At 42.4% G+C, this 114,342-nt stretch overlaps 9 protein-coding genes, 1 long non-coding RNA gene and 1 other non-coding gene across 15 annotated transcripts; 4 read left to right on the top strand and 7 right to left on the bottom strand.

Annotated features, from left to right (window-relative positions):
• Positions 1-4,013: 4,013 nt before the first annotated feature.
• Positions 4,014-10,501, top strand: rpc8 (DNA-directed RNA polymerase III subunit RPC8; the record flags this gene model as incomplete). Its single annotated transcript, NM_001140994.2, is given in 7 exon segments — positions 4,014-4,176; positions 4,445-4,559; positions 4,752-4,848; positions 8,374-8,460; positions 8,852-8,915; positions 9,137-9,353; positions 9,988-10,501. Coding segments are annotated over 6 exon segments (627 nt in total). The 5' UTR covers positions 4,014-4,176; positions 4,445-4,448.
• Positions 10,502-11,235: 734 nt separating this feature from the next.
• On the top strand, positions 11,236-15,036 carry LOC106607159 (cold shock domain-containing protein C2). Its single transcript, XM_014203799.2, has 4 exons — positions 11,236-11,384; positions 12,751-13,089; positions 13,309-13,431; positions 13,660-15,036. Exons 2-4 carry the CDS (start codon positions 12,908-12,910, stop codon positions 13,832-13,834), a joined length of 480 nt encoding a protein of 159 aa, XP_014059274.1. The 5' UTR covers positions 11,236-11,384; positions 12,751-12,907; the 3' UTR covers positions 13,835-15,036.
• A 139-nt stretch (positions 15,037-15,175) lies between these two features.
• LOC106607158 (phosphomannomutase 1) lies at positions 15,176-25,323 on the bottom strand. The gene is made up of 8 exons (XM_014203796.2): positions 24,873-25,323; positions 22,660-22,777; positions 21,781-21,857; positions 21,460-21,551; positions 21,046-21,145; positions 20,574-20,649; positions 18,321-18,436; positions 15,176-17,973 (listed from the first exon to the last, which is right to left on the bottom strand). The coding sequence occupies exons 1-8, from the start codon at positions 24,951-24,953 to the stop codon at positions 17,851-17,853; spliced, it is 783 nt and encodes a 260-aa protein (XP_014059271.1). The 5' UTR covers positions 24,954-25,323; the 3' UTR covers positions 15,176-17,850.
• Positions 25,324-33,246: 7,923 nt separating this feature from the next.
• LOC106607156 (heat-stable enterotoxin receptor) lies at positions 33,247-48,475 on the top strand. Its single transcript, XM_014203794.2, has 27 exons — positions 33,247-34,019; positions 34,196-34,308; positions 34,716-34,783; positions 35,014-35,232; positions 35,436-35,554; positions 35,746-35,842; positions 35,939-36,044; positions 36,239-36,395; positions 37,023-37,108; positions 37,225-37,342; positions 39,518-39,599; positions 39,874-39,976; positions 40,196-40,258; positions 41,278-41,349; positions 41,805-41,909; positions 42,163-42,249; positions 42,531-42,663; positions 42,797-42,934; positions 43,190-43,278; positions 43,368-43,459; positions 44,275-44,433; positions 45,558-45,750; positions 46,137-46,311; positions 46,486-46,584; positions 46,744-46,838; positions 46,925-47,001; positions 47,113-48,475. Exons 1-27 carry the CDS (start codon positions 33,809-33,811, stop codon positions 47,315-47,317), a joined length of 3,261 nt encoding a protein of 1,086 aa, XP_014059269.1. The 5' UTR covers positions 33,247-33,808; the 3' UTR covers positions 47,318-48,475.
• Positions 47,867-50,598, bottom strand: LOC106607157 (uncharacterized). Its single transcript, XM_014203795.2, has 3 exons — positions 50,247-50,598; positions 49,725-49,889; positions 47,867-49,201 (listed from the first exon to the last, which is right to left on the bottom strand). The coding sequence occupies exons 1-3, from the start codon at positions 50,338-50,340 to the stop codon at positions 48,894-48,896; spliced, it is 567 nt and encodes a 188-aa protein (XP_014059270.1). The 5' UTR covers positions 50,341-50,598; the 3' UTR covers positions 47,867-48,893.
• Positions 50,599-50,648: 50 nt separating this feature from the next.
• plbd1a (phospholipase B domain containing 1a) lies at positions 50,649-54,798 on the bottom strand. 2 transcript variants are annotated; one of them, XM_045719446.1, is made up of 11 exons: positions 54,546-54,798; positions 53,821-54,043; positions 53,655-53,738; positions 53,385-53,526; positions 53,142-53,282; positions 52,812-52,956; positions 52,389-52,589; positions 52,127-52,267; positions 51,777-52,010; positions 51,575-51,681; positions 50,649-51,497 (listed from the first exon to the last, which is right to left on the bottom strand). In XM_045719446.1, exons 1-11 carry the CDS (start codon positions 54,604-54,606, stop codon positions 51,321-51,323), a joined length of 1,656 nt encoding a protein of 551 aa, XP_045575402.1. In that variant the 5' UTR covers positions 54,607-54,798; the 3' UTR covers positions 50,649-51,320.
• Positions 54,799-56,575: 1,777 nt separating this feature from the next.
• On the bottom strand, positions 56,576-56,648 carry trnar-ccu (transfer RNA arginine (anticodon CCU)). Its single transcript has one exon. It is a non-coding gene; the product is annotated as a tRNA-Arg (tRNA).
• A 3,673-nt stretch (positions 56,649-60,321) lies between these two features.
• Positions 60,322-73,848, bottom strand: LOC106607154 (PRKCA-binding protein). Of its 2 annotated transcripts, none has more exons than XM_014203791.2 (13): positions 73,660-73,848; positions 72,811-72,880; positions 71,096-71,207; positions 70,737-70,865; positions 65,161-65,227; positions 64,403-64,492; positions 63,822-63,875; positions 63,664-63,726; positions 63,329-63,462; positions 63,046-63,138; positions 62,868-62,918; positions 62,595-62,739; positions 60,322-62,027 (listed from the first exon to the last, which is right to left on the bottom strand). In XM_014203791.2, exons 2-13 carry the CDS (start codon positions 72,849-72,851, stop codon positions 61,765-61,767), a joined length of 1,242 nt encoding a protein of 413 aa, XP_014059266.1. In that variant the 5' UTR covers positions 72,852-72,880; positions 73,660-73,848; the 3' UTR covers positions 60,322-61,764. The 2 variants fall into 2 exon arrangements, with proteins under 2 accessions (XP_014059266.1, XP_014059267.1); XM_014203792.2 differs by having other exon boundaries at positions 72,811-72,876; positions 73,660-73,847.
• On the top strand, positions 70,307-77,546 carry LOC106607155 (galectin-2). Of its 2 annotated transcripts, XM_014203793.2 has the most exons (6): positions 70,307-70,583; positions 70,790-70,887; positions 75,194-75,289; positions 76,340-76,419; positions 76,814-76,985; positions 77,263-77,546. In XM_014203793.2, the coding sequence occupies exons 3-6, from the start codon at positions 75,275-75,277 to the stop codon at positions 77,407-77,409; spliced, it is 414 nt and encodes a 137-aa protein (XP_014059268.2). In that variant the 5' UTR covers positions 70,307-70,583; positions 70,790-70,887; positions 75,194-75,274; the 3' UTR covers positions 77,410-77,546. The 2 variants fall into 2 exon arrangements, with proteins under 2 accessions (XP_014059268.2, XP_045576404.1); XM_045720448.1 differs by lacking the exons at positions 70,307-70,583; positions 70,790-70,887 and adding an exon at positions 74,493-74,666.
• Positions 77,547-78,077: 531 nt separating this feature from the next.
• LOC106607153 (interferon-induced very large GTPase 1) lies at positions 78,078-98,662 on the bottom strand. 2 transcript variants are annotated; one of them, XM_014203788.2, is made up of 6 exons: positions 98,476-98,662; positions 96,153-96,432; positions 84,499-84,604; positions 83,738-84,382; positions 83,529-83,557; positions 78,078-83,295 (listed from the first exon to the last, which is right to left on the bottom strand). In XM_014203788.2, the coding sequence occupies exons 2-6, from the start codon at positions 96,405-96,407 to the stop codon at positions 78,460-78,462; spliced, it is 5,871 nt and encodes a 1,956-aa protein (XP_014059263.2). In that variant the 5' UTR covers positions 96,408-96,432; positions 98,476-98,662; the 3' UTR covers positions 78,078-78,459. The 2 variants fall into 2 exon arrangements, with proteins under 2 accessions (XP_014059263.2, XP_014059265.2); XM_014203790.2 differs by having other exon boundaries at positions 98,494-98,637.
• Positions 98,663-98,775: 113 nt separating this feature from the next.
• Positions 98,776-112,399, bottom strand: LOC123743437 (uncharacterized). Its single transcript, XR_006770224.1, has 2 exons — positions 112,347-112,399; positions 98,776-100,529 (listed from the first exon to the last, which is right to left on the bottom strand). It is a non-coding gene; the product is annotated as an uncharacterized lncRNA (long non-coding RNA).
• Between the last annotated feature and the right edge of the window lie 1,943 nt (positions 112,400-114,342).

Raw genomic sequence — 114,342 nt, 5'->3', positions numbered from 1 at the left:
TAGTTAGTCTTGTCCCATCGCTGCAACTCCCCTACGGACTCAGGAGAGGCGAAGGTCGAGAGCCATGCATCCTCTGAAACATGACCTTGCCAAACCTCACTGCTTCTTGACACACTGCTCGCTTAACTCTGAAGCCAGCCGCACAAATGTGTCAGAGGAAACACCGTCCAGCTGGGGACCGAATCAGCTTGCAGGCACCTGGCCCGCCTCAAGGAGTCGCTAGAGTGCGATGGGACAAGGAAATCCCGGCCGGTCAAACCCTCCTCTAACCCGGACCACGCTGGGCCAATTGTGATACAGCCGGGCGATGCAGTGCCTTAGACCGCTGCACCACTCGGGAGGCCCAAACACATTTTTTTAAAGGGTGACCCGCACCCGAATGGACACGAGAACAATCACCCGAACCGGAAATACGCCCGATGACAACCAGACCTAGAGCCAAATTTCGGGTTCAGTCGAACCCATGAAGACCTCTACCCTCACACCAGTGGGTCGCCAGTGTTTTATGTTAAATATAAGCGCTAGTGTAATTGTGTTTCCTTCAGGAGTGTGACACTAAAGACGGGGTGAGCAGAATCAACAACCTCTGCGTCATTCAAGACCGTTGATTTGTGAGAAGGTGCTGAAGTTCACAGTTAGCCAGTGTTATGTAAATGCCAGCTGAAAAGTATACAGGGCTTGGCACCAAATCAGGCCAGGTCAACCAGAGCCATGGCTCAATGAGACCCGGTGCAGGTCTGCGTAGATGGAAACAGACAAGTCTGAGTCTTTTGGGTATACAACCAGGGTAAATCCTCAAGGGGAACTCACTATTCATGTGTTTGTATTCTGTTAAATTTTTTTTTTTTTAATGTATTTCCCAGGTACATCATACAGAGGAAACTGCAAGAAAGCATGACTGAGTGCAAGGACAAATACTGTGTATCTCAACAGTATTAAGTGGCTTCCTTTCTGTGTGTCCTTTTCTACACTATGTTGAAGAACTGGGCAGGTGGGAACAAATGTATGAGTTCTCAGCTCAGTAGACTCACTGTTGCTGCTTGTTATAGACCACCCTCTGCCCCCAGCTGTGCCCTCGACACCATATGTGAATTGATTGCCCCCCATCTATCTTCTGAGCTCGTGCTACTAGGTGACCTAAACTGGAACATGCTTAACACCGCGGCCATCCTACAATCTAAGCTTGATGCCCTCAATCTCACACAAATTATCAATGAACCTACCAGGTACAACCCCAAATCCGTATACACGGGAACCTTATAGATATCATACTAACTAACTCGCCCTCCAAATACACCTCTGCTGTTTTCAATCAAGATCTCAGCGATCACTGCCTAGTTACCTGCATCCGTAATGGGTCTGCGACCAAACGACCACCCCTCATCACTGTCAAACGCTCCCTAAAATACTTCTGCGAGCAGGCCTTTCTAATCGACCTGGCCGGGGTATCCTGGAATGACATTGACCTCATCCCGTCAGTAGATGATGCCTGCTTATTCTTTAAAAGTGCCTTCCTCACCATCTTAAATAAGCATGCCCCATTCAAAAAATGTAGAACCAGGAATAGATATAGTCCTTGGTTCACTCCAGACCTGTCTGCCCTTGACCAGCACAAAAACATCCTGTGGCGTTCTGCATTAGCATCAAATAACCCCTGTGATATGCAACTTTTCAGGGAAGTTAGGAACCAATATACACAGGCAGTTAGGAAAGCTAAGGCTAGCTTTTTCAAACAGAAATTTGCATCCTGTAGTACAAACTCCAAAAAGTTCTGGGACACTGTAAAGTCCATGGAGAATAACAGCACCTCCTCCCAGCTGCCCACTGCTCTGAGGATAGGAAACACTGTTACAACCGATAAATCCACTATAATTGAGAATTTCAATAAGCATTTCTCTACGGCTGGCCATGATTTCCACCTTGCTACCCCTACCCCAGTCAACTGCCTGGCACCCTCCACAACCTGCCAAAGCCCCCACCATTTCTCCTTCACCCAAATACAGATAGCTGATGTTCTGAAAGAGCTGCAAAATCTGGACCCCAACAAATCAGCCAGGCTAAACAATCTGGACCCTCTCTTTCTAAAATGATCTGCCGAAATTGTTGCAACCCCTATTACTAGCCTGTTCAACCTCTCTTTCGTATCGTCTGAGATTCCCAAAGATTGGAAAGCTGCCGCAGTCATCCCTCTCTTCAAAGGGGTTGACACTCTAGACCCAAACTGCTACAGACATATATCTATCCTACCCTGTCTTTCTAAGGTCCTCAGCCACGCTCAAGGTCCTAAAAAACATCATAACCGCCATCGATAAGAGACATTACTGTGCAGCCGTATTCATCAACCTGGCCAAGGCTTTCGACTCTGTCAATCACCACATTCTTATTGGCAGACTCGACAGCCTTGGTTTCTCAAATGATTGCCTCGCCTGGTTTACCAACTACTTCTCTGATAGAGTTCAGTGTGTCAAATCGGAGGGCCTGTTGTCCGGACCTCTGGCAGTCTCTATGGGGGTGCCACAGGGTTCAATTCTCGGGCCGACTTTCTTCTCTGTAAACATCAATGATGTCGCTCTTGCTGCTGGTGATTCTCTGATCCACCTCTACGCAGACGACACCATTCTGTATACTTCTGGCCCCTCTTTGGACACTGTGTTAACTAACCTCCAGACGAGCTTCAATGCCATACAACTCTCCTTCCGTGGCTTCCAACTGCTCTTAAATGCAAGTAAAACTAAATGCATGCTATTCAATTTTTCACTGCCCGCACATGCCCGCCCGTCCAGCATCACTACTCTGGACAGCTCTGACTTAGAATACGTGGACAACTACAATTACCTAGGTGTCTGGTTAGACTGTAAACTCTCCTTCCAGACTCACATTAAGCATCTCCAATCCAAAATTAAGTCTGGAATCGGCTTCCTATATCGCAACAAAGCATCCTTCACTCATGCTGCCAAACATATCCTCGTGAAACTGACCATCCTACCAATCCTCGACTTCGGCGATGTCATCTATAAAATAGCCTCCAACACTCTACTCAACAAATTGGATGCAGTCTATCACAGTGCCATCCGTTTTGTCACCAAAGCCCCATACACTACCCACCACTGCGACCTGTACGCTCTCGTTGGTTGGCCCTCGCTTCATACTCATCGCCAAACCCACTGGCTACAGGTTATCTACAAGTCTCTGCTAGGTAAAGCCCCGCCTTATCTCAGCTCACTGGTCACCATAGCAGCACCCACTCGTAGCACACGCTCCAGCAGGTATATCTCACTGGTCACCAGCAAAGCCAATTCCTCCTTTGGTCGCCTTTCCTTCCAGTTCTCTGCTGCCAATGACTGGAATGAACTGCAGAAATCACTGAAGCTGGAGACTCATATCTCCCTCACTAGCTTTAAGCACCAGCTGTCAGAGAAGCTCACAGATCACTGCACCTGTACATAGCCCATCTGTAAACAGCCCATCTAGCTACCTCATCCCCATACGGTATTTATTTATTTATTTATCTTGCTCCTTTGCACCCCAGTATCTCTACTTGCACATTCATCTTCTGCACATCTACCATCCCAGTGTTTAATTGCTATATTGTAATTACTTTCGCCACCATGGCCTATTTATTGCCTTAACTCCCTTATCTTACCTCATTTGCACTCACTGTATATAGACTTTTTGTTTTCTTTTTTTCTACTGTATTATTGACTGTATGTTTTGTTCATTCCATGTGTAACTCTGTGTTGTTGTATGTGTCGAATTGCTATGCTTTATCTTGGCCAGGTCGTAGTTGCAAATGAGAACTTGTTCTCAACTATCCTACGTGATTAAATAAAGGTGAAAAAAATAAAATTAAAATAAAAGACCATATAAGGAAAGGAGACCAGAGGAGGAAGCCAAGAACTTTGACGAACGAAATACTAAAATAAAATTGCTGGGGAAAAAAAGCGTTCTGTGCCTTTAAGATTGCGACCTGCCGTAAACGGTCACGATAATGTTGTAAATCAATAACACGTGTAAAAAAAAAGAAGATTTTAGGAAGCTAGCGACACGAAGATAGAGATTTTGGTGTCAATTTATCTATGATACCAGTATTTATTTAAACTATTAAGATGTTGATCCTTGCAGTTGAAGATACATTGTCAGAATTTAAATAATTTGAGTAGTTTGAAGGATTGAAAGGTAGGTAACGTTAACAGTTTCAGGACAGTGATGCTGTGTTAGCTAGTTAGGGAGATAACATGTTTCTTGATGAAATTGTTATACATTACTAGCTACATTGTTTCATTACACTGTAACAATGGAATTGAATATGATAAGGTAGCTGGTAAATGTACCTGTGCTATAGCACTTTAACATATGGCAGACTTACTGTCATACCACCCTGTCTGAAAGGTATTTTTCTGTGATTTCATAGCTACTCTATATTGTTTCTTTTTCCTCGGACCAGAATCATGTTCGTGGCAGTGGAGATGGTTGACACTGTCAGAATCCCCCCATGGAATTTCCAGCGGCAGTTCAATGAAGCCATAGCCGAAGAGCTCAACAAGAAATTGGCCAATAAGGTGAGAGGATGCAGTACCAAAGATACTGTAACCTACTCCCCTATTCATCAGTGGACAGGGGTTCTGTATATTGTCAGCTGAGTTAATCTTTTATTGTTTGCTTTGTTTAGCCTAACACGATTGTGACATTGTAGTCTTGTTAACTTATCTGCTTTATTTATGTTTGGCTGTTCTTCACCTGCATCTCCACAGGTGGTTTACCAGGTTGGCCTCTGTATCTGTTTGTATGACATCACAAAACTGGAGGATTCCTACATATTCCCAGGTGATGGAGCTTCCCACACCAAAGGTAAGGAAATTAAAAATTGCTACAGATTTTCATGGAAATATTTATAAATCAGCATAAGAATATTATGCACATTTTCCCACCACAGGTGGGTTTCCATCAAACGGACTTGTTACAGATAAAAAGCTGTCTGATGACAGTGCACATAAAAAGCCCTTTTGTGCTTACATTTCTTTGTACCGAATAAAAAATGGAAGTTCAATATTTCCATTGAATTTTAAACTCGACCGATGGTTTTGTCACAAACTGTTACAATAAATAGCAAACGTGCTCAATCGGGTTTTTGCATATGCTCTCTAGACAACAGTTCACTTATAAAGTTGACAGAGTAGGTTATATGATGAGATGTGGATAAGCGCAAGATACTTTTTATTTGATAAAGCCAAACACCGATCATGTCACTAGCAATCCTCAATATTTATTGGACATTTGCAAGCTTACAGTGTACTTAAAGGCCCAATACAGCCATTTGTATCTTAATATCAAATCACTTCACCAGGCAGGCCAAAACTCCATCCCTCCAAAACAGGCTGAAATTTTAGGGGTCTTATCAAACAGCGCTTACAATAAAAGGGCATTATCATTCTTTTCAATTTCATGGTGTTATTCCAACCTCATAGTGTGTAAATACAGTTGAAGTTGGAAATGTACATACACCTTAGCCAAATACATTTAAACTCAGTTTTTCACAATTCCTGACATTTAATCCTAGTAAATATTCTGTGTCTTAGGTCAGTTAGGATCACCACTTTTATTTTAAGAATGTGAAATGTCAGAATAATAGTAGAGAGAATGATTTATTTCAGCTTTTATTTCTTTAATCACATTCCCAGTGGGTCAGAAGTTTACATACACTCAGTTAGTATTTGGTAGCATTGCCTTTAAATTGTTTAACTTGGGTCAAACGTTTCGGGTAGCCTTCCACAAGCTTCCCACAATAAGTTGGGTGAATTTTGGCCTATTCCTTCTGACAGAGCTGGTGTAACTGAGTCAGGTTTGTAGGCCTCCTGGCTCGCACACGCTTTTTCAGTTCTGCCCACACATTTTCTATAGGATTGAGGTCAGGGCTTTGTGATGGCCAGTCCAATACCTTGACTTTGTTGACCTTAAGCCATTTTGCCACAACTTTGGAAGTATGCTTGGGGTCATTGTCCATTTGGAAGACCCATTTACGACCAAGCTTTAACTTCCTGACTGATGTCTTGAGATGTTGCTTCAATATATCCAAAACAGTTCTATTTTTGTTTCATCAGACCAGAGGACATTTCTCTAAAAAGTACGGTCTTTGTCCCCATGTGCAGTTGCAAACCGTAGTCTGGCTTTTTTATGGGGGTTTTGGAGCAGTGGCTTCTTCTTTGCTGAGCGTCCTTTCAGGTTATGTCGATATAGGACTTGTTTTTACTGTGGATATAGATACTTTTGTACCTGTTTCCTCCAGCATCTTCACAAGGTCCTTTGCTTTTGTTCTGGGATTTGTACTTTTTGCACCAAAGTACGTTAATCTCTAGGTGACAGAACGCGTCTCCTTCCTGAGCAGTATGACGGCTGCGTGGTCCCATGGTGTTTATACTTGCCTACTATTGTTTGTACAGATGAACGTGGTACCTTCAGGTGTTTTGAAATTGCTCCCAAGGATCAACCAGACTTGTGGATGTCTACAATTTTTGGTCTTGGCTGATTTCTTTTGATTTTCCCATGATGTCAAGCAAAGAGGCACTGAGTTTGAAGGTAGGCCTTGAAATACATCCACAGGTAAACCTCCAATTGACTCAAATGATGTCAGTTAGCCTATCAGAAGCTTCTAAAGCCATGACATAACTTTCTGGAATTTTCCAAGCTGTTTAAAGGCACAGTCAACTTAGTGTATGTAAACTTCTGACCCAATGGATGATACAGTGAATTAATTACAAGTTAAAAAAATCTGTCTATAAACAATTGTTGGAAATATTACTTCTGTCATGCACAAGGTAGATGTCCTAACCGACTTGCCGAAACTACAGTTTAACAAGATTAACAAGAAATTTGTGGAGTGGCTGAAAAATGTGTTTTAATGACTCCAACCTAAGTGTATGTAAACTTCTGATTTCAACTGTGTATATATAAAACACAGGAAAATCACAGGTTTGACCACCATCATCGTTTATTTAATCTTCCTTTAAACTCTTCATGCTTTCCCATGGCATGGTGGTAGTAGGCTGCAACGTAACATATCATTGCGTGACTCCAAGTTAACCTCGACATGATGGTTATTATATCAATAGTTGCGGCGTTTCGACCACGATTATTGCATAATCTTTCACAGGCAAAAGATTTGTCCACCCTTGTCTAGTGTATTTTGTGTTGTTGACATTTTGCCCTCAAATGTGCTGTTTCCATCAGGCCTGCTGTGAGTAAAACATTTTTATGTGTAATTCATCTGCATGAAATGGTTGGATGGAAACCTGCTTAATGTCACTGATAGGCCTACATGTTTCATATGAATATTGATTTGCAGGTAACAAGTGAATACATTGTTTTAGGATTCAGCCCAAAAATGTATTCACTTGTTACCTGTAAATCAATATTAATGCAATAAACGTGGTCAAAAGGCCGCAAAATAATAACATTTTAAAAACGGCACTGGTCCAATGAACGTGTTTATTTTCGAACGCTCTGCATGGAATTATTACTTTGTCTTAACCTGTATTTTTTTCTACCTTAGATAAGACAAAGTAATAATTCCATGCAGAGCGTTCGAAAATAAACACGTTCATTGGACCAGTGACTTTTTTTATTCCACCTTTTATTTAACTAGGCAAGTCAGTTAAGAGCAAGTTCTTATTTACAATGACGGCCTAGGAACAGTGGGTTAACTGCGTTGTTCAAGGGCAGAACAACAGATTTTTACCTTGTCAGCTCAGGGATTCGATCTAGCAACCTTTCGGTTACTAGCTAGGTGTCAGAAGCAGCAGGATCACCATCCTTTTTCCCCTGCCTCTGGAATCGTTACATTCTGGGAGAATGTTGGACAACCTAGCTAACATTTTTGATCCTGCTCGTTTGATCCTGATCTTATTTCAAATGCTAACACTGACGTTTTCCAATTCAGTCAAACAAAAATAGGCTTATTACCAAAGTGGTATTGTAAATACATTGTGGCCAATGTGTGTGATTGTTTGCAGACTTTTTTCCCCCAGCTTTGACCGTGCTACTGACTGTAGTGGTGGGGCTCTGCTTGCGCATGCAAATTTAGTTCACAGGACATTCTATAATATAATTTTATTTGGCACGTCAAATTAAAAGCTTAATTGACGCGTATCTTTTTTGAAATGCAAAGACCCACACGGCATTCCATATGTTATAGAAGTAGCTCCACCTTGCCCTCTGATAGGTTAGGTGGAACTTTCACCCTATTGCACCATATTACTATCAGATCTACACAAGTGCCTGGAGGTCACAGCCTAGGAGTTGTTTCTGGGCAGGGACTTTCTCTTAGGATTGACTGTCCATTTTGATGTGACCTTATCTTTTCCCTACTCTGTTTGTTAGTACACTTCAGGTATGTTGTGTTCCACCCTTTTTTGGATGAGATTCTTGTTGGCAAGATCAAATACTGCAGCCAAGAAGGAGTACATGGTGAGAGAAACTCCTCATCTTTTCCCCCCCACCTTCCAGTTTTCTCCCCACCCATCTGAATGTTAAGTCCTAATAGCCTATATGACTCAGTGCAACAGCATTGTCCATAACACATGTCTATTCTGGACTAGTAGGCCTCATTGTGTGAAAATAAGAACACTTGAACATGCTGTGATTTGCTGATACACTAATTTGGGTCAGATGCTTTTTATACACCACCGTCACAGCCCCAGAGGAGTCTGTACACACTGCAGTGGTTTTCCTACCGACCCGGTCTCTCTCTCAATGTATAAAGTGGATCAACAGGGAGAATGTCTCGGTATGAAGTATAACATTGATGTGGCAGTCTGTCTGTATAGATTTGTTCACACTGCCATATTTTGTTTCACAGTCAGCCTAGGATTCTTTGATGACATCGTCATTCCCCCAGAGTCCCTACAGCAGCCTGCGAAATTGTATCCTGCCCAGTGATGTGTGTTTGTGTATTTCTTACCAATGTGTACATTTGACAATTTGTTGCTTAAAGCTGAGTTGCAGTAGATGGCTCTGGAATACAATTGTGTAAATGTTAATTAAACTCCTCATGTTGATAGCTATCTGATAGACATTTTAGTTTACCTGTAAAAGCTACTGAAAATAAAGCAATCTAGCAAGCGCTACTTGACTGCTGCCTCAGCGATGAAGCGGAGCAGGTGTGGGTGTGGGAGTATGAGACGGACGAAGGGGCCCATGACCTCTACATGGACCAAGGTGAGGACATCCGCTTCCGGGTCACAGATGAAGTCTTCTTGGACACGTCGCCCACAGGCCCTTCTGCCGCAGCAACCGACACCCCTGCAGCTCCAGGAGCAGAGGAGGGTGGCCAGAAGAAAGAGGCCCCTTACACACTGCTAGTAAGAAGGCGCTCACTGATAGAACACAGACTTATTTCACACTACAAAAGATTGAATTACTATTGTTGTGAATTTAATAATTTCAAGTGTCTATATACAGCATATGTGACTGAGTTAAATTGTACCGGTAAGCTCACCCAAAATGTCCAGTGAGCAAGTATGGAATGTTTGCTCAGGAGTATAATTCATTGGCTGAATTCTCCTGATGACCTGGGTGGAATTATGTGATCTTTCCTTAACCCATAGGAAGTCCCACCCAGTTGACTACTTAAACATTTTGAAAGTCCTCAATGGTGCTGCCCATGCTAAAACAAGCTTTGAGGCACTGGAGTTGTCTATCTAAGTCTATGGTGATGGTGCTGCTGAATTGGTACCTTTTGGGTAGTGGAACTGGTTAGTACTTTGTCAAGCAGGGCAGTCACTTGTGCTTGCGACGCAAAGGACCACTCATTCGGGAAGGCAAAACTGTTAGCAGCATAGTGATGTCCGTCACATAGGTGTACTTTAGGTTTTACATCATACATCCTCATTACAAATTACTATTTTTAAGGTCTTTTTCAATATTATAAGTCAGTTTTCTCTAATGGCCATAATTAATTCCACTCCTTCCCTCCCTGCCTTTCTTGTGTATCAGGGTACCATTAGCGAGCCAGGCTTGGGCCTCCTGTCCTGGTGGAACAGCTAGTGAAAGGAGAGACCATTACAGTAGAGAACAGGGGAGACAGCTGTCAAGTATTCATCCCAGCTGCTGGACATGCACCTTCTTTTTGGACTCTTCTCAGTCACTCCTCCTAGTTTGTGACTTTAAGACTGGAGAAACATGCCTCCTGTGAAGTGTCCACAATGCTAATAGACACAGAACTGCGGGCTCAAGTAGAGGAGCCAGGATTCCCATAATAGGAACTGCCCTATCTGTCTTCATAATGGCAGACCCAAGGACAAGGGACCAGTAGCAAGGATTTCTAATAGAGCACACAGGCCGGGGACAGGGAGAACTGTCTCACTTGCAAAGGTGTAGATCCACTTCCCCCTGTATATTGTAAATACTACCATCATAACTGTTATGCACCAGCATTTACACCCTGTGCGTAAGAAAGACTGACTACAGGGCCCCAATTGGCCTATTTATTGTCTAAGTCTGTGAGTGTACCTAAATATACAATTGTGTGTTGTCTTTTTGACCAGTATAGTGTTTCATCAGTGATCATTTTTGTTTGCATGATTTTGAGTTGGGTTATTTAAGCAATAAGGCCCGAGGAGGTGATGGTAAATGGCCAACATACCACGGCTAAGGGCTGATCTCAGGCATGACGCATCGCGGAGTATTGGCCATATTTCACGAAGCCCTGAGGTTTCTTATTGCTATTATAAACTGGTTACCAACATAATTAGAGCAGTAAAAATAAATGTTTTGTCATATCTGTGGTATATGGCTGATACCACGGCTGTCAGCCAATTAGTATTCAGGGCTCGAACCACCCAGTTTCTAATTGTGTATAGGACATGTATCCCAAAAATATCATTAAGAAATTACTGTCCTTGGGAAGGGTTGTCATGAACCCACAAGCACTACACCGCACTGCAATTTGTGTATTTTAGTGGGTGTGAAGTTGGTCCTTTTGAAGCAGTTTTTGATAAAGCATCGAAGCCATATTCTTCCAGACCAAATGAATGTATCATATGCTGATCTTGATTTTGGTTAGTTTTTACCTACACCATTACATGAAGGAATACATCAGTATGGTTTACAATACGAATACATAATTGTTTAATGTAATAACTGCTTTGACGCGTATGAGCATAGCAGTCTTGTTATGCCAACAAATTTGTCGGCAAACACACATCATAAACATCACGCCCATTCTCTCGACTTCGGTGTAATCTCAGCCAGCGGCTGCGACAACACACCGCAGATCAGGGTATTCCGCGCGGCTACGCGTATTTACTGTTATTTATTTAATTCATGTTATATAATAGTAACTGACAAGGCACACACCCGTCCTCTACCGACAAACGGACTCTAGCAATGCAGTAAGTAGACCGATGTTTTATTTTTATAATTGTACAAATATTCAAGTATGGGTATGCCAGGTATTGTTTGGATTGTATAAAATCTGTATCGCCTATTCATTAACGTGTGACAGCCTTTTTGACCAAAGTATAGGCTAAAGGAAATGTCTGATAATGAGAACTGTTGGCTATAGAATACCTTTGACGAGGCTACTCATCCTCTCATCCCTATACAGTCTCTGTTTGCGCGCGCCGACTTTTCGAATGTTCTGGAAATTAGAAAAAGTCGGATGATATGCTTGTTTATTACATAATAATTTGGCAATGCAAACTGGTCATTCACTTAACCCGAAATGCACGCCTCCGCAACATGACGAATCATACAATGTTATGAATGTCTCACGTAGAGGGATTTTTCTTGCGATATTTAGACACGTTGAGCCGAGTCAATTGACTATTTCAGATATTTAATTCTGATGTAGCCCAGAGAAAGTATCCAGAGAGATAGACTTCACTGTTTCTCTCTTTTTTCATTTTTACTTTATAAAAACGGATTCATATCGTTCTTTAAACAGTCAATTTGCATTCTCGTGAAAGGATCATCTACTTTTCTAATTTGACAATTTTGGTGTTACAATGTAGCAGCCCTAATGTTTTTGGTTTGCAGTCATTATCCAACGCTTTCCCGTATTGCATGCTGACGTCAGAAACACGGCTAGCGTTTTGCCAGCAGCTCTGTCGACGGCGTTCTCAACATGCAAGCTGTCAGAGTTGTCTGTTTTACTGTAACCTTGATGATGCAGGCAGAGCGAAAGAATGTAACAATCTTAAACCATGCAAAGCCATCTTGGCCGTGGAGTGTGTGCTGTGTCCTATCTTATTGCGTGCACATGCCACCAATATGCACCACCATGGCTGCTTTATTTAAAAATATATATATTTAACTGCGTTTGTTGCAGCTATTCCTAAAGCTGTGCTCTTCTTGAGTTTGAAGGACTTGATACATAATGTAAACAACAGTCATATATCTAAGTTGAGCCTGTTATTGTTTGTGGGCAGACTTAGGAATGGTTGGCAGTTGAAATGCATGGGATTTGAAAGTAAAAATGGTCTGCAATTAATTGAAAGGCTGTCAGTGTCATTTTTGGCAAAACATTGCCACTAGGCTGATACTCTTAACCAGGGTAGTCCGACTAAATGGCTCCATAAGTGTCCAGTAATGTAAATCCAAACATCCATCTTAATATGAAGCTGTTATGAATGATGCATAATGTTCTCTGCAGTAGGGATGAACTTAATGAAATCTGTCTTTGTTTCAGTTGTTCCTTCTGTTTCAACTTTTGCTTTTTACTTTTGTTTGTTTTCTTCTCTTTCTTTCTTCATTAAGAAACTTGCTGAAACAAACTGACATGTGTACTCAATAGCAAGATACATTAAAGCAGCGATAGTGAGCAGACAAATACATAACTGGAGTGTCAGCATCAGGCCAGGTGGTGAAGAACCAGAAGAGTGGTAGGAAGAGCGACCTGGCCCGTGCCTCAGCCATGGCAGACCCCAGCCTGACGTCCCCCTCAGAGGCCCCTCTGCGCTCCCCCCGGGCTGCACCCCTTTCCCTCTCCTTCCCCTTCTTGAGGGAGGACAGCCGTGTGTGGGAAAGGGGAGTGCCACCCCAGCCCCGGTCACTGCCCAGCCCACTGCCCACCAAACGCAACCGCACCTATTCAGCGTAAGCAACTAGATATGCTGCTCATGAATGCGTTTCTGTATTAGAATTGGTTTGATAGTGCATGTTTATTATTGTTCACTTATATGACGTTTATATATACATTCCTTAACTTCTTAGAGAATAATTTATTTCCACAAGCAGTAGCAGAAGGGATATGGTGTGTTGATGTAATGTTTTGTTGAGAGTGGACATGATGCTCTCTCCCCTGTCTCTATTCAGCACGGTGCGGGCCACCTCAGGGCCAGCGTTTAAGGGCGTGTGCAAGAGCTTCTGCAGGTCACAAGGTCATGGCTTCATCCGCCCCACCAATGGCGGAGATGACATCTTTGTTCACATCTCTGAGTGAGTGGCCTTCATCACTACAGCAGCCTTCTTTAGCTTGGCAAATTGCTAAAATGAACAGAATGCCCTGTTTTTTAATATTGTGTTCACAGCTTTCTATCTCAGAGCAGCAATGTAACATCAGTGTTCAGTGTCAGATAAACTGTGTCAAGGTTCAGAGCAGGAACTGACTGCATATTCATATTGTACAGTAAATGAACATCTAAATCATGAATCAATCTATTTCAGTATCGAGGGCGAGTATGTCCCAGTAGAAGGAGATGAGGTCACATACAAAGTCTCCCGGATCCCACCCAAAAACCTGAAGATCCAGGCCGTGGAGGTGAAGATAGTTCATCTGAACCCAGGGACGAAGCATGAGACCTGGTCTGGCCAGATCATCAGCCAGCTAGACGAGAACTAGGCTTCAGCGCTGGCCTGTTTATCTACACTTGGCTACAGGGAGGGCTAGGGTGGGAAGTTGAGGGGTCTGGCTAGGGCAGGCAGGGACGGCCAACTGGTGCTGGAGAGTCTGTCTAAATCAGGTGTGCTAGAGTTGGGCTGGAACAAAACCCTAGATACACTGACTGGCTCCTCAGGACACAAGTTGGCCATCTGTGAACTAGGACGTGGTTAGTACAGACTGGATTGATAAGTCATAAAAGCAAGGGAGGAGAATATGTTCAACCTGAAGGTACTGGAAGTGAGTGAGGGGACTGAGCGGAGTGGTGGAGGAAATAGAATGAGAAATCTAACACCATTTTGAGGAGAAGCATTACTATTGGTGTGAAATCAAAATGAGGTTGGAGAGAAAATAACTGATGAAGGTTTAGAGGTACAGAATCGGAAACGTCTGATTGAGAGAGCAATCGAGAAGAAGGGAGGGAGAGATGGGCGTAAGACAAAAAAAAAAAGCTTGGAAGAATGATTTATATTTTACTGTGAATGGAAAAGCCACTATTAATATGTTCTCGAGGTACACAACCATCTTTGTATTTTTGCCTTTTATTTATATATATTTATTTGATCATATTGTTTCGATTTTTTTGTATCCGTTAGTTTTGAGGTTACTGGATTTAAGTTTTGGGTATTGTAGTCAAACGAATGCACTTAAAAACTTGAACTTCTATTCCGAAATACTGCCAAACCAACTACAACTCCTGTTAGGCTTTATCATGTGGCAATTTGTAGTCCTGTTTGCAAATTGTAACTCACCATGATGGTATGAGAAAATTACTGTAAGGTTTTTGAAACTATTTGAAACTTTTCTATTGTCTGAGAGACACTGTAACACACTGTCAATGGAATTGAAATACATTTTAATGTATTTGTTTAAGTTCTGAAATGATAATTTGTTTGTTACTAAGCAGTTATTCGTATTTGTTTCATGTCTGCCCATTATGTTTAGCATTTCTCCATATTTAGGCTATTTCTATTCATTTTTCTGTCCTTCATTCTTACTGTTTTGGGTTGTTTTATTTCATATTTTAGTTTTTGTTAAAATGCTAGGTTTTCCATTGGTCACAGTTCAGAGCATTTTCTGTTAGACAAGCCACTGTGGCTATAGTTTACCCTCATTTCTATATGAGCCTTGAAAGAGCACTAAAAACATTTTATGATTCACAATTATGGTGGCTGTTATCTTTCTTTAGTATTTATCTTTGGAGATAAGGGTGTATACATAGTAGGTGACATTAGAATGACATGCCTATGCCTTAGTTATACTTTCCATCTGTTGTACAAAAAAATAACAAGTCACACTTGGCACAATGATATAAAATAATTTATTACAATTAACATAGTTCAAATGAATACAGTACTCAACAATCACATGATGATTTTACAATTAGTGTATGTCGATCAAACTGTACAAGTGAGTCCACTGGACCTTTGTCATTCAGGAAGGTCTAATGGCCTTTGGTAGAAGGGTGAAGACATACAGATTATTATATTTGTAGCAGACGGCATTAACCTTTTAATACAATTTGATTTGATTTGATACAACTAAAGGATGTGTACCTGTGAATATACTGGGTCGGTAATGTAAAGGGTGTATAAGCCATTGGTGAGATCCATTTCTTATAGTGGTGCAGACTGAAGTAGCAGGAATAATTTATATGTAATTGCATAGATGAGGTAAGACTTCTCCCTACAGTGTCTAAACACTTAGAAAAAAAGGTGATATCTAGATTCTAAAAGGTTTTTTCGGCTGTCCCCATAGGAGAACCCTTTGAAGAAACCTTTTTGGTTCCAGATTGAACCCTTTCCACAAAGGGTTCTACATGGAACCCAAAAGAGTTCTACCTGGAATAAAAAAGGGTTCTACTTGGAACCGAAACGGGTTCTCCTATGGGGACAGCTGAAGAACCCTTTTGTGTAGAAAGTCTACACCCTCCTTGGATTTCTTCACATTTTATTGTGTTACAAAGTTGAATTAAAATTGATTTGTAATTTTTTTGTCAACAATCTACACAAACTACTCTGTCAAAGAGAAAGAAAAAATTTGAACATTTCTTTTTATATACCTTGATTAGATAAGTATTCACCCCCCTGAGTCAATACATGTTAGAAACACATTTGACAGCGATTACAGCTTTGAGTCATCTTGGGTAAGTCTCATAAGAGCTTTGCACACCTGTATTATGCAACATTTTCCCATTATTCAAGCTCTGTCAAGGTGTTGGAGATCATGGCTAGATAGCAATTTTCAAGTCTTGCCATAGATTTTCAAGCAGATTTAAGTCAGAACTGTAACTTGGCCATTCAGGAACATTCACTGTCTCCTTGGTAAGCTACTCCAGTGTATATTCAGCTTTGTGTTGTAGGTTATTGTCCTGCTGAAAGGTGAATTCCTCTCCCGGTGTCTGGTGTAAAGCAGACTGAAGCAGGTTTTCCTATAGGTTTTTGCCTGTGCTTAGCTCCATCCCATTTGTTTTCATCCTGAAAAACTCCCCAGTCTTTGCCGCCGTCAAGCATACCCATACCATGAAGGCAATTACTCAGTATTGTGTTGTGTTGGATTTGCCCCAAACATAAGACTTTGCCGTGTTTTTTTGCAGTATTACTTTAGTGCCTTGTTGCATGTTTTGTAATATTTTTATTCTGTATATTTGTATTATTTGTATCACTCTGTCACTTAGGTCATTATTGTGGAGACTCTACAATGTTGCTGATCCATCCTCAGTTCTCTCCCATTACAGCCATTGAACTCTGTAGCTGTTTTAAAATCCCCAATGGCCTCATGGTGACGTCCCTGATCAGTTTCCTTCCTGTCCTGCAGCTCAGTTCAGAAGGACGACTGATGTGTCTGGGTGGTTTAATGCTTCACCCACAACTTAATTCTTAGCTTGACCATGCTTAAAGATATATTCAATGTCTGATATGTTATTGTTACCCATCTACCAATCACTGCCCTTTATTTTTGAAGCTTTCGAAAAAGCCCTGGGAGGACAGAGGAAGACGTGGTCATAAAAAAATATAATGTCAACCCTTATTATTTCACACAGAGTACAGGGAGTCCATATAAATTATTATGTGATTTGTTAAGCCACATTTGACTTCTGAACTAATTTAGGCTTGCCTAAACAAAGGGGGTGAATACTTAAGGAATTATTATATTTTAGTATACATTTTTTTCTTCTCCATTTGTAAAAAACTTGATAAACAATTACAATAAATCTATTTCAATCCCATTTTGTAACACAACAAAATGTGAAACGAATTCAAGGGGGTGCAGACTTTCTATAGGCACTTAATCTGAAAGTGGACTGGCACAGAGGGAAAAAACGATTTTTCTCTCTTCTGTCTCGCTCCATTTTGTTCAAAGACAACACTAGTCACTTTCTACATCCACAAAGAAAACAAATGATCCAAAACCCAGTTTGTCAGATAACTGTATCAATATTAGTGCAAAAGACAAGTGAATTATTACATTATATACTCAAAATGTACATAAATCTTCACATGATATTCACAAAAGAGGATTGTCTTACAGGAGGTCCTATAAGACATTTTGGTTAATTTTATGTTACATACAAATACAGGGACACACTACAAATAACATTGGGTTGATAGATGTTAAACAGTCAGATATTACATTAAAACCTTAGAGAAACACTTAGTCATGATAAAAAAACTGAAAACATAAGTACACTTCCTCACATTGTTTGAGCTACCATCCCTGTAAAAAAGCAGATCTGTCCACATCTCATAGTAATTTCAATGGGAGTCCATCTAATGTGAATTACTGATGATCCCTTTATGTGTCCAGTGCTAGTTAGAATAATATTATACAACAACAATGCATTGATTACTTAACAAATCTGTAGTGGTTTACGTCCCATTTCCACCTCTTCTCCTTCAGGTGCTCTTAGTACCTGCCCTGAACAACAGGGGGAGCCCAGGGGAAGCTGACTGTGAGAGTGCCTGCTGCACGATTTATCACGACTCATTGGCGGGAGCTTTGAAGAAAATCTCTCGACAGTGCCTGGCTGTGTCCTCTGGTGAGTATACTGTGAAACCAATGGTGCGCGGGTCGTTGAAGATCTCATAGTCGTTTCCCCCCTGAACAGAGAGGAATGTAGATACGGCTTTAGAATCCGCTTGTTCACAAATATGTTTGCACCAACTATCCTTTTCACCCTTCTCGACCTCTTTCCTTGTTTCCTCACTCACTCTTTATCTCTCTCTATGTCTCAGTAAAAGAGGTTAAATAAACACACAACCATCACAAAGCTCATGTAACATTCTTTCAGGCAGGGGTCAACTCTACTTAGATCGACAACAACAATGATCTCTGAACTTTAACCTTTAACATTCAAGCCACAGCACAATCCTACTCTCATTGCTTTCTTTAGCCTCAGAGCATTCCCCACCACTGACACGTCCACAAGGTCCTCCCCTTCACTTACAGACGACGTCTCGTTGCCAAAGAAGTAGATAGTGTCCAGGCCCTCCCCCTCCAGCACGTCCAGACAGAGCCTCTTGTCCCAGCCTTCAGGGAATACGTCAAAACTGATGAGACCGCCTGAATAGAGGCACACGAGGGGGAATAATTCTGTCAATTTCAATTGAAACATTACAATTTAACATCATGTTACTGAACAGAATATTAGTCCTTCCCATAAAATAATGATGATTTTAGTGATGATTATTAACGCATTAAAACCAGCTCTCTCATGCCATGTCAGGGATATTTGTTTTGGTTGGTCAATGCACTGATGAGTGAGGATGCCCAATGTATGTAAAATAGGTGTGATATTTCCCCCATTATAGGAACAGCAGCTTTGAGATATTTTTTAAGACTGCAACTTCAACCGGTTAATGCTGCACATTTCTCTGCAACAGACTTGGAGCCCAACACCTTCTCCCCTCGAAAAGCATGAAAGGTTATTAAAAGCTCCAATCACTGTGCTCAGTTCAGCAGAACAGACTTATTTATGCCCTGTGCATCGACTGTGTGGTGATGGCTTTGACATACAGTCTGTGTCCAGGAAGACAGTCTTATTATTGGTGATTATTCACTACTTGGCTGACCTCCATGAGGTCACTAACAGTATGTGACAGACATCAGGCTGCCCCATGACGTGGATTCAGTTCCACAAACACAGCCTGTGGCTGACTCCTTTCTTTTAAATCGCTCTTTCCTTTTCATTCTACAACCAGAGCAGTTAGTCTTTAAGTTCTGCCACATATTCAGGTCAATGAGCGGTGAATGTGCACGAAAAGCCCTCAGAAAAGTATGTTTAAATTCTGCTTCTCGCCCATCCCCCCTGCCTTCAGATTCTACTTCATTACCCCCCAGTGTTTAAAGCGGCAATCAGCAGTTGAAGCAATAACAAAGCGCCCTCCTCACCACCACTTCAGTAAAAGGTGTGGCGATGGGACTGGAGAAATGTAAGCACTCTCAAATGCAAGGACTGACCATCCATGATATCAAAATTATAACTTTGACCATGTTTTTAGGCTATACAGTGTTTGTTTACATTAACTTTGTTTACAAACAATGGAGTAAAACTAGCTTATATTTTGTGTTCTGATGGGGCACGACAGTTCAAGATCATATGGCATTTCTAAGTTATATTCTTCAAGAATCAATGGATACATATCATTAATGTATTAGTCCAAACATGGATGTAGCAACTGCTGCTTGACCCGAAGGGAAAGCTCACAAACGCAACAGCTAGGGAGGTTTCAGCCAATCAGAGGGTGTATTGGCCACAAACACCCACATCCTCAGCCCATCCCCCACACAGTTCCTTCCCCACCCCTGGCCATGCACCATAAAGGTAAAAGAAAACATAGCCAGGACAAAGGTGCCTGTACTTGAAGTGACACTGCAATGTCGCCTTTTGAGCTGAGTGACATGAGCAAAAATGTATAGCGTAAGAACAGACAGTGACGCATTGACATAAACAGCATTGCATATGTGAAATGTGAACAAACCAAGGCAGGGTAGACTTGCAGATACAGATTGCAATGAGCAAACACATAAATCTTATCCACTAGCCTTCTCATTGGCTCGTTTTAGCAGGCTCTGTGGCTGCAGTGCAAACAGCCCTCCAACTGGCTCTGCTGCCAGTGGTATGAGCATCAGCTTCCACATCAGCAACCAATCAGAGGGATTCCCAGGGCAGTCACTCAGTTAGGGTGAAGTAAGGCCGTTAGGATGAAGTAAGGATGAATGTGTGTGTTTGTAACTACTGCTGCTACTGGCCCAAGGCTTTAACAGAGTGCCTTATGAAGACAACAGCCTTATCTCCAGCTGTTTGTGCAGCTGCCTGAATTGTGTACAGTTTCACAGGCCATTAAGTAAGTCCCACACCTCTTTACAGTCACCAAAACACCTAGTCTGATTAACCAGAGAAAAACATCTCTGAACCTCAGAGAGTGGAGCAGGGGAGAGTAATGTTTAATGAAGTTGGGCACAATGTGTCCAGGAGATTGACTACGCATGGCAGATCGTCTTTGTGAACTGGCAGATAGGAAACAACAGCAAAGGAGCTAGTACATTCAAGTCATAACAGGGTTCTATCTGAGAGATAAATGTAGATATCACACCATGCACAGATGGCATACAAAAGAATACTGAAATACAAGACCAGAGGTGCTAATAGTTACACTGATATTAATTCCCAGCTCGCATCCTGTGGCAGTTGGCTTACCTCTAGTAAATCGTAGACCCTTCCCAGCAAACTCCTCCTGCAGGGCCGCAACAAACTTCTCCCGGATTTTCTCTCTCTTTGAAGAGGTTAAGCAAAAGGGTCAGGCTTCAGGCCACTAAGGGTTAAGCCTCTCCACATCTCCCATCAGACCACTAGACCCTCCATAATGTGTGGCTGTGAAACATCAATGGGCTGTCTGTTCAACCATCTTGAAAGCTCAGCATTGTTTCGACTTGTTTACTCTCTTCCTCTTTTAATAGGAGCCAACGTAACAGAATATAAGAGAAAATCATGCCTGCTTGCACTGTGCAGTGATTTGAGGTTATTAGAGGTTGAAAACATGACTCAATCAATAACACATGCTTTGTTTGTTTACTATTAGTTTTAAAAGTTTATATGTTTAGGCGTTTTCCTTAGAAGATAATGACTGTTGTTTGGATCATTATTTAGGCACTCTTATACTGTGTAATACCTTGTCAATTTCAGAGAATTCGATTCGCTCCTCAAGTGTGCAGCTCCGGCCAATGGGGGAGATGTTCAGCATTCCGTTGCGGAATTCGATAAAGGTGCCCCTGAGGGCAGAATAAGGCATTAATCTGTAAGAAGAGACTTTAGTGTGGCTTTGTTACCAACCATCATCCAAAAATCTCTAGAGATTCTAGTGTTATATTCAGAATTGCTTTGTTTCTCAAGGAAATAAGTATTTCCACCCAGATACAGATCAATCCTTCTGTCTTAGTCTCTCCCTTAGGAATGCTGACCGAGCCACCATTCCTTTCTCCAATGCCTACAGCTGTGATGGACAGGTTGCTGTGGCCATGGGGCCTCTGAATGACTAGACACATAGAAAAGGAGCTGAAAGTAGGTCAGAGGGAGGGAGTCTCACCTTTTCTTGGGCAGCTTGATCAGCCCCATGTAGCTGAGACAGAAGTTAATGAGGTCCTGTAGTAGTTCCTCTCCTATCTGGTTCTGGATGGCCTGTTGGACAGAGGACATAGTTCAAATATTTGAACTGTCTTTTCTTATTAACACAGTGCAGTTCTCTTAAAGACATGATCATAACTTTCCCTTCCAGTCTTCTTAGCTGAGAGCAGTGTATAAGAAAAAAGGTTGTCCCTGCATGTTGTTTACGTGGAATCAGGTTTAAATAGCTTGTTAGTGAGCCAAAATATATGTTATTCCTTCCCTCACCTCACTACACACCCACCTGTTTGGAAAGGAGCTTCCCATCTTTGTACTGCACCGTGCCATTCTCAGCAAACACATAGTCAAACTTCTGTATCACTGTAAGAGAAAAAGGGGGCAAATTAGGTAAAAGTGTGTTAGTGTGAAAACATTCATAGTAAATAGACAACACAAGCTACCAGCACATAGCCTTAAAAAAACTCCCCCAACTGGAACACAGGCATGTTGTACCTGGTGCAGCGGGATTATTGGTCTTTGCAGATTACCACCTATGTAACACTACCTGGAACAGTCCAATTTAATCTCTGTTCTGTCCATTCACTGTACACATATCTCACATAGCTAGAGTATCAAAGTACTGAGCATCTCAATCAGTCTTGCATAATGATCAGGATAGAGAACTGTTGATGCAAAAATGCACTGAAAACAAAACCTTGAATGCACTAGTAGCACTCCCACTTATATTTACTCTATCGTTCGTTGCTTTACTTTTGTTGCTGCTCTGAGTGATAACTGTCAGCTGTCAGTGTGTTGGTGGCCAGTCTCCACTGCTGTGTGTAAACTCCACCACAGGGTCAGTGTGTCAAGGTAACACAGGTACATGAGCAAACGTGTAACTCCATCTGGGTCCATGTGCGACCCGGAGCGGAGACTTCAGTTATGACGTAGCTGCTTTCGTCTATGTCTGTTATTTATGGACTGATGTCAAATGAGAGTGGGCTGCCAACATGAAAGCCCCTAAACTGTCTCTCTGGTGAATTTCCTTTAAATCATTTCATGACCATGAAAGCGACAGCCTTTTGGGGTTTGCAAAGCCCTGTGAGAGAAAGGCAATAATGTGGGTTTGAGGGTGAATATGTGAGACAGAAATGAGACCAAAGTGAGAATGAGGAGCGCTCACCTTCATCTCCCTCCCCCAGCTGTTCTGCGATCTTTGAGTAGTCTGATCCGCCCACTATGCCGATCTTCACTTTCCTGCGCAGAGATTGGAAAAACTCATCCAGCTTAGGGTCAATTTTCTGCAGGGTGTAAGCACACACGCATGACACGTAAACACAATGAGTGTACACACACAGACACACACACACACACAACCACACACACACAGTCTGTTCCTGTTTGTGTTGTCTATCATTGAAAACACGGTTTTAGGGACTCATAATATAAACTGTGACAAGACAGGCATTTACAGTCCTGAAAACAGCTTTTGTTGTCTGACCACAAAGCAGGAGAATGCGTTTGTTTGTGAGGTTAGGTAGCATAGACAGAGTGAGATTGGCATCTGTCTCTGAAGGCGGAGCAACTTTGATAGTAGTCTATTGATCCTCTGCAGAAATAATCCTATTAAACCAGCTTTCCATCTTGCCAGAGAGACTTGGGCAGACGGATCAGGCAGGGACCGCTTCATCCTCACATGAGGAAACTGCATTACATTACATAACATAAGGGCAGTGGGTTTATTCAGCATACTTATGTCACTGTGACCGACCAACGGCTGCTGAATCGGACACTGCCTACACGACGATCACTGACCGTTTCTTTACATCACCGGTCCAGACAATGAGACAATAATGCAGATAAACAAAATATGATATTTTTATGTCTATATTACAACAAAGACATCATCTTGTCATGATGGGCAGAGATAAGAGGGATAATCAACATTTTTATCCTCCTGTTTAATTGAATTATTTGAAGACATGGAGAACTGCCTGTTTTCACATGACAATTGCAAAGACATCCATTGATGCAGCGTTGTGTAACAGAGAGTTAACCATTTATCATCATATGAATGAGTAATTTTTTGTTAAACTACTGAAATCATTATGAAAAACACTAGAGAGCCGTTTCACTGATTATTCATTGATTATCTTGCATTTCAAATCTGGGGGGGAAAAAAGAGGCTGAGGACATAACTAATAGGATACCCCATTATGAATGTCAACATCCTTGATCAAAGTAGTCCGTTTTTAGGGTAGGAACTCCATGTGACTCTTCTTCCCATGTAAGTTGTTTACTATTAGTTATCTGTCCGTTAAAGTTCCAATGCAGCTGTTCTTATCTCAAAATCAAATAATTTCTGGGTAACAATGAAGTACCTTAATTGTCAAAAAGAAACAAAAAATAGCTTCAGAGCAAAGAGCAATTTCTCAAGCAAGAACTTTGCTAGGACTGTCTGAGAGTGGTCTGAGTGGGGAGGGGGAAACAAAAAATGAGCTGTTATTGGCAGAGAGGTTTGGAACTCTCTTTCTCATTGGTTTATTAACTAACGATATCACCAGGCATTACAAAACTCCATCCCACTAAAACTGGCTGAAATTCAACAGCTTTCTTTTCAAACAGCTCTTACACTAAAAGGGCATTATTACAATTTTCATACTTTCACAGTATCCAACCTAATAGTGTGGCAATATATATAAAACACTGGCCTTTAAGGATTGGCGCGAACAGTTGCAAGGTAATTGATACTTCACATGGACGGACATGAAACTTTCAGGATACAGCAGTTATAGGGTATTTTGAATGGGCGTAAGCAGTGTCCCAGTGGTCTAGGGTTGACCAGCACCAGGATGCTTTAGGAAACTTGACTTCATAAGTGTTGTGCAAGTAGGCAACAGTAGCCTACTGTCGTGTTCTCGTACGGACATAACGTTCTTCCAAATGAATTATATCTCTGCTCCATGGGGCGCGCGCTACTTTTAGTAAAATACAAACTTCAGATGCAAACGTAGACATTTCAGTTTTCATTCAAAAGAGTTGACGGACGACAGCATTTGTAGGCTACAACCACGGGATTAAATAATATATGAAAACAAGAACTTGGAAGGACAGAAAATGATGGTGTTTGCCAACATTATCAGGAAGTATATCGACAGAAAATAGTAAATCATTACATAACATGCAGGAACATTCCAGACCTGGCTGTAGATAAGACATTGACATTATTGCAACAGTTTTGTGCTATCAAGATGGCATGGCAATTGGCAAAACGCCCTATAATTCCTTAAAAAAATAGAAAGGTTTGACAAGTTGGACAGCAACATCAGAAGAAAGAAAATGACAAACAAAACACAATTAATACAACGGGATAATAAAACATGTTATTTAGCCTACCTCTCTCGGTGGGGTTAGAGTGCCGTCCACGTCAAATAAACACAGAATAGTCCTTTTTGAAGAACCATTTGATTCATCCATTTCTTATTTTGCAATGATAGTGTTACTAATGTGTAAGTAATGATAGTGTTACTATTGTGTAAGTAATGATAATGTTACTAATGTGTAAGAAATATTCTGGGAAAGAGTGACAATTTTCTGATCTTGCCTCTAATGCAAAACAAAGACTACTGTCTAGGCTACAATACGGTAAACTGTAAAATGTATTGCCTACCACTAGTTGGATGAATCATTTATGCCATGCGGTCTAGTAGATAACGACAAACCATATCCAGTAGTTGTTGAACTGTAGCTTATCCTCAGACATAAGAATAGTTCTGCCACCGTTTTCGATCGAATTCAGTTAATCATCACAGGCAGCTCGACACGTCTCAGGTTTATTTTGCAACAATGTCTCGACTCTCGTAGGCTACATGCAAACAGCCAATCGCAGCTTTTATGTTTGATGACGCGAAGTGGGTGTTGGCAAGATATGTTAAAAAAAATATTTTTTTTATTTCACCTTTATTTAACCAGGTATGCTAGTTGAGAACAAGTTCTCATTTGCAACTGCGACCTGGCCAAGATAAAGCATAGCAGTTAGACACATACAACACAAAGTTACACATGGAATGAACAAAACATACAGTCAATAATACAGTAGAAAAAAAAGAAAACAAAAAGTCTATATACAGTGAGTGCAAATTTGGTAAAATAAGGGAATTAAGGCAATAAATAGGCCATGGTGGCAAAGTAATTACAATATGGCAATTAAACACTGGAATGGTAGATGTGCAAAAGATGAATGTGCAAGTAGAGATACTGGGGTGCAAAGGAGCAAGATAAATAAATAAATACAGTATGGGGATGAGGTAGATAGATAGGCTGTTTACAGATGGGCTATGGACAGGTGCAGTGATCTGTGAGCTGCTCTGACAGCTGGTGCTTAAAGCTAGTGAGGGAGATGGGAATCTCCAGCTTCAGAGATTTTTGCAGTTCGTTCCAGTCATTGGCAGCAGAGAACTGTAAGGAAAGGCAACCAAAGGAGGAATTGGCTTTGGGGGTGACCAGTGAGATATACCTGCTGGAGCGCGTGCTACGAGTGGGTGCTGCTATGGTGACCAGCGAGCTGAGATAAGGCGGGGCTTTACCTAGCAGAGACTTGTAGATAACCTGTAGCCAGTGGGTTTGGCGGCGAGTATGAAGTGAGGGCCAGCCAACGAGAGCGTATAGGTCGCAATGGTGGGTAGTGTATGGGGCTTTGGTGACAAAACGGATGGCACTGTGATATACTGCATCCAGTTTGTTGAGTAGAGTGTTGGAGGCTATTTTATAGATGACATCGCCGAAGTCGAGGATCGGTAGGATGGTCAGTTTCACGAGGATATGTTTGGCAGCATGAGTGAAGGATGCTTTGTTGCGAAATAGGGAGCCGATTCTAGATTTAATTTTGGATTGGAGATGCTTAATATGAGTCTGGAAGGAGAGTTTACAGTCTAGCCAGACACCCAGGTATTTGTAGTTATCCACGTATTCTAAGTCAGAGCCGTCCAGAGTAGTGATGCTGGATGGGCGGGCAGGTGCGGGCAATGATCGGTTGAATAGCATTTAGTTTTATTTGCGTTTAAGAGCAGTTGGAGGCCACGGAAGGAGAGTTGTATGGCATTGAAGCTCGTCTGGAGGTTAGTTAACACAGTGTCCAAAGAAGGGCCAGAAGTATACAGAATGGTGTTGTCTGCGTAGAGGTGGATCAGAGAATCACCAGCAGCAAGAGCGACATCATTGATGTATACAGAGAAGAGAGTCGGCCCAAGAATTGAACCCTGTGGCACCCCCATAGAGACTGCCAGAGGTCCGGACAACAGGGCCTCCGATTTGACACACTGAACTCTATCAGAGAAGTAGTTGGTGAACCAGGCGAGGCAATCTTTTGAGAAACCAAGGCTGTTGAGTCTGCCAATAAGAATGTGGTGATTGACAGAGTCGAAAGCCTTGGCCAGGTCGATGAATACAGCTGCACAGTAATGTCTCTTATCGATGGCGGTTATGATATTGTTAAGGACCTTGAGTGTGGCTGAGGTGCACCCATGACCGGCTCTGAAACCAGATTGCATAGCGGAGAAGGTACGGTGTGATTCAAAATGGTTGGTAATCTGTTTGTTAACTTGGCTTTCAAAGACCTAAGAGATGCAGGGTAGGATAGATATAGGTCTGTAGCAGTTTGGGTCTGGAGTGTCTCCCCCTTTGAAGAGGGGGATGACCGCGGCAGCTTTCCAATCTTTGGGAATCTCAGACGATACGAAAGAGAGGTTGAACAGGCTAGTAATAGGGGTTACAACAATTTCGGCAGATAATTTTAGAAAGAGAGGGTCCAGATTGTCTAGCCCGGCTGATTCGTAGGGGTCCAGATTTTGCAGCTCTTTCAGAACATCAGCTATCTGGATATGGGTGAAGGCGAAATGGTGGGGGCTTGGGCGGGTTGCTGTGGACGGTGCCGGGCAGTTGACCGGGGTAGGGGTAGCCAGGTGGAAAGCATGGCCAGCCGTAGAGAAATGCTTATTGAAATTCTTAATTATAGTGGCTTTATCGGTTGTAACAGTGTTTCCTAGCCTCAGAGCAGTGGGTAGCTGGGAGGAGGCGCTCTTATTCTCCATGGACTTTACAGTGTCCCAGAACTTTTTTGAGTTTGTACTGCAGGATGCAAATTTCTGTTTAAAAAAGCTAGCCTTAGCTTTCCTAACTGCCTGTGTATATTGGTTCCTAACTTCCCTGAAAAGTTGCATATCATGGGGGCTATTCGATGCTAATGCAGAATGCCACAGGATGTTTTTGTGCTGGTCAAGGGCAGACAGGTCTGGAGTGAACCAAGGGCTATATCTATTCCTGGTTCTACATTGTTTGAATGGAGCATTCTTATTTAAGATGGTGAGGAAGGCACTTTTAAAGAACAACCAGGCATCCTCTACTGTCGGGATGAGGTTGATGTCATTCCAGGATACCCCGGCCAGGTCGATTAGAAAGGCCTGCTTGCAGAAGTGTTTTAGGGAGCGTTTGACAGTGATGAGGGGTGGTCGTTTGATCGCAGACCCATTACGGATGCAGGCATAGAAGTCCAATGCCCTCTCCCATGTCAAATCAAGACTGATTAAGACCCATCTCAACAGTCATTCGAACGTTCACCTAGAGGGGAGGACAGTGCTCAGGCTGTGCCTAGATCTGTACAATGTAGGCTATCATATAATAAGTTCACAGCCCAAGCAATGGAATGATTCCTTACTGCATGTCAGGCCAGCCAGGGCATTAATCAGGCCAGCCAGGGCAATGAGAAATGTATGATGAATAACGTTTAGTTGATAGCTCCATCAAGTGTTGCTTTAATTACCTATATAAAATGGTGATAGATCCAACTTCCAAGATACACACTCACACTTGGCTCTGTCTGGATAGAGTTGTTGTGCAGGATTACCAGGACGTTTGTGTTATCGCTTTTATTATCAGTAAGTTAGTTGTCCACTAGAGGGCAGGCTAAAACAATATGCATGCTTGTGCCCTATGGAAGCCAAATGGCAGAACAGCTGTATTCCGGAGGTTCTGAGGGCTGTTAGATGGATTTGTCTGTTAAGGGTATCTGCAATCCTAACATGTCTTGTGGGTGGTGAGAAACTCAAATAAAGATGAAAGGTCTATCAGCATCAAAGGAAAAATCATGTTTACATAAAGACATGATTATAGTCCTGGTCCCTATTGGCACAGATGGCCATTTGTTCTGTGTCACTCCTTAATAAACAGTCCATATTTTGAAATTGTAAATGATATTCTGAATGGACATGAAAACTACGCATTTCAAATAGATTTCAAAAATATTTCTTATTGTTGCATTGTTGAGAAGGAACCTGGAAGTAAGCATTTAGTTGGACCATGTGTATCCTGTACATACGACTAATACAACTTGAAACTAAATGAATTAAAACTCCTGTTGTGTGTCTTTTATCCTGTTAGCAGTTATCTACCAGTTATCTACCAGTTATCTACCAGTTATCTACCAGTTATCTTGGTATACCCTTGCTCTATATTTAGCTGATATGCACCTTCATCTAGGAATAGATATCAGCACATGTTATTGAATTCAATGGTTTTATATAACCTCATTCACCACTTTCAGGAGAATGGCTACATAGTCATGAACACAATAAGACTAACAGCATCTGTTGGGATTGTTTTTTATCAATACGCCTATCACTAGACTATGCTAAGGAGATACCAGGTAAAAGGGTCATCTGATCAATTCACAAAGGGTTGTCCATTGAGCAACATTTAAGACTAGGTTAGGTAGACTTTGAACTTCTGTTGTTTTTTATTGTCAATAAGATTGTTGTAATATGAATAATGGGCAATAAACTGAGGGCAGAAATGGAGATCATACAAGGCCGAATTGCAGCAGGTGATTAATGGCTTTGAATAGGCACCATTAATGACCAATATACACTTCCTTTCAAAAGTTTGGGGTCACTTAGAAATGTCCTTGTTTTTGAAAGAAAAGCTTTTCTTTTGTCCATTAAAATAACATCAACTTGATCAGAAATACAGTGTAGACATTAATGTTGTCTCACAAGTCCTCAACTGGCAGCTTCATGAAATAGTACCCACAAAACACCAGTCTCAACATCAACAGTGAAGAGGCGACTCCGGGATGCTTGCCTTCTAGGCAGAGTTGCAAAGAAAAAGCCATATCTCAGACTGGCCAATAAAAAGAAAAGTTTAAGATGGGCAAAAGAACACAGACACTGAACAGAGGAACTCTGCCTAGAAGGCCAGCATCCCAGAGTCGCCTCTTCACTGTTGACGTTGAGACTGGTGTTTTGCGGGTACTATTTCATGAAACTGCCAGTTGAGGACTTGTGAGGCGTCTGTTTCTCAAACTAGACACTCTAATGTACTTGTCCTCTTGCTCAGTTGTGCACCGTGGCCTCCCACTCCTCCTTCTATTCTGGTTAGGGCCAGTTTGTCCTGTTCTGTGGAGAGAGTAGTACACAGCGTTGTACGAGATCTTCAGTTTCTTGGCAATTTCTCGCATGGAACAGCCTTCAATTCTCAGAACAAGAATAGACTGACGAGTTTCAGAAGAAAGGTCTTTGTTTCTGGCCATTTTGAGCCTGTAATTGAACCCACAAATACTGATGCTCCAGATACTCAACTAGTCTAAAGAAAGCCAGTTCTATTGCTTCTTTAATCAGGACAACAGTTTTCAGCTGTGCTAACATAATTGCAAAAGGGTTTTCTAATGATCAATTAGCCTTTTAAAATGATAAACTTGGATTAGCTAACACAACGTGCCACTGGAACACAGGAGTGATGGTTGTTGATAATGGGCCTCTGTAAGCCTATGCAGATATTCCATAAAAAAACTGCCGTTTCCAGCTACAATAGTCATTTACAACATTAACAATGTCTACAATGTAGTTCTGATCAATGTGGTGTTATTTTAATGGACAAAAAATGTGCTTCTCTTTCAAAAACAAGGACATTTCTAAGTGACCCCAAACTTTTGAACGGTAGTGTACCTCTCACATTTCACAACAGCAACAAATCACGTCGTTGAGTTGGCCTGGAATCTATTTGTATCTTTAATTTGTAACAAGATATCAATTCTGTGCATATGTATATGTATAGGGAATATAAGAATGATATTAAAGAAAAAGCCATCTATGTTTGACTTTAAAGACATGCTTCATTTGGCCTTAGTAACATATCATCAATGACGTGATGAATATTGAGGCCAGTCACTAAGTCTGTATTTTAAAAGGCCCCATTAATTCCAACACCATGAATAGATAAGAGGCAGCCCTATCAGGAACGGGAATAGCAGAGGAGATACTGTGAAACAGAGATAGGATTACTCACAGTCACAAGTCACAACATACAACTTACAACATGCCTTAGTGAGTTTACCATTACTCAACTCTCACTTTCCCCTTCATTAAAAATGTGTCAGGGTCCTAGTCGGGGTGACAGCCTGCTTCTGCAGTATCCAGAGCTTTGTATTATCTGTGTTTTTGCTCAATATTTTATTTACAGGACGGACAGAGATAAATAGGGTTGGCTAAAGGAGACAGATGGTCGCTCAGGCCATAGGTATCTCATTATGAGCCTCAGTCACTGAGAAAAACACTGAGAGACCCTTCAGCGAACAGGAAATACTCTGCTTGGACGTGTGGGCGTTTATTGCTCATAAACACTTTGTGATGCAAAACAAATCACTCTATGCAGTAGGCAAGATTTAACTTATTACACAATGTCTTTATGATTTATATTTGAAAATGTGTTCATGTTTTAAGTAGTAGTACTTATATTCAAAATGACTTATTTCTTATTTATGGTATGCCTACAGGTTTTGTTCGTGTGTGTGTATGTGAGGAAGCATTTACATAGACAGCCTTCCTATCTTTTTAGAGATTCACTGAAGTGTTCAGCAAAGTCCATATTTCTGAGGGAAACAAAAACATTCATAACAGGCACGCGTCATGCCACTCAGTCCAGTGGCAATCAGAGAGCTTTACAGTCACTATAAAAACAATCTCTTGTTCCTTTAACACATTATTACTCCATTTGCTAATCAACTGGGGTGTTTGAAGATGGAAGCATTCTCAGCTCTCTCTCTCTCTCTGTGTGTGTTCATGTGGCAGAATGACTGGGTTTCCCAAACCAACCCAGTCATTACACTCAGACACATTCAATGTAATGTTTACATCCGTTTTTACAGCACCGGTGCCCAGTTCTCCTTCCTGAACACATCGGTGTACATGTAAGAGTGTGTGCAGAGTACATGACTTGAGTAAACAGAACTAACAGCCCATTGCCTCAGAACAAGATGGAGTTACTGTCAGAGATCAAGGTATTGGGGGTGAAGATGTTTTTATGCCAGAAAGAGATGCACACTCAGAGTAAATACACGAAGGCAACCCAAACAATAAACACACACTGCAAGAGCTTCAGTCATGATTTCCTGTTCAGTGAGGAGCAAAACAACAGTAATGTGAAAACGTGAGCAATAATGAGCGTGATAATGAATGATACACATAGAGATTGGGCACAGTCTTAGGAGGAGGGAAGAGAGGAATATAGCAACTCAAACACACAAGCAAGCCTGGAAAATGTTTTATAGCCTAGACTTCACACAGGTTCTGTCACAGAGAAGGACTATGTATTTCTGCAACCCGTTCTCATGATTTTATGTGAACTATACATGTTTTGGATAACTGAAAATAAAACTGTAATAGTCTATGAATATATGAAAATGTTTAGTCGATATGTATCTACAAAATGTGTATATTTCACAAAATGTTGTGGTGTGTATGCTTTAAAGGGGCAATCCGCAGTTGTCAATTTTTGGACATATATTAGTGATATGTACCCATTGATTCTTGAGGAAAATAAGTCATAAATATCTCATGAGCTTAGTTCAACTGTCAGAACCATCAAATATATGCTTGTTTTACTCAAATGTTTGAAAACAGTGTAAATGTAAACAAAAATTGCATAGCTTCAAAACATGGTTAAAGCGATCGTTTGATATCATGTATGGTCAGACCTTGTATCCATAGCTGTATCTATGAATTTGAGAGTGGTTACATTTCTCCAGCCCCATTACTCAGCTTTTTACCTAAACTGTGGCGGGGAGTACACTTTGTTATTGTTTCAACTGCGGATTGCCCATTTAAAGGGCTAGCGAACCGTTTTATAGGCTTGCAATCTACTTGCTTTATAACCAACACATTTATCTGCAACACACAAGGCATCCATTTTATGGCCTTTTGTGACCTTCGCCCCTCTCCCAGGAAGAACTCTCCCTTCTACTGAACATGGAGTTTCTGGGACATTCTAGACTGTGTTGCTATATATAATTCATAATTATGTAATTTCCATTGTCCTCAATACGATTTCACATCTACCTGTTTGATTTTCACATGCCTCCTTGTCAACATTCCTTTGTCTTTGTTTTCATCTCTTGTATTTTTGTTCCTCCTAATTCTCATTAGGAGGAACACATTGTTTCCTCCAATTCCTTCTACTAGTCAGTTGAACATTGGATTTAGGCCTACTCACCTGTATCCTATACAAGGAAACAATAGAGACTCAATAAAGGCCATGTTTAAAGAGATACCCTCTCAGAGGCAAGTAGATTATTGCAGGGCCTACAATAAGTTAATTAGGGCAATTACAATGTTTCTATAGGGTGTTCTGCATACTACAGGATTCTTCCAATAAGTTGACGGGGTCAACAAATAGCATGTTTATAAACATGATTAAATCATTCAATTTCATATTGAGATATATAGATAAATTAACTGTAGGTGTCAGGCATAGCTGCCCTCCCTCGTCTGTGTGCACAATCTGTCACCTGTTGGTTGTTCATTAACGCGTGGGACAGAGTGGCTGACAGGTGCTATCTCAGGTGGGTCTATTGCCTTCGCTACTCCTTCAAACCTTTTTACTTTTAACATCAAAGGGCTGTCTACTTTTTGTTAATTTACCATTACTTTATCCAGAGAGTTGGTTGAGCTGACATAAACAACTTCACCTCTCGTTCTTTCTATCCCATTTTTTCTTGTTTTACCTTAGCTCTGGTAGGTGTGTCTCCTGTGGTTGCAAATAACTTAGAGTGTTAATTTGTTAAAGTTCTAACCATTGTTTTTCATTTAATTGTATATTTATATCTAAGAATTGAAGTAGGTTACTCAAATGGACAACCTTTTTACTTTTTACTAGTTCTAACTTTTATACCTTTTTGGTTTGGAGTGGCCTTCAGCCCTTAAGGGGGTGTCTACATCTGGATTTAGATAGTGGAGTCTTTTTTACAGTCTTTTAAAAAATTAAGTCCTGTTCTGTACAGCATCAAAATGCCGAATTCACATTTTTTTCTGTGCATTGGAGTCTTATTTGTGGCACTTGTTGAGAGCCGAATGCTGGACAAATGCATGAAATCAAAACCCAAATACACCATGAACATTGTACTTTTGGAGGATCAAACTTCAGACTGGAGCCTTAGGTTTGTAAAGGTTGCAGTATTGCAAGCAATTGAAGCGGACTGGCAACTGAACATTGCAGCAGGTACGGAAACATGTATTTATTTTTAATTTGAATTTACTTTAATGTCAACATTAAATTAATATGTCAGTGATAAACAAAATTCAGCTGTAACCTATCACACAAACCTATTGGACATTTCATTATGCTTGATAACCGTTATTATCTCATCCTCCTACAACACTCTCTCCCTTGCCAAGGTTTGAACACCAAATTAACGGCTAATTTCAATGGGTTCAACACCACGCTGTACAAACGAAGAGGCTGTGGGAGCAGCACCTGTGAGGGAGTGGAGATCCTCAAGTCCCTGCATGTGAGCCAGTCTTTTTTAGACAGTAATGTCCATTCTCATCTTGATACCATCTCTTCCAGGAGACCATTGCGACTTGAAGATATTATATGTTGACTGACAGACTGATTTAGATGAGAAGATGAATTGCCATTGAAGTGTAATTTCAACCATTCACTGTAGGCATATCATTTGGATCCGCTTGGCTACTGAAACTGTTCTAAGACATCAGGTGGCGAAGTTCTACCGCAATGACTATACTGAACCTAAACAGCAATTTCAGTCAGATTAAATTTGGGCTGATGAAGAGGGCCTATAAGATTAGTAAAGATGACATTATTTCAGAAAGAGTAAGAGACAGGGACAAGCCCTTCCCCATTACTCAACAATATGAGTGCCTATGTTTACGTAGGCATTTGTTTGTGCTCCAGACTAAAGGTGAGGTGGGATGTGCCATGCTGGGACCCTCCTGTACATTTGCCACTTTCTTTATGGTGGAGTAAGTACTCTCTCTGTCTTGCATGCACACACGCATGTTAATGATCCCTGTCTCTGTCATCCCCATTGAACAAGCATTTGTTTTGCCTGATTATTAGTAGTTGATGATGTGTACGTGTGGTAAATGACCCACTAGGTGATTATGATAATAGCGTTTATTGTTATGCTGGTTTATAATATGCTGTCCTGTAAGATAAGGACAGATTGTGACCCCCGGTCTGTGTGTCTCAGCGTGGAGATAGGCCTGACCCTGACTATCCCCATCATCTCCGCCGGGAGCTTCGGTCTGTCCTGTGACTACAAGGCCAACCTGACCCGCCTGCTGCCCCCGGCACGCAAGATCTCCAACTTCTTTGTCCACTTCTGGAACTTCACCAGACATGGTCTGAAGATGCACTGGGGGAGGGCTTATGTCTACAAAAAGGCAGACCAAACTGAAGACTGTTTTTGGTGAGATGGAACACCTGTGCATTTGAAAGGGGATTTCCGCCATGTACACACATACAGACAGTACAGAGATGGTCATAGCATGTGTGTGGTAGACTGTAACACTAGAACATACATATGTAAGTTTGATGCCAGGGAGAGAAGCGTTTATTGTTGGGTGCTCCATGGTGCACTGTTACATCACTTCCCTTTTGCCATCGTCATAGGTACATCAATGCTCTGGAGGCACCTTCAGTCCAGTTTGCTATGTCAATCTCAAGAGAGATGCTACGCAGCAACAAAGAGCTAAAGAAAGCTATTCAGTCTGAAGACAGACACAGTAACGGTGTGTGCCTCCCTCTGTCTTCTACAATACATTCTCAAGTCTTATCCATGCCTTACACACCAGCCACTTTTTCCACCCCGAATAGGAAGTAAATCAATGGTTACTAAAAACAAAACTTTTGTAATCTAGCTACATGCTTTAAGGTGTTATTTCATCACACAGTTTTATCACCCCTGCACAATGTTTTTCAGTATTCATTCTCTGTGGAACCCCAGATGACATCACCACTATAAAGAACGAAACAACGATTCCCCCAGAAATTGTCTTCATCCTCATCGATATCTATAAGTGAGACTGGTTTTGGCAGTTTGTTATGCTGCATTACACATTTTTTGGGGGGACACTGATTGAAAGTTGAAACCATGTAACTTTTCTATCTTCTAGCCATGGGTATCACACTAACATGACTGCCAACCCAAGCATGGACAATGTTCTGGTACTCACCTTGCCTGAGAGACAATACAACAACACAGTATTTTACAACAACACGGTTAGTCTCTGCTCCACTCATCTATCTTCATTCCTCAATTCTTCTGACCTCCTAATGTCTGAACAGAGATACCATCTCTCTCTCTCTCTCTCTCTCTCTCTCTCTCTCTCTCTCTCTCTCTCTCTCTCTCTCTCTCTGTCTCTCTGTCTCTCTGTCTCTCTGTCTTCCTGACTGCTTCTCCTCTCCTGTTGCAGGAGTTAAATGACTATGTGGCGGGGTACCATGACGGCGTGTTGCTCTTTGGCCATGTGCTGAGGCAGAGGTTGATCCGTGAGCTGAGAGGCAGAGCAACACAGCCAACCGCCACGGAGCTCTCTGATGTAAACCCCTTCAGGAATGTCTCTTTTCAAGGTATAGGAGGGCCTAATGGCCAGAGCCATGGTCCATACTGTCCTCAGTCCTCCATTTAAACACCATAACATTTTAAGTCAGGCAATGGTGAGAACCTATACTTGTTGGACTTGGCAAAGCTGCTCGGGGGCAACCTTTAGCATCTGATCTTTGACTCTCGTCCAACGGGAACTTGTGCAAACCAGAAGAGTAAATGTTTCATTTTTGTCACACCACCGTCATTCTCCACACAGGAACGTAAGGCCACACATTATGCAGAATCCCATTCACTTAGATTTTTTTTACAGTGCAGTACATGGCTAATTAGAGTGTTCTCTCTTGGCTGACTTTTATGGGCAATGTTTCACATTTTGTCCATTTATAGCTGAGGACCATAGTAGTTCAGCTGGTTATATGTCTTCCGCAACCTCTTGTATTAGACAACATTTCCCAACCCGAACCTTGATAATGGCACTAGGTCGTAGCCTCAATTTCTTTGGAATTGTTGCTCACAGTGGTGTGATTATTGGTGCTATAATAAGGGAGCAACTGGTTGTTAAGGGCAGGTGTTTCGGTCAACCGTTTTCTGCTCAGGAGGATAAATGATGATACTCTTAAATGGTTAGACATAATAGTATCTGTGTGCAGGTATGGGGGGACACTACGTGCTAGATGAGAATGGGGACAGGGACGTGAACTTCTCTGTGATTTACACATCCACCATCGATAAACAGGTAGGCTTCATCCAATGTAACTGTTGGAATGGTCACCATCTCCGTCCCCTGTTAAACAGCAGCAGGACATAATTTAATGATCACTTAATAACGCTGTCATTGCACCTCCCCTACAGTACAAAACCCTGTTTGTGTTTGATACGTCCATAAATGAGACCAGAGTGGAGGACAGCACCCCCTCACTGCCCTGGCCCGGGTCGCAACTGCCAGATGACAAGCCAATCAATCCTAACGGTAATGACATACAGTGCATTTGGAAATTATTCAGACCCCTTGACTTTTTCCACATTTTGTTACGTTACAGCCTTATTCTAAAATGAATTAAAAAAAAAAAATCCTAATCAATCTACACACAATACCCCATAGTGACAAAGCAAAGTTTTTCTAAATTTTAGCAAATTTATAAAACTAAATAAAAACAGAAATACCTTATTTACATAAGTATTCAGACCCTTTGCTATGAGATTCGAAATTGAGCTCAGGTGCATCCTATTTCCCATGATCATCCTTGAGATGTTCCTACAACTTGATTGGAGTCCACCTGTGGTATATTCAATTGATTGGACATGATTTGGAAAGGCACACACCTGTCTATATAGGGTCCCACAGTTGACAGTGCATGTCAGAGAAAAACCAAGCCATGAGGTCGACGGAATTGTCCGTAGAGCTCCGAGACAGGATTGTGTCGATGCACAGATCTGGGGAAGGGTACCAAAAAATGTCTGCAGCATTGAAGGTCCCCAAGAACACAGTGGCCTTCATTGTTCTTAAATTAAAGAAGTTTGGATCGACCGAGACTCTTCCTAGAGCTGGCCGCCTGGCTAAACTGAGCAATTGGGGGAGAAGGGCCTTGGTCAGGGAGGTTACCAGGAACCTGATGATCACTCTGACAGAGCTCCAGAGTTCCTCTGTGGAGATGGGAGAACCTTCCAGAAGGACAACCATCTCTGCAGCACTCCACCAATCAGGCCTTTATGGTGGAGTGGCCAGACGGAAGCCACTCCTCAGTAAAAGGCACAAGATAGCAGCCCACTTGGAGTTTGCCAAAAGGCACCTAAAGACTCTCAGACCATGAGAAAAAGATTCTCTGGTCTGATGAAACCAAGATTGAACTCTTTGGCCTGAATGCCAAGCATCATGTCTGGAGGAAACCTGGCACCATCCCTACGGTGAAGCATGGTGGTGGCAGCATCATGCTGTGGGGATGTTTTTCAGCAGCCGGGACTGGGAGACTAGTCAGGATCGAGGGAAAGAGGAACAGAGCAAAGCACAGAGAGATCCTTGATGAAAACCTGCTTCAGAGCGCCCATGACCTCAGACTGGGGTGAAGGTTCACCTTCCAACAGGACAACGACCCTAAGCACACAGCCAAGACAATGCAGGAGTGGCTTCGGGAGTGCAGGAGTGGCTTTTTAATACATTTCCAAATATTTCTTAAAACCTGTTTTTGCTTTGTCATTATGGGGTATTGTATGTAGATTGATGAGGAAAATGAAAACAATTTAATACATTTTAGAATAAGGCTGTGGAATGTGTAAAAAGTCAAGGGGTCTGAATACTTTCCCGAATGCACTGTATACGCTCTAGTAACAGGTCAGTAGCAGTTTCTACCCCATAGTGATAAGACTGCTGAACAGTTCATCAAATGGCTACCCGGACTATTTGCATTGACCCCATTATTTTATTTCAATTATTGGCATTTAGCAGACACTCTTATCCAAAGCGACTTACAGTAGTGAGTGCATACATTTATTTCAATGTACACTCACTGGACTCTAACCACACACTCACACATACTACACTGACACTCCAACACACCCACACACACATGCATATTGACGACACACACACACACACACACACACACACACACACACACACACACACACACACACACACACACACACACACACACACACACACACACACACACACACACACACACACACACACACACACACACACACACACACATTCACATTCATTCACACTCTTCACATACACTGCTGCTACTCTCTGTTTATTATCTATGCATAGTCACTTTAGCCTTATCTACATATTACCTCTATTACCCCTTCACATTTATTCGGTACCGTTACCCCTTGTACATAGCCTCGTTATAGTTTTTTTGTTGTGTTACTATTTTCTCCTTAGTTTATTTACTTTTTTAAACTCTGCATTGTTGGTTAAGGGCTTGTAAGTAAGCGTTTCATGGCAAGGTCTGCATCTGCTGTATTCGGCACATGTCACAAATACAATTTTATTTGATTTTATATATAAACACTAGTGCTACTAGTAACAGTACAAAGTTTATTCTAGTACACAAGCTCTTTTGAGGTTTCTGTTACGTCTTGGTACGAAGATAAGGTATTAGTGGGGGGAATACTTATTCTATGTTTGTGATTTCAGATCTGAAGACAGAGGATATCATTGTGATCGTCCTGAGTGCCAGTGTTATGGTGGTGACTGCCATCGCTCTGATCTTCTACAGGTCAAATATGCACCACAACAACCTCTGTGTTCTCACTTCTGTCACTTTAAACCTGATTACACAACTGTCACCAGAATCCGTTTCATTGATTGGTACTGATATTGACCTTGTATATAGTATATATTCCTGTGTGTATTTCTCTTTTATATTACTTAGTATTACTGCATTGTTGAGGAAGAGCTTGCAAGCAAGTATTTCCCTGCACTGTTTACACTTGCTGTATCCTGTGCACGTCACAAATAAACTCTGATTTGATTTGATTTATGGCCAATAGGCAGAACATGAAGGAACGTCAAAACCAAAAGAGGTGGTCCCACATCAGCCAAGACCTGATTGGTCCGCTGGATGGGAAAGAGTTAAGCCTGGTCTCACTGAAGGTGAGCTCCCTCACCTCCTCCTTGTCATGATGTTTTTGCCTGTCTGTTTCTATTTATAGTATGTCATCTCTCAAACTCCCATAATGCATGGCCAACACAAGCTGGTGTTACACTGATTTTGGTTTAAATTCTTTCATTTACATGCTGATACTCCCTGTGTTCTCTAATACCCAGGGATTTATTCCGAATTATTTATCCCTTTTTCTTTCTATATATCAGATCGATGAAGACAACAGGAAGGACAGCTGTTACCAGATTCACAGGGCTCGCTATGACAAAAAGGTGCCATTACACTCTTTGGTCCATAAACTGACTTAAACACGTGGTGTGAGTTGTCATACCAGGGTCTTTCCGTGAAAGAAAATCATTTTGCGTCCATTTTATATTTTAAGGACAAATTGTGCACCAATATAACATTTTAAAAGCCTGTTATATTAAATGATGTGCCATTTAATGTAGACCACATGGAGAATTCAATAAATGAATAAAGACTTGCTAAAGTGCAAAAATTCAGCATTTTGACATGTCCCTCTGTGCACCCTCTCTGACTTCTAGGAAGATTTTAACCGACTTAACCCACACATTTCACCATCATTGTAAAGCCCTAGTTATTTTGTTGCTTTGACGAAGTCATTTCTGAAGGTTATTATTTATTTAATGTGATTAGTGATTCATTTACGTTTGTTCCTCATTTTAAGGTCAACCCTGTTACTTGAACTGAACTCTCGTTAAGATGGTATAACTATTCATTTTTAAATAGGTTTTTAAAAATGAACATCTTTGATTCAGAGGGGTTGGGTTAAATGCGGAAGACAATTTTCAGTTGAATCCATTCAGTTGTGCAACTGACTAGATATTCCCTTTCCCTTAATAGTCAAAGCATAGTGTAAAAGCAGGTGAGCTGGTTCTAGTCTTTGTCAACCCTGTTACCCATAGATAGACAGGCTAGAAATGTTTGAACAATTAAAAAAAAATGGTGAAGCTTGAATTTAATTGCAACCCCCTGTTGCACACAACAAGCTTCCATTTCCCCTGTCACAAGGGGATTATGGCTGATTTAAGATGAAATCGTCAACCCTGTTACTTTGTTTGACACTTAATAGGCACTTACTATAGTAATATTTTTATTTAACCTCTTGAGATGGGGGAAAAGTGGTTTTCATGAAGTTGAATATGTGCTCTTTGTGACAGTTACACTTCTTGAAAGGTACTGAATTGGTGGAACGACCCACCAGTAACTACTCTCAAAGGCTGAAATGGGCATAACTTCTAGTCTATTATTATGGATCTATTATTTTCAGCCCGTGATCCTGAAGGAGCTGCAACACACAGACGGCAACTTCAGTGAGATCCAGAGGATTGAGCTCAACACTGTAAGGTTCTTGCTAATGATGTCATTTCCTCTCCGCCTCTATCGTGGTTCTCCTAACCTGCTGATTCAAACAGTAGTCCAGTCAGCTATCTAATGATCTAGTGTCCATTTTGAATGTCTATGTTCTCCGAGCTCAAGGTCAACCACATATTTGCTTATCTTGATGTGGTGTGAACAACAGAGGTTTGCGGATTTGTGTGTGTGTGTTTTGTGGCTTTGTGGCCCTATGGAGGAATCTTTTATCTCCTTGTCAATCAGAGGAGATAGCCAATGTGACCTTATGTGAGCAACTAGGTGATAAAAGCAGAGTGTGTAAATGAGTGTGAGGAAGTCAAGACCAGCCATGAGAGGATGTCTTTCACACTGACTCTCTCTCTCTCTCTCTCTCTCTCTCTCTCTCTCTCTCTCTCTCTCTCTCTCTCTCCTGCTTCCTCTCTCTCTTTCTGCCTCTCCCAGCTCCTGCGTATTGACTACTACAACCTGACCAAGTTCTATGGGACGGTGAAGTTTGAGTATGGCCTGTTTGGAGTGTTTGAATTCTGTGAGAGGGGATCCCTGAGGGTAAGAGGATTGGCAGAGAACATGACTTTATGGTGGGAATCAGTGGCCTACTTTCCACCCATATATCTTCATTGTGCAATGATAAGCAAATGACATTTACACACATGTTGATTACAGGACTCCTTTACCGACAGCGCCTGGGTCACAATCACAGTTACATTCACTCAGTTTTCAAATACCCTACCAGGCAGAAACAAAAACACTCAAGCATAAACTGAACTGCAGTAAACTCTGTAATTCACTGTCTTTACAGTATGTCCTTAATGACACAATCTCCTATCCTGAAAAGACCTTCATGGACTTGGAATTCAAGATATCAGTCATGTATGACATAGCTAAGGTATGCTTATGTAGTTTGGTTGTACTATGTGTTTACTGTGGGTAAATGCACAGACATTTTAATATGGTGTAATCCAGTGCCCCCAACCTTTTTTGCTTACTGTACCACCAACTGAATTTTTGATCTGGCCGCAGTACCCCTTTAAGTATGTGCATTTTACCAGTAACCCTATGGTCTCATGAGTCTTCTCAAGTACCCCCAGTTGTCCTAGTACCCCTGGTTGGGAACCACTGGTGTTGCGTGCTGTAGCTGTGTGGGGCTCACCCTGGTGACGGTTTCAGGGCATGTCCTACCTCCACTCCAGCAACATTGAGGTCCATGGCCGACTGAAGTCCTCAAACTGTGTGGTGGACAACCGCATGGTGGTCAAAATCACAGACTTTGGCTGCAACACCATCCTCAACCCCTGCAAAGGTGAAGCCCTCTGCCCACTTTTTCCCTTACAAGTAAATGATTCAACCTGAAAGTATTATGCCATGAAGTTAGTAAAAAACTCAAGCAGGAGAGTGATTTGATATCCCATTCTGGTCCCTCTCCTTTCTGTCAGACTTGTGGACGGCTCCAGAACACCTCCGGAAGCAGGGGATCTCCCAGAAGGGGGACGTCTACAGCTTTGCCATCATCGCTCAGGAGATCATACTGAGGAAGAAGCCCTTCTTCACCCAGGCCTGCTCCGACATCGCAGGTAACAACGGTCTGGCGGCTAGAGTCAGAGATTCATGCAGAACAGTTTTCAGCAATAGCAAAAGTTATCAAGTTTTTTATGTCTATGCACCTCACACTGGTAATTTAACAGTGGCTCCTGTTGGCCATTACATGTAAATACAACTTTTTCTCACTAGGGATCACTGTTATCAATTACTATTCTAGGGATTCGTATTATTTTACTGTAAATGAGGGCATGGCTGTCAACTGAATTCCCCTTTCCTTCCTCCCCCAGAGAAGCTGTACATGGTGCAGTACCCAAGTCAAACTGGCTTCTTCAGGCCAGATCTAAACTTTGAGACAGCAGCAGAAAACGAGGCGGAGGTACAAGGTCCCTCATAGCATTCCTCACGTACGCATGCATATCCGTGTTAGTTTGTATGTATGGTTGTCATTGTACTTGTCTCCTGCAGCTTTACATGCTGATAAAGAACTGCTGGGAAGAGGACCCGGAGAGGAGGCCAGACTTCAAGAAGATAGAGGGATCTCTGGGTAAGATATTCAGGTAAGCCCAGTGCTTTATGAGAGTGAGAGTGTGAGTGTGTGTGCATGATGTGTGAGTTTGTGTGTGTGTGTGTACGTACATAATGCCTGATAATCCATATCTACACTGAGTGTACAAAACACAATCCTAATATTGAGTTGCACCCCACATGGACTCTACAAGGTGTCGAAAGCGTTCCACAGGGACGCTGGCCCATGTTGACTCCAATGCTTCCCACAGTTGTGTCAAGTTGGCTGGATGTCCTTTGGGTGGTGGACCATTCTTGATACAGACAGGAAACTGTTGACTGTGAAAAACCCAGCAGTGTTGCAGTTCTTGACACAAACCAGTGGGTATTACCATACCCCATTCAAAACACTTGTCACCCTCTGAATGGAACACATACACAATCCATGTCTCAGTTGTCTCAAGGCTTAAAAATCATTTTTTAACGTGTCTCTGCCCCTTCATCTACACTGACTGAAGTCGATTTAACAAGTGACATCAATAAGGGAACATAGCTCTCACCTGGATTCACCTGGTCAGGCTATGTCATGGAAAAGGCAGGTGTTATTAATGTTTTGTACACTCAGTACATTTAGTCAATCAAAACCCTTTTTACAAACCAAAAGCCATTGCATATCGACAGCTGCTTTGTGTTTAACATACAGACGTCTTAGAAATTTAGAGTTCTATCAATCCGTTATTCATGCAAAAGTTGGAGTGATTGTCAATCTCCAATTTGGATTTTTCTCTTGTTAAAGATTTTCTGAGCTATTGGGCTTTTATCATTATAGAGATTTGGTCATTTTTTTCCATGTTCCACAATCATTCAGCAACCTGCACAACCAGGCTAATGAGAGCTACATGGACAACCTGATCCGTCGGCTGCAGATGTACTCCAGGAACCTGGAGCACCTGGTGGAGGAGAGAACCTCTCTGTACAAGGCTGAGAGGGACAGGGCTGACAAGCTCAACTTCCTGCTCCTGCCAGCGTATGTCATGCATCCCAGCTCAACCTTAACCCTTACCCCTAACTCTAACACTAGCTTCATGTCCACATCTTGGCTCAACCCTAACCCTAGCTATCACCCTAACCTTAACCCTAACCTGAGCTTTATGTCTACATCCTGGTTCAACCCTAACCCTAGCTATCATCCTAACCTTAACCCTAACCTGAGCTTTATGTCCACATCCTGGTTCAACCCTAACCCTAGCTATCATCCTAACCTTAACCCTAACCTGAGCTTTATGTCTACATCCTGGTTCAACCCTAACCCTAGCTATCACCCTAACCTTAACCCTAACCTGAGCTTTATGTCTACATCCTGGTTCAACCCTAACCCTAGCTATCATCCTAACCTTAACCCTAACCTGAGCTTTATGTCCACATCGTGGTTCAAGCCTAACCCTAGCTATCATCCTAACCTTAACCCTAACCTGAGCTTTATGTCTACATCCTGGTTCAACCCTAACCCTAGCTATCACCCTAACCTTAACCCTAACCTGAGCTTTATGTCTACATCCTGGTTCAACCCTAACCCTAGCTATCACCCTAACCTTAACCCTAACCTGAGCTTTATGTCTACATCCTGGTTCAACCCTGACCCTAGCTATCATCCTAACCTTAACCCTAACCTGAGCTTTATGTCCACATCGTGGTTCAAGCCTAACCCTAGCTATCACCCTAACCTTAACCCTAACCTGAGCTTTATGTCTACATCCTGGTTCAACCCTAACCCTAGCTATCACCCTAACCTTAACCCTAACCTGAGCTTTATGTCTACATCCTGGTTCAACCCTAACCCTAGCTATCATCCTAACCTTAACCCTAACCTGAGCTTTATGTCCACATCGTGGTTCAAGCCTAACCCTAGCTATCATCCTAACCTTAACCCTAACCTGAGCTTTATGTCTACATCCTGGCTCAACCCTAACCCTAGCTATCATCCTAACCTTAACCCTAACCTGAGCTTTATGTCTACATCCTGGTTCAACCCTCACCCTTGCTATCATCCTAACCTTAACCCTAACCTGAGCTTTATGTCCACATCGTGGTTCAAGCCTAACAACCCTAATCCTCTTAACGCTTAACCCGTCCCCCTGCTTCCCTCCTCAGCCCAGTGGTGCGTTCCCTGAAGGAGACGGGCAGTGTGGAGCCAGAGCTGTTTGATGAGGTGACGGTCTACTTCAGCGACATCGTGGGCTTCACCACCCTGTGCCAGTACAGCACGCCCATGGAGGTGGTGGACATGCTCAATGACATCTACAAGAACTTTGACAGGATCCTGGACCACCATGATGTATACAAGGTAGTTGGGACTGAGGCTTGACATGTTCACATACAGTGCCTTGTAAAAGTACTCAACCCCTTGGCGTTTTTCCTATTTTGTTGCATTACAACCTGTAATTTAAATTGATTTTTATTTGGATTTCATGTAATGGACATACACAAATTAGTCCAAATTGGTGAAAAGAAATGAAAAAAATAAAAAATGTCAAAAAATGTGCAAGCCATTGTACTAAAGAAGAATCTACAGTACTGTTGTTACTGTAGTATTATGGAATTGAAAGCATTCATACCATTTCAGATGGAATAGTTGAGTGGGGACAACAGTTTTCATATGAAATATGAATGCTATTATTGTATTCAGATGACATTTCAGAGGGTTATCGTCTCTTCCTCTCTCTCTGCCAGGTGGAGACGATCGGTGATGCGTACATGGTGGCGTCAGGGTTGCCGCGGCGCAATGGCAACCGGCACGCAGTGGACATCGCCCACATGGCCCTGGACATCCTAGCTTTCGTAGGGACCTTCCAGCTCCAACACCTACCGGGCATACCCCTGTGGATCCGCATCGGGGTGCACTCAGGTACCCCGTCTCAGCACAATATAACTGGCCCATACAGTAGTTTGTATAGATCTTAACTTTTCTCACAATTTAGTTTTATTTTAAGTTCATAACATTGGGCCAATACAGTCCTGTTAGCAACACTTTCACTGCCTGCTGTGTGTTTAGCTTTCACTGTGTCTGGTGTATTTATAGGGCCGTGTGCGGCTGGTGTGGTGGGGAACAAGATGCCACGTTACTGTCTGTTTGGAGACACGGTCAACACTGCCTCACGCATGGAGTCCACAGGCCTGCGTAAGAGACAGCACACACAGACAACGACACATCAAACATAACCACTGGGATGAACACTTACATACATTCTCCTCAGCTATCACAAGCACAGCTCCATTCTAGCAGCGTATATTCACCATAGTTCACCATAGGATGACACCTCTCATGCTTCCTCTCCAGCACTAAGAATCCATGTCAGCCAGCCCACCATAAACATCCTCCAACGGACAGACTGCAAGTTTGAGTATGAGCAGAGAGGAGAGACCTTTCTGAAGGTAAGCTGGGTTCATAAAGCTATGAGATGGTTTTGTGAGTGTAGAGTTCAGATTATGCCATGATTATGTTTGTGTATGTATTATAGGGTAAAGGCAATGAGATGACATACTGGTTAACAGGGGTGACAGGGACAGAATACAACCTGCCAACGCCCCCGACAGCGTGAGTAGAAACCATCCATCCTGAACTTACACTGTATCTATCACCCATATCTATATGGAGCATTATGTATGTCAAATAATCCAAACATCTTGTCCCTGGTTGTCTTCTCAGGGAGAACTTCCAGAGGCTAAAGCAGGATCTGTCTGAGATGATCGTGTCCAGCCTGGAGAACAGAGGGCCGGGGACCAACGGCATGGAGAAGAGGAAGACCCTCTCCACCAGAGTCAGGAGGAGGGAAACCAACGGGAGCCAGGAGGACGGCCTGCCAGAGTACCTGCACCTGGCCATCACAGACATTCCCAGCACCTACCTGTAGCCACCCAGGACCAGACTGCCTCCTGTGGAGATACAGGGCTACTACACTCTGTCAAAAGGTGACAGTGGAGTCAAGTAGTCTTATATTCACCTGATACAATAGCTACAGTAATGCCTTACACATAGGAAACCTGACTATTTTCTAATGAATTTCTGGGTAAAAGACATGGTTTTCTGGTTAGAGATAAAGGTTATTTTGGGTCACATAGGCAAAATGTGTGGGGACTTTCCATAAATAGTCTGTAATGGAGATGCTGTAGGAAAAACCTGAACCAGTAAACCAAGGAACAGGGTGGTACTCGTCTATTTTAAGAAGCCCCTGAAGAAAAGACAATTATGAGTATTTCTGCATTTTCTCAGCGATCAACAATGAACAATTGTTCAAAACAATATCACTGATTATCACCGAAGCATAATAATAATACTAAAGCTTAATATTGTCATCAATAACATGATGATTACATCTTATAAATGATGTATACACACAGTGTTGGTTCATAGTTTCTCATTGCAATCTCAGTGCATTTTTTTGGTTCATAGATTCTCATTGTAATCTCAGTGCATTTTATTGGTTCATAGATTCTCATTGTAATCTCAGTGCATTTTATTGGTTCATAGTTTCTCAGTGCATTTTATTGGTTCATAGTTTCTCATTGTAATCTCAGTGCATTTTATTGGTTCATAGTTTCTCATTATAATCTCAGGGCATTTTATTGGGTCATAGTACAAAATGTGTTTTTATCCTCAAATTTGATAGAGTAGTCTGAAATGCTAATACATGCTGTCCTTTTAAAGGCCCACCATTTTTTAATAGGGTTTCCAACCTTTATTAGTAAAGTGTGTCCACTGAATTGAAACAAAATAACTTTCTGTAAAAAGATCAGTATACTTTTGTTTAACCAAAAACCTTGCCTCTACATCTCTGAGGTTAGAGAACCTCTTTCTTATCAAAATGTACTGTATTGTATATGAGTCGGGGTAAAATTTCGACATAATAAGTTTGTGTTTTGTTGATTGGGATGTGTCAAATATATCCAAGTTAATAGCAGTTGTCACCTTTACTTCTACATGATCTAAAAGTGAATTATAAAGTCCATGTAAATGTTATTCCAAATTTTTGCTCATTTTAAAGTAATATTTACAACTGGTTTTACATTGACATATATCGCCAAATTGCATCATTTCACTGCATTTGATTAATTCCATGTTATTGTTTTTCCACATCATACACAAATATACAGCACGACATATAGCCATATAATTGGCCAGATAATACCTTCATTCTAAAACTACAGAATAAGAGTTAAAATAGAAATATCCTATAACAGCCGTGTTATTATTGGAGTTAACCCAATCTACTCAGATTTGTCTTATTGTCTTGACAATATTTAAGTATAGAAACACAAGTTCATAGATGTTTCCCATAGTATTCTCTTACAGGTTTGTCTTTACTCCTACACCATCACAAATGTAAAAACGTACATCTAAATGATTATACTGTACCAACAATACTGCAAAGAACAAGTCCGTTTGCTTAACAATGGCCATGTGGTTTTATATGTCAAAATGATGTCCTCTCAGTCGGAGCATTGCACAGTCTTGGTGGTCACCAAAGCAGCATCCCCCAGCTCAGTGGCAGGAAGTGGGATCCAATGCTCCCTCAGACCATTGCACATGAACATGCTGCCTACCTCCCCAAGAGAGCCACACACCGAGGCCCCGCTGTAGGTGGATACCTCCTGCCTGAAGCATGTTTGGGGCCCACCATTCAGCTGAGGACAGGCTGGAGGGGCCTCCTCCTCTCTCTGTACCACAGCTGCTGTACAGTCTCCCTCGACAGGTGGCAAGGCTTTAGCTGGAGGGTTAAGTCCTGCCTCTGGTTCACCTGGAGCAGAAACAAGCATTACCCAGCATTATTCTTCCTAAAGAGAAATCTACATCAACATGATAAAGAAGACCTATACTTCTAATCTGAATCATTGAATAATTGGCAGCAATTGGATAGAGTTGTAAAGAGATGTAAATGAGGGCTGGTATTCAGGGCATGTATCCCTGTATGTAATGGAGCTAACCTAGTAATCTCATTACCATTCAGTGGTGTACTCACATGTAGTAGCAACTGTTGCCATTTGGGTGTTTATTTGTGTGTGTGTGTGTGTGTGTGTGTGTAAGGTCATTGGGTGTGAAGAATACTTTTTTGGTCCTCAAAAACCAACGGATGCGTGTTAAGAGTAAAATAGACAGTAGGGCAGTCCCCAGAGAGCCTAGCAGAGGGGAACAGAAACTAGAGGAGCTTCATGCTTCATCTGTCTTCAACCCCACTTCACTCAAATGAAAGCACTGAACAAGACACTTGCTGTGAAAGATAGAAATACACATTGTCCATTAACCTCAATGTCATTCCTTACCTGCAGTGTGATTGCGCCTTGCCTGCATTTTGTATATGATGAACCATAGAAACATTGCCAGGATGGAGCCGTTCACTACGACTACCACTGATATCCACACAGCCGGACTCACTGCTGGGTTGTACTGGGGAGGAACATCACTACTCCATTTTACAGGTGGGGATTCTGGTGGAAAAGGATGACAAAGTCCCCATAATACTGTATCAATGACGATGCTGTATCCATCGCTAAGCCAATGGGGAGGATATATAGCTCCGTATCAATGCCATACTATAGAGAAGCCAGTGAAATAAATATTTTTCCTTAAAATAAGAACTTGCAGACAATAAGTAAGGACCATCTGTATCGCTGTAGAAATGTAAAGGTCATTTCCTACTGCGCCGACATCTGCAGCGTTTACCGTGAATGCAGTCTCTGCTAACGTGGGAACATTGTCTTTAAATTCCAGTCACGCTGTAATGTTGAATTTCAGCGATATGGATTGAATAGAGCCCTTAGACAAACCAGAGCAGTGAAACTCACCTGTGGTTGTCTTTGGCTGAGGCCTTCTCAAGGGGACACAGGTGATGAGCAGTTTGTCCCACGTTGTGCCCGGATTACAGGTCTTCTTTGCCATGTCGATGTCTGGTCATATAATTAATGCACTAGAGAAACCTGCTGCCTCACTCTGTCCTCATGGAGCTGTGTGTGTGAGCCAGAGAATAACATACAGTGAAACCATTTGAGAGACGAGGGGAAAGAAAGGCCAACGGAGGTGAGGAGTCTCTCAACAGACGTTTCAGTTCTTCCTTTTGTAGGAAAGGATGAATCACCAATGTGTCCCAAGAGAGAGAGAGATCAAACTTAAACCAGAAAAAGTCATATTTGACTGGATAAGATGTGTTCAGCTGAGGGTGCACATAAAAGTGAATAAACATATGAAAGTTATGGGAATTGTTGAAATTTATTAACAATGATCATAGAAAATACATTTCTGAAGTGCAGCTTTCCAAGACATCAAACAAGTACAAAGTTCAAAGATATTCTTCCATGTATAAAAATAGAAACACACACCGTAGCAGCAGGCCATGCAACAAACATGAGATTAAGAGCCCTGAGAATTGCATTGATATTATCATATAGTGAATTCAACATATGACAACATGATTGTAATTAGTTTCAAGGTCAGGATTTGATTATAACAGAAAGGGTACTGAATTTTAATCTAGGTTTAGGTCATTGACCTGAATTTAAAAAAAATTGTATTTGGCACCGAACAAGCCAGGCTTCAATCATTTTCTACATTGATTCAGCATCTTTCAAAATATGTCTAAATGACAGCAGTACAGCAGCAACTCTTAGTCAATGTCCAAGACATAGGTCAACTGAGTGCATGAATAGAAAAGTTGGTAGGCTATTGACAAAACACAGATAAAATAAGAATTCCTTGAAGCTTGATCATTATTGCAGCATTTGTCCCCGAGGCTGATTTACTATATTGGACTGTAAATAAAGGTGATAGTATTAAAGTCTATCTGCATTAACCTCCCTCCTCCATTACCCTAACCCCATAGGCAACTCTTCCAACCTTTTCCCTCCTCCCCCATGGCACCTCTCTCAGGGCATGAAGAGTGCAGGCTGCATGCTGATGAAGGGGAAGTCGTAGTGGTCTGGCAGACCCTGGTGAGCCGTGCTATTGAAGTCCTCCCAGGAGAAGGGAGGGAGGTCACCCTGCGTCGTGGGACCGTTCACCGCCTCCGCTCTGAACTCTTGCGCCATGTGGAAATCAGTCACCTACAGAGAGAGATGTTTATTACATGATCTTAAAAGATTTAGAGATCGAACTGAATGAACGCTAGTAAAAGTTCTGCCTTGGTGTCATAGCATCCTCCTGGGCTGGGGTCTTTCTCCCTCAGGTCATTACGGCAACAGATGGACTTGCATGGGTCACCCTTGGAGTAGGGGTCATTTTTGTAGTCTGAAAGAGAAAGGAACACGGTTAACAGCTACTCAAAGCGAGAGCTGAGAGAATGTCGGGAGGAAATGAACTAAAGGAAGTAACAAAAAGCTAACCAGAGTAAAAAGAAATGGCCAAGGTAAAGGCAAGGAACGTAGGCGCACCGTTGTATCTCATGATGTGTTTGAGGGAGTCTAGGTCCTTAACCTCAGCCTGGTCCCGACGAAATATCTTGGCCCGGGGGCAGAGGTCATAGGAGAAGTCCTCCCCGTACTCCTCCCACATCTTCCCATAGCCACTCAGGGTGTAGATCTTTGGGTGGAAAGGCACGTTATAGGAGGGCCAGTAACCTGGGAAAGGAAGATCTTGCTCAATTACTATCTCCTCCAGGGATTTTATCTCCGCTAAGTTTATGATTAAGATGTGTATCTATTGGCAGTACTATATCCATATCCGTGTTCCTCACCCCTGCGCAGGGCCCGAGTTTGGTCAGAGAACTCTACCAGGCCAGGAATCTGCTCCACCACGGTCAGAGCCCCATCCTCTATACTATGGCCCAGGGTCACTTTTCCCATGTCCACTATCATGTACTGGTTGTTATAGGTCCCTAGAGAGGGAGGGAGAGTGAAGAAATGTGTGAAAAAAATGCATTCTGTACTGTAGACCATTATCAGAGGGATAAACCAGGACAAGCTTTCATGTGTCATCCACCTCCCTCCTTCCCTCACCAGAGTTGTATCTGGAGAAGGTATTGGCCCACTGCTCCCCAGTGTGTGCCAGGGTGTGGGCCAGACGCACCCTCTGCCAGGCCAGCAGGCTGTGGGGCGTGACCTGGGAGAAGAGGGACGTGTTGAAGACATTGTTGGTGGTCTGGGTCATCATCAGGCCACTGCCCAGGAGGTAGAAGTCATCCAGAGACACCAGGAAGCCTGTGTAGAGGGTGGTCTCACAGTATCTGTTTCTGTACTGATGAATTCTGAACATTGACCGTTTTCATTAATCAAAAATATACACATTTATATGAAAATGTAGAGGGGCTACACCTAGCGCTTCCAAAATATTGAAGTATCTCTTCAGCCACGAGTAGTGTTTATACTGTCACAGCGGCCATTATACAGTGCTGTACCTACCTGGGAAGCTGCTGTACCTACCTGGGTAGCTGCTGAAGGACAGCTTGCCCGTGGCAGTGTGGGGCTCACTGAGGTGGAAGTCCCAGTGCTTGTATATGCGCATGGTGGCAGCGTATGTATACCAGCTAGAGTGGGAAAACAGCAGGTTCTCAAACCCAGGGAGCATCTAGAAGGGGAGAGAGAGACTGGTTTTGAGTGCTATAGAAACATTGATTGTACTGGATAGAGGGAAAACCATATTGAGTTCTACACAAGACTGATGTAAGTCAAGAACAGATCCACACTACTTGATATCACTAATGATCTGTCCAGAATAAATCTCTCAACAGCAAGAGCAGAATGACCTCTAACCTTAATGAGGGCAGAGCAGTGGCCCATTCCGGGTAATTTGAAATGTCCGAGAGGTGGCTCAGTGCCAGGGACCAGGGCTGGTATCAGGTCCAGCAGATCTCCCACCGCATTCAGGAACTGGACAGCAAACAGGGACAGAGGCTAAAGTGGGGGAGACACCAGTCAGAAAGAGGTTAGAGATCACATTGTGCCACTGAATAAAGATCCATGAATCTATTGATCCATTTCTAGATTTCAGCGCACCTCTTTCCCTTGTTTCTTGGCCCAGTGTGCGACCCCCGCCTGAAGTCCGTCCATCTGGGCAACTATGAAGCCGGTGTGGTGCCATAGAGGATCAGTGCTCCTGTTCAGTTTCACCTGCTCCCTGGTCCACGAGTCCTGCTTCCTGATAGAGCCACAGAGCAGAGCACATCTCAAAATTCTCAAAGGACAGGATGTGGATCTGACCTGGCTTTTCACTATGGTTATTGGATTTCATCCCTGAGGATAAAAATGTTTAAAAAAAACACTCACACCATGAAGCGCTCCACTGGACCTAAAACTTTGGGGTCCTTGATCAGCTGGGGATACATGTTGGCGTAGTGACTAATCATTTGCCTGATGAAAAACAAAATAAGATTAAACATGACAATGTCGATCAGAAATTGAATTGACATGCAACAATGCCCAAGGCACTTACGGTGCAGTGAGGAAGCCCTCTAGGTATCCCGCAAGGAAATAGGTGACCTCATCATGCTCAAGGGTCTCCCCATACCCTGCACGGATCTCCAGTACACTCCATCCCGTTTGAGAGAGGGTGTCATTGAGGTATCCATATGCATCCCCCTCTTTTTCTATCACTCCTTCTTTCAGTTGTACAGTCTTATGTGTAGCATCCCAGTACACTGTGGCTGCTTTCATCTCTGTAAAGCAGGCAATTACACATGTCAACTTTCAACAGAAACATTACAGAGTATTTTTTTCTATTGACATTATCAAATAAAAATGTATTGGTCATGTACACAGATTTACAGATGTTATCGCAAGTGCAGCAAAATGCTTATGTTTCTAGCTCCATTTGTGCAGTATAGCCAAAAAGTTACAAAAAAATATGAAATTAATCAGAACAAAAACACGATGTGAGCTTTGGAATGTCCTGGGTTTATCGTTGATTTAAATGGATTCATTTCTGCATTTAATGGAACAATTGTCTCGACCTCAGTACAACCCTGTACGTTTCACTGTTAGTTTCACTATCTGAGATGTCAGCCTATTTCGTCTAGCCCACATGTAATCTCTTTCTTCTATGTCGGTAAACAAATTGTGACCCATCACATTAATTTGCTGTTTTGATTAGCGAATTCGCTGTGTGTATCCAAATACAGTTCACAAAATAACTTCAGCTACAATGAATGTATCACCTACCATCAGCACTGGCGAAAGACGCTGCAACATAGAAAAAAAACAAAAGACACACCCTCTTCATTTCTGTTCGAAGTAAATACAGATCTTAAATGCGTGATTTACAGATATGAATGTTACCTGAACAAATCACACTATTCACAAAATAAAAACAGTAGGGAACTGAAAGTCTGGTTCAAGTTTATAGTTTCCTTATTGGTGGAGCCAGTGGGGAATTTATCACAAACGTGTTTTGAGCAACATTAGCATGAGCAACAATAGTGGAATCAGTTATTTGCCTTCAAAATAAAAGATGCAAACGGATCAAAATAGTGGAATCATACCACAATTGGATTAGATAGTGCTAAACAAGTTTGGAATGTTGTTATATAAATTCAACAAAAGACAATTATTCGTTCATTTGACAAAAAAGTTAGTTGAAATTGCACTGCATATGTATTTGAATTCAGAATTGCATTGGGGCATACTTATATGCACTGTACAGCAGTGGTGTAAAGTACTTAAGGAGAAATACTTTAAAGTACTACTTTAAGTAGTTTTTGGGGTATCTGTACTTTACTTCACTATTCATATTTTTTACAACTTTTACTTCACTACATTCCTAAAGAAAATAATGTACTTTTTACTCCATACATTTTCCCTGACACCCAAAAGTACTAGTTACATTTTGAATGCTTAGCAGGACAGAACATTTTCTAATTCACACACTTATGAAGACAACACATGGCCATCTGTACTTTCTCTGATCTGGCAGACTCACTAAACACAAATGCATAATTTATAAATTATGTCTGAGTGTTGGAGGTGCCCCTGGCTATCCGAACATTCTTTAAACAAGAGAATGGTGCTGTCTGCTTTGCATAATATAAGGAATTTCAAATTAATTCTACTTTTACTTTTGATACTTAAGTATATTTAGAACCAAATACTTTTAGACTTTTACTCAAGTAGTATTTTACTGGGTGACTTTCACTTGAGTAATTTTCTATTAAGGTATCTGTACTTTTACTCAAATATGACAATTGGGTACTTTTTCCACCACTGCTGTACAGCCTAACCTATGGATTGTGCACCCATGAAATGGGGTATCAGCCTACTCAGTGACACTCACAGAACACAACTATAGTTAAATAAAGGTTAAATAAAAGCAACAAATATATATATATATATATTATTATTATTATTATTTGTTTGTTTTGAGTTTACACAAATATTAGCGTCTTAGCTCTTATTGCAAGACTTTGACTGTGGGAATTCACCACGCTATTCAGCCTACTGTATATTTTTGGTGTGTAAACTCTTCACAGTTGTGTTCTGTGAGTTTCACTGAGTAGGCTGCTACCCCATGTCTGGGTGCACAATCCATAGGTTAGGCTGTACAGTGGATAAACTGTATTTATGCCTTCAATGCAATTCTAAATTCAAATATATCCACTATTTATTGTTTTTCTTCTTCAAATGAACAAATAATTGTTTTGTTGAATTTATATAACAACATTCCAACTGTGTGTAGCATTATCTAGTCCAATTGTGGCATGTTTTCAGTATTTTTATCCGTTTGCATCCGTTACAATGACGGACTTTTATTTCAAAGACGAACCTGCCGATTCCACTATTGTTGCTCTCGGGAATGTTGTTCATGACACACAAGTGAATTTATCTCGATTGGTTACCCTCCGTCTTGGATTTCTCACCAGATGCAAGATCCCATTGTATCAGCCTACAAAGTGAAACAAGTATACTCTACGAAGTCATTACAATATATGTACATACGTTACCAAATACATCATCCAGAATACGATTAATGATCGAATCATAACTTTATTATTGTGTTATTGACTGTACGTTTGTTTATGTGTAGCTCTGTTGTTGTTTTTGTCGCACTGCTTTGCTTTATCTTGGCCAGGTCGCAGTTGTAAATCTTGGCCAGGTCGCAGTTGTTCTCAACTGGCCTACCTGGTTAAATAAAGGTGAAATAAATAAAAAAAACATAACTCCAATGAATCAAAAGGAAATTTGACGCAAAAACAGACCACCCCAGATGGGACTCGAACCCACAATCCCTGGCTTAGGAGGCCAGTGCCTTATCCATTAGGCCACTGGGGCGCACGCGAACCAACAGGCGGGGAGGTATCATTTTAAATTTGCACAACATAGAATCAAATCAAAATGTTTTGTTCACATACACGTGATAAGCAGATGTTATTGCGGGTGCAGCGACATGTTTGCGCTTCTAGCTCCAACAGTGCAGTAATATCTAACAAGTAATATCTAACAAATTACATAACATATATCCAATACACCCAAATCTAAGTAGGAATGAATTTAGACTATATACATAGATGGCCGAGCGATGTCAGAGCAGAATGGACTAAGATACAGTAGAACAGTATAGAATATAGTACATACATATAACATGAGTAATGCAAGATATGTAAACATTATTAAGTGACTATGATACCGTAGAAGGATAGAAAACAGTATATACATATGAGATGAGTAATGCCAGACATTATTAAGTGACTAAGATACTGTAGAATAGTATAGAATACAGTAATTATGAGATGAGTAATACCAGACATGTAAACATTATTAAAGTGACTAGTGTTCCATTCCTTAGTGGCCAGTGATTTCTAGTCTATGCCTATAGGCATCAGCCTCTAGTGTGCTAGTGGATGGCTGTTTAACAGTCGGCTGGCCTTCAAATAGGAGCTGTTTTTCAGTCTCTCGGTCCCAGCTTTGATGCACCTGTACTGACCTCGCCTTCTGGATGATAGCAGGGTGAACAGGCAGTGGCTTGGGTAGTTGTTGTCCTTGATGATCTTTTTGGCCTTCCTGTGACATCGGGTGCTGTAGGTGTCCTGGAGGGCGTGTAGATTACCCCCGGTAATGCGTTGGGCAGACCGCACCACCCCCTGGAGAGCCTTGCGGTTGCGGGCGGTGCAGTTGCTGTACCAGGCGGTGATACAGCCCAACAGGATGCTTTCAATTGTGCATCTGTAAAAGTTTGTGAGGGTTTTAGGTGACAAGCCAGATTTCTTTAGCCTCCTGGGGTTGAAGAGGCTCTGTTGTGCCACCTTTACCACACTGTCTGTGTGGGCGGTCCATTTCAGTTCGTCAGTGATGTGTACACCAAGGAAATTGAAGCTTTCCACCTTCTCCACTACGGTCCCATCGATGTAGACAGGGGGTGCACCCTCTGCTGTTTCCTGAAGTCCACGATCATCTCCTTTGTTTTGTTGACGTTGAGTGAGAGGTTGTTTTCTAGGCACCACACTCCCAGAGCCCTCACCTCCTCCCTGTAGGCTGTCTCGTCATCGTTGGTAATCAAGCCTACTACTGTTGTGTTGTCTGCAAACTTGATGATTGAGTTCGAGGGGTGCTTGGCCACGCAGTCATGGGTGAACAGAGGGGGCTGAGCACACACTCTTTGGGGCCCCAGTGTTGAGGATCAGCGGAGTGGAGGTGATGTTTCCTACCTTCACCACCTGGGGGCGGCCCGTCAGGAAGTCCAGACCCAGGGCCTCGAGCTTAATGATGAGCTTGGAGGGTACTATGGTGTTGAATGCTGAGCTGTAGTCAATAAACAGCATTCTTACATAGGTATTCCCCTTGTCCAGATGGGATAGGGCAGTGTACAGAGTGATGGTGATTGCATCAACTGTGGATCTATTGGGGCGGTAAGCAAATTGAAGTGGGTCTAGGGTGGCAGGTAAGGTAGAGGTGATATGATCAGTGACTAGTCTCAAAGCAGTTCATGATGACAGAGGTGAATGCTACGGGGCTATAGTCATTTAGTTCAGTTACCTTTGCCTTCTTGGGTATAGGGACAATGGTGGCCATCTTGAAGCATTTGGGGACAACAGACTGGGATAGGGAGATTGAATATGCCCTTAAACACACCAGCCAGCTGGTCTGCACATGCTCTGAGGATGCGGTTAGGGATGCCGTCTGGGCCGGCAGCCTTGCGAGGGTTAACACGTTTACAGTGCCTTTCAAAAGTATTCATCCCCCTTGGCCTTTTCCCTATTTTGTTGCATTACAACCTGTAATTTAAATAGATTTTTATTTGGATTTCATGTAATCGACATACACAAAATAGTCCAAATTGGTGAAGTGAAATGAAAAAAATTACTTGTTTAAAAAAAATAAAAATAAAAAATAAACAGAAAATTGGTGCGTGCATATGTATTCACCCCCTTGCTATGAAGCCCCTAAATAAGATCTGGTGCAACCAATTACCTTCAGAAGTCACAGAATTAGTTAAATAAAGTACACCTGTGTGCAATCTAAGTGTCACATGATCTGTCACATGATCTAAGTATATATACATCTGTTCTGAAAGGCCCCAGAGTCTGCAACACCACTAAGCAAGGGGCACCACCAAGCAAGTGGCACCATGAAGACCAAGGAGCTCTCCAAACAGGTCAGGGACAACGTTGTGGAGAAGTACAGATCAGGGTTGAACATTCCACGGAGCAACATTAAATCCATCCATTAAATCCATTATTAAAAAATGTAAAGAATATGACATCACAACAGCCAAGAGAGGGCTGCTCACCAAAACTCATGGACCAGGCAAGGAGGGCATTAATCAGAGGCAACAAAGAGACCTAAGATAACCCTGAAGGAGCTGCAAAGCTCCACAGTGGAGATTGGAGTATCTGTCCATAGGACCACTTTAAGCCGCACACTCCACAGAGCTGGGCTTTGTGGAAGAGTGGCCAGAAAAAAGCCATTGCTTAAATAAAAAAATATACAACAATGTTTGGTGTTTGCCAAAAGGCATGTAGGAGACTCTCCAAACATATGGAAGAAGGTACTCTGGTCAGATTTGACAAAAATTGAGCTTTTTGGCCATCAAGGAAAACACTATGTCTGGCGCAAACCCAACACCTCTCATCACCCCGAGAACAACATCCCCACAGTGAAGCGTGTTGGCAGCATCGTGCTGTGGGGATGTTTTTCATCGGCAGGGACTGGGAAACTGGTCAGAATTGAAGGAATGATGGATGGCGCTAAATACAGGAAACTCTTGTGGGAGACCTGTTTCAGTCTTCCAGAGATTTGAGACTGGGACAGAGGTTCACCTTCCAGCAGGGAAATGACCCTAAGCATACTGCAAAAGCAACATTTGTGTGGTTTAAGGGCAAACATTTACATGTCTTGAATGGCCTAGTCAAAGCCCAGAACTCAATCCAATTGAGAATCTGTAGTATGACTTAAAGATTGCTGTACACCAGCGGAATCCATCCAACTTGAAGGAGCTGGAGCAGTTTTGCCTTGAAGAATGGGCAAAAATCCCAGTGGCTAGATGTGCCAAGCTTATAAAGACATACCCCAAGAAACTTGCAGCTGTAAATGCTGCAAAAGGTGGCTCTACAAAGTATTGACTTTGGGGGGGTGAATAGTTATACATGCTCAAATTCTGTTTTTTTGTGTTGTTTGTTTCACAGTAAAAAATATTTAGCATCTTCAAAGTGGCAGGCATGTAGCGTAAGTCAAATGATACAACTCCCCCCAAAAAAATCTATTTTAATTCCAGGTTGAAAGACAACGAAATAGGAAAAATGCCAAGGGGGTGAATACTTTCACAAGTCACTGTAAATGTTTTACTCACGTCGGCCACGGAGAAGGAGAGCCCACAGTCCTTGGTAGCGGGCTGTGTCGGTGGCACTGTGTTATCCTCAAAGCGTGCAAAGAATGTCACATGTAAACATGTGATCCAAAAAATCCAGTTATATTTTCTATCTTAATAACACAAAGAATGGTTACCAAATCTTTTTTTGCAGAAACTTTAATTAAATCTGAATAATTAATGAATCTTTCTTTTACCTACACAACATGTAACATAAAGACAAACACAGAAGAGCTCAACACAAGATTAAAACACACAGGAAATAAAAATATTCAATATCTTCATAAAATAAGACATTCTGGAAGCTCCAGCAATGTTCCTTATATTGTAAATCCCTTATGAGCCCATGGTTTTCACAATGGATACATACTGTATTTTAATAATACATGAAGCATAGAGCAAAATAAAAACACAATTTGCACATATCAAATTGGTATAAATGTTCAGGGTTCACTTTGTTTGTGGAACTGAGCAAGAGTAGCAATGTAACCAGATTAAAGCTTCAGCACAAAATCAATACAGTTCAGTAGTTGACAAATCAAAACATAAGACAAAGGTCCCTTTGATTAAATACATTCCAATTTGAGAGAACACAGCCCTCTACTGCACTTGTTTTATGATTATTATACTGTAGTGGGGCTGAGAATCTAGCATCAGGTGCAGCAGCGAGACAGAAAAAGACAAGTAACAAAAAAAAACAGTGGAATTATAAAATGTAATTTGACCGAGGTTCCTTCATACAGTTTAAAATGCTGTTAGGGCCAAACCTTGCCATTACACACTCATCCTTTACAAGTGATTTGTACCTCACTACTATGTTCAGCTACCCCATTCAAATGTCATGTGGTTTAGTGCAGATAGAATTCAAAATATTGAGTGGGACTGTTAAACTTGTAACATCAGGGCTTGTGTCAATGGAAAATGAGTCCTATTTTGGTCTGTGGCCAGCCCTGGTTAATGATCTCTCTTAACCACGTGCTCTCCCCAAATTGTTCCATCATTTTATCGGGAACAGCATTTAACCGCTGTCATCTCATCAAGACCCAGGACTGGCCACTTGTTGAGAATAGACTCGTCTGTCCACATATGAATCAAATGAGACTGAAGGACCCCCAAACATATATACACTTCTCTAAACTGAATCATCAGCACCTCCTACAACCTGTAGATAAAAATACACTTTGTCCATTCATTCTGTAACATACTATGCTGCACTCATTTAGCAACAATATAGATTTTCTTTAGGGAAATATCATCCACCAATCTGATATGTGTTTGGTAGGGACTTGAAATAAACTTGCAGAATAAACTGATCCAGAAAAAACCCGTTGAGAAATCGATTCAAGCTCCACAAAGTTGGTTACAGTGATGGCTGTCAGTTGTGGAAATGGTATTGGTTACAGTAGGTTGCAATAGTTAGTTCCAGTACAGTGGAATAGCAGCAATTCACAGTAGTATTTCCAGTGTGATGACTTTGCTGACCATTTCCACATATTTAACTAATCATTGCTAAATAAATGCAGAGTGAGTGGCAGTTGATAGACGTAGGTGGAATTTTGCTCCAGAAAACAATCATATAAACTCTCAATAATCATCAATCAGTTTTTCAGCACCGTTCGCAGCCTGCTTGCCAGCACCCCCATCCTGTTCTTCACTTCCTCCTCCCTCCTCCTCCTCCTCCTCTTCCTCTGTGAAGGAGCGTGACTGGCTGCCGTAGTTGATCATTGTGCGGGAGAGGTCCACCTCGATGGGGAAGACGTCAGCCTCCTTCAGCACGGCGTAGCACTCGTCGTAGTAGCGCGACATGCCTGACACAAAACGCTGCAGCTGGAACACGATGTCCTGGACTGAATGGAAGCAGGAAGGGAGAAGGATGTAAACACACACCCTACCTTAATACCACACTTTAGACATATCTGGTATTTCCTAGCAGTGCAGAGGTCAAAGAAAGAGTTGTTTACAATTAGTAGGCCATCTGTGCCGAGAAACGCTCAGTCTGATACATTAGTATATCGTGAAGCAGGGAGAGAGGGACTGATCATACATTGGATAAATTTACCCGCTGAGCACAGATGTCAGTTCAACGTCTAGTTTTAATTTACATTTGATTGAGGTTTAAACTAACTTGAATTCAACATAAAATCTAAAATAATTATTATAAAAAGTTGGGTGAAAAATAATACAAAATTCCCTTGCGTTGATGATTTTGCAAATCCAAATCAGTTTTCCACGTGGAAACAATGTTGACATACCCAGTTTTTGCCCAGTGGGAAGGCTTTTATATCCATTAGTAATGGGCAAACAGAGAGAGACTGTTTGGACAGATACTCTGTCCACTTATTACAGGTAGCTGGACAGAGCGTTAATGGAGAGGATGATTCTCCTAGGTAGACAGACACAGAGAGAGAACAAACCATGTTTCTGGTCCAGTAGCTCAATCTTCTCCAGCACATCCTTTCTCATCTTGGCGAACCGAGCACGGGCCTCCTGTCGACACCGCAGCACAAGCCGGTACTCGTAGTTCCCTGTGCCTACGCGATACATAGGCTCTCCTATCGCCTAAGGAAACACACAGGTATATAAGAAAAACTAAATCACAAACACGTTACAGAGATCCACTTTGTTACTCAATGATATCAGTGTTTCTGTATGGACTACAGGCATAGGAAGTAAGGTAAGGTACTGACAATGCAGCTGTACTCTTCATCGTCCATCTCCTTCACTTTCAGACAGTAAGACTGGAACACAAAATGGATTAACTTTTACGCCAATGACTAACACATTAGAAATAAACGCTTTGGTACAGTTTAGACCCTGTTTTTAGTTGATCAATGTTGACATTTTGAATAAGGGGTCTGCTCTCACCAAGTACTCAAATTTGACATCCAGGTATTTGCGGATGGTGAGCTTGGTGTCTGGTATTGCCTTATGAAGGTAGGTGTTCAGGTCATGGAGCATCTACAAAACAGGAGACAGAGAGAGGAACATGATTAATTGATTCCCAATATATATAGATGTGTGGGGATGTACGTTACCTAATCTAGGTACATGCAGGAGTGAATGCAAGCTTGTTGTGGTGTTGGTATATGAATCCTGTTAATGGTTTGTGTATTGATTTGACTGTTTGTTAATGTCTTCTACTACTCACTGGCTTGATAGTCTTTAGCAGCTGGATACCGTACTTCTCCATGTTGCGATGAGCCTCAGCAAACTTCACAAAGGCCTCACTGGCTGCAGCCTGAGGCTCCCGTACCCCGATCACAGAGAACACATCTCCAAACGCTGAGGGTCGTCCAGGCAGAGGGAGAGAGTGGAACAATCAGACATCATCCAGTCTCATGGCATGCAACACATTACTGTAAATACAAACCTGTTCACTTCCAGTGTGAGGGAGCTTGAGTATGACCATAGTACATGGTTATCTTGTGTCTAGATTTGTAGTTTAACATAACGTTTGTGTAGTTTCAGGGCGTGGTAACTCACCTCTGTGTGTCTGAGAGAGTTCAAAGAAGGCTCTGAGCAGTCTTTTCGTGTGCTCCATCAGGCCTGTAAAGAGACAAACAAGGACAGTGGTGCATGAAGAGGGGAGAACGTATAGAGAATGTCATACATAATAACATTACAATAATAAAAAAAAATACCTTTGTACAGCTCAGCTGTTTTCTCCAACTCCTCCAGTCTCTTCACCAGACCATCTGAAAAAGAAAAGGGCCTAGTATGAGGACACTTACAGTAGTAGCATAGTGCCCCTCTCCAGTCCAGATGATATCAGCCATCATGAGATGGCACAGAGCTTATGCAGTGGCCGTGTCCGAATACCCATACTAGCATACTAGATAGTATCTGAAAAAAAGTTAAGTGACATTTTTGAAATAGTACTCCGAATGAGTCATCTAATGCGTGATTGCGTTGACTCCCACCATTCGTTCATTTTGGTACTGCGCGTCAATTTATCTGATTATCAGCTTTTGTCAAACACGTGAGTCAGAAAACAAGTGAATTCTACGAGATCAAATGCCAAAATGAGTATGCAGTTTAAGTATGTAGTACGCTAGTATGGTTATTCGGACAGGGCCAGTCTCATAGGTATGATACTAACTAAATTGGCTTCAATTGACTGTAATTGGCTTCAAGTGTATGCAATGAGGAAAGTAAAGTAAGAAATAATAGAAATCTATAACATGGCCAGACGGATGGACAGCGTGTTTTGTCCCAGTCTCACCATTGCAGAGTATGGCTCTGCTGAGCCCCAGAGCGTCGGCTGTACCGGAGCTCATGTTCTCCACCAGGCGGTGCTTCACCTTCTTCAGCACTAAAACACACCAGATAACACAACATAAAAACATACTATGATGGTAGCATCTGTCTGTCTGGTGAGTAAAAATGGTACTCTACCAAAATATAGGAAACTGCCAACATAAAGGAAACACTTGAGTAAATGAGGGATACAATGTACTGTATATTGAAAGCAGGTGCTTCCACACAGTTGTGGAATAAACATCCCATCATGCTTAATAATGTATAAAAATGCTGGGCAGGCCCAGTTGCCCAATATTTTGGCTACCATGGCTAGAAGAAGAGATCTTAGTGACTTTGCAAGAGGGATGATTGTTGGGGCAAGTTTGACAAGAGCTTCAGTGACAAAGACTGCACAATTTGCTGATATTTCACAATATGCTACGGCCGTGCCAGTCACCCGATCTCAACCCCATTGAACACTTATGGGAGATTCTAGAGTGGCGCCTGAGACAGCCTTTTCCACCACCATCAACAAAACACCAAATTATGGAATTTCTTGTGGAAGAATGGTGTCGCATCCCTCCAATAGTGTTCCAGACACTTGTAGAATCTATGCCAAGGAGAATTGAATCTGTTTTTGCGGCTCGTGATGGACCAACGCCCTGTTAAGACACTATGTTGGTGTTTCCTTTATTTTGTCCATTACCTGTATATTTTACAGATGTATTCTGCGTCTGTTACCTATGTCCAGTGACTTCCCCTGTTTGGGGTCAGCCTGCAGCTTGTTGTAGTGGATCGTTGCTTCTCCCTGCAAAGACAAGAGGAATGCATGGAAGAGATAAGGAAGACAGTAACTCAAACACCACCACAGTATAATAAAAACCATGATGCAAATCCACATCGACACTTCCCCCAGGGGTCATATTACTCAAACTAAAATACACTGCTCAAAAAAATAAAGGGAACACTATAACAACACAATGTAACTCCAAGTCAATCACACTTTTGTGAAATCAAACTGTCCACTTAGAGCATGGAGGCGCTACCAGGAGACAGGCCAGTACGTCAGGAGACGTGGAGGAGGCTGTAGGAGGGCAACAACCCAGCAGCAGGACCGCTACCTCCGCCTTTGTGCAAGGAGGAGCAGGAGGAGCACTGCCAGAGCCCTGCAAAATGACCTCCAGCAGGCCACAAATGTGCATGTGTCTGCTCAAAAGGTTAGAAACAGACTCCATGAGGGTGGTATGAGGGCCCGACGTCCACAGGTGTGGGTTGTGCTTACAGCCCAACACTGTGCAGGACGTTTGGCATTTGCCAGAGAACACCAAGATTGGCAAATTCGCCACTGGCGCCCTGTGCTCTTCACAGATGAAAGCAGGTTCACACTGAGCACATGTGACAGACGTGACAGAGTCTGGAGACGCCGTGGAGAACGTTCTGCTGCCTGCAACATCCCCCAGCATGACCGGTTTGGCGGTGGGTCAGTTATGGTGTGAGGTGGCATTTCTTTGGGGGGCCGCCCAGCCCTCCATGTGCTCGCCAGATGTAGCCTGACTGCCATTAGGTACCGAGATGAGATCCTCAGACCCCTTGTGAGACCATATGCTGGTGCGGTTGGCCCTGGGTTCCTCCTAATGCAAGACAATGCTAGACCTCATGTGGCTGGAGTGTGTCAGCAGTTCCTGCAAGAGGAAGGCATTGATGCTATGGACTGGCCCGCCCGTTCCCCAGACCTGAATCCAATTGAGCACATCTGGGACATCATGTCTCGCTCCATCCACCAACGCCACGTTGCACCACAGACTGTCCAGGAGTTGGCGGATGCTTTAGTCCAGGTCTGGGAGGAGATCCCTCAGGAGACATTCATTCCGGAACTCCAATTTGAGCAGCAGCAGCTGAAAAATGAGCTCCTACAAATATTGAAATTTACATGTTTTTTAGAGTGAAGTACATCGGAAAAAAGCAAAAGAAAACTGCAAGACTGAATAGGAGAAAAAACAAGCAACAAACAAAGAAGATAGGCTTTTGAAAAATAACTATTTTTCATAAAATTGTAGTTATCTTAGCTAACTGAATTGTTTACCAGTTGCTAAGCAGTTGCTAGGGACTCTTTTGGAAGAAGCTAGCTAGCTAACGAAGAACAACAAAGAATATCTAGTTAACAGAAGAAAAGAAAGAGAAAATCAGGACAGAAGAAAAAGGATATCAAAGAGAAACAGTTCTCTAAAGACACGAGACAATAATACAAGAAACAACACTTCTGTAGCTTGTCAACTATGTATCTGTCTATCCCTGTTCTCTCCTCTCTGCACAGGCCATACAAACGCTTCACACCGCGTGGCCGCTGCCACTCTAACCTGGTGGTCTCAGCGCGCACGACCCACGTGGAGTTCCAGGTCTCCGGCAGCCTCTGGAACTGCCGGTCTGCAGCCAACAAGGCTGAGTTCATCTCAGCCTATGCTACCCTCCAGTCCCTAGACTTCCTGGCGCTGACGGAAACATGGATTACCACAGATAACACTGCTACTCCTACTGCTCTCTCTTCGTCTGCCCACGTGTTCTCGCATACCCCTAGAGCATCGAGCCAACGGGGTGGTGGCACTGGAATCCTCATCTCTCCCAAGTGGACATTCTCTCTTTCTCCCCTGACCCATCTGTCTATCTCCTCATTTGAATTCCATGCTGTCACAGTTACCAGCCCTTTCAAGCTTAACATCCTTATCATTTATCGCCCTCCAGGTTCCCTTGGAGAATTCATCAATGAGCTTGACGCCTTGATAAGTTCCTTTCCTGAGGATGGTTCACCTCTCACAGTTCTGGGTGACTTTAACCTCCCCACGTCTACCTTCGACTCATTCCTCTCTGCCTCCTTCTTTCCACTCCTCTCCTCTTTTGACCTCACCCTCTCACCTTCCCCCCCTACTCACAAGGCAGGCAATACGCTTGACCTCATTTTTACTAGATGCTGTTCTTCCACTAATCTCATTGCAACTCCCCTCCAAATCTCCGACCACTACCTTGTATCCTTTTCCCTCTCGCTCTCATCCAACACTTCTCACTCTGCCCCTACTCGGATGGTATTGCGCCGTCCCAACCTTCGCTCTCTCTCTCCCGCTACTCTCTCCTCTTCCATCCTATCATCTCTTCCCTCTGCTCAAACCTTCTCCAACCTATCTCCTGATTCTGCCTCCTCAACCCTCCTCTCCTCCCTTTCTGCATCCTTTGATTTTCTCTGTCCCCTATCCTCCAGGCCGGCTCGGTCCTCCCCTCCTGCTCCGTGGCTCGACGACTCACTACGAGCTCACAGAACAGGGCTCCGGGCAGCCGAGCGGAAATGGAGGAAAACTCGCCTCCCCTGCGGACCTGGCGTCCTTTCACTCCCTCCTCTCTACATTCTCCTCTTCTGTCTCTGCTGCTAAAGCCACTTTCTACCACTCTAAATTCCAAGCATCTGCCTCTAACCCTAGGAAGCTCTTTGCTACCTTCTCCTCCCTCCTGAATCCTCCCCCCCCCTCCTCCCTCTCTGCAGATGACTTCGTCAACCATTTTGAAAAGAAGGTTGACGATATCCGATCCTCGTTTGCTAAGTCAAACGACATCGCTGGTCCTGCTCACACTGCCCTACCCTGTGCTTTGACCTCTTTCTCCCCTCTCTCTCCAGATGAAATCTCGCATCTTGTGACGGCCGGCCGCCCAACAACCTGCCCACTTGACCCTATCCCCTCCTCTCTTCTCCAGACCATTTCCGGAGACCTTCTCCCCTTCCTCACCTCGCTCATCAACTCATCCTTGACCGCTGGCTACGTCCCTTCCGTCTTCAAGAGAGCGAGAGTTGCACCCCTTCTGAAAAAAACCTACACTCGATCCCTCCGATGTCAACAACTACAGACCAGTATCCCTTCTTTCTTTTCTCTCCAAAACTCTTGAACGTGCCGTCCTTGGCCAGCTCTCCTGCTATCTCTCTCAGAATGACCTTCTTGATCCTAATCAGTCAGGTTTCAAGACTGGGCATTCAACTGAGACTGCTCTTCTCTGTGTCACGGAGGCTCTCCGCACTGCTAAAGCTAACTCTCTCTCCTCTGCTCTCATCCTTCTAGACCTTTCTGCTGCCTTTGATACTGTGAACCATCAGATCCTCCTCTCCGAGTTGGGCATCTCCGGCGCGGCCCACGCTTGGATTGCGTCCTACCTGACAGGTCGCTCCTACCAGGTGGCGTGGCGAGAATCTGTCTCCGCACCATGCGCTCTCACCACTGGTGTCCCCCAGGGCTCTGTTCTAGGCCCTCTCCTATTCTCGCTATACACCAAGTCACTTGGCTCTGTCATATCCTCACATGGTCTCTCCTATCATTGCTATGCAGACGACACACAATTAATCTTCTCCTTTCCCCCTTCTGATAACCAGGCGGCGAATCGCATCTCTGCATGTCTGTCAGACATATCAGTGTGGATGACGGATCACCAGCTCAAGCTGAACCTCGGCAAGACGGAGCTGCTCTTCCTCCCGGGGAAGGACTGCCCGTTCCATGATCTCGCCATCACGGTTGACAACTCCCTTGTCCCCTCCTCCCAGAGTGCTAAGAACCTTGGCGTGATCCTGGACAACACCCTGTCGTTCTCCACTAACATCAAGGCGGTGACCCGATCCTGTAGGTTCATGCTCTACAACATTCGCAGAGTACGACCCTGCCTCACACAGGAAGCGGCGCAGGTCCTAATCCAGGCACTTGTCATCTCCCGTCTGGATTACTGCAACTCGCTGTTGGCTGGGCTCCCTGCCTGTGCCATTAAACCCCTACAACTCATCCAGAACGCCGCAGCCCGTCTGGTGTTCAACCTTCCCAAGTTCTCTCACATCACCCCGCTCCTCCGCTCTCTCTCCACTGGCTTCCAGTTGAAGCTCGCATCCGCTACAAGACCATGGTGATTGCCTACGGAGCTGTGAAGGGAACGGCACCTCCATACCTTCAGGCTCTGATCAGGCCCTACACCCAAACAAGGGCACTGCGTTCATCCACCTCTGGCCTGCTGGCCCCCCTACCTCTGAGGAAGCACAGTTCCCGCTCAGCCCAGTCAAAACTGCTAAAGGACTTAAATGTAAATGTAATGTAAATGAGACCATCCGCCACCTCATCAGGAGCATGCCCAGGCGTTGTAGGGAGGTCATACAGGCACGTGGAGGCCACACACACTACTGAGCCTCATTTTGACTTGTTTTAAGGACATTACATCAAAGTTGGATCAGCCTGTAGTGTGGTTTTCCACTTTAATTTTGAGTGTGACTCCAAATCCAGACCTCCATGGGTTGATACATTGGATTTCCATTGATTATTTTTGTGTGATTTTGTTGTCAGCACATTCAACTATGTAAAGAAAAAAGTATTTAATAAGATTATTTCATTCATTCAGATCTAGGATGTGTTATTTTAGTGTTCCCTTTATTTTTTTGAGCAGTATATATAGCCTATGGGCTTCCCCCAGGCAATACAGTATTGATAGATCTACCTAACCTGACATTGGCTTTCTCCCCTGGTTAGTCTGAGGATTAGCGTTACAGGCAGGTCATAGTGAACCAGGTATTGCCAAACATTGTACAAAGTGTGTCTGTAACTAATTTAAACAGAAAATCATGAAGGACAATATAGCAGTATTTAAGCCAAACAAAGGTGCTTCTGCAAGTGTAGAAACATACGAACTACAGATCCTCTGATCCTCTGCACAAAGTTTGCAAGTAATATCAATAAATACCACTGTGACAATTCCAACTCAGTGGGCATAGCATGCAAAAAAATGAAAGAGTCAGCGAAGCCTAAGGGCAACAATGGCACATTATAATCCTTTATACAGACAGTGGAGCATCTCTCCCCATCTCTCTAATCCTGAGCACAGACCATGGTGGGGTAGTCATTGAACTCGCATAGCTTCCTGTGTCGTCACAATAGATTTAAAAACAACATTGCCACTCCACACTGGTGATGTGAGGGCCCAAACTCCTGGCTATTGTCCTGTTCTCACTAGCTCCGCTGAGCGATCTGAGGTGACCCTATTATTTAACGTCTAATAGTGACCGCAGCCCTTTTCAGACTGACTGGTAATTTACTGCCAAAAAACACAGAATCCAGAATTAAATACTGTGGCTTTGGACTTTCTATTTTTATCTACTGGTAAGTCTTGTTAGTCTTTTCAGTGTTGATACATGGTTTGGGTTGTGTGGCTATCAAAAAATAACTATAGGAAATACACTAACTGGTTTGTAGCCTTTTGTAGTATCAAACCAAAATTGATTGAAAAGCTAATTCCAAGCCCTCTTATTGTACCTGGACAGCCTGAATCATCTTTGCCACCTCCACCTTTGTCTTGCCCTTCACAGGTTTGCCGTTCACTCCTGTGATCTCGTCGCCAGCCGCCAGAGTCCCCTCCAGAGCAGCAGGGGTGTTGTCAAAGACCTGACAGAGATCCCAGTTACAGGTAAAGAATATATCCAACACTGACAAAAACAAAGCCATAAGAGCTCAGAGCCTTAAAACAAACTGCTTTAAGAAAGTTCAAGAAAATGGTTTATACAATGCATCTATAATCTAATTTTTCTGATTTTGTTAACACTCTGGATACATAGCTTCTGAACCAAACACAACCGCTCTAATGGACTGAGGTACAGTATAGAGGTACATAATACCTGTACAATGTAAAGACAGGGACAGTACTGCGCCCCTCCCCCGATGCTGATCCCTATCAGGTTCTGAGCATCCTTCTTCAGGGATATAGTCCCAGGGACTGTAGGGATCCCCCTGTTGAAGGATAATTGGAGATTCTTTCAATACATTGTCTGTCTAGTGTCTACAATATGATTTGGGAAAGCAAGCGCTGTCAAAGCCAATTAGATGAGATGTACAGTGCAATTTTCACTTTTTCCACATTTTGTTACTTTACAGCCTTATTCTAAAATTGATTAAATAGTTTTTTACCTTCATCAATCTGCACACAATACCCCCATAATGGCAAAGCAAAAACAGGTTATTAGAAATTTTGGCAAATGTATAATAAACCCCCCCCTGAAAATATTACATTTACATAAGTATTCAGACCTTTTACTCAGTACTTTGATGAAGCACCTTTAGCAGTGATTACAGCCTCAAGTCTTCTTGGGCATGATGCTACTAGCTTGGCACACCTGTATTTGTGGAGTTTCTCCCATTCTAGTCTGTAGATCCCCTCAAGCTCTATCAGGTTGGATGGGGAGTGTCGCTGCACAGCTATTTTCAGGTCTCTCCAGAGATGTTTGATCAGGTTCAAGTCCGGGCTCTGGCTGGGCCACTCAAGGACATTCAGAGACTTGTCCCGCAGCCACTCAAGCGTTGTCTTGGCTGTGTGCTTTGGGTCATTGTTGTCAATGTGAACCTTTGCTCGAGTCGGTGGTCCTGAGCGCTCTAGATCAGGTTTTCATCAAGGATCTCTCTGTACTTTGCTCCGTTCATCTTTCCCTTGATCCTGACGAGTCTCCCAGTCCCTGCTACTGAACAACATCCCCAAAGCATGATGCTGACACCACCATGCTTCACCGTAGGGATGGTATTGGCCAGGTGATGAGCGGTCCCTGGTTCCCCCCAGATGTGATGCTTGGCATTCAGGCCAAAGAGTTCAATATTGGTTTCATCAGACTAGAGAATCTTGTTTCTCATGGTGAGAGTCCTTTAGGTGCCTTTTGGCAAACTCCAAGTGGACTGTCATGTGCCTTTTACTGGAGGAATGGCTTCAGTCAAGCCACTCTAGCATAAAAGCCTGATTGGTGAAGTGCTGCAGAGATGGTTGTCCTTCTGGAAGGTTCTCCCATCTCCACAGAGGAACTCTGGAGCTCTGTCAGAGTGACCGTCGGGTTCTTGGTCAGTTTGGCCAGGCAGCCAGCTCTAGGGAGAGTCTTGGTGGTTCCAAACTTCTTCCATATAAGCATGATGGAGGCTACTGTTCTTGGGGACCTTCAATGCTGCAGAATATTTATGGTACCCTTCTCCAGATCTCTGTCTTGACACAATCCTGTCTCGAAGCTCTACGGACAATTCCTTCAACCTCATGGCTTGGTTTTTGCTCAGCCATGCACTGTCAACTGTGGGACCTTATATAGACAAGTGTGTGCCTTTCCAAATTATGTCCAATCAATTGGATTTACCACAGGTGGACTCCAATCAAGTTGTAGAAACATCTCAAGGATGATCACTGGAAACAAGATGTATCTGATCTCAATTTCGAGTCTCATGGCAAAGGGTCTGAATACTTATGTAAATAAGGTATTTTTTTTTTTTTTATATAAATACATTTGCAAACATTTCTAAAAACCTGTTTTCACTTTTTTTTTACATGTAGAACATGAAAAGGATGCAAATCATATTTACTTACAGTTTGTCCTCATCCAACTCATAGTCCATGTCTGTGAACATTCCAGGACTGTTTATCCTGTATAATCTGGCTAAGAGGAAAACAAGAATGGCATTGATTAATCTTAGTCAAGCAGTAGCTATGTCTATAAAGACATTAAAAAAAATAAGTTAACTAGTTACCTCACACAAAATTCCATCACTGGTTAAGGTTGCCAATGCTGACACAGTAACTGAACATAATATGTGGGCAACAAATAACTTGAAAGCTTTCCTTTATTTGCTGGAAAGAAATGGGAATTCGCTGGCTGCTGTCAGCCAACACAGCTGGTAGATAGCTGAGCCTAGCTTGAACCAGTACCTGGGCTTTAGTTGACGATGAATATGACGAGATCCTCGTCTCCTCAAGCACAGCTAGTCAGTCCTGGTTCAAGCCTAGCTAGGCTTTTATTTAACCAGGCAAGTCAGTTAAGAACAAGTTCTTATTTACAATGACGGCCTACCCCGTCCAAACCCTAACCCGGACAACGCTGGGACAATTGTACGCCGCCCTATGGGACTCCCAATCACGGCCGGTTGTGATACAGACTGGAATCGAACCAGGGTCTGTAGTGACGCCTCTAGCACTGCGATGCAGTGCCTTGGTCCGCTGCGCCACTCGGGAGGTTATGTTGTCGCAAAAGTCAAACATGTACTTTTGTAATGAAAGCAACAACAACAAAAACTGGCAACTTTAGTAGCAAGCTACCTCCCTAAATAATGTTTAGCTTACTTGCTAGCTAGGCTACCTAATGTTGGCAGCTGTCAGCAGTATGTGTATGGCAAATGAGCATGATAAAAAAAGAAAGGTGGCCACTGGCCAGCTATTTACCTCCGACACAGTTGATGACACGCGCGTTGTTATCTTAACACAAACGTTTATCTCATGCCCCTGGGGAATGTTTCTTTAAATGTACATTGTATTTTAGGTTATTTTGTATTTCTTCGGACCACTTCACGGGTTATTCATCTGTCAAAAAGAAGATTCTGTTTACATGTCTCGTCACTTCCGGGAATTTGGCGGAAACCGTCATTGATTATTTTTCCCTTCTCCCCATTGAGATGGTCAGCGCTATCCTGGACCTTGGGACGTCCCACCCTTACCCTAACCCCTACCCTAACCATAATCCTTACATAACCTTAACCCTTACCTTAACCATTTAACATTTCTACTTCAATGGGGTAGGGAGGTCCCGAGGATTCCAGATCGCAAGGACCATACTGTTTTGGACTGGATTTCAATATTATATAATACAATTCATGAAAACGCTGTCATTTAAGATATGTATAAAATTGTATTTGTGGATTCATCTACTTATTCTACCTGATGCCTTTTATAGAATATTTTCAATAGCGTTTTTGTATGCTTTGCACTTGGAAGACCATTGAAAGACTAAAAAGGTTGATAGGCTAGGGAAGTCGTCACACTTTCCCAGCTTTCCCACACTTTCCCATATCTGAATATACTGTTGATTCATAAAATCTATTCATTGTTGTATTTGTTAAGGGCAGATCATGCACTTTAACTGTCCAGTGCTTCCAGATTTCTATTAAATATGACCTATAATTAATTACAATATTAGTTAAATAGTTATTTCCTTCAATTTAAAAATATATGTTAAAAAGCAGCTTTTCTGTGTTTGAATGGTGTGAGGGTACCCCAACAACAGAATGCTGTGGGCGTATACCAGTAATTAAAAATATTAATGACAAGGAAACGACTTAATGGCCAGCTCAGCCAATGAGCCAATGAGACGTCTCGGCCAAAAACGTGACATCATGTTATATGAGGAAATAGCAAGCATTTTTGAAACCGTCTGTTTGAGATACAACTTTAAGGTGGGGTTTGAAGTGTGGTTTTTTTCTGAAATGTATGCTTTGACCACAAAATATGAGTAAAAGATGAGTTGATAACATTATTTGGGTATGAGTTAACACAAGATGAGCTTTTAAAAGTAAGATTTTTCACTGGACAGTCATTTACTTTAAACAATGTAATTACAGCACCACTAGCGGCTGTCAGCCAATCAGCATTCAGGGCTCAAACCACCCAGTTTATAATATACAGTGCAGCACTACACAGTTGATTATTGATCAGAGTGACTTTCATCAAATATCAGGCTTTTCCATGTGAGTAAAAGCATCAGTTTAGTAGGCAACTATCTTCCCTGCCAGTCTGCCACCAAGCTTCTTGTCATAACCTAGTATCAGGGTGTGAGTAAGAGAATAATTTTATTGTTTTTATTGAGTCATCATTAAGCATGCCTCATTATCATGTTAATCAGTGAGTGACCTGTGTGAGGAGGGTTGCGCACATAAAAGGATAGTACAAACTTGCAACTAACATTTTACTCTCTGTATCTCAGGAAATAAGGTTATCTTGTCCGATCCCAGTCCGTCTTGCATCTCAAACCACACTCAGGGCCGCTTTGACCACCAGTGACAACATGGCAATGCCAATGGTAAGTCTCATTAACTTTCATGCTTTCATGTGGTGATACTTTTATTCCACACAGTTACTTACTGAAGAGGCCATGTTTATACAGGCAGCCCAAATCTTATCTTTTGTGGAAAAATATCAGAATTGGGCTGCCTGTGTAAACGCAGCCATAGTGGCCTACATGCTTACTGCACTCAGATATGTGTTGCTGAGTGAATTCATTTAAACAGTCAGGCCCTTGAGTCTTGATTATGTTTTGACAACATGGTAATTGTTGAAAAAGTAATCTATGCATGTGTTGGGGTTCGTTCCTTGTTCCTTGTCAATCATTGGCTCATTGGTGAAATTAGCATTAGACAATATCTTTAATTAAATCAATCAAAAACCTTTATTATTTGCAAGTTGACAACAGGAACATAGCACACATGTTTCTGAGTAAGTTCTGCAAAATAGAAAAGGGTTCGAGTTGTTTTATTATGCCTGCAGTCATATATCTTAGTGATGTCACTGCCTACGTCATTACCTTCTACTCATGAGACCAAACCCATGCCTACACAGCTACATAAACAAAGAGTTTCAGTGTTATCTAAAGGCTCAGCAGTAAATGTCCACTCCCCAAGTTGATTTATAGTGGAATGTCTGACTAGTCTCTTATCTCTTTCACTCCCCTGCAGAGTTCTGTCTCACAGTCACAAATCTCTCAGACCGTTTCTTTATAAGAGGCAGAGACTTAGAAAAGACTGTAGAACAATATTAAACATTATAATTAATATATATATATTGTTAATCTATAGTATAGGACCCTATAAATGCAAGGAGGGAGGGGTCTTATAACCCCCCCTTCTATAAATACAACATACGCATAATCAATTATTATAATACATCAAACATTTGGTACAGCCCCTATCATGACCCCAAGGTGAACCCGACACATGCACTGTACATAGTGATTCCAATGATTATTAAAAGTCAGTCATTAAATATTTTATAACCCAACATGACATATTAAAATACAAAATCCCTTTTACCTTATGTTCAAAAGCACTCAATTTAATTATATGGTTCTTCATAGGAACTTGAGCTGAAGCATGTGGAGCTGAGAGCTGGAGACCAGTTCAAAGTACAGGGGAGGATTATGGATGCGGCTGAGAGGTACATTTAAAAAAATTAAAAAATACGCAAGTCAGTAAGAACAAATTCTTATTTACAATGACGGCCTACCCCAGCCAAACCCGGCCCAATTGTGCGCCGCCCTATGGGACTCCCAATCACAGCCGGATGTGATGCAGTGACGCCTCTTGCACTGAGATGCAGTGTCTTAGACCACTGTGCCACTCGGGAGCTGCATTTAATTGTTTTTGTGTTTATATCACACAGAGGGACCCATAAGATTAATTTATGCATAAAAAAAATAATAAACTACCAGTTTCACAAATTATTGTTCAAAAGAGGAGGACAGACCAGGGAATGGTTTTGTTTTGGTATTCTGTATGTGTGAAATCAATTCATGTTAGACAGACATGTATTATATGTATTATATATCCAGGTTCCAGATCGACCTGGGCTGTGATGAAGACGACCTGGCACTGCACTTTAACCCACGCTTCAATGATGACACTGATGGTACTGTGCTCGTGTGCAACTCAAAGATTGCCGGCTGCTGGGGTGATGAGAAGAGAGAGCTCCACAATCCACTCCAAAGGGGTTCTACATTCAAGGTGTGAAAATGGAGGTTGAAAATATGGAGGGAGGGGGGTTTGGTCCTGACCAAACAAATGGAGAATCTTGGGCATAGTGTTTCAGGTGTTCAATATAACAGAAACAATTAGGGCCTATGTCCATGTAATCTCCTGCTAGTATCGTTTGAAGGAAACTAGCGCTAATACACTGCACAGTGCTTAGTCCACCTTGTTCGTTGCAATTGGCCATGTGGGTGTAAGGGTGAATGTGCTACAACACTAATGATGTAAACAAATGGGGTTTCTCCCTCTCAAGATTGTGCTGAAGCTGATGGGCGACATGTTTGAAGTGGAGATGCCTGATGGACAGGAGATCCAGTTCCCCAATCGTGAAGGCCTAGACGTCATTACCTACATTCGTATCAAAGGAGACCTCAAACTTACTACTTTCAAAATCTACTAGACCCCAATATATGAGGGGTGATTTAGTTAGGTCAATGGGTTAGGACAGGAGCAATGACATTTATCAAATCATTGTTCTAATATATGTATTAGTGAACTGTTGGACATATTAAATATGTATCTGGGTTGACCACAGTCTATCATTGTTTATCTTTTTTTCCCCATTTACATTTACATTTACATTTAAGTCATTTAGCAGACGCTCTTATCCAGAGCGACTTACAAAATGGTGCATTCACCTTATGATATCCAGTGGAACAACCACTTTACAATAGTGCATCTAAATATTTTAAGGGGGGTGGGGGGTTAGAAGGATTACTTTATCCTATCCTAGGTATTCCTTAAAGAGGTGGTGTTTCAGGTGTCTCCGGAAGGTGGTGATTGACTCCGCTGTCCTGGCGTCGTGAGGGAGCTTGTTCCACCATTGGGGTGCCAGAGCAGCGAACAGTATAGTATTCCCCATAGTACAGTATATTTGTTGCAATAATATTCACAATCGCACGTACACTAAACACAAGGGTAATATGAGGATGAGGTTATGGTACTATTTGTCAATCATTTTGATTCCTTTACTACTACTACTACAAAAAGTGTCGCACCCACATCTTGGCCAGGTGAAATGTTGGAGTCAATATTGAATTATATTGGTGAGAAAGAGCAAACAATATGTCATAATTTCGTAGCGTTTATTGAGTATTTGCTTACGGTAATACAATACAATAGTACAAGGATTTATCACTTGACAGGAAATGTGATAAATTGTTCACACTCAAAACATCTGCATATACATTTTTGATCCCAAAATGAGGCCAAAAACTAGGCTTTTTCCTGTTAGTCTATCAGATTGAGTTAAATGATTGAATCAAAATAAGACGTGTAATAGGCCTAGCTGATTAGAATAATAAAAGCGGTGATTTATTGTACATTGCTCAAGGGCACATTGCCAAGAGGTTTTTCAGGTTCTGACTATGTTCATGTTTACAATGTCAACATGTTTACAATATCATGCTTGTGCCATCATGTCTGTATGTTTTTACTATTTGAGCTCCCCTTAGATTTTCTTTAAGCTTTCAATAGCTTGCTGTTTTGTGAACTTCCTCCATTCAATTGGAATTTCACCTCTGCCCTGGAATTTTTTGTCATAATACCTTTCCAGATCTTCTTGAAATCGACAAACAAACCACTTCCAGTACGGAAGTTCAGAGAGGTCTGGTGTGATGCTCCAATCAGCAAATCTTGGGCCAGCTTTTCTGTATTCTTTCAAAAGATATATATCCTCTGATTCATGGGAGGGGTAAAACTGGCCATTACTTGCTACTGAAGTTGTACAAAAATCTATCCAAAATTCTACTGTGTTTTTGAAGTGGCATCCATTGATTCCTTTAGGGCGATGAAAAGGGACATTGTGATCCTTCGGTTTGTGCCCCTCCATGGAGTTTGTACAGATGGCTTTACAGAAGGGACACTGTACCCAGCAGCAATCACAAAAATGTTTGATCAGAATCTCATCTGGCCTCTCCCTGAACTGCTTCATGTCCAGGAGTGACACGTTGCTGAGGCTTCTGTTGATCTCCATGATTCTGTTGGCAAGACCTTCCCTTACCTCTTCTTCGAGGAAGTCAAAGTTGGTTATGTCACAGAAATCACTGAAATGCTTTTCAGCAAATTTAAGCTCATCTTTTAGAGCACTGGAAAGCTCTCTAAGCCACATGTTGGTGTCTCCATTCTTGTTTTTGACTGTATTTGTTGCTGTATGCACTGCATGGCTCACACGCTGCTCTTTACCTTTTATGTTCCCTTCAATCATGGTGAGGATTTTGGACCTATTTTCTATGAGGATATATTTCTCTACATTCTCTCTAATAAATCTCTCAAAGTGTTTCCTTGGGTTGTGAATGTAGGTCATGCACTTGTCAAAGTTTTCCTCCTCTGCCAGTGATGTCAGGATGTGTATCTCCATGTTAGACCTGTTTCCACTGAATGGTGGGTGACTTAATCGCATTTCTCCAGCCAAGTCAATGGCCGTCTGGTCATAGACCGCCTGTACAATTGATTCTTTCAGTGTGTTGCAAATTAACTCACCAAGCACAGCTGCAGATGTGGATCCTTTGCAGTAGCTCTTGAAAATCTTGTTGTACTGTGGTCTCTTCTGCTCCAGGTAAGTGTGGGCATCATTGTTGCATCTGAATTTGCTATGGGAATCTGCAAACTTACTTCCTGCTAGCTCACACACATGAAGTGAAAGATCCACCGTAAACTCCCTTTTAAATGCATATTTTCTTTTCTTCGATTCAAATTCCTTCACGCTTTCTTTGACATGCGTTACTATTTCTTGCAAGTAACTGTCACTGTATCCCATCTTTTCTATGGGCTCTGTCTCAATTATCTTCTGGCTTTGTTCGACAACATCATTGATGAATGATCTTATCAATTCCTGATCTGTGTATGTTAGAATGTTGCTTGGAACAATGGCCCCCAAAAATCTATTAAAAGCACCACTCACAATATTTTTCTGCAATTGGACTTTGCTTGGCTTCCTTTTACCAGCTTTTGATTGTTGATCTTGGTGCTTGGATCGAATTACATAGTCAGAATAATTCCCCATGGTACAAATCTGTGGGTACATTCCACAACTTTTCCGGTCATGTATAAGAGACAATTCATTACCGCTCTCTTTAAGGATACAAGTCACATCATCTGATATGTTTATGTCCTTTATGGGAGGTGTATCTTCCGTCAACTCAGTAACCCATGCTCCCCAAAGAGTATTGAATTCATTCTCAAGTTGTTTATCATCCTTTGCCTTGTCCTTCAGTTTTGAGGCAAGTTCTTTGCTCTTTTGGAAGAGCTTGTTTTCATACTGTGTCTTCTTGTCATCCAGCTTTTTGCGCGCATCCCTTTGATGAATAACCTCCTCTAACTTTCTTTTTGCTCCCTTCACAAGTTCATCATGAAGCTCACACATTTTCGTTTGAAATCTCCCTCGCCACTGAATCAACATTTCTTTATCTCTGTGTTCATCAAAGTACTTTTCCATTGATTTGTCCACTTCTTCACGAGTCTTTCTCATTTCTTCAACAAGGTAATGTCTCTCAACCCTGTGAAGTTTTCCATTTTCGATTCGATTGTGCAGTTGATTTTCAATGCATAGCATGGCACTCCTGAGAGCCCAGATCCATTTTCCATACTGAATCTCAAGTTTTCTGTAAACTGCAATTTCTAGTGTGTTTTTGAAGCTGAACACAAACTTTTCGTTCAGCAGTGCATTCCAAAGGTCTTGGATCCTGCTTTTGAGCTGTGATAATGTCATGCCAAAAGACTTTGATGTTTTAGAGAGGATTGTTTTCCTTAGCTCCTGGACATCCTCACTGTAGCATGGGTTTGGTGGGGCCATGGGTGGGCTGCCCTCCCACAGCTGGGAAAAGTATTTCACATCTCTTTGTATGTCAAATGCAATAACATCACTGAAACATTCTGCATTACTGTCCTCTTCTTTGGCAGCTAACTGGGTTATCTCGTCTAGTTTGTCCTGTAAGCGCCTCTTTCCCTCCATGTTTTTCTCTCCAGCCATGATGTCTCCAACATTCTGGTGCACAAACACACAACTTGGAGACAGACTAACTTTCTTCATTCTCATGAAGGCCTGAACAGCTATCTGAATGATGTCTTGCATCTCAGCAGGATTCTCTCCAAATATGTTGATCAAGGTCATGTTTCCAAGACCAATGACAAAAGTTGCAAGTTCATTGTCATGGTGCACTGTTTCCTTTCCTGCCAACTCTAAAGCTCGAAGTCCCTCAGTGTCAACAACAAGAACATAATCAAACCTAAAGTCATCTTTCATCTCCTCGGTCACTTTCAACAGCTGCATGAAAGCACCTCTGGTACACCTTCCAGCACTTACTGCGAATTGCAGTCCAAACATTGCATTCAGCATTGTAGATTTCCCAGTGCTCTGGATTCCCAAAATGGACAAAACAAAGACTCTCTGATCTCCTAGTTTCTTGATAACTTCATCTAAAACCCCATGAATCCACGTCAGTGGCACATGAGCTGCGTCACCATCCATTAGTTCTATTGGGTGTCCCGATATCATAAGTTCTGCCGCGAGCTCTGGAAGGTAAGACACGGTCACCTCACTTTCTCCTTTCCTTTCCCTGGCCACAGATGCATGGGCTTCATAGATCTGTCCCATTTCCCTCAGAATGTGCTCAAATCCAAAGGTTGCTGCTTGCAGCTTTCCTGATATTTTTTCCAGCTCCGTTTGTCTCATTTTCAGTTGCTCTGATTTATCATGCTTCTTTTTCAAAGCCAGGACCTCGGACCACTTTTCATCATACTTGTGATGAAGGTCTGAGAGCTCATCCGAGGACAGGTCATCCAGTAGTATCCCTACCCACTTGAGGAAATATGATTTTTCTTTTTCTCCCAGAGATCGTAGACTTGTGATAAACATCTGCATGAGTTCAGTAAAGGCAACTTTATGTTGATGGTGTCGAATTTGCATCATTTCATGTTGTATTTTACTTCTTTCCATCTCTAGATTCCCTTGGAGACGATAAAGGTCTTTATTTCTTTGACACCAATCATGCCACAGCCTTCCTTGACATGGAAGAAATGTTTCTTTGATCTTGGACAGTTCCATTTCCTTAAGCAGATGCGTTATCTGCAGAGCATTAGTCTTCCCTACTTGGCAATCTTCATCATCCTCATCTACTCTAACCCCTGAGTACTTTGCCATGTCCTCAAGTTTGAAGTAGCAACATGGTGTTGACAAATTATTTCTAATGATCCCTTTTAGTTCCTCGGAAACATCTGACTGATTTCTGTCTCTCAAACCCATTTTGTACTTTCCCTTTCTAATTTCAGTCGCAACAGAATCCTCTTCAGTGAGCAGACATATCAGAGGTTTAGAAGACTTGAACAGCTCCTGCACGATTGCCATACTTTTGTCTCCTTTTCCAAGACTTGGTAAAAGGACAACATTGACAGAGGCTTTTTCAATCAGTATGTCACGTTGAATTGCATTCTCTATGGCGTCACCATGGAGATTACAGAATGCAACACAGTCAGTGAAAATATCATTGGGCTTCCCAGCAGGACAATACCATGCAATCTCTACCACCCCATCCATTAGGAGGCAGGTTTTATTGCTTCCTGGACAGTGTCTGTGGAAGAATGTGCTGTGACGTTGGTTGATCAAGTTGTTCATCAGCTGGGATTTTGATGAGGACACAGAACCAAACCTAAAGAATGACACCATTGGTGTTTCTGCCTTGTAAATAGGCATACTTTGGCTGGTGACTATATTAGAGCCATTAGTGGACTTCCAGGTTTTTCTGATTTGTCGAAATGTCCACAAAGGGAATTCAATCTCTTCGGTGAAGAGGTTTGGCACAAGCAAAGGCAAGGCATACTGACACAAGGACAGCTTTGTGACCATGAACTGCTGAAGGAAACTGTCTGAACAGTGAAACACTGCCATTTGGACATCCATTGGGTGAACTTGCGTGTTCTTCTTTATATCACCAGAGACTGTGTTCTTGTTGAAAAGGGCATCAAAGGCACTTTCTTCTGTTTCTGCGTTATCATTTCTGTTGTCAGTTGTGTCATGCATCTCACTATTCTCATCTCTTACAGGAATGTACCTGGCTCTGTAGTCCAGCATCAACAACCTTTGTAGGAAAGTATGAGCCAGTTTGTTCTCTGTTTGGGGTCCGTGTTGATGTTGAGCGGAAGAGCCAATGTTCAGAAAGTCTGCAGTTTTCATCTTATTTTGATATTTGCCTTGAAGGTGAAGTCTGCACATGAGCTCTTCTACCTCTGATTGTTGTTTTTCCACAATGATCTTTTCATTTAAACTCCCCTCCAGTTTAATTTCTTCTCCCTATTTAGTCAACCAAACACATTTTATTTGCTTAACATTCCCCAAACACTATGTACATAATAAACTGTGCATCACTTTTTACACATACACTTCCCTCTGTATTTCTTTGGACAGTGAAGCTAAAATATTCAATTAAAAGTTGTAGCTTCACTTTCCAAATAAATATGGAGGGGAGTGTATAAGTAATATGAGTGGGCTACTAAAGCAATTGTGACTTTACTTCAGTTATTTACCTCATCCTTGTTTCCAACAGCATTGTTGCCTGTGTTTCCAGATAGATGGCATTGTAGGTAAGAGGGAGAGAATAAAAAAAGTTAATATGAGAATGATCAGAGTATTCTCCTATAGTCTAAATTTCGGTGGAATTAATAACCTTTTACAGGGAATGAAAATAACTGTACAGTACTTGAGGCTGCTGCTGCATCACGCATAGGGAACATACCTGGTACAGTAGTTGTCTTCTTCCTTTGTGATCTGTCGCCCAAATCTTTCAGTTGCTGTTTCTGCCTCATCTCTTCACCATACATTTCTCCAGTGTAACAACATGGCTGGTTTTCAGAGACCATAAGATCTATCTTTTCAAGTAATGTTATAATCTCTTCTGGATCATCCATACTCTTTTTGCAGGTGTGATACCTATCTCCACACTTTTCAGTGACATGCTTCAGATCACTGTTGTCGTTCAGATCACCCAACGCAGTGTCTGGCTCATTCTCATGGGTAAAGACGGTCATTGCAAAGGCAAGGGATCTTTCCCCAAGCATTGTTTGGAGCCAATCCTCAACCATGTTGTGCTCATAAACATTACCTAATGCTGAAATTAAGAGGAACGCATGTATTCCTGTTTTACACACTAGCTGACTTATGTGATTTTCCAATGATATCTGTGTAGGCTCAGCACTCTGCAAGCCCAGCATGTTGGTGACAGAGACGGAACGTCCACATAAATCATAAATTCTTGGTGCAATGTGAGAGGCTTCATCTGCTTCTGAGTAGAGGTCCTTGTCAAGAAGGAGATTTCCAGGTTCAATCGTCACAGCATTGGGGTCACCAATCAATGCTACATGTATAGCCAGATCAGCTGTAACTGAAACATAATAAAGTAATGTAAAGAACATAGAATTAATTAATGTACTGTAAGTTAACAACACTCCATTTTCACAGCATTTATAGATAAGTTGATGATTGCAGAAGTTCTCTCACCTTTTTTACACAGTGGGAAACCCCTGTCCGTTTTAGATGATGTATTCTCTTTTTTGTCGCTTTGTTTGCTGTCATTTCCTTTGATTTCAAAGACTTCAGGTTCATTCTGTGGAATTATCTAGATGTATTACTATGTTTCAAAATTAAGTATGACATTTTATCATATTAGATATTATGTAACAATCAAATAATCAAATAATAACCATTTGTACATGGGCAATTCCACGATAACGGAATTACACTTAGACTCAGATTTTTTACTTTAAAATGTATGCCAAACAAAAACCATTGATTTCAAACTTTAACAAACCATACAACTATATGCACAAGGACTACGTTGAACAATTTACACGGAAAATTTCACAAAAACACCTTTACTGGAAGAGCTGTGCAGATGCAAAATTTGGTAACAGCATTACAGTAAAATCTCCATCAGTTTGTGACCACGTTTTCCAAAAACAAAATATCTGCTCAAAATTAAGGTAGCGACTCCTGTGGCGGGCCAGGCGCATGCGCGCTAATACGGTCACCAGGTGTACGGTGTTTCCTCCAACATTACATTTTTTGCGGTGGATGGGTATAATTTGTATGCATGAAATTTATAATAGTAATATTAAAAATTACTACATTGGGTAATTTTGTATACATTTATTTTCATTTGCATTGGGCTACTTCTGGGGGGATTCTGGTAAGATGCCGGCAAAGTCGGCTGAATTCCGGTAGACTGAAACGGCCTGATGTACTTGGGCCGATTCTGGACAGTTATTCATTTTAATTCCGGGCCGAGTCCGACACCCGATTCCGGGCCGATTCAATCAGTTCTGGTTCTTGGAAGAGGGACGCTTCTTGGCCGATTCCTCAATGCTAGCTGGGTAGTAGCCTCAACAGCACTCTGTAGGGTAGCACCATCGTGTAGCAGCTGGAGGACAGCTAGTTTCCGTCCTCCTCTGGGTACATTGACTTCAATACAAAACCTAGGAGGCTCATGGTTCTCACCCCTTTCCATAGACTTATACAATAATTATGACAACTTCCGGAGGACGTCCTCCATCCTATCTGAGCTCTTGCAGACATGTTGTCCACCCAATCAAAGGATCAGAGAATTTATCTAGGACTGAAAGCATAAGCTACAGCTATCTAGCACTGCAGTGCATAAAATGTGGTGATTACTTGACTCAAAGAGAGAGAAAGACAAAAGTTTAACAGTTTTGAACAAATAATTTTTTCCACAATGAAGAAGAAGCAAGAGAGAAATATATATATATAGAGAGATTGCCTTTTTTTTTACTTACCTAGCAAATGCAGCTAGCTAGTTTATCCTTTTGAAACACCCTGCTCTAACTACGGGATGCTATGTTAGCTGACGATGACTATCCAACACAACACTGTATTTCCTCCAAGTCAAGGTAAGCTTTTGATTTTACAAATGTATTGCCATCGTGGCCCGGCCGATGTAACTTCTTACTGACTGTACACTGTAACATTACTGCATGATTGTAGCGGATTTAGTAACGCGTTAGTTCTATTAGCTATGCTCACTCTGACGTTACTTTAGCTATTATGGTGACAATGATGTAGGCTGTGTGTAGTGGTTTGGCTTGGAAAGGTTTTTGCCTGGTCACATACAGCTGATGTGTTGTGCATTGAAGTCCACAAGTGAAGGGAAAAGGAGAGAGGAGAGCGCATAGATGCGAGAATGAATCCATCGGGGCTGTGTGATTACGCATGATCAGGGGTATATTTATTCCGCCTATTCTGTTGAAAAACTTCGTAAACAGAAAAAAACGGGGAAAAACATGAATTTGTCCAATAGAAACTCTCGATTACATCCTATATCAGCAAGGTGCAGGAAAGAGTTTGCAAGGCGGTATTGAATGTCACTGTCCATGTGTCAAATTTGTCTCTTGACCTGTGTGCACCTACGTTGTAAACTTCATTCATATGCTAGGTTGTAGCAACATCATAATGGGTATAGGGAAAAAATGTATAATGCATGATATGACATTTTTGGCCGATACCGATATCCAATATTTTCCTTGCCAAAAAAACCAATACCGATACCGATAACCGATATTAAACATTTAAGCGGCCTGTAAAAGAGTTCTAGTACAGTTAAATAGTTAACACACACACATGGACACAGCGGTGTAAGGCACTGCATCTCAGTGCAAGATGGTGTAGCAGTCAGACGTCTTTTGTCCTCATCCTGTCGTGTCCCATGTATATGTCTTTTTATATCTTTTTTCTTCGCATATATTTTTTAAATATTTTTCTTAACCTCAACTTCAACATACTCTCCTGCAATCCGCCTCACCCAATGTGGTTTGGATCTGCTATTTTCTTTTCTTTTGAGCCGGAACCCCAACAGCAGCTAGCCAGCTAACTAGCTACTAGCTAGTAGTCAGCTAGCAACTGCTAGCGGTCATCAGCTACCTTTAGCCCGGACAACTCTCGCCAGTCTGCATAGTGCGACTCAAACTCAGACATATTTTTCTCCATATCTCCGGATTCCAACCGCAAGCTCCGAACCTTTAAACCTGGATCATCGCAGCTAGCTAGCTGCTATCCGAGTGGCAACTCTTGGCTAACGCCTCTGTCCCGATGCAAGAACCAATTAGCCTGGAGCTAGCCTTGCTAGGCCCATCTCCCGGCTAGCCGAAGAGGTCCATCAGCCACTCCTTGGGCTACAATACCTATTTTGCCAATTGGCCTGGACCCCCGCCGACCCATCACGGCTGGACTACCAACGTAATTCGCCCGAGGGTTTTTTTCAACTGGCTCCTCCATCGCCACATCCCCTGAATGCCCATCTGCTAACCTGCTAGCCGCGGCCCGCTAGCTGTCTAGAGCATATCGGACTGTTAGCTTAAGAGGCCCATCGGACAAATTCTTTGGCCACTATACATATTTTGCCAATTGGCCTGGCCCCCTTTTACCACACGGAGCCCTGCTGATCCATGACGACTGGTCTGACGATGTAACAGCACGAGGGGGCTACAACAGACTTCTTCCGTCACGACATCCCTCTAAGGCCCTTCTGCTAGCTTACTAGTCCCGGCCCGCTAGCTGCCTGAATCGTCGTGTCTCCAGCCTGCCGAACCACTCACTGGACCCCTATGATCACTCGGCTACGCATGCCTCTCCCATATGTCAATATGCCTTGTTCATTGCTGTTTTAGTTAGTAATTATTGCCTTATTTCACTGTAGAGCCTCTAGCCCTGCTCAATACGCCTTAGTTAACCCTTTAGTTCCACCTCCCACACATGCGGTCACCTCACGTGGTTTAAATGATATTTCTAGAGACAATATCTCTCTCATCGTCACTCGATGCATAGGTTTACCTCCACTGTATTCACATCCTACCATACCTTTGTCTGTACATTATGCCTCTATTCTACAGTGCCCAGAAACCTGCTCCTTTTACTCTCTGTTCCGAACGTACCAGACAACCAGTTCTTATAGCCTTTACCCGTACCCTTATCCTACTCCTCCTCTGTTCCTCTGGTGATGTAGAGGTTAATCCAGGCCCTGCAGTGCCTAGCTCCACTCCCATTCCCCAGGCGCTCTCATTTGTTGACTTCTGTAACCGCAAAAGCCTTGGTTTCATGCATGTTAACATTAGAAGCCTACTCCCTAATTTTGGTTTATTCACTGCCTTAGCACACTCTGCAAACCCGAATGTCCTAATCGTGTCGAAATCCTGGTTTAGGAAGACCACCAAAAACCCTGAAATGTCCATCCCTAGCTATAACATTTTCCGACAAGATAGAACTGCGGAGTTGCAATCTACTGCAGAGATAGCCTGCAGAGTTCTGTCTTACTATCCAGGTCTGTGCCCAAACAATTTGAGCTTCTACTTTTAAAAATCCACCTTTCCAGAAACAAGTCTCTCACCGTTGCCGCTTGCTATAGACCACCTTCTGCCCCCAGCTGTGCCCTGGACACCATATGTGAATTGATTGCCCCCCATCTATCTTCAGAGCTCGTGCTGTTAGGTGACCTAAACTAGGACATGCTTAACACCCCGGCCATCCTACAATCTAAGCTTGATGCCCTCAATCTCACACAAATTATCAATGAACCTACCAGGTACAACCCCAAATCCGTAAACACAGGCACCCTCATAGATATCATCCTAACCAACCTGCCCTCCAAATACACCTCTGCTGTCTTCAACCAGGATCTCAGCGATCACTGCCTCATTGCCTGAGTTCGTAATGGGTCTGCGGTCAAACGACCACCCCTCATCACTGTCAAACGCTCCCTAAAACACTTCAGCAAGCAGGCCTTTCTAATCGACCTGGCCCGGGTATCCTGGAAGGATATTGACCTCATTCCGTCAGTAGAGGATGCCTGTTTATTCTTTAAAAGTGCTTTCCTCACCATCTTAAATAAGCATGCCCCATTCAAAAAATGTAGAACCAGGAACAGATATAGCCCATGGTTCACTCCAGACCTGACTGCCCTTGACCAGCACAAAAATATCCTGTGGCGTACTGCATTAGCATCGAATAGCTCCAGCGTTATGCAACTTTTCAGAGAAGTTAAGAACCAATATACACAGGCAGTTAGGAAAGCAAAGGCTACCTGTAGCCCAAACTCCAAAAGTTCTGTAAAGTACATGGAGAATAAGAGCACCTCCTACCAGCTGCCCACTGCACTGACACTAGGAAACACTGTCACCACCAATAAATCCGCGATAATTGAGAATTTCAATAAGCATTTTTCCACCTGGCTAGCACCTACCCCAGTCAACAGCCATGCACCCCCCACAGCAACTTGCCCAAGCCTCCCCCATTTCTCCTTCACCCAAATCAAGATAGCTGATGTTCTGAAAGAGCTGCAAAAAATTACTAGCCTGTTCAACCTCTCTTTCGTATCGTCTGAGATCCCAAAAGATTGGAAAGCTGCCGCGGTCATCCCCCTCTTCAAAGGGGGAGACACTCTAGACCCAAACTGCTACAGACCTATATCTATCCTACCCTGCCTTTCTAAGGTCTTCGAAAGCCAAGTTAACAAACTATGCAATCGAGTTTCCGAGCTGGTCGTGGGTGCACCTCAGCCACGCTCAAGGTCCTAAATGATATCATAACCTTCTTTGGACACTGTGTTAACTAACCTCCAGACGAACTTCAATGCCATACAACTCTCCTTCCGTGGCCTCCAACTGCTCTTAAATGCAAGTCAAACTAAATGCATGCTCTTCAACCCATCACTGCCCACACCTGCCCGCCCGTCCAGCATCACTACTCTGGACGGTTCTGACTTAGGATATGTGGACAACTACAAATACATAGGTGTCTGGTTAGACTGTAAACTCTCCTTCCAGACTCACATTAAGCATCTCCAATACAAAATTAAATCTAGAATCGGCTTCCTATTTCGCAACAAAGCATCCTTCACTCATGCTGCCAAACATACCCTCGTAAAACTGACTATCCTACGATTCTTGACTTCGGCGATGTAATTTACAATATAGCCTCCAACACTCTACTCAGCAAATTGGATGCAGTCTATCACAGTGCCATCTGTTTTGTCACCAAAGCCCCATATACTACCCACCACTGCAACCTGTATGCTCTTGTTGGCTGGCCCTCGCTTCATATTCGTCGCCAAACCCACTGGCTCCAGGTCATCTATAAGTCTTTGCTATGTAAAGCCCCGCCTTATCTCAGCTCACTGGTCAGCATAGCAACACCTACCCGTAGCATGCGCTCCAGCAGGTATATTTCACTGGTCACCCCCAAAGCCAATTCCTCCTTCGGCCGCCTTTCCTTCCAGTTGTCTGCTGCCAATGACTGGAACGAACTGCAAAAATCCCTGAACCTGGAGACTCATATCTCCCTCACTAGCTTTAAGCACCAGCTGTCAGAGCAGCTCACAGATCACTGCACCTGTATATAGCTCATCTGTAAATAGCCCAACCAACTACCTCATCCCCATACTGTTAATTATTTTATTTATTTTGCTCCTTTGCACCCCACTATATCTACTTGCACACTCATCTTCTGCACATCTATCTCTCCAATGTTTAATTGCTATATTGTAATTATTCGCCTCTATGGCCTATTTATTGCCTTACCTCCCTAATCCTACTTTATAGACTTTTTCTATTGAATTATTGACTGTATGTTTGTTTATTCCATGTGTAACTCTGTGTTGTTGTTTGTTTCGCACTGCTTTGCTTTATTTTGGCCAGGTCGCAGTTGTAATTGAGAACTTGTTCTCAACTAGCCTACCTGGTTTAATAAAAAATACATTTAAAAAAGAGGCGACACTACAGTCCCTGGTTCGAATATAGGCTGTATCACATCTGGCCGTGATTGCGAGTCCCATAGGGCAGCGCACTATTGGCCCAGCGTCGTCTGGGCCGTCATTGTAAATAAGAATTTGTTCTTAACTGACTTGCCTAGATAAATAAAGGTTACACACACACACACACACACACAAACACCACACTGACCAAAAAGGTATTTTGTTGGCATTTACAGTGAGGGAAAAAAGTATTTGATCCCCTGCTGGTTTTGTACATTTGCCCACTGACAAAGAAATGATCAGTCTATCATTTTAATGGTAGGTTTATTTGAACAGTGAGAGACAGAATAACAACAAAAATATCCAGAAAAACGCATGTCAAAAATGTTATAAATTGATTTCCATTTTAATAAGGGAAATAAGTATTTGACCCCCTCTCAATCAGAAAGATTTCTGGCTCCCAGGTGTCTTTTATACAGGTAATGAGCTGAGATTAGGAGCACACTCTTAAAGGGAGTGCTCCTAATCTCAGCTTGTTACCTGTATAAAAGACACCTGTCCACAGAAGCAATCAATCAGATTCCAAACTCTCCACCATGGCCAAGACCAAAGAGCTCTCCAAGGATGTCAGGGACAAGATTGTAGACCTACACAAGGCTGGAATGGGCTACAAGATCATCGCCAAGCAGTTTGGTGAGAAGGTGACAACAGTTAAGAAACACAAAAGAACTGTCAATCTCTCTCGGCCTGGGGCTCCATGCAAGATCTCACCTCGTGGAGTTGCAATGATCATGAGAACGGAGAGGAATCAGCCCAGAACTACACGGGAGGATCTTGTCAATGATCTCAAGGCAGCTGGGACCATAGTCACCAAGAAAACAATTGGTAACACACTACGCCGTGAAGGACTGAAATCCTGCAGCGCCCGCAAGGTCCCCCTGTTCAAAAAAGCACATATACATGCCCGTCTGAAGTTTGCCCATGAACATCTGAATGATTCAGAGGACAACTGGGTGAAAGTGTTGTGGTCAGATGAGACCAAAATGGAGCTCTTTGGCATCAACTCAACTCACCGTATTTGGAGGAGGAGGAATGCTGCCTATGACCCCAAGAACACCATCCCCACCGTCAAACATGGAGGTGGAAACATTATGCTTTGGGGGTTTTTTTCTGCTAAGGGCACAGGACAACTTCACCGCATCAAAGGGACGATGGACGGGGCCATGTACCGTCAAATCTTGGGTGAGAACCTCCTTCCCTCAGCCAGGGCATTGAAAATGGGTCGTGGATGGATATTCCAGCATGACAATGACCCAAAACACACGGCCAAGGCAACAAAGGAGTGGCTCAAGAAGAAGCACATTAAGGTCCTGGAGTGGCCTAGCCAGTCTCCAGACCATAATCCCATAGAAAATCTGTGGAGGGAGCTGAAGGTTAGAGTTGCCAAACGTCAGCCTCGAAACCTTAATGACTTGGAGAAGATCTGCAAAGAGGAGTGGGACAAAATCCCTCCTGAGATGTGTGCAAACCTGGTGACCAACTACAAGAAACGTCTGACCTCTGTGATTGCCAACAAGGGTTTTGTCACCAAGTACTAAGACATGTTTTGCAGAGGGGTCAAATACTTATTTCCCTCATTAAAATGCAAATCAATTTCTAAAATTTTTGACATGTGATTTTCCGTTATTTTTTGTTGTTGTTATTCTGTCTCTCACTGTTCAAATAAACCTACCATTAAAATTATAGACTGATCATTTCTTTGTCAGTGGGCAAACGTGCAAAATCAGCAAAATACTTTTTTCCCTCACTGTACATATGTCCCCATTACCAGTAAAACATAATCAAAACCTATTTCTTTCACTTACTTGCTGTGCGATTTTGTTGTTCATTTGATGTTCAGTCATTTCATTCTCAATCAGGATTTCTTTGCGTGTCAAAAAAGATACACGTCAAATAACACTATTTGACGTGTCAAATAACACAACATAATCTGTTTCAGTAGCTATAGTTAGCTAGCTAACTATATAGCTAGGTGTCATCATCTAAAATAACCCTAATTTATAAGACAGTTCTTATTTGATTAATGGTGGTTGGACCCATCTATGTGAAGCTAGCCACAATAAGGATTAGCCACAATAGTGGACTTAAAAGTAAAAGTATGGCATAATTCTACTATTTGTATTCATTTGCATCACTGTCAATGACACTTTTTTTTAAGGCAAACCGCAAATTCCACTATTGTGCCTAATCCTTATTGTGGCTAGCTTCACAACACATAACCAGGTCAGGTCGAGCCTCACTAGCCAGATGAAGCTAGCTGGCTGCTTATAACGTTAGCTTTGGGCAACAGGGTTAAGTAGCTGGCTAGCTATTTATTTTCATGAACTGAAGTTCAATTTCAATAGGCGAACAACAAGTGGCAACCTAGTTAATACTTACTCACAAGGATTCCTAAATCATTGCTAAGAGTAATGAAAATGACTGCAGTTTTCAGGCTAGTTGTTACGGTGCTAGCTAGGAACCAAGCTAAAGCTAGCTATCCCAGAAGTTGTGGTCGAACAAATTATGCTTTATTACCAACGCGGTATTGTAAACATATCGTTCGTGGCCGCTTGTTTGTAGACGTTTTTGTACAGCTTTGACAGTGCTACTGTATCTTTTTTGACACGCAAAGACCCAAACGGCATTCCATAGTAATGTATGTCGGGAAGCTAATAGCAGTGACGCTATTACAGTGTGACTCCGGTAGGGCAACATCTGAAAAATAGCACACTTGTTAGTGTGTACTGGTGCTCGACCAGTCGGTGAAAGCCAACATCACCCACGACAGAGAACGGTTGATTGTCAAGGGCAATGAATTCCATTATCTTGGCTTTGATGGGTTTCTCCTTTGAGTTGTCTTGCTGAAATGTTCTTACTCTTTCAATTGACTTGTTGACTGCTCCATCCACACAGCAGAGATTGTGGGCTAGTTTAGAAATTCTGTGTTGCACGTATAGTGCAACATTATACGTGGCGTCATTATGTCATGGACCTTCATTATATAGGTATACACGTCAGCTTTGACATCGGTTTCGTACATCGGGCATTAAACTTGACATCGGCCGATACCTATGTTGGCATTTTTAGCTAATATCGGCCGATTATGATATGTTCAAAGGATATATTGTGAATCCCTAGAAAATTTGAGTATCATGTAGTAGCCTAAACCTATTGCTGTTACATTGAATGTCCTCCCTCATCTTAAATGGCACTGACCGCCAATGACATCAACAACATGCATGATAGTCTTTCATGTTTGTGGCATGAGGAGAAATTGACTCCTTATCTTCTAGTCTTTTTAAGAAACATTTGTGTATTGAAAATGCTTAAACCACTTGTATAATCTATTTGCAAACTCTTCAAACAGACATACATACATACCCCACCAGACATGCCACTATGGGTTTCTTCATGGTACCCAAACCAAAAACAGATTTAATGCGTTGCTCAGTTATGTATAGAGCCATGTCATCTTGGAATGCTCTACCACCAGAGGTTACTCAGGCAAAAGCAAGTTTAACTTTAAAAAACAGATAACAAAACATATTGTATCACAGCGCTTCTCCTCTTTCTAAAGGTGTAATTGAACTGTACTGTATTTAAGAATATTAATATGTATATATGAATAGTGTGCAAATATGATCTGTCTTGTCTCTTCGTGTCTTTCCAATATATACGTACTCTTATTTTATTTTAATTTAATGTAATATCTTATGTTGTTCTTGTCTATTACTGATCTGCATTTGTCATGTATTTGCATATTTTATGTGGACCCCAGGAAGAGTAGCTGTTGCATGTGCAGTAGCTAATGGGGATCCTAATAAACTAAACTACCCGTAAACTGTACTCTACTGTTTCTGTACTGCACAGTACTGTTCTGTACTTTTCTTTACTGTACTGCATTGTTCTCTACTGTGTTCTACTGTACTGTGACATTAACTGGATAGAGAGAGAAAAGAAAGAGAAAAATAGATCAACAGAGAGGGAGAGGCTGTCCAGCCTGTTTTCAGTTTTGCTCTGACTACCACACAACAGAAAGAGAAAAATAAACAGTAATGAGCTGAACATAACAGTATGCCAGTGGAAGGGAGGACAGCAGCAGATGACCCAACTGTGGTTTGTGACTACTATGATTGCAGTATGATTCCAATTTAATTGCAGTAATTCTGTTACTCGTTTTTTAACACTAAATTCAGAAAATAAACTTATATCAGTAAAAACACTATAAATTATTGGTAGGTGTCACGTCCTGACCAGCAGATGGAGCTGGTGTAGTAGTTTGGGGGTCAGGACGTGGCAGTCTGGTGTGTGTCTTGTGACTCCTGATCAGGAACAGCTGGGAATCGTTGTTCCTGATTGGGAGTCACATATGTAGGAGTTGTTTGTCACTGGGGTTTGTGGGTAATTGTTTCTTGTTTAGTGTGGTTGCACCTGACAGGACTATTGGCTGTCAGTTTCCTTGTTTTTGTTTTGTATAGTGTTCTTTCTAATTAAATTGGAAGATGAATACTAACTCCGCTGCATTTTGGTGCATTCCTGAAGACAGCCCTTACAGTAGGTCTACCTTTACTTGTTACTTCTGGGAACTATTATTATCTTCCCTCATGAGGGAGAGAAATTAGAAAATATCTTAAAGATACAGTATGTGGATTTTTGGTAACAGAAATACAAGGCATTGTTTCTTAAACGTACAGGAGGGAAATCATTTCTCAAACTAAATATGAGTGTTAATGTTAGCAAGGTATTTTACTTCAATATTGTGTTTTGATGTACAGTATTATTAATACTTTTGAAGAGTTTTTCTGGAAGATGTTCTCTAAGACACCTTTTCCATCAGTTTGACCAGAAATCAAAGCCTTTGCTTATTCCCAATTTTTAGGATGGAAAAGGGTTGAAGAATGTATACATGCTTCATTTGAAACCCAATTTGACATCCTATGAACTTTACATGTTGGTGCTCATGGGTCTTTTTAATGGAAATGCCTACATACAGTACTCGGCAACTGATGTTCTATTGTGTTTTGCTTTTCATAGATTAATATAGTTACAAACTGTATTTATATTTTCCCTACTGAGGTGAAAAAATGTATCTGGCAATGTATTTTCTCTCGTCAGTAACTGTAAACTAGGTATGCAGTTATGAAGTGACTGTTAAAAAACATGTAGGCTAAACTATGAGTATCAACACCCTTTTTATGACTACATTCTTTGAACAGTAAACACCAAATCAGGGCTACAGTTAATATTCCTCACTGATTCTCCCCTCTGTGTTCTTTGTTTGAAATGCAATGTTCAAACTCTTCATTACATGAGAATCTTGATGAATTGAGGTGTAGGTACAAGTTGGTATTCTCACCAGGCTTCTGTCAGTTGGATCTTCCAGGTCACCATCTTTGTTGTCTGATTCCACTCGACTTTGAGGGACATGAGGCTGCATTTCTGAATCAAGTGTTTCTGTGTTATTGCTTGTATTTTCTTGAGCATCTGATCTGTGTTTAGTGCAAACCGGTTTATCTCTCTCAAATTCTCCTTTTGACAGTGGGTTAGAAACTTCTGGCATATTGCCTGCATCTTTGGCTTCCTCACCCTCCATGCTGGGTCCAGATTCCATTCTCCTCTGCAAATTGTTCAAGCCACTGGAGAAAAACAAAGAAACATTATCTTCTCAGCATGACAAGGCAAAAGTATGCTTATAAACACCCCAGCAAACATGCCCACATTGGCACGATGGGGCCCAATCCCAGGTAAAATCTAAACGGTGGGCTTATTTCAGGCAAAGTGAGGGCTGACCTCACCATATCTGGTGAGCTGCCCACATGGGGTCGATGCGACTTTGCTTATCAGCTCCACATTGGGCCCAAGGCATTGGCACAGTGTGGGCAGCCCATATCTGGTGAGGTCAGCCCTCACTTTACCTGAAATAAGCCCACCGTTTAGATCGGCTGCCATTATTGGGCCCCAATATTAGCTCATGGAATTGGCCTTATGTGTATTGCCCACCCTATGCCAAATTAATCAATTTGAATGATTAACTATAGGTATTTATTGATTTATAATACATTTTCTACAAGTCTAATCAAGTACTGCCATAGTAATGCATAAATAGTATCATCTATGATAATTTATGAGCTATTTAGCAAATATGTTACATTGTATCAGATAGACAACTGAGTTGTTTCTATCATACATATTTTTAATTAGAGAAAGTTTCTAATAAGTGTTGGGCTGGTATGGGCTTGGTGTGGGCTAGCCCGTGCCCACTGAATTCCCACATGGGGACAATGCAGTCATGTTTTCTGTGACTCTATCCTGATATTCAGAATAGTTGACAGAATACAATTACATAAGTTTTTTGTCAGCTAAACAGTGCTGAACAAAATGACCAACCTGTGTTACCAAAGCACATATTTGATATTCAAATATTTACAGCAGGATTTCAGGATTATTTCAACCCTCTCACAAACGTATGTAACTTATTAAGTCCTGCAACAGGCTTCTCCTCAGTGGTGCCGAATTGGCTGCAGCCATAAACTTTTTGTATCTTGATAAGATCTGTTTCTTCTACATTAGATACTGCATACAGTAATTCATTTGTCTTTTAATACCCCATGAAATGATATTGCATTATATTGTTGCACTCCCAAGTGGTGTGGGTGGGGAGTGCCCCAGTTCCAGGCCAAAGCCACAGCCAGCAGTGCTGGCACACAACCATTGGTTGATGCATGTAACATCTGAGCAGGGGAACACCACCGTTAACTGGTTAAAAGAACTTTACCTAATCAATTACTTTACCAACTAAAATATTGTAATCAGATTACAGATACTTTGAAAAACTAGATGATTACTTCTTAGATTACTTTTAAATTCAGTAAGGATGTTTGCGAAAAAAAAAATACATTGACACCTGTTTTCTGAATTACTTTCAACGCAGCATTGAAAAAAGGCGCAAGTTTAAGTTTGTTCCACCTGAGTGAGTCTGACAACAAGTCAGAGACCACTACGATGATGCACCAAATGCATTTGATGGATCAGTTTTACCTTCTGTCTCTTTAGGGGAAAGTAATCTAAAAGTAACAAACTAATCAGATTACCGAGTTTGGGTAATCCAAAAGGGATGTTACTGATTTCAGGTAACTAGAAACTGTAACGGATTAGAAAGTAACCTACCCAACCCTGGCCGTCGGGCACCAAATTGCTATAACATATGTATTCGGCGCATGTGACAAATACAATTTGATTTGAAGTTTGCAGCTGTGCCCATAGTGGAAGTATTTTAGTTGCAGTTTTATTACTTTATGTTAAACCTTCAGAACATTAATAAACACACCAGCACTGCATGGTTTTAACCTTTGCTACTATGTATTGAACCCCTGAATTGTCTGTCTTTTCTGCCATCCTAATGTCAAACCCTGCGTTCTGCTAAAATATGAAGAACCTAACAGTGCACAGAATAAGCTAAAATATATTCTAAATTAAGATAATCTCGTCATCTAAACTGGGATGAACAAACAGTACTGACACGAGTCACATTCCTTGGAACTCAAATATAAACATTTACAAAAACTCTCAGATCCATCTAGCAGGCAGATGTAAATGTAACGATCTTAAGAAAAATACACACAACTATGGGAACATTTCCAAACAATCTCTGACTATAAAGTAACAAAATAATCACTCACTTAAGATATGTCACCCACTCTTAAAGAAGTGTTGTTCATTCGCCGTCCTTGCAATTTGACACAGGCAAACTGATGTCCCATAGGTACTTATTGAAAATATTCAGGCATGATTTCCTTGAAATCACGTCAACCAGTAAAACGAAACTGAAAGTAGACCTATAGCTAGTATGATGTCACATTTCCCTCAAAACAGTAACTGCAGGGTTTCCTTGAAATCACATGACAGCTTGTATACTGTGACCTGATTTGCAATAGTGAGTAAATAACTAACTAAACTAAATCAGTGAACATGAATCTCAGTTAAGAGCTTAAAAACACGTTTAATTTGGATGTCAAACAGAATAATTTAAACAAGAATTTCAGACATACTGTATTGTGTTAGGGCTGCGTCAATTCAATCTGGTATCAGAACAGAATTTAACACTAGGCTACTGAATATATTTTCAGCTGTTTATTAATAGAATTAGTCAAGCAGAATAAATGGTAAAAAAACATTCCACAAATAAGAAATTTCAGAGAAATTTAGGATTACCCCTTTTGACACCCACTAGGGTGTCACTCACTAAAATACAATACAAACACTTTTATTAATAGGCAATAACGATAACAAAAAACCTTCAGTCCTCCAGCTACACCTAACTTGTACTAGGTTGACTACCAGCCACCCAGGAACTTCAAACCTTCACATAAGGAAAGACAAATAGTACACAGGATAAATTCAGAACATTATTATTCAAAAAACGTATAAAAAGAAGACCTTCTTGCGGCAGTGGCTACACCTAACATGTGTGGGACAGACACTTTGTCCCAGTACTTTAAACCTTCACATCCACCTGCCACTACATTCAATACATATGAGAACATTTTGGATAAGCTTTATTCAACCACTTCCTCAACAGCAAACCAAGGATCATCCTCAGACAGACCCTTCTTTTGCCCAGAGCTGGATTCAGTGTCCTCCAGGGTCACTTCCATCAAAAGCATCATTCCGGTTGCCCTGACAACATCTGTAAGAGACTTTCTTAAGCAATGGATTATACAGGCAGCACAACACATCAATAATGGGAACACAAGCACTAGGGTCAGAAATCCAGTAACCACCATAGATGTGTACTTGCCAAAAAAGGTATTCAGCCAATTCCACTCGTCTACCCCCACTACACCCTTCATTTCAGCAGATAGCTTGTCAAGTCCCAATAGGGCTTTGGTAATGCTGCCATCAGGGCTGGTGTTATTAGGGATAAAAGTACAGCATTGTTCACCAAACATTTTATACACCCCCTATTATTAGCCAATATCATATCCAACTCCAATCTATTTCGTCTAGCGGTTCTAGTGGTAGCCTCTAGTTGCTCAGCCATACCTGTCAGTGCAGTACAAGTATAGTTAACAAATCTCTGTTGGTTATAATATATCCTTCTATATTAACACACACACACACATCAGTAGAGAACTCAACCCAGCTTTAGGCGGCTGTATTCTTCCACAGTACACATACATTCCTTATCAACCTTGCCACCTGTCTTCTAATCTCCTGCCCACTAAGCCGTTCCCAGGCCGTAGTTTCGCTCCCTAACTTAAGGAGGCTTCTTCTCCTGTTCCTTTCCCAAGGTCGTCTTATCAACTCTGCCCTGCTCATTCTGGTAACAGTGTCTTACTCACACAGTATTGGAATATAGTTTTTAACCCATTATTATAGCCTTATTTTGAATACATTTCAACAGGTGATAAGGTTTCTGAGTGAAATCATTTAGTCAAACCTTTCATTACATCCACCCGATTGGCTAAATATTTCACATACATTATAACACCTATTTTTATTGGATTCAGAAATTTCACACAAAATCTAACTAATTCAGGAACTCTTAAGATGGTCTCATCTAACATGGGCTCCTCATAATTGAATGAATCCTCCACCAGGCTCGGCGGTAGGTATTTGTCGTCCCACTGGTCTGAACTTGGACTCGGTCCGTATCTCACCATCTGCTCCGTTATCGATCTCTCCAGAACCCTGAGACCTCTCGCACAAAAATGAGACCTCTCGCACAAGGGACCTAACAACAACCACACAACACAAACACACTCATACAGGTGAAAGCAGCCCACACCACAATGATTACAACATTTTTCCATTTTCCAAAGGTACTATTGAACCACCCCGTGAGTGCAGTGTCCACCCCGGAGTTTTCTGCTAACTCTTGAGCTAAATTGTTTAGACCGGCCTTGGTCACTGATCCACCTGGAGCTGTGTTATCAGGAATGTATGTACAGCAATGAACCCAATCATTCTACCTACACCGCCCTCTTCTGCCAATAACATATCGAGAGTCAATCTATTTTACCAGGTCATGAGGGAGTTGGCAGATAATTGGTCAGAGAACCTCTTTACTGCATCCCCGGTTTCATTCATGAATCTCTGTTGATTATAAAATATGTCATTAATCCAAGCCACATTTTTATTTATTGTCAACTACCAAAATAATCTAGTGTTAAAGCCTTCACATATTTCATTCATAGCTTTGTATTCATCTGGAACTTCCCTGAGGATGCCAATAGCATCCATCTAGACAAAGCTACTCCCATCCTGGTCAAAACTCCTTGTTTGGATTTTTCGTTATTTAGCCCTCCGAAAAGGCTCACCAGGAAGCACACAATGTCATGACTCGTGTTTTGTCCTTAACCTGTTAGGGCTAGGGGGCAGTATTGACACGCCCGGATAAAAAACGTACCCGATTTAATCTGGTTACTACTCCTGCCCAGTAACTAGAATATGCATATAATTATTAGCTTTGGATAGAAAACACTCCAAAGGTTCTAAAACTGTTTGAATGGTGTCTGTGAGTATAACAGAACTCATTTGGCAGGCCAAAACCTGAGAAGATTCCATGCAGGAAGTGGCCTGTCTGACAATTTCTTGCCCTTCTTGATTATCTCTATCCATTACAGAGGATCTCTGCTGTTACGTGACACTTCCTACGGCTCCCATGGGCTCTCAGAATCGTGGCTTTGCAGGCTCTGGTTGAAAAAAAGTAGCGCGTTTGGGTAGTGGCTGGTTACAGTACTGTGAGACTCAGGCTCGTGCCCGCGTCGACAGAATGCTTTGTTTTCTTTCGTCTGTTTACCTAAACGCAGATTCCCGGTCGGAATATTATCGCTTTTTTATGAGAAAAATGGCATAAAAATTGATTTTAAACAGCGGTTGACATGCTTTGAAGTACGGTAATGGAATATTTAGATAACTTTTGTCACGAATTGCGCCATGCTCGTGACCCTTATTTACACTTCGGATAGTGTCTTGAACGCACGACCAAAACGCCGCTATTTGGATATAACGATGGATTATTTTGGACCAAACCAACATTTGTTAATGAAGTAGCAGTCCTGGGAGTGCATTCTGACAAAGACAACAAGTGAATCAAACTTTTGTAATAGTAAATCGGAGTTTGGTCAGGGCTAAACTTGGTCGGTGTCTAAATGGCTAGCCGTGATGGCTGGGCTATCTACTGAGAATATTGCAAAATGTGCTTTCACCGAAAAGCTATTAAAATCGGACATATCGAGTGCATAGAGGAGTTCTGTATCTATAATTCTTAAAATAATTGTTATGTTTTTGTGAACGTTTATCGTGAGTAATTTAGTAAATTCACCAGATGTTTGCGGGGGGTATGCTAGTTCTGAACGTCACATGCTAATGTAAAAAAGCTGGTTTTTGATATAAATATGAACTTGATTGAACAAAACATGCATGCATTGTATAACATAATGTCCTAGGGTTGTCATCTGATGAAGATCATCAAAGGTTAGTGCTGCATTTAGCTGTGGTTTTGTTTTTTTGTGACATTATATGCTAGCTTGAAAAATGGGTGTCTGATTATTTCTGGCTGGGTACTCTGCTGACATAATCTAATGTTTTGCTTTCGCTGTAAAGCCTTTTTGAAATCAGACAGTGTGGTTAGATTAACGAGAGTCTTTAAAATGCTGTAAAATAGTCATATGTTTGAAAAATTGAAGTTTTCGGATTTTAGGAGTTTGTATTTCGCGCCACGCCCATCATTGGATATCGGAGCAGGTGTTCCGCTAGCGGAACGTCTAGATGTAAGAGGTTGAGCTCTTTTAAGGAGCTTGACAGCTGCCTCTGCTGCTCCATTCCAGTGTGGCGAGTCTGCAGGATGAAAGTCCCATTGCCACTCTGTGCTATTTCTGGCAGCCTTGTCTTCAACGGATGCCTTCTGCAAACAGGCCAGGTGACTGTGTAGCTCTCTCAGAGCAGGCCTGGCTCCCAAGAAGTTTGTGCCTCCGTCTGACCATAGCTTTATTGGATGCCCCCTCAGAGCAGTGAACCGGGAGTAGGCCTGAAGAAAGTTCTCAGAAGACTGGTCGTCGATGAGATCAGCATGGACGGCTCTGGAAGTCATGCAGCAATACACGACTCCCCAGACCTTTTTCTTGGTTCTTTTCTTAACAGCGTCCCTCACTTCAAAGGGTCCAAAGAGGTCTGTAGTATACTCGAATGGGTTCGCTCTACTGGTACGTTCCTGTGGAAGAGCGCTCATCACTTGCTGGCACAGCCGGGCTCTTTGCTTCTTGCAAGTGATGCACCTGTTGACCACCTTCTTCACTGTCCTCCGACCTTGCACGACCCAGGCCTTTCTTTTAGTGTGCAGCAGTGTGGCAGCCACCCCTTCATGATTCGCTTCGTGAGCTTCCCTCGCAAGCAAGGCCCCCAGCCACGACCGGAACGGGATTAAAGGTACAGCGGTTCCGTCTTCATTCCAAGACTGGACTCTACCACCACAAAGTAAGAGTCCATTGTTGTTATCTTTCATCACAACAAGGCTGTTTAAGGTCGTATCCTGAAAGTTCACGCCGTCTTGGGCTGCAAGGGCTAGGTCTTGGAAAGTTGCTGTTCTCTCTCCCACAGACAGCCTGGGCCCCCTCACCTCGAAGTTTGCTGAGCTCGAGGCTTGGTAGCTTGTCCTCAGCCAGGATTCTGCCGCTCTTCGAACCCAGGCGATTGTTCCACACAATTTAGACAAGCTACTGAATCGTTCGGGCCCGACAAGGCGCACTAGAGCTACACCCCAGGGCTTCCTCCTTGGCCTCTCTACTGCTGGAGTTGGACCTTGGTCTTTCATCTGCGGTCGCGGTGCAGAGTCTTGCAAGTCTGCCCCAACATCAGTATTGCTGCGGCCTGAGAATGTTTCTGCCTGGTGACTACAGCTGAGAACGCTCTTCTCTGCAACCTTTTAACGTCATCAGCCACGCTGGTCACTATCGCACTCGCCGTCTTCACAGGCCACTCAGCCTCAGGCCAACTCAGGAACTCTGGGCCTTGTTGCCACTCTGACCCTTCATCGAGTTCCTCAGGAGTTGCTCCCCTTGTGACAATGTCTGCTATGTTCAGGTTGCCCTCAATCCACCTCCACTGGTCCAGCCTTCTGGATCTCTCCGATGCGGTTAGCAAAGAAAGTTTGGTAGCCATAGCTATCCTTGTGAATTGCTCCCAGGATTGTTTGGCTATCCACGAAGTGGACCCAGCGTGCGACCTTGATGTGACAGTGCTTTACAAGGTATTTTCTCAGGCGGATCGAAAAGACAGCACCACATACCTCTGCCTTAATCACGTCTCCTTTCTGGTTGAGAGGGGTAAGCTCTGCTTTTGACTCAACCAGCCTCACTACGACCCCATTCTGCATCTCCCAACGGAGATAGAGCACCACGCCGTAGGAAGCCTCACTCCCATCTGAAAACGTGACTCCCATTGGATGGCCTATGGCTCCAGTTGGTGTGAGGCTTCTTTCGAACGTGATCTGGGCAAGTCTCACATTCTTCGAGGAGTCTTATGGAAGCCTCCCGTAGTTTTGGTGAGTGGGTCATCCCAAGTGTCCTTAACTGGACTGCTTATACTCGCTTCTTGGTAAGCTTCTCTCACAAGCATAACCCCTTTCTGCTTTGCGGGTGTGGCAAGACCAATGGGGTCATAGAATCCAGTGATCTGGCTTAGCAGCATCCGACGGGTCAATGGGTTTGGAGTTTTACCTCTGACTTCCTCTTCGCGCAAATTGACTCCTGTTCTCATCTTTCCTCTCTTCTTTGAGAAATTTACAGAGGTCATCACACAAAGTTTGTCGGTCTCTGGTTCATAGCCGACTCCAAGTGCTTTGCTCTCTTCGTCCCGCATCTGGTTGGGTAACACCAGCGTTTTGGGCACACTCACAGTTGTCTTACTGATACTGGCATCATTTGTGGTTGCGGACCTCCCACTTTGGCCTGATAAGACCCATGGCTTAAGGGAGAAGCCTCCAGCCTTTAAGATCTTTTCCACTCCTTTGGTGATTTTCTCCAGTATCTGCAAGTCATTGTGGGACGTCAAGATGTCATCCACATAACTATCTTCTACCACAACTCTGCGCTCCTCAACCATGGCTGCAAACTGGGGCAGGTTGGCTGTTTCTCTCATTGCCACCTGGGCAATACAACCAGCAGGTTTATCGCCAATGTTGACCCTGACGACAGCAAAGACTTCGATCACCTCCTCAGGATTGTCTCTCCAGAGGAAACCATGGAGGTGTACTTCTTTGTTTTCTAGCCAGACAGAGTTGTAAATTTTTTTTCACATCGCCCAGGGCGGCGTACAACCCAGTCCTGAATCTCAGAAGCACGCCCCTTATCTGATTTAGGACATGAGGACCCTTGTACAGTAGGTCATTTAAACTTATTCCCATGAATTCTTGGCTACTGTTCCAGACAATTCTTACAGGGGTAGTGGTTGAGTGAGGATTAGGAGCAACTAAATGACTGATATACCACTTAGGTCCCTTCCCGCTATCGATTTCCTCCTGGGTGCCTTTAACGGCAGCCCCTCTTGAGACCATATCATGGATTTGCTCTCTGTACGCAGCCTTCCATTCCGGCTCCCTCTCCAGTCGTTTCTCAGTGTTTAAAAAGGTCGCTTCTACTGCACGTCGATAGTCAGGCAGCGTTGTGGGGTCTCCTTTCCACGGGTAAGCTGCGTTCCAGTGAGGGGATTCGCTGTGCTTGTCAGCTTGCACGTAGGTGAGACATTCCTTTATGTTCTCAATCTTTTTCCTCTCCTAGGGTCATTTCCTTGCCTCCAGGGGGGCACCTACCGCATCTGCAGCCACCACACTGAGGATCACAGGCGGTGCTAATACTGTCCCACTTGAACCATTCAAAAACTTCTTTGTTGGTAGTTGCAGTGTTTCGGAGGATTGCGTCTTCTTCCACCGAAACTCCACTGGGTCCTCCCGTCTTCACGAGAATCTCTTTGTACGCCCTTGAAGCTGTTCTCATTGACCTAGCGAAATGTGTTTCAGACCTGTGCACTGCTAGGTCTATCACTTCAAAGAGGTCACCAACAGTCTTCCCAAGGGGACCATCCCAGAGGACGAGGTCTCAACTACTCTGACTGGCTGTGGGACCAGGCGACCCTCCCTGTGGCTAATCAACAGGTCGATCTTTTCGGGCCGGACCAAGTCCTTGAGTTGAACATTTGGAAAGAACTTCTGCAGTTGCTGTGGCGTGACAGCTTGGTTCACCTTTGCAACATCTTCCAAGCCGTAACAGAGGAGTTTGTGCTCTGCTATTGTACCTCTGGGAGTTTTTACTCTCAGCCTCAGGGTATACTTCATGGTAGTAATGGTTTTCTCCATCCCTCCAACACCTTGGACAATCAACTTAATGTTCTCACCATTTAGCTTGAGACGCTCTGCTGCTTTATTTGAGATATAATTAGTATCTGAAGCGAGATCAATCAACGTACCGACCAGCTGGCCAGAGTTTGTCATCACATCCAACAGCATCATTATGACAGGGCACTCTTTTGGCTCACAACCAATGCTAGCACACACTTCTGTCGTGATCTTATTTGAAAAGGCTTCTTTGAACTCTGCTTGCAGCTCTGGAGAAAGTTTGGCAAGGAGCTCCTCCTGTTTGTTGGTTAGTCCAAGCCCCCTTTCCCCCAATTTTGCATCGCTCTGCTCTCCGCTCTTTTCCTCTTTCTTCTTGATCTGTGACTTTGGACAGAGCAAGTAATTGTGGTCTGAAGAGCCCTCTTTCTGACAGTCATCCTTTGAGCATAGATACTTTTGTGTGCAGCCGCCATCGTCACCATGAAGGCGCAAGCACTTAACCTCTCTAGGGCCGGCAGGACGAAATCGTCCCACCTACGTAACAGCCAGTGGAATCCTGTGGCGCGTTATTCAAATACCTTAGAAATGCTATTACTTCAATTTCTCAAACATATGACTATTTTACACCATTTTAAAGACAAGACTCTCGTTAATCTAACCACACTGTCCGATTTCAAAAAGGCTTTACAACGAAAGCAAAACATTAGATTATGTCAGCAGAGTACCCAGCCAGAAATAATCACACACCCATTTTTCAAGCTAGCATATGTCACAAAAACCCAGAAGACAGCTAAATGCAGCACTAACCTTTGATCTTCATCAGATGACACACCTAGGACATTATGTTATACAATACATGCATGTTTTGTTCAATCAAGTTCATATTTATATCAAAAACCAGCTTTTTACATTAGCATGTGACGTTCAGAACTAGCAAACTTCCGGTGAATTTACTAAATTACTCACAATAAACGTTCACAAAAAGCATAACATTATTTTAAGAATTATAGATACAGAACTCCTCTATGCACTCGATATGTCCGATTTTAAAATAGCTTTTCGGTGAAAGCACATTTTGCAATATTCTGAGTAGATAGCCCGCCATCACAGAGCTAGCTATTTAGACACCCAGCAAGTTTAGCACTCACTAAAGTCAGATTTACTATAAGAAAAATGTTATTACCTTTGGTGTTCTTCGTCAGAATGCACTCCCAGGACTTCTACTTCAATAACGAATGTTGGTTTGGTTCAAAATAATCCATAGTTATATCCAAATAGCGGCGTTTTGTTCGTGCGTTCAAGACACTATCCGAAAGGGTAAATAAGGGTTACGAGCATGGCGCACTTCGTGACAAAAAAATTCGAAATATTCCATTACCGTACTTCGAAGCATGTCAACCGCTGTGTAAAATCCATTTTTATGCCATTATTCTCGTAAAATAGCGATAATATTCCGACCGGGAATCTGCGTTTTAGGTAAACAGACGAAAGAAAATAAAGCACGGGGTCGTCTCGTGCACGCGCCTAAGCCCATAGTACTCTGATCGGCCACTTGCCAAAAGCGATAATGTGTTTCAGCCAGAGGCTGCCTCGATATTGTTCAGCTTTTTCCCGGGCTCTGGGAGCCTATGGGAGCCGTAGGAAGTGTCACGTTAGAGCAAAGATCCTCAGTCTTCAATAAAAAGAGCCCAGATGAACAACAACTTGTCAGACAGGCCACTTCCCATATAGAATCCTCTCAGGTTTTTGCCTGCCATATGAGTTCTGTTATACTCACAGACACCATTCAAACAGTTTTAGAAACTTTAGGGTGTTTTCTATCCAAAGCCAATAATTATATGCATATTCTAGTTACTGGGCAGGAGTAGTAACCAGATTAAATCGGGTACGTTTTTTATCCGGGCGTGTCAATACTGCCCCCTAGCCCTAACAGGTTAAAGCATGCTCCTGCTCGCCTAAGCTGAGCCTTCTTGCCTGTCAGATTGAGCTTCTTGAAGACCTTGCAGGCGAACAGCCTACCTCCGTGCTCGTTGTCTCCACATGTGCGTCGTTGGCGGATCCACAGCTGGACAATACGAGGTCCCTCTTGACTTTTTCATCTAGGCTTCACAAGAGATGGAATTTTCTCACATTTTCCAATCCATGAGGGTTTCCCAGACGTTGCAAGTCCTCCCATTCAGCTTTCCGGCGGTAGTAATCCCTCATATTACCAGCAAGCGTGCACGTTCTAGGCTGATCTGGGGCCTGTAGTAAGTCCCAACTGGCTCCTCCTGCTCCACAATTTTCACTTTTCCCAGTTTCTCTTCGTCGGATTGAGAACCGCCTTTCCATGCCCACTCATCCCACAGTTTTTCACACCTTTTCTTCAACTTCCGGATCTGGTCCTTTGACTCTGCCTTGGACCGAGGGATCAAATCTTTCCACTCATCCAATCCTCGTTCAAAGTTGTTGACCTCCCGTTCCAGGTTCCTATGAATCAATTCACATTCCCTCCTGGTCATATGGTGGTGATCGGTGTCCTCGGCCTGGTCCATGGCTGATCCAGCCTCTTCAGTGAGGGTGGTAATTTCCGCCTCAGCGAACCTTGTCCAGAAGCTGATCAGGATGATTTGTTCAGTTTCATCAAACTTACAGTCACATTCTGCTGTTTTTCCGTCAATGTTCTCCGCCTTATTTTTGGCTTCATCATCGTCCACTTCTCTCAGGACCGTGGCATACTCAAACCCTGCATCTCTGACTCTGGAGTGATCCACTTTAAAGTTCCTCCACTCACTTCTCATTTCACTTTCCCCCAGTGCACTAGCTCTGGAGGTGAGGTAATTTGCTCTTCTAGTGAACGCAGTCTGGGCTGCTGACCGCTTATGTTTTAGCCTCTCCAGCTCCTCCTCTGATGCTGCCATCTTGCAAAGTTTTCTAGCGTCTAACTCAAGCTCAAGTGTTTTCTTCCAACTGGGTTTTAAGTAGTCCTTTAACTGTAGACTATATCCTCTTCTTGGCTTTCACTCATTAATGATTTGCCTAGTAAGTCAACAGATGAGCAGACAGCGTTATGGGTGGACTGTTTGCTTATCAGAAGTTAGTCTCGTGACGAATGTTCTAGCCCTTGCATTATCCATGTAAAGGAGAACCGTGGTTTATGACTGTTCGGATTTTTCGTTATTTAGCCCTTCGAAAAGGCTCACCAGGAAGCACACAATGTCATGACTCGTGTTTTGTCCTTCATTTTATTTTAAATCAAATGACCACAGGTCATAAACCTGAAATACAACAAATAAATAATGACAATATATTATTAAGATATAATATATTATTCAAGTAATATAATAATGGAAAATCAAATAAGCCTGCAACACCATCAAAGATGTGGCAAATCTGGCTTAAAACAGCACCGACTACATCACTCAGAATGCCCAGCGCCAGAGGAGCATGCGCACAGTGACTCTGCCGTCACAGGTTGTTATGGACGCTGTCACAGGACACAGAACCCATGCCACCACATGCCTCGTCCAAAGGATTTACACATGCACAAACGCAACATAATGCGGCACTCCACCATGGATCACCGAACCAAACCACCCCTATCACCACCGCCACCAGAAACCAGCAGAGTGCTCTGAACAATCAGCACAATGCAAATGGCTGATAATAATAGCCTAATGCTATATAGCATCTGGGTCGCTGAGCTACCGCACCCAGCGAGCTACAAGTTACTCCCGGCCAACTAACACCAACACAGTGAGGTAAACGTTCAGTGCACAAACATATAAGTGACTTAAACATTAATGCTAGACTGAGTAGTTTGCAGTTACATACCAACGGGCTGTGTGCTCCTGATGATTGTCTGCGGTCAAGTGATTACCAGGTGCTGTAATTTAAGTCTCTAGTGAAGCTGCGCATGCGCACATAACGTAACATATCTGAGCATCTAAGAAACTTAAAGAAATCACTCGTTCCCCATTTAATTGAACACATCAGACCCATTTGCTTCTCTTATATATATATATATTTGTTTTTTCCTGAGTGAGCTAGAAGTCTCAACACTCCTCCTGTGCCTACTTTAGCCTCCTATAACTGGCCTCTGATGACTAATTCGAACTAGTTGGACCTATAACCCCAGGGCGCAAGTTCCTAACCACCCTTTGTGGTAATTTCTGTCGTATGCGTCCTTTGCTGGTACTAGCCCACCCTTCATCAGTTATAGGTGCTGTGAGGTTAAAACATTTCTATTCATCTTTCAAACCTAAGTCAGTCACATTAACGATTACTTGCAGCCATTAAAATCATCTAAGTTCTCGGTGCCATTCTTGTATCTATAACACTGGTACTCATCAGGAGTTAAGGTGAACCGAGGTGGGTTGGCTTAGTACTTCAATCTGGCCAACCCCAATTCCTGTACAGTTGTCTGCTTCCCCAGGAAATTGTTTAATGTTTACCTTAAACCTACATCCTGATCTTTTTTGATTCCTCATTCTGTACGTCACTCATCAGTGTATTATATACTTTTCATTCTTATAAATGACAATGGTGTCGTATGATTAGAACCGGAAGGTGGTGGATCTGAATGTATCAGAAAGATTAGACTATGATGCAGCTCAGAGTCTCTACTCTTCCAAAAAACCGCCAACCCTCTCCTGCCCTTAGTCGATCTGCTAGGTACCACCCCATACTCACACCTCTAGGAGCACACACAGTGATGAACGGTCAGGATAGGGAATCTTCGTTAACCTGTTAGGGCTAGGGGGCAGCATTTGCAATTCTGGACAAAAAAAATGTACCCGATTTAATCTGGTTACTAATCCTACCCAGTAACTAGAATATGCATATACTTATTATATATGGATAGAAAACACTCTAAAGTTTCTAAAACTGTTTGAATGGTGTCTGTGTATAACAGAACTCATTTGGCAGGCAAAACCCTGACATTTTCTGACAGGAAGTGGATACCTGATGTGTTGTATTGCCTTTAAACCTATCCCATTGAAAAACACAGGGGCTGAGGAATATTTTGGCACTTCCTATTGCTTCCACTAGATGTCACCAGCCTTTACAAAGTGTTTTGAGTCTTCTGGAGGGAGATCTGACCGAACAAGAGCCATGGAACGATGATGTCCCATTAGACACCTGGCGCGCGAGTTCATGTTGGGTACCCTCGTTCCAATACGTTATAAAAGAGTATGCATTCGTCCACCTTGAATATTATTCATGTTCTGGTTAAAAAAGGCCCTAATGATTTATGCTATACAACGTTTGACATGTTTGAACGAACGTAAATATATTTTTTTCCCCTCGTTCATGACGAGAAGTCCGGCTGGCTTAGATCATGTGCTAACAAGACGGAGATTTTTGGACATAAATGATGAGCTTTTTTGAACAAAACTACATTCGTTATGGACCTGTGATACCTGGAAGTGACATCTGATGAAGAGAATCAAAGGTAATGGATTATTTACATAGTATTTTAGATCTCCCCAACATGACGTCTAGTCTGTATCGCAACGCGTATTTTTCTGGGCGCAGTGCTCAGATTATTGCAAAGTGTGATTTCCCAGTAAGGTTATTTTTAAATCTGGCAAGTTGATTGCGTTCAAGAGATGTAAATCTATAATTCTTTAAATGACAATATAATATTTTACCAATGTTTTCTAATTTTAATTATTTAATTTGTGACGCTGACTTGACTGCCGGTTATTGGAGGGAAACGATTTCCTCAACATCAATGCCATAGTAAAACGCTGTTTTAGGATATAAATATGAACTTGATAGACAATGCATGCATTTTTAGTCCTAGGAGTGTCATCTGATGGAGATTGTAAAAGGTTAGTGCATCATTTTAGCTGGTTTTATGGTTTTGGTGACCCTGTCTTTGACTTGACAAAACATTACACACAACTCTTGTAAATGTACTGTCCTAACATACTCTAAATTTATGCTTTCGCCGTAAAACCTTTTTGAAATCGTAAAACGTGGTTAGATTAAGGAGATGTTTATCTTTCAAATGGTGTAACATAGTTGTATTTTAGAAAAATTTGAATTTTGACATTTATTTGGATTCAAATTTGCCGCTCTTGAAATGCACCTGCTGTTGATGGAGTGCACCACGGGTGGCACGCTAGCGTCCCACCTAGCCCATAGAGGTTAAGGAGGTAACCCCCGGACCCTGTTGGTACTCGGTTCTTCTCCTAACTCTGTGTGATCAGCAGTGCTCATATGTGTACATACCTTCTTGCAGTGGATAACGTGGACCCAAGTGACTCTCTCAGCTTTTCTTATGGCAAAGGCAATGGTTTAACAGAACCTGGTATGGGCCTTCCCAACGGGGCTGCTTCCCGTCTTTTCTCCTCAGGGACTGGATCCACACCCAGTCTCCTGGTTGGATTGAGTGAATCACCTTCTCCTGTAATTCACCTGTTGGACACATTCTTGGACATACGGGTTTGGTTAACAGTCTTCTCATGTGTTCTGTTAGTATTACTTCAACTTCTATGTCTACCTGTTCTGGTATCTCTAACTCTGGCATTCTATAGGCTCTACCTGATTAGCTAAAATGTCATCCATCCTTTAAAGAGATAGATCCTAGTAAACCAACTCTAGGGATAATATCTTGACCTAATATTCTAGCTACCATAATCATGTCCACCAAGTATGTTGGGAACGCTTCTACCCATTTGCTATACTTATTGTTAAACACCCCTTCTTCCCCTCAATTCGGAATAGTTCACTAAGTCCATTTCCAAATGTTGGAATGGATATTCTACGATTTTTTTTGTTTTGTTTAAGTAATTATCCTAACCTGTTCTATCGCCTGCTCTACCATACTCCCCCTATTTATACATGGCTCAAGCCATGTATCAATATTGCTGCATATCTAAACAAATTATCCTTATGTCAGCTCTTCTCTTGTAGGATTGCCCCCTTTCATTTTCCACATGTCCAATTCTCCCTGGGGCATTCATCCTTAGTTACCCTGTAACAATTCTCTGTCAAGTGTCTTATTTAAGATTTTATGGTTTTAAATGCCTATGTGCTTGTCTGTGTAAATAGTCATATCTCTTCTTAGCGAATTTACCAAACAAACTTAAAATCAAAACTAAAATACATGCCAAATGGAGCCCGAGCCCAGGTGTGTCCCATTTCGCTGACGAACCCCTCCCGGCTCCGCCCACCGACATCCTATTAAGGAAAACAAGAGCAAAGAGAGAGAATTCGGCAGACAGAGTGGGAGGGTCGTCACTCCTTCCCCCTCCCCCATAAATCCGGGGACCAACAAAGACCCCGGAACACCATATCAGTCACACAACAAATTGATCCAGCCTTGGCGTCCACTTGCCCCAACCAACCTCGTCCTCCCCAGACCTCAGCAACCTTTGCGAACAGGAAGCAACCTTTAAGAGGAAAGAAAACGAGACCAGAAGGGAACAGACAGGAGCGACAGAACGACAATACCAGACAAAATAACAGTGGTCAGTCACGTGGACATTCAGGAACAGGGCGCACGAGAGGGCGGGTCAACAATGACATTATCAGTCCCCCGGATGTGCCGCACATCGAGATGGAATGCTTGTAAAAATAATCACCATCTCATTATCCTCTGATTAGGACACATCATGGACCTCAAAGGTGAGAGGGTTATCTACTCCCGACCCGACATAGACCTCAAAGTGTTGTAGCGCCCATATGAGTGCTAGCGCTTCTTTTTACATGACTGAGTAGTTCAACTGATAATGGTTAAACTTTCTGGAAAATAAACTAACAGGCCTCTCAACCCCAGACATCTGCTTGCAGCAAAACTGCACCTGCCCCCACATGACTAGCATCCACCTGCAAGGTAAATGACAAATCCACGCGAGGAGCAACGGGTAAGACAACAGCTTATCAGCTAAGTCAACAACAGGTAAAATGGCGATGAATGGGCAGAGAGGGTCGGTTAACTACACACAGAGCCTGAGTTCAGGGCTAGGGCCGACAGGTAAACAAAGTGGAGTACCGTGATAAATGAACAGTCCAGCAGGCATCAGCTATGTAGCCAAGTGATCATAGGGTCCAGTGTACAGCAATAGATGAAACAGGGAAGCAGCTAGATAGTCGTTACTACTCTAGCATGCGGGAGACACGGCCAAAAATGATGCAGAAAGATTAATCCATGTTTTTGTTACTTCTATGTTGGACTACTGCAATGCTCTACTTTCTGGCTACCCGGATAAAGCACTAAACAAAC

The sequence above is a fragment of the Salmo salar genome, chromosome ssa06 (genome assembly GCF_905237065.1).
Source record: "Salmo salar chromosome ssa06, Ssal_v3.1, whole genome shotgun sequence".
Lineage (NCBI taxonomy): Eukaryota > Metazoa > Chordata > Actinopteri > Salmoniformes > Salmonidae > Salmo > Salmo salar.
Note: the sequence above shows the minus strand (reverse complement) of the source record. Positions and strands in the feature narration are given on the sequence as shown.

What these genes read in the sequence shown, in the direction of transcription:
- LOC106607158 (XM_014203796.2), bottom strand. Translation starts at nt 24,953, where the DNA reads ATGGATGAATCAAATGGTTCTTCAAAAAGGACTATTCTGTGTTTATTT. An exon ending in CTCTAACCCCACCGAGAGAG is followed by an intron (nt 22,778 to 24,872) that starts GTAGGCTAAATA and finishes TACACCCTGCAG; the next exon opens with AAAATTGACCCTAAGCTGGA. An exon ending in TTGGCAACGAGACGTCGTCT is followed by an intron (nt 17,974 to 18,320) that starts GTAAGTGAAGGG and finishes CTCTCTGTTCAG; the next exon opens with GGGGGAAACGACTATGAGAT.
- LOC106607155 (XM_045720448.1), top strand. Translation starts at nt 74,553, where the DNA reads ATGGCCAGCTCAGCCAATGAGCCAATGAGACGTCTCGGCCAAAAACGT. An exon ending in ACAACATGGCAATGCCAATG is followed by an intron (nt 75,290 to 76,339) that starts GTAAGTCTCATT and finishes GGTTCTTCATAG; the next exon opens with GAACTTGAGCTGAAGCATGT. An exon ending in ATTATGGATGCGGCTGAGAG is followed by an intron (nt 76,420 to 76,813) that starts GTACATTTAAAA and finishes TTATATATCCAG; the next exon opens with GTTCCAGATCGACCTGGGCT.
- LOC106607157 (XM_014203795.2), bottom strand. Translation starts at nt 50,340, where the DNA reads ATGGCAAAGAAGACCTGTAATCCGGGCACAACGTGGGACAAACTGCTC. An exon ending in TCAGCCAAAGACAACCACAG is followed by an intron (nt 49,890 to 50,246) that starts GTGAGTTTCACT and finishes CTTTTCCACCAG; the next exon opens with AATCCCCACCTGTAAAATGG. An exon ending in AAGGCGCAATCACACTGCAG is followed by an intron (nt 49,202 to 49,724) that starts GTAAGGAATGAC and finishes TTTCTGCTCCAG; the next exon opens with GTGAACCAGAGGCAGGACTT.
- LOC106607153 (XM_014203788.2), bottom strand. Translation starts at nt 96,407, where the DNA reads ATGGAATCTGGACCCAGCATGGAGGGTGAGGAAGCCAAAGATGCAGGC. An exon ending in TTTCCCACTGTGTAAAAAAG is followed by an intron (nt 84,383 to 84,498) that starts GTGAGAGAACTT and finishes ATTATGTTTCAG; the next exon opens with TTACAGCTGATCTGGCTATA. An exon ending in CTGTTGGAAACAAGGATGAG is followed by an intron (nt 83,296 to 83,528) that starts GTAAATAACTGA and finishes TTGACTAAATAG; the next exon opens with GGAGAAGAAATTAAACTGGA.
- plbd1a (XM_045719446.1), bottom strand. Translation starts at nt 54,606, where the DNA reads ATGAAGAGGGTGTGTCTTTTGTTTTTTTTCTATGTTGCAGCGTCTTTC. An exon ending in CTTCTCCAGATACAACTCTG is followed by an intron (nt 52,268 to 52,388) that starts GTGAGGGAAGGA and finishes CTCCCTCTCTAG; the next exon opens with GGACCTATAACAACCAGTAC. An exon ending in GAGGATGCTATGACACCAAG is followed by an intron (nt 51,498 to 51,574) that starts GCAGAACTTTTA and finishes CTCTCTCTGTAG; the next exon opens with GTGACTGATTTCCACATGGC.
- LOC106607159 (XM_014203799.2), top strand. Translation starts at nt 12,908, where the DNA reads ATGGCAGACCCCAGCCTGACGTCCCCCTCAGAGGCCCCTCTGCGCTCC. An exon ending in CGCAACCGCACCTATTCAGC is followed by an intron (nt 13,090 to 13,308) that starts GTAAGCAACTAG and finishes GTCTCTATTCAG; the next exon opens with CACGGTGCGGGCCACCTCAG. An exon ending in ATCTTTGTTCACATCTCTGA is followed by an intron (nt 13,432 to 13,659) that starts GTGAGTGGCCTT and finishes AATCTATTTCAG; the next exon opens with TATCGAGGGCGAGTATGTCC.
- LOC106607156 (XM_014203794.2), top strand. Translation starts at nt 33,809, where the DNA reads ATGCCGAATTCACATTTTTTTCTGTGCATTGGAGTCTTATTTGTGGCA. An exon ending in CATCCACCATCGATAAACAG is followed by an intron (nt 37,109 to 37,224) that starts GTAGGCTTCATC and finishes CCTCCCCTACAG; the next exon opens with TACAAAACCCTGTTTGTGTT. An exon ending in TCTCTGGGTAAGATATTCAG is followed by an intron (nt 43,460 to 44,274) that starts GTAAGCCCAGTG and finishes ACAATCATTCAG; the next exon opens with CAACCTGCACAACCAGGCTA.
- LOC106607154 (XM_014203791.2), bottom strand. Translation starts at nt 72,851, where the DNA reads ATGTTCACAGACATGGACTATGAGTTGGATGAGGACAAACT. An exon ending in CCTGTCTTTACATTGTACAG is followed by an intron (nt 70,866 to 71,095) that starts GTATTATGTACC and finishes GATCTCTGTCAG; the next exon opens with GTCTTTGACAACACCCCTGC. An exon ending in GCTACTGGACCAGAAACATG is followed by an intron (nt 62,028 to 62,594) that starts GTTTGTTCTCTC and finishes GCTTCCATTCAG; the next exon opens with TCCAGGACATCGTGTTCCAG.